At 40.0% G+C, this 110332-nt stretch overlaps 4 protein-coding genes, 1 non-coding gene and 2 pseudogenes across 13 annotated transcripts; 3 read left to right on the top strand and 4 right to left on the bottom strand.

Annotated features, from left to right (window-relative positions):
- Positions 1 to 9806: 9806 nt before the first annotated feature.
- Positions 9807 to 37365, bottom strand: TIA1 (TIA1 cytotoxic granule associated RNA binding protein). Of its 8 annotated transcripts, XM_065891702.1 has the most exons (14): positions 37162 to 37365; positions 29251 to 29347; positions 25928 to 26026; positions 25229 to 25283; positions 25026 to 25058; positions 23798 to 23885; positions 20531 to 20606; positions 14940 to 15048; positions 14457 to 14552; positions 14261 to 14345; positions 13672 to 13795; positions 11894 to 12039; positions 10844 to 10954; positions 9807 to 10352 (listed from the first exon to the last, which is right to left on the bottom strand). In XM_065891702.1, exons 1-14 carry the CDS (start codon positions 37185 to 37187, stop codon positions 10343 to 10345), a joined length of 1155 nt encoding a protein of 384 aa, XP_065747774.1. In that variant the 5' UTR covers positions 37188 to 37365; the 3' UTR covers positions 9807 to 10342. The 8 variants fall into 8 exon arrangements, with proteins under 8 accessions (XP_065747774.1, XP_065747772.1, XP_065747773.1 ...); XM_065891700.1 differs by lacking the exon at positions 9807 to 10352 and having other exon boundaries at positions 10828 to 10954; positions 37162 to 37187; XM_065891701.1 differs by lacking the exon at positions 9807 to 10352 and having other exon boundaries at positions 10828 to 10954; positions 11894 to 12036; positions 37162 to 37187.
- Positions 37366 to 37722: 357 nt separating this feature from the next.
- TRNAG-CCC (transfer RNA glycine (anticodon CCC)) lies at positions 37723 to 37793 on the bottom strand. Its single transcript has one exon. It is a non-coding gene; the product is annotated as a tRNA-Gly (tRNA).
- A 1979-nt stretch (positions 37794 to 39772) lies between these two features.
- On the top strand, positions 39773 to 40940 carry LOC136133558 (phagosome assembly factor 1 pseudogene; annotated as a pseudogene).
- A 14263-nt stretch (positions 40941 to 55203) lies between these two features.
- Positions 55204 to 75411, top strand: PCYOX1 (prenylcysteine oxidase 1). The gene is made up of 6 exons (XM_065891347.1): positions 55204 to 55368; positions 56468 to 56674; positions 57703 to 57877; positions 73231 to 73442; positions 73795 to 73947; positions 74466 to 75411. The coding sequence occupies exons 1-6, from the start codon at positions 55248 to 55250 to the stop codon at positions 75125 to 75127; spliced, it is 1530 nt and encodes a 509-aa protein (XP_065747419.1). The 5' UTR covers positions 55204 to 55247; the 3' UTR covers positions 75128 to 75411.
- Positions 75412 to 78650: 3239 nt separating this feature from the next.
- Positions 78651 to 87831, bottom strand: SNRPG (small nuclear ribonucleoprotein polypeptide G). 2 transcript variants are annotated; one of them, XM_065891441.1, is made up of 4 exons: positions 87720 to 87831; positions 84534 to 84556; positions 83517 to 83641; positions 78651 to 78836 (listed from the first exon to the last, which is right to left on the bottom strand). In XM_065891441.1, exons 1-4 carry the CDS (start codon positions 87749 to 87751, stop codon positions 78786 to 78788), a joined length of 231 nt encoding a protein of 76 aa, XP_065747513.1. In that variant the 5' UTR covers positions 87752 to 87831; the 3' UTR covers positions 78651 to 78785. The 2 variants fall into 2 exon arrangements, with proteins under 2 accessions (XP_065747513.1, XP_065747514.1); XM_065891442.1 differs by having other exon boundaries at positions 78786 to 78836; positions 83520 to 83641; positions 87720 to 87751.
- Positions 87832 to 90628: 2797 nt separating this feature from the next.
- On the bottom strand, positions 90629 to 95001 carry FAM136A (family with sequence similarity 136 member A). Its single transcript, XM_065891648.1, has 3 exons — positions 94915 to 95001; positions 93851 to 93991; positions 90629 to 90817 (listed from the first exon to the last, which is right to left on the bottom strand). Exons 1-3 carry the CDS (start codon positions 94999 to 95001, stop codon positions 90629 to 90631), a joined length of 417 nt encoding a protein of 138 aa, XP_065747720.1.
- Positions 91843 to 92147, top strand: LOC136134133 (non-histone chromosomal protein HMG-14 pseudogene; annotated as a pseudogene).
- Positions 95002 to 110332: the final 15331 nt, after the last annotated feature.

Genomic DNA, 110332 nt, shown 5'->3' with positions numbered 1-110332 from the left:
TCTCATTGTTTTTTTTTTAAATATATATAGACTATTTTTTTAAAGTTTATTTTTGTCTGCGTCGGGTCTCAGTTGCAGCACGCAGGCTCTCTAGTGGCGCACAGGCTCCAGAGTGTGCGGGTTCTGTAGTTTGTGGTGTGTGGGCTCAGTTGCCCCGTGGCATGTGGGATCTTAGTTCCCCAACCAGGGATCAAACCCACATCCCCTGCATTGGAAGGAGGATTCTTAACCACTGGACCACCAGGGAAGTCCCTGTCCATTAATTTCTAACCTTTCTTTTCTAATATAAGCATTTAAGGGTATACATTACTTTCAAAGGGCCATTTTATTTGCATTCCACAAATTTTGATATACAATATTTTAATTTTCTTTAAATTTTAAATAATTTAAAATTTTCACTATGGCATCTTCTTTGACTCATAAGTTATTTATACATGCGTTTTCGTAATTGATTTCTAACCTAACTTCTTTATGGTCAGAAAACATGATAAGCTACTTTTTTTGATCTCATAGAAACTCTGCTTTATTTTTTAATAGATGCATAATAGCTTCTGATATTTAAAGGCATTTCCAATAAAAAGAATTTGTGTGGTATTGGCACATTAGAACAATTATTCACAGTTCTTTGACTTTTGCCAATTGGCAATAATTATTCTTCAACTTCAACTTCCCTCCTGTGACCTTTTAAAACCAATATTTTCTTAAGTATTCCATGTGTGCTTGAAAACAGATGTGTATATATTTTCTTTGCTATTAATTTGGCTACATCAGCTTCATTTAGGGTTTCCTGGTATATATCTTTCTGCATACTTTTGTTTTAGATGTTGCTTCTAAGCAGTGCATCTAGATTTTAAAAATCCAATTAGACAATCTCTTTTATTAGCTTAGTACATTTATTATGCTTGTTAATCCATTTGGAATTATTTCTACCATCTAATTTTATTTCTACCATCTAAGATTGGTTTGTCTGGCTTTCTCTGTTTCTTTTCTTTTTCTGCCTTCTTTTGGATTTCTTTTGTTACCTCCTCTTTTTGGAAGTTATATGCTCTATTTTTATTATTTTAGTGACGATCCTTTACATTTTAACTCAAGGCCAAAGCTAATACATTTTTCTGCTATTCTCCTGAAAAAAATACAGTGATCTTAGAACACTTTAACCACCTCCTGTCATATATATTATTATTATCCAGTATTTTATTTTAGTTCTCCCTTAGAAGAAGGCATTATTATTGTTGCTTTAGATTAAACTACATATGTATAAATTTCTTTGCTTACCATTTCTTTTTGCAGCTCAGACGTACGTTTGGGGATTTTTTTCTCCCTGAAATATATGCTTTAGAAGTTCATTTAGTATTGGATTTATTGTTGGCAAATTCTCTTGGCTTTTCTTTTTCTATTTCATCCTCATTCTTGTATGATTGCTTTAGGTTGGTTGTTTCTTTCAGCACATTGAAGATATCCCTCTGAATTCTGGCCTATCGTCTTGCTGTTGAAACATTTGATGTCAATCTAATTGTCATATCATTGTAGTAGTCTTTTTTCTCCCCCTCTCTGCTGCTTTTAAAATCTCTCTGTCTTTGATAATCTGCAATTTGACTATATATGTAAGCATGGACTTCATTTTATTTATCTTCCTTGGGATTCATTGTGGATCTTGTCTGAGAATTCCTACCCTTCAATAATTCGGGAAAATTCTCAGCCCTATCTCTTCGAATATTTCCCATCCCAAATTGTTTTCTCTCTTTATGGAACTCCAGTTTAAATATATTTTAGATTTCCCATTCTATTCTCCATGCTCTCTTCATATTTTCTACCTCTTTGTCTCTGCACTGTTGTGCAGACACTCACAACAGTGTGTGTTGTACTGTTCCAATTCACAGATGTCTTCAGCTGTATCTAATTTGGTTTTGCCAGTCCATTGAATTTTTAATTTTAGCTTTTGTGTTTTTAATTTCTAGAGGTTCTATTAGTTTCTTTAAAAATTCTGCCTAATCATTCAATAGTCACTTCTTGCTCATATTTTTACTGCATCTTTTACTTCTAAAGACATATGATATACAGTTATCACATATTCAACATGTGATTATTATAATGTCTTAAAGTCCTTGGAGGTCAAATGGACAAAGGATACAGACAGGTCACAGAAAAGAAACACAAACAGCCAACTATCATGGGAACAAATCACTAACTTTACTTGCAATCAGGGAAATAAAAGAGATCATTTTACATGCATCAGATGGGCAAAAATAACGGCTTAATAACAACCAGCACTGGTAAAAGTAGGGGGGCAAACGAGTGCTTTCGGACATTATTGGTTGGAGTGTAAAAAGGTACAGCTTTTAAGAGCTGTACCATTATAACTGTACCATTATAAAGAGCTGTACGTTATAAAGTGCCAATATAATTTGACAATATATATCATACAGTTTTTGCAATTTACATTCTTTAATCCATCATTCAATTCTGAGTATCCTAGAGAAACAGTACACACATGCACACAAACGCATTTAACTGTTGTTCCGATTTTCTACATAAAACGGAGGTGAATGTTTTTTGTTGTGTATTTCCGAATGAAGAGTGGGGTTGTTTTTTTGGTGGTCATTTACTTATCTTTGTGATTTATTCAGTTTATTGTATTGAGATTTTTAAAAATTATTGCTTTCTTAAACCCATCTCCTCTTTCCTCTCTCCTTCCGTCTATAGCCCACTTAAGCGGGAAGGCAGAGGCTGCACTAGTTAACTATCCCCACCTCCCACTCCTTAACAGTCCACATTTTGCTCCTACTACTTCACTGAAAATGCTCTATTTTTTTTTTTTTTTTTTGCGGTACGCGGGCCTTTCACCGTTATTGCCTCTCCCGTTGCGGAGCACAGGCTCCAGACGCGCAGGCTCAGCGGCCATGGCTCACGGGCCCAGCCGCTCCGGGGCATGTGGGATCTTCCCAGACCGGGGCATGAACCCGTGTCCCCTGCATCGGCAGGCGGACTCCCAACCACTGTGCCACCAGGGAAGCCCAAAATGCTCATTTTTAAAGTCACCAATTACTTCCTCATTGCTAAATCCAGTGGACTTTTTTTCACAGCTTGTATTTTTCCCCTCTGCCAAATTTGACTCTTCACTACTCCTTGAATGTTTTCCTCCTTGATTTCTGCATCATGGACCTTCAGTATTTCTCCCACCTGTCTGGCAGCTCTTCGTCATTCTCCTTTGCAAGCTTCTGTCTCTGTCCCCTTCAATACTGATAGACCTAAGAGTTCTGTCCTCAGTCCTCTTCTCACTCTAGTGTCTCTCTGGGTGATTGCCACTCCATGGGTTGAACTACCACCTAAATGCTGATGACTCCCATCTCTATTTCAGCCTGGATCTCCCTTCCAAATTCCATATCATTACCTACTGGCTATTTCTACCTGAATGTCACACATGTCCAAGCACCACATTTTGAAAGGCAGACCTCATTAGCGTTCATCTTCTGCCCTGTAACTAGCATCTATCCTTACTCACCCTCGCAAACTGCGCTTCTTCCTTTTCCTACCCCAGTAACTAGTCCCAACCATCCATCTAATTGCTCATGCCAGGAACCTGGAAGACATCTTGACTAGAAACAAATTAGATCAATGGCTCCCTAGGACCTTTAAGATAAAAAAAGTTCAAATTACTTGGCATTGCATAAAGAATTGGCCCTGGTTTGGTCCTTTAGTTTTAGCTCTTATCACCTCATACCCAGTACTCTAGCTGGTAGTACTATCAGCACATGGTAGAAATCCATTTGGTTAAAACAAGATTGAGATAAATTGATTGATTTACTATCTACTGGGTATATACCGCACTGAAGAAAAGTCACCAGCTTTTAGTGGGCAACACAGGTTTTAACGATATAATCGCACGAATACATAATTTAAAATGATGACAAATGCTATAAAGGAAAAGTAAACATAAGATGGCTTGAGAGGCTACTGATTTAGATTGTGGGTAAAGAAAGGAAGGCATTTTAGAGGAAGGGACATTTAAGTGGAGAGTTGAAGACAAGAGCAGACAAAAGGCATTCACATGGCAGGGCTCTGCAATGGGAGTCTCGGTCCCCAGTCCACTCTTCTTGGCCTTGCTTTGTGAAACATTTCTTCTTTGCCAGTTGGCTCAACGTTAGGCTTTGTCAATAGAGGGCACTGGGGGAACATGGCAAGGTGATGGTGACAGGAAGGCACATTCCTTATGGGTTCTGGTTCTTTTTATTCAGTGTGCAAGCCAATGGATCAGTGTACAGAAGACCCAGTGGCGCTCGCGTCAGTGGTTCTCTGGACCTGCCCCGGCTGCACCCTCAGGCCACACTTTACTTACCTGCAGCTGCTTCCACGGCAGCTTTGGCTGCACCACTGTCGAGGACTGACGGATAAAATACAGGACACCCAGTTAAACTTGGATTTCAGTTAAACAACAAATGACTTTTAGTATGTTTCTTGCAATATTTGCGATTGTGCTTTCACTTGCTAATTCTGGCAACCCTATAGCTCCCCCACATGGTGGACCATTTCTAAAGATTATCTCCAGCCCACCCACCTCTGGCCGCTGGCAGGCAGCTTCTAAGGACCAGCTCTGGCCCACGCCCTCTGGCATGTTTGTTCAGCAGGTGGCACGTTCCTATGATAATCAAGCCCACTTTGAAGAGGTGAGAAACTCAGTGCTCTCCTAAACCCTTAGTTTCTGCATTGTCCCCCCTGTCCATAAATAGTAGCTGCTTTTTTTTGCACCTGCAATTTCTGGATCCCTTTTAGTAGTTAACCACTTTTTATTACTTAACAACTATTCACATTAAAATTTCCCTTTTCAAATTTTAGTGTTGGCTTCTGTCTCCTTGACTGGACCTTAACTGATATAAAGTGTTTACTTATTCAGGAAAGTGAAAGATGAGTGTGGAGTGGAAGGGCTTATGGGAGACTGGAGCATGGCTTGCTGTGAAGTTGGGTAAGCACAGATTGCATTTGTAGAAGGCTCTGCGGGCCACCTTAAAGATGTTACATTACTGCTAAATACAATTTGAAACAAAGACTTTCAAGCAGGGGAGTGTCATGATCAGATTTACATCTGTTAAAAGATTCCTTTGGTCTTCTGATTCTGGTAGAAATGTTAGCAGCCTGGTTCTGGATCTTTCCATTTCTGGAAACCACAGGGAGCGACAAGGAAAACATGACCAACTGACTCCCATGAACAGTTATCTTAAGTGAAACCAGGGATGCAAAGAAAACTTATACATTCCACATTGAGTGGAAGTGTGGTACTGGATGGGAGGCCAACTGAGTGCCATGGGGGAAGGACAGGGAGTGAGGAGGGGGCTGGTAGTGGCAGACCTCAGAAATCACTCGCAAATATTCACTCTGAGAAGAGAGCCAAACCCTGGCAGGAGCCTGCTGTGGGGAGGACTGAACAAGCATATGAGTGTGGGAGAGGCAGGGAGGGAAGGTGTGTGAAGTGCCTAAGGGGTCCAAAGGTGATGTCTTTCAGAAAGCAAGTTAGGGGATCTCATTGAAGACATGAGTTAGGTCCCTTAATGTAGCAGATGAAGGAACCAAGGGAGCTCAGAGCTGGCACAGAACTTCTGAACAAGATCACATCCCAGAGAAGACCCATGGCTACACTTTTAAGGAGACAATTCATTGTAGCCACAGGGGGAGGTGAGAAACCTCGACAAGGTCTTTCCCCTTCATCCTCCTGCTGGTACTTGGTCTAGGAAAAACCAACTGTTTCAAATATGAACAAATAGGAATAAGCACAGCATTTGTATCAAGATACTGTAATTAAAAATAAGACGGCAAAACTTACCTAGAGTTTCCCTGGAGAAGACTCACAGGAAAAATGTTCCCACAAAGCAGTTGAAAATAATATAGACATTCCAATATGAATTTTAAAAATCTAATGAAGTAAATGCAGCTAAGAAAAACAAGAATTCAGGGAAGAGACATCCCTGAAGGCAAACAAAAAATTGGTGGAATTTAGAAAACAGAAAAAAAAATTTTTTTCAGAAATGAAGATTACTTTAAAAGGAACACAAGTGAGTCTGGATACCAGAGGAAGCATATTAAGGAACGGAGATTAGAAATTAAAAACGCCAACAAAAAGGTAAAAATAATTAAGAACAAATGATAGAAACCACGTCAGGCAGAGGAAATCCAACATACAATTAGAATTGCCAAAGAAAACCAAAGCAGTGGAATAGTATTGATACAAATATTTGTGAATATAATTCAGGAAAACATGAAATATTATCTTGATGCATGTACTTGGCTCAGGGAATGTTTCCTTTCTTATAGAATGCTTTCCCTGACAACTGTCTCTTTCCATTTGCTTTTCTTCCAGTATTTAGTCTTTTCACAGGCTCCATAGTTCCATAAAACATCTCACAATACACAGGCTGGCGTCTCAGATAACCTTAAGTCTAGCCCTCTGACCATCAGTCTGGATTGGCTGCCAGGTCGCTTCACAGCTGCAATCCTGGGACTTCCCATTATCTCACTCGTGTTTGATCCTGTTTCTAGACGCTACATCATATTTTTTCTTTGATTTACTCTTATTTTGATGGAGTTTATCCAGTAACAGAATCAGTGAACAGGAAGAAAATCTTTTGAGAACTTGCATGTCTAAAAATGTCTTTATTCTATTGTCACCCAAGACATAATTCATTCAAACTTTTGAAGACAGCACCCCATTGATCACTAGGTTCCAATGTTGCCGTTGAGTATTTTCCTTGATCCTTTTTCTACCTGGTAACTGAATATTCTCTTTATAGGTCTGGCATCCTAAAATTTCATAGTGGTATGGCTTCATATGGGTCTTTTATATTTATTGTGCAAATTCAACATTAGCTTTTTTTAAATCTTGAAACTCAAAATTTCATCAGGGAAATTTTCCTTTATTTAATAAATTCTACTCAATCCTCTATTTTCTGTTTTCTTCCTGGAACTCCTATTGATTTAATATTAAACCTCCTGAATTGATCCATATTTATTTTTTCCCCTACACTTTTGATTTGTTATAGAACATCTCTTTTAATATTCTCACTGAATTTATTCATATTCTAATTTCTTGTTGTGACATTTTATTAGTATCCTGTTCTAATTTCTTGAGTACAGTATCTAATTTGAGGATATGATAGTTGTTGAAGTTTTCTGATTCTTGAGAGTTGCTTTTATTTAGCTCTACCTTTTACAATCAAGCTTTTTCTCAATTTCTGGTGATCTTTGGCTGTCTTTATTTAGAAGTGAAGCACTAAAAACCTGTTTGGAAGGTCTGTGTACGTGGGCAGGGCTTACTGATTGGTACGCTCCACTGTAAGGGGACTCTTGGCCAGTTACTTTTTGGCAGGGACCCTCAAATGTCAGCATCTGTCTTTTCACTCAAGAGTTGCTTAGTTTTTCCACAGTAGAAGCCTCCAAATCTTGCCTGGTGTGTTTAAGTGTGGCTGTTGGTTTTCTAGATCTGAACACAAATAAGGAGCTAGGGATCTCATTTATCTAGTATATAAAACTGCTTAATAACTATTTTCTGCACAGCCTCTCGCCCGAGCTTATTAACCCTGAGTCAGAAATCTACTTTTCCCTTTTTTAGGTGAATTACTATCAGAATAACTTCAGCCTTCAACTTTAGAGACCACAGTGTAAAGTCCTATTCAACTCAGAAACATTCACATACATTTTATCAAGGCTCTTAAATTAAAATTTGTTGTTCTTCAAGTTCTAAATAGTCAAATGCAGTGACTGGAAAAAACGTAACAACCCCCTACAAAAAGATTTTGTTTTTAGAAATCATCACTCTTTAGTTGAAAGGGTTTGTTCTTTATTTCCTACAAGCACATTTTATTTTTCCAATTCAACTGTAACCTCAAGAGCACCCTGTAGCTCTTGGTAAACTTAACTCTCTTTGTGTATGCAAACTAGTCCTTATCAACCGCCTTCTCAAAAGTAACAGAACTCTAACACATACAAAAGGAAGCTGAGTAAGCACAGGAACAAAACAGGAGAAGAATAAAACTAGAATGTGAATCTCATTTTTAACAGGGAGAGAATATTAACAAGGAAAATGAGATCCTGATTTCATAGTGAGTTAAATCTACAGCAATTCTTTGTGGTATCAAACTAACCCAATGCAAACCATGGTTTCTGAAATAAGATTAAAAAGAAATCTAACAAATACCAGAGTGAATATAACAATATGACTAGACCAAAAAGAAAAAAAAATCTCTCACACACAATAATCACTGCAAGAAGATCCCAAAGGTTATAGAAAACATAAAGGAACTTTAATATCCAAACAGTCAGGGCAAAGAATACTGGATTAATGACCCATTAAGTGTGAACCACTTTAGGTTCTTTACAGTACCAGATGTATTTTAAAGTAAAATCTGAATGCATATTGCAGAGAATGAATCCATTTAAAAAACTTTAATTTCCTTACCTGATACTAATACCAGTATGATTTTTAGACTGTAAATTTTTAAAATGATTTAACACTGAGAGTAAGATTTAAAGCAAAGTTAGCAATGTTCCTGAATTGCAAATTTGTTCAGTAGTAATAAGCCTTTGAGTAATGCTACTTTCTTCTCAAAAAGTAGTCAATGTACATTTTAGAATTGTGCAATAAGAAAATATTGGCTAATAAAAAGTGTTATTTCTTGAGATAGTCAAGATGAAAGAAAAACTATACTTTTGCTTGGATTATTTATGCCCAAATAATTTACCCTGCAATCCACAGATGTATAGGACATAAAATACTTTTGAATAAGAGAAAAGTGAGGGTCCTAAAATAGGAACATAAACCAGAAGAATCTAAAAACAGCATCCTGTTATTTTTTTTGAGTATTTAAGCTGCTTTTGGTTGCATGCCCTGATCTGTAGAAGGTTAATTAACAAGGAAATAAAATTTCCAAGTGTTTAAAAAATTTACTCATCTTCCATAAAGCAACTTTTAATGTATCAACACTTAGAAAATACACAGTGACTTGATGAAACATCAGTACAACTGCATAGAATTGAGCTCCAGAGAATTATACATTTATGAGCTGTCTTTCCTGGGCTCTGGTTTACAGGAGTATTGGCTTAGAGACCAGCTTAGAGTCATCTGCTCCTACCTGGAGGATACAGGCCAGGAAACTCTTAGGATTCCATGGGCCTTTTCTGTTCCTAAATAAAACACCAGGAGCTCTCTGGTCTTAAAAACAACCAAGCATCCAAATATGTATACTGGGGACCCTTCCCCTTTGTGAGTCAAAGAAGAGGAGAGTTTGTGACTTTCGCTGAAAACAAAACAAAACAAAATCTCCCACAATTCTTCTAAGAGACTGAAATATACTAGAAATTTCAAAACTAGAACAATGCCATCAAAGATTAAACCTCTTAATGCTCGGAGCCACCCCAAAATAATAAAATTGGGAACTCCAGGAAAACAGGTACCAAAAGAATCAAAGTAATGATTGCACTGAGGATTCTCCTCTTTGAAGGCTGTTTAAGGAGGTAGGATTTCATGGTTTTTTGTTTGTTTATCTTTTGGCCTCTGAACATTTAAAAAATGCTTTGCCCGGCTGGTCATTCAGGCTAATTTTGGAGTTCACAAGAAACCCCAAGCCTGACATAAGGATATTCTACAGTTTCACAGCTATCATTTGTACATATTAAAATCAAGTTGATTTACTCTTTTTGAGTAAATATAACTAGGATATGGCAAATTAATATATTTCTTTACATACAACTTTGTGTCTCAAAGTTCTTGAAAAACAAGAGCAGATGACTTTGTATTCAAAGACTACCAAAGTGTGTATTTGATATTCACATGCAAACAAAACCTTATAAATCTCCTGTCAACTCTGCATGATGCCTTTAAGGAGGAAATGACATACAAAGTTTGCTAACTGTGCAAAATATTAAATTGCTAAAACATTTTACATAATGAAATGATACATGTAAATGTAGAAGTTGACACATGAAATTAACATGGGTTCATAAGAACTTATCACATTTCAGAGATTTTCTTTAGTAACAAGTTTTTGTTTTTATATTTCCTGGTACACAGCAAAGTTTATCACAGAAGATAAAAACCCTTTTAAACAAATTCAACAGGGAATTCTTGAGGCACCTTCTCATATAAAACACAAGATGAATGCAATTATCAATCCATCTGAGAAAAGTTTTCAATCTAAAGATCATTTTTTTCCATTTAAGTATATTTCATAGAACTTTAATAAGGCAAGACAAATTTGTGAAAAAAATGTAGATACAAAAATGATGTAAACTAATAACTTATATTAAAAAACCCCAAAGGGAAAACAGTGGAGATGGGACAGCTCAAACAATGCCTATTTCAAAAAAACCTAAAATAGAATTTGTGCATAAGCTGAAGATTACAAAGAACTTCTAGACTCTGCACAGTTTTGGTTTTCCTTTTTTCTTTTTTTTTACATCTTTATATTACATGTTTTAAATCATATCAGGAATGCAAACTAGAACTGCACACTACTTCAGTGGAAAAAAGTTCAACATTGTGCAATTTTCTGCCTCAATTTTAAAAAAGTGGCAGCAATCCCTGCATTTGTATTTGAAACAAGGATTTGAGAAACTTTATCAAAAAAGGTAATGAAGGCAAAAATTGGCAGACATCCAGCATATTGTTTCTTTTTAAAACAATGCGGATGGTAAGTAATTTCATGATTAAAAAATGAATCTTTTAAATAAATACATTGTATCTGACATTTGCACTGACTGATTTGATAAATCTTTAAGTAAACAACGGCTTTACTACACTCCCTGTAGCCTTAAGCCACTGGCTTTAGATTCTGGAGTCCTTTTTCACTGGGTTTCATACCCTGCGACTCGATACCCTGCAGGCTGATTAGGCATCATGCTGCCATTCTGTCCTGGAGGCGGCTGCACTCCATAATTTGGTCCCATCCACGGTGCAGAAGACTGTGTCTGACTGGTGCAGAACGTGAAAGAAGCAGAGGGGAGGGGAAATCCACTGGTTAAAATAAAATGTAATGCCAAGAATAAATAATGCCAAGAATAAATAACACATATGTGGGAAATATCCTTTTTCTTAAGCCCAAATATAAGAATAACTGTTATGCCAGAGAAAGCAAAGGCAAAAGCTTTTTTCTTTTAAAAACAAGCATCCTTGTAGCTTTAATTTGTACAGTTTAATTCTGTTAGTTTAATTATAGCTAAGAAAATATCCTTTATCTATAAACATTTATTCCCTTGAACTCAGAAAAAAACTCATCTCTAATCTCAGAAAACTGTCCATCTGGAGTTTGACATATGTTGAACAAGCCACTACCTGAAGGAAACGTGATCATCTGGTATGATACGGACTTGCATTTATATTACTCAAAGAAGAAATTAAGGTAATTATTAGTATATGTAAACTCATAAATTTTCTCAACATTACAAGATTCTTTTTAATAAAAATGGTAAAGCGTTTTAATTTCCAGTTTGTTTTTCAGAAATTTAAGTAAAATTGTAATTCAGGATGTATAAAGAAGCTTTCATATAACAATGTATGAATAAACCCTCTTGCACAAAAAAAAAGCATAATGAATAAAGCAATTAGGATCAAAATAACTGTATCCAATAAGCCTAGCCAACTATTAAGTTCTTATTTCCTTACTTAAATATTTGTTGATTCACTGCCAAGCATTACCAAAATTCTCATAACGTTGGTTATAAATCAAGACAACACATTTCTAGGCAAAATTTTAGATATACACTTAAAACTATAAAGTAAAAACCTCTCTAAGTCTTTCAAAGGCTATGCTTTAGAAAGAAGGCACATTACCTACTAATTACTTAAAATCTCTTCCCAAGTTCTTGACATTTTCAAAGGCTAACAATAAAGGAAAAGAACAAGTATGCTTACTTAAATCCCTGCTGGTTCCATGGCTGGCCATACATTCCATATGCAGGTACTTGCCAACCATTAGGCATATATTGGCCAATTTGTTGTGCATTCCCATACCACTGGCCCCACTGGCCATAAGCTTGTGGATATCCAATTTGATTCTGCTATTAAGTAAAAATTGTAACAGATAATTTAATATTATTTAAAGTTATAGGGGCATATACAGTCCTAATACACCACAAATACATAGCCATAACACATAGGGCCATAATTACAATTAAAACTAAAGGACAGGGCTTCCCTGGTGGTGCAGTGGTTGAGAATCCGCCTGCCAATGCAGGGGACACAGGCTCGATCCCTGGTCTGGGAGGATCCCACATGATGCAGAGCAACTAAGCCCTGGGCGCTACAACTACTGAGCCTGTGCTCTAGAGCCTGCGGGCCACAACTACTGAGCCCGTGTGCTGCAACTACTGAAGCCTGCGTGCCTAGAGCCCGTGCTCTGCAACAAGAGATGCCACCGCAATGAGAAGCCCGCGCACCTCAAAAGAGTAGCCCCCACTTGCGGCAACTAGAGAAACCCCGTGCACAGCAACAAAGACCCAACACAACCAAAAATAAATAAATAAAATAAATAAATTTATATATATATTAAAAAGAAAACACTAAAGGACAAAGAAAAGTTTATAAAGTCACGGCTAATAAAAAAAAGTGAGGTTATACTGCTTTAACTCTACAATGATGCTCTAAATGGCATACTCTTTGTAAGGCAGTAGGTTAGGGTTAGGGTTATTAAACTCAGGATAATGTTTAGGTGTTTTGTAAATTATCCATATGACCATTTCCTTTAGCTAGGGAAGATAGGGAAGATAAGGACTATTTATTCCTATATTCAGTTTACTTAAGAAAGTTATATAGTTTAGGATTTTCTTACTCCTATCTTGATGCTCCATTTCCTCATAGAAATGTTTGTGGGATCAAGTTTGAACCACTAGAACTGCCTGGAAAAACAAAGGCAGCAAAATCTGGAAGAAAATGCCAAGGTCCTAAATATATTCATAGCTTTTGTTTCAACTGAATCAAACATGCTTGTGAGGACTTCCCTGGTGGCGCAGTGGTTAAGAATCTGCCTGCCAATGCTGGGGACACAGGTTCAAGCTCTGGTCTGGAAAGATCCCACATGCCGCGGATCAACTAAGCCCATGTGCCACAACTAGTGAGCCTGCACTCTAGAGCCTGTGAGCCACAACTACTGAGCCCGTGAGCCACAACTACTGAGCCCATGTGCCACAACTACTGAAGCCCCTGTGCCTAGAGCCCATGCTCTGCAACAAGAGAAGCCACTGCAGTGAGAAGCCCGTGCATGCAACGAAGAGTAGCCCCCGCTCGCCGCAACTAGAGAAAGCCCACGCTCAGCAACAAGGACCCAATGCAAACAAAAATGGATGGATGGATGGACAGATAGATAAATAAATAAATAATAATTTTTAAAAAACATGCTTGTGAGTCCTCCAAATAGTATGTGAATAAATCTACTAAGTATTAGAAAAAATTTAATACCCTGTTAAGTTTGTTGCAGCATTTTAAAATCCACTGTGTGAGCATGAGTCAATCGAGGTGGTCACATTCATCATGTCACCCCTGCATCCATGAACCACTACTCTGGAACTATAATACATGAAAAGCCCTTATATGCTATCATTTTAGCTAGAAGCATTAATGACGATTATCAACAATTTCATTTAAAAATACCTATTAGCCCAGCAATTACTCTGCAAAGTCAAGAACCTTCTCACCTGTTGCACGGGATTTATCACATCAAGAGTTTCTTTGCCCCAGTAGCATTTCACAACATGGCCTTCAATGGTAGTTCCATTAACAGAAACAATTGCATGTGCTGCACTTTCATGGGAATTGAACCTATTGAAAATAATATTAAGAATTACCAATATAAATTGTTTAGTATACATATAGCTGATTCACTTTGTTATACAGCAGAAACTAACACAACATTGTAAAGCAATTATACTCCAATAAAGATGTTAAAAATAAATAGTTTAAAGTGCTTATGAATAAAACCTATTTTTAAAAATCAAACTAAGCCTGAAATATAACAGGAAGTTAATATAAAAGAATCAATAAAATGGCATATTTTCATTTTTTTTTTCCCCCTCAAAGATCTTATAGTTCTGGGGAAACTTCTTTTAACAGAATGTTTTATTTGCCTTGTGTTGTAAGGAGGGAGCTATTAAATAAGTGGCAAATATGATAAACACTAGAGAAATTTTTATTTCTTTATAACCAAAGTAAATTTTAAAGAAAACCACTAAGTTAAATGTTCAAAAATGATCTGGGGGGAAACATTTTTTTAAAAACCACCCCTACCGAACAAAAGAATATCCTTTATCTGGAAAGACTCGAATTTCCATTATTTGTCCAAATGGCGAAAAAGTCTGACGCATTAGTTGTTCTGTTAGACAAAAAAAAAAAAAAAAACAAACCCGCATTAAAATCCTACAAATACCAAGCCTTTTAGTTTAAAAATTAATCTCAAGATGCCACATAGGTAAAGCCCCCATACCTGTTAGCCCAGAAGTGACACCTCCACAATACACAGTACAGTTGCTTGGACTAGACTGATTTACGACCTCATCATATGATAGCTGTTTGGTGTTTGCTGGGGAGGAAAAATTTAATATTTTTAATTCATTAAATAAAATGTTCAGAAAGAGTAAAGCAACATTAACTACACTACTGTAATGGTAATATTTACCTTGATCAAAATGCTTATTTAATACATATTACATTTGACTGAGGATTAAACCTCCCCCAAGAATGTCTAAAAATTACTCAATATTCTCTATTTAATAGGAGACTTGACATTAGAGATATAATTTATTATTTATAATTACAAAAATGAAAACTAAGTACATTTTTGAACAGTAGTCTTGATTTGCTTCTCATCTATTTCTGCAATAAGTCTCCGGGAACAGCTCTAACATTTAAAATCTAGTGTATTTTCCTCCAAAATTCCACATTTCCTTTTCTTCTCCAATTCACCTACACTCATATGTACTCTTTGGAGCTGGAGGCTTTCGGGTTGCCCAGTTAGTTCTGATTTGTCTTCCACCAAGCCACTGGCCACCCATCTGTTGAATGGCGTTTTCAGCATCCTGTTCCACACAACATTAGAAATGACAAAGAAGCCACTATTAGTTGACGTTAAACAATTGTTAGCAATAGAGAAAACTCATGGTTGCTTTTCACAAATGTTTTTTGAATGAAATGCTTTGTGAAATACACAATATATGACAGCTTTCCTAAAACACAATGGTGCTTTTAAACTGTCTTTCTTTTACTTGGATATCAGACTTTGGGAATGTTAATCACCTGAAAGACTCAAGCCCAAAAGCCCTTATTGAGGTAGCCATTGTAAAGTTCATGGAACAACCCATACTATTATGGATGAAAATTGCACTTTATACAATCCAACATGCTTTTAATGACAGTGTTTGGTTTCTCATTCATCTTACAAGTAAATAATGAACAGCTATCATGTCCTAGACAGCAGGTTAAGTGCTAGGGAAACGTTGGTCAATGAGGTAGACATGGTCTCTGCTGCCACAGAACTTACATTCTTTTGCGGGGGACAAATAAAGTAATTACAGATTGTGGTAAATGCCATGACAGAAACAAAAGGTTGAGAGAGAGAATATCCCATGCTGAGATACAGGCATGGGAATCTACTTTAGATTAGGGAAGGTCTCTGAAATGACATTTAAGCTGAAATAGGAAGAGGAGCTAGAAAAGTCCAAACACCAGGGTGTTCCTGATAGAGGGAAAAGCACTGCAAGGTGTGTTAAGGCAGGAAGGTGTTTGGTACGCATCTTAAAGAAGCATGTGAAAGATGACTAGTTTTACTGGAAGGAGAACAGTTTGGGGAGATAGTAAAAGGAAAAAGATACTTTATGAGACTAACGCAATATCCAAATTAAAAAAACAGTCAGTGACCAGGACTAATGCAGTAGCAGTGGATGTAATCTAAAGGAAGAGTCAAGAGAATTGGTGGGGAGGGATGTGCACAGTAAGCCAAAGGGCAGGAATCAAAGATAATTCCTAGGTTTTGCTTGGGCAGTAGGGAGGATGGTCCTAGCATTAATGGAAATGAGAAGCCTGGGAGGGAGGAGGGCAACAAGTTTGAGGAAGAAACAAAGATGATTTAAGACACATTAAGTTTGAGATATCTGTAAGACATCTAAATGAAGACCATTTGTTAGTAAGTGTGAAGTAAACGGAGCTGGAGATATAAGATTCAGAGTCATGAAGAAAGACTAGAGAGAAGAACGCATCCTGGGATAGAGTCCTGAAAAACAGCAAAATCTGAAATCTGGGTAAAGGAGAGATCACTAGCTAAGGTGACTAAGAAGGAATAGCCAGTGATGAAGGAAGAAACCCTCAAAAATCTATTGTCAAGGGCTTCCCTGGTGGCACAGTGGCTGAGAGTCCGCCTGCCGATGCAGGGGACACGGGTTCGTGCCCCGGTCCAGGAAGATCCCACATGCCATGGAGCGGCTAGGCCCCGTGAGCCATGGCTGCTGAGCCTGCGCGTCCCGAGCCTGTGCTCCGCAATGGGAGAGGCCACAACAGTGAGAGGCCGGCGTACCGCAAAAAAAAAAAAAAAAAAAAAAAAACTACTGTCAGGGTCAAGCAAGCAGAAGTCAAGAGGTGAACTTGAAAAGGGTAGTGCTGGTATAGAGTAAGAACAAAAGCCAGCTTAAGAGCAGACTGGGGCTTCCCTGGTGGTGCGGTGGTTGCGGGTCCGCCTGCCGATGCAGGGGACACTGTTCGTGCCCTGGTCTGGGAGGATCCCGCGTGCCGCGGAGCGGCTGGGCCCGTGAGCTGTGGCCGCTGGGCCTGAGCGTCCGGAGCCTGTGCTCCGCAGCGGGGGAGGCCACAGCAGTGAGAGGCCCACGTACCACAAAAAAAAAAAAAAAAAAGAGCAGACTGAAAGGGACTCCCCTGGTGGCGTAGTGGTTAAGAATCTGCCTGCCAATGCAGGGGACATGGGTTCGAGCCCTGGTCCGGGAAGATCCCACATGCCACAGAGCAACTAAGCCTGTATGCCACAACTACTGAGGCTGCGCTCTAGAGCCTGCACACATAGAGCCTGCAAGCCACAACTACTGAGCCCGCGCACCTACAGCCCATGCTCTGCAACAAGAGAAGCCGCCGCAACGAAAAGCCCGCGCACTGCAACGAAGACCCAACGCAGCCAAAAATAAATAAACAAAAAAATAAACTTATTAAAAAAAAGAGTACAGTGAAAAGTAGATGGGGTTCAGCTTTGGTTTGCATATGTCAAATGTCAGCTTAAACTAGCACAAAAGAACAGGCAAACTAAAAGCTGTTCTTGAGACACATAAAAAGGAAATGCATATTCTTAAAAAAGAAACAAATATTGCTTACCACACTAACAAGTCTGAGCTCCATACGATGTTTAATTACTGTTGTGGGTTGAACTGTGTCTCTTAAATTTATATGAAGTCCTATCTACCCTGCCCATAACTGTGAATGTGACCTTATTTGGAAATAGGGTCTTTGCAGATGTATTAGTTAAGATGAGGTCAATACAAATTAGGGTGGGCCCTTTAAGAAGGGCCGTTGTAAGAAGAGGAGAAGCTAATGTGGACACACACAGAGGGAAGAAGGCCATGTGGAGACCAAGGCAGAGACTGGAGTGATGCAGCTACAAGCCAAGGATACCAAGACTGCCAGTCACCACCAGAAACTAAGAAGAGGGAAAGAAGGATTCTTCCACAGTCTTCTGATGGAACATGGCCATGATGACAACTTGATTTTGGACTTCTATCCTTCAGAACTTTGAAAGAATACATTTTTGTTGTTTTAAGTCATTCAGCTACTTTGATACAGCAGCCCTAGAAAACAAATACAATTACTTGCTCACAGAAGAGGGAAAATTTTTTCTGTGGGGGGTATGCGTATTGTGAGTGGGAGACAAAGAAGTGGAAGAATGTGCAAACAACTCTTTTGAGAAGTTGGAGTCTGAATTATTAAGAGAAATAGGGATACAGATAAGGAAGGGATATGGGGTTAAGTTTATTAAGAGACATCAGAACATGTTTTTTTGGTTGATGGGAATGATTCAGTGAAGAGGGAAAGACTGATGACATAGGACAAAAGAACAAGCAGAGCACATATGATACAATTCCATTTATAAAAAATGTTTGGATCAGGGAAATCTATATAGACAAAAGGTAGATTTAATAGTTGCTCAAGGCTGAGGGGGGAGGGTGTAGAAGAAAAAAGCTAGTGACTGCTAATGAGTATGTAGTTTCTTTTCAGGGTCATGAAAATATTCTAAAATTGTGGTGGTAGCTGCATAATCGTGAATATTCTAAAAACCAATGAGTTATATACCTTAAGTGAGTGGATTTTATAGTATGTGAATTATATCTCAATAAAGCTTTAGTCAGGAAAAAAAACCCAGAATAACCATGTGATCAAAGTCCTTAAAAAGGATGGAGTGGTGGGACCCCAATCATAAGTGATTTGGTCTTTTACAGGACCTTTCCTCCACTGTAATAGGAGGAAGAGGGAGAAGGTGAGTGCATTTAATGTAGGTTTGGTGGTTGAAAGCTCAGGGAATTCCTGTATGATAGCTTCTATTTTCTCAGCTGAAGCTCAGGGTGGTGATGGAGAAAAGTGAGGAATATCCGAGGAGAAATGAGGGGGCATGAAATAGTTATCGAAGAACAGGAAATCATATTTACTAGAGAAACATAGGTTTGCAAAGACAGTAACATGTACTCATCTAATGTGTGACCATTAAATTAGAAGCAAAACCATTGATTCAGTTTTTCTCTATCAATACTCAATTACTTCAGAGTAAGCAGAGAGGCTATGTTCAACCAGTACTGGAGTTTGCCTAGCACACACAACACAGGAAGAGGCAAGGAAGCCAGGGGTAATTTCAGTCAGCGCTGTGGCACTGAGAATGCCTGCCAATCACATATCTCAAATGTACAGAAAGTGAAATATAAATTTGGGAAGATCACATTAAATCACTTACTCTAAGTTACACCTATCATATGATGATTGTCAGGATTACAATCCATCTCTGGCTAATTCCAGAGGCCACACACAGACATCGTTTGCTATCCGACTTTCATACTAAATATGCATTAAATAGTGACTTTCATATAGCAGGGGTATATATTCCATAACCTCAAATGGAAAAAATGAGCTCTTAGTCAACCCAAAGCCCTCAACCTATTTCCCCAAGTAGCACAAGACACTAATATCCTATTTATCAATCCTTTCAGGAACTCATACTAATTGTGGCTATCAATCCATTGTATGAGGTATTTTTCTACCTTTCCTAAATATTCTGTGATTAACAGTAAAGCTTTGAGAACCAGCTACATTCTCATAGTTTTTATTTCCTTATCTCATCTTATACTTGATAGATGGGACACATACATGACGGAGCTTTTACCCCTTCACCTCTCAATATGCTTTACCATGTGCAACTTTTCTTCTAATATACGGATTTTTCCTGACCTCTTAGGCTAACCTACTTCTTAGAAGGCATTTTCACTTCATGAGAGGAAGATGATAGCTATACATTTAAACAAAGTGATTGCAAGATATGATGTTACTGTGCAATCAGCGGACTTACCATTACAGTGCATTCTACCCTCTTTTGCCTTAACTTACAAGCCATGTAAACATTTTTAGGGCAGATTTTTTTATTTGAAAAGTAGATTTGGGGCAAAATGGTTGCAAGCTGGCTGCTATAGCAAGTATCTGGATAGTAAGAGTTCATAGGGAGGAATAACCAAACAGTTTCAATGTAAGCAGACAGGAACTAGAAAAAAGACAATTTGACACTATTTGGCATAACTGCGAACGGGTGTATTTTTTTTTTTTATGGGTGCATTTTTAAAAGACTCAGAATGATGCTCATAAATTTGACCTGAAGTCATCAAGAAATGATATCTATTTCAAATACTCTATTTACTAAAGTAAGAAAATCCTTTCTAAAATAATTTTATATTATCAAAAATTTTAATGGCTCATTCTAAGGCATTCTTACACAGAAAGTACAATATTTTTGTAGTAATCGTTGGCAAACAACAGTCGTAACATAGAGGCAATACGATAAAATCTAAGGTTAATGAAACCTTAGTGTATACTCCAAGATTAGTGCATTAAATTCTCCTACCATCCATCCCTATATTTTTAGAAATGTGATTATCTCTGCATTTAATTGTTTGGAACCTTGAGTTATCACACTAGCTACGTTTGAATTACCATGGGAATATAAAACAGGGACATAATGAATTAAATATATAAATGAGATAGTCAATATCTAACTTTGGCTGATGATTTAAACAACTCTACTTTCTATATTCTGAAAACATTTTATCAGTAGTTTGCATGCATCAGGTGCTAAATAAATGCTGACTAAATGACCAAACAGGAGAAAAAAGATATCCTCTAGTAAGGGTATTAATTATCAGTGAAATGAACAAATGGCAGATGAGGAAAATGATTAACAATCGAAACAAAATGAATATTTTTATCCTTTACTCTTAAAGCACCACACATGCACTTTTTATTTATTTAGCTCACCCATTTGTTGAAAAAGGAGACAAAGCCATATCCCTTAGACTTTCCTGTTGCCATGTCTTTTACCACTCGGGCATCTCTGAAATCAGAAACAATCGGAAGTTTAGGTTTGCAAACTCTCCTCTGGATATCAAGTGAGAATTTCATACACAACTCATTTTCATGTTTCATCTTCATTAAAATGAACCTTTAATGCAAATTCACCTTTTATTCTATAAAATTTATCATGTATTAGCAAATGAGGCTTAATTTTATAAACATGCAAATCAATAACTTCTTAAATATATATGTATACATTGTACAGAAACTGCCTCCCACTTCAAAAAGTTTTTAAATTTTTAAATATTAAGCATGGTAAAAGCAGCTATTCACATGAATTTTACTTAACTTATAGGGTTCACAGGCACACTAAATGAATGGCTTTCTTTAACCATGCAATTTATAATTTGCTATTTGACACTATATACTTACTACCTAATCATTAAAAAATTAAAATAGAAAACTGGAAACTAAAAGAATGGAAAAGTTGTATATTCCCTAAATTAATTAAATTTTTTCATTTTCTCAGATCAGTTCATACCCCCCTTCCGGACTATGGGTAAATTTTGAGAACTTGACTTTTCAGAAATGTTAAATCATTGAAGAAAAATACTAGACACACACTTTAGTTTTATACTATATAAGAGAAGATTTTACACTAAATTCTAAAATAGCAATCATATAAGATTGATTGGAAACTATAAGATATAAAAGCAAAATTTTAAAAAGTCAGAAAGTAAAAAAGCACGCCAACATTTATCCACTGTGAACCGTAGCTTGTAGTTAGCCAGGGCAATTCTGTCCATTCTTCAGAGATACTCTGCAAAATAACCAGAGCCCTATTATTTGAGATTGAGTAAAAAACCCAGCCATGATAGCTAAAACTCCATACCTCAAAAAATTGGACTCAAATTGTGCTTCACAGGCAATCTGCTTTTAAGTTAGCCAGGTATGTCACAATGCTTGTTCTCTCAGGACACATGAACAAAACAGGCACTTTTACAACAAAAACCCAAGTCAGAAAGCCATGCAATATAATTTTATATTAAAGTATACATAAGCATATTTTGATCAATTTAGGAGTGATTTATTAAGTGTTTAGGGTCAAAATGACAAAGAGGTGATGGTGAAAGGGGAATGCAAGCCACTTCTCAATATGTAAAAATACTTATTAAAATTATCTGTATGGTACACATGCATTTAATTTGTAGCTGATTCATTTCTATAGCAAAATTTGTTAGACTACCCTAAATTCAAGGAACAGGAAAAGTTTAAGCTATATAAATTAGGGAAAGAAAGTACTATATTTTATATACTAAATATTTTAATAGGCCAACATTTACTACACACCTTTTATAAATCAAGCACTGTTGTAGGATCTCTACGGGGAATACCTGACTATCATGAGAACCTTTCAATATATATATTTATCAACTTATCTCCTTTAATTGAAAAAAATCAGGAAATGATGCTACCAACTGAAAATGGTTCCTTCAAATTTAGAAACACTAACTCTTTGGGTAGCCTAAAGCTTAGACATTATCTCGACTGAAAATTATAAAACTTAAAGGCCTTACCAAGAAAAAATGATATATACATCAGTAATCATAGTTGACTCTAAGAAAATCTAGACTATAATTATGATACCAACATATTTAACAAAAAGAAATTATTGATCCTTGATTAAAAAGTAATGAAATTACTAAAATTTGAATGTCATTTAACTTAAACTCACCAATTGTTAAACAATCTTTATCTAATGCCAAACTAAAATTCCCATGCTTTCAGAAAAGCTACTGCAATCAAAATCGAAACATTTAATAAAATAGCATTTAATCTGTTAAAATGTTAGAAAAGCCTTTTCTTTTTAAAGGTAAGTTTCAGGAAGTGTTAGCCTTGAAATATATTTAATGCTTACTTATATCTGAAAGGATTCTCTAAGGAAGAAGCAGCAAAGATCTATATCAGAGTTCTTTAATCTTTTATGGCCCTGTGACTAATCTGAAAATAGGATAAAACTTACAAAGATACTCCACACCAAAATGAAAGCAAGGATAAAATTTTGCATACAGAGATTTACAGAAACTTTGAGAGGCCAAAGGTTAAGACCTTTCCAATCTAGATATTTGAAAGCCAGCTAACCATAATCAAAGCCCTAAAACAGATTAAAAGGAACAGTCAAGAAATTAGAACTTTATTTTCCTAAAGTCAGTTCTAAGAGACAAAGAAAAATGTCACCTGACAGAAGGGTCTACTTGTAAACCCTAATCGTGTGACTGCCTTTAAAGTTGGCCCCTTACTTATGGTCATTCCTTGGTCACTATGCATTTTCATCCTCCTACCAATGAACTAAAACTCTTCAAATGAAAACTTCCAAAATTCAACACCAATACCACCAGCTTTTACTGTCCAGTCTCCTTCTCATCTCTGCTGTTGGTCTGTTCATCAAACCAAACCAAAGCTAACATTTCCTTTTTCCTACTCTTCTAGCTGGAATAACAATAATAAAGCAACAAGAAACTCTAAAAATTTTGTTTTCTAAATTCAACGATTACTTCTAAGAAAGTGCAATCATCAACTTATTATTCTTACTCTATTACAGGCATGCTTTTCAAAATATAAAGTTCTTTTATGATGAATACTCCTTGAGTGACCTTTTTATAAAAGGCCTAAACTATACAATTAATAACAAATGCAAGCAAGACAGTGCTTCACAAAACACTAAAAGGCATTATTATTATTGTTAATAGCAACAACAACAACAAAAGGATAGATACCTGGGAATTAACATTTAATAACTGCGTTTTGGGTTGAATTGTTAAGGTTTCTTTTTGTTAAAATATATTAACAGAAAATGCATGGTATCATAGAAGTGCCAAAGGGTCTAAATTCCTTAGTCATAGCACAAGTTCACTAAAGATTATGACCAAGCTAGCAAGACACTCATATAAGAAACAATATGCACAACAGCACATTTGTTTCTTAAAAGCTAATGCTAATTGAAAAAGAGTTCTAAGATAATTGAAGACCAAAGATTTATCAATGGGAAAATAATCTTTGGCTGTTAACTGCTTGAATAGTCTCTAAACAATACACTTATTCAAGTGAATATTAATACATCACATTCAAGTGTTAAAATTAATGTCCAAAATTCACAATAGATTTTCAAATTACTTCTATGTAAGATTGTTTCTAATATAAAGCATTTTAAATTTATCTTCTGTTACTTACGATATTCTTCCAAATGGTGCAAAAGCAGCTTTTATATCTTCAGTTGTAATTTCTGGACTGAGATCACCAACAAAGACATGGAAATGATCTTATAAGGGGAAGGAAGGGGAAGTGAAAAGAAAAATATAATTTTAGAATTTAAAAAAATGCTAAAATCTATTCAGTAAAGTATTCTTAAAATAATTTATGGATTATAGTAAAGTATAACACTATCCTATACCTAGACAAATCCTATCAGTTTTAAACATAATGAATCAAGGTGACAATACAGGACAGATTCTCCTAAGGACTATGATATATCTAATGGGAAACTGACAGTTATAGTTCTACTTATAGCCAATTATTATACTGGTCTAAGAAAATAAACTAATAATAATAAGTTTTGCAAAAATATATATATATATTTATGACTTCATTACCATTCTAATAGTACTTATTTACATTTATTCAGTTTACCTATGTGATATACTTGGTTTAACCATATTTTGTGAAGAACAATCAAAGAAATACCTTGCATTGCAACAGTTTGATGTTAAAGTATTTGACAGTTTTCTCAAAAGCCAACAGTTTTGGTTGCCCAGACATTACACCATTCAGTTTATGTGAATCCATGTGCAAGTGAACTAAGACTGAAGGCAACAGAATGAAAACAGTAATCCCTTCACTTTATATCAGAGCCATTAAAAAAGCACTGGAGAGAAAAAACGTTCCCATACGTGAAGTTTTCTTAAAAAGACAATGCTCAAAAAAAAGAAACACTTTAAAAATACAAAATAGTTGGATCAACACTTTAAAAGTACATATATATCAATTCTGACAAAGTATATTTGGAAAGAAAAGTTACCCCTATTTGGCAGGCCTTAAGCAACATATTGGGTTGCCATTTGGGAAACACAGTTTCAGGAGCAACTCAAGCAATCAGAAGATCTGGTATGAAGCACAGATCATGACCTCAAGGAAAAAGGGTATCTTGCCCTTCAGTGGTGAAAGTACTTCTAAGGCATCAGCTGCTACCAATGGGGATCAGAGAACTTAAAATACCACCAAAGTAGTGGACAAACCACAACTGGTCAACAGTGGGAAAAAGGGGGAAAAATATTGCCAGAGAGACAAATAGAAATACGACCCCTCCCTCCCCGCTCCCCCCAATATCAAACAAAAAAACTTCAGGTGGTTAGTGAATACCCTTTCAAGAGATTTCATTTTATGTTTAAGAAGATACAATTACCTTGTGAACGCTGTGTGCTGACAACGGTACTACCTGATGACAAAGATTAGATTTGTTCTTAAATTTATTAACACAAACACATTCAATCATATCTTAGGATAACGATCAAAACATTACTGCAAATGTATGATGTTTATATGCTTTACAATAAAACTACTATGTACAATAAACACAAAAGTTCAAAGAGTATAAAATATACTTACTGCTTGTATCTTTCTTTTGACTGCTGGGGGTTGTTGCCCAATTCACTTTGACTTCCTAAAAAAATTTTTCTACATTTATACTCCATAAAAATAAAGGTAATAATCAGATATTACAAGATTTGCATCTATGAACACATACGTATACGTTTGAGATGAAGCATTCAAAAACACAGGCTGTGGACGTGCAGGCTCAGCAGCCATGGCTCACGGGCCCAGCCGCTCCGCAGCATGTGGGATCTTCCCGGACTGGGGCACGAACCCGTGTCCCCTGCATCGGCAGGCGGACTCTCTACCACTATGCCACCAGGGAAGCCCTCAATACTTATTTTTTTAACGTACACTTACGCAAATAATGTTAACAAATCCTAACCATACATATTTCTTTGTTAACATTCAACTAACCTTTCTAAAGTACCAATAAATTTTTTTTCTTTTATTCTTCCCCATTAGTATCCAATGTTCTTAGCTCTTTCATCAAAGCTTGAATAATTCAACAAATATCTTAGTATTTACCATGTGCAAGGCACCATGAAAAACACTAACATAAACATACCCTCTAATTTGCTTTATCCCAGCTTCTTAATATTAAATGTGATCATTTTCTGTAAAGCGAATACAATGCTTCTAAAAAGGAAACAAAACCGTATACAACTTAGAATTCTTCAGTGCAAGTCACCTTCTTTAATTATGACAGCTTACCTTACCCATTATCTTCCGCCCATTCATAGCAGCTAGTGCTGCAGCTGCATGACGATGCTCATAAAACTCCACAAAACAATATGGATCATTTCCAGCTGTCTGTTGAAGAAGAAACACAAAAGCCAATTTTAAGTTTTATACATCTCAGTAACAGGCCATGGAGAACGAAGGGTCTTTTCTGCAAGTAAATGTTTCGATAAGGCAGTAAACACTAAAAAATGAACTATTTTTATAGAAAGCTATCTTCTTCAACAGCTTATACTATACTACTATATATAATTTAATCTTTTATTAATGCCTAAGTGTTCTAATTAACCTTCTTAAACCTGTTACTAAAATGTAAGTAAACAGGCTCTGAAAACTGAAGAGGTTCTCTGGTAAGCAAAGTTTTAGAATATGTTTTAGAATGTGGACTTTCTGACATCAAAATTTTTGCCTGCTTAGAAATCTTTTAAAAATAAAAATTCTCGGGAATTCCCTGGCAGTCCAATGGTTAGGACTCCACGCTTCCACTGCAGGGGACACAGGTTCAATCCCTGGTCAGGGAACTAAGATCCCACAAGCCGTGATGCGGCCAAAAAAGAAAAAAAAAACCTCTCTCCTCTTTTCTACTGGTGTTCCAAGTAGTTGAGGTCTGATGACAGGTGAAGCCTGGATGTTTTCTTATAAATTAAAGAAGCAGAAAAAACACCCAATATTTTACACCTATCAGTACAAAATACCAAATGACTTTTTAATTCTTTCCATAATCTAAGCAGAACTGTTAAAATAAGAAACTAATTCAAAAGACTAGAATGATAACAGAAGAAAGAAATATGCCATTTTGTTTCAAGCACAATTAACAGTTAAAAAAAGTCACTGGCAATGATTTTAAAGAATTTTAGAGCAAGGAGGCAACCACAAAATTGATGACATTGAAACTATCCATTATTTTACTTTAAAAACATTAGAGAATATAAAAATGTTTTTAAAAATGTATAGTCAAACTAATGTTATATTTAATGGGAATTCTATTACCAAGATCAATGTTGACAGGCATCAGAATATGGTTAGAAAAGTGGCTTACACCTAAGAGTAAGACAAACAAATAAATAAGAATGTTCATTTTACTTAATTTGTACCCAGAAAACAAACAAACAAACTACTTTTTAGATTAAAAAAAAATTCTAAGCATATACATTATCAGCCTTTATACTCTAGGGAGTATAAAATTCCTAAATATGAACATCAGTGCATCAGTGTGAAGAGACTGGAATTTAGACTTTAATATTAATAAAATAATGATAAGGAGGAGGAGAATGAATAGTTAATCTAAGCCTTTGAGTGATGAAAATCCTAAATTTATACAAAGTGGCAGAGGTAACCTAGCTAGCCTTTTCTGTAGGTCCAGCAGTCATTAACATTTTGCCTAGTGATCTTTAACAGGCAAATATCTAGAAAGACCCAGACACAGAGAGAATAGCAGCCTACAGACCGATGGAGAGAATAGATCAATCTGGGTTTACATCCTTGCTTTGCCCCATTTCTGTGTATATTAAATAGGAAGGGCTTCTCTGGTGGCACAGTGGTTAAGAATCTGCCTGCCAATGCAGGGGACACGGGTTCCAGCCCTGGTCCGGGAAGATCCCACATGCCACGGAGTAACTAAGTCCCTGCGCCACAACTACTGAGCCTGCGCTCTAGAGCCCGTGAGCCACAACTACTGAAGCCCGTGTGCCTAGAGCCCATGCTCCACAAGAAGAGAAGCCACCGCAATGAGAAGCCCGCGCACCGCAATGAAGAGTAGCCCCCACTTGCCTTGACTAGAGAAAGCCACGCACAGCAACAAAGAACCAAAGCAGCCAAAAGTAAATAAATAAAATAATAAAAAAAAGGAATAACAGCTGCTTTGTAATGTTTCTATTGAGCATTTGTGATAAGGCATCAGCATTAAAATAACAGGCAGTAGGCATTCCATAAATACTATCACTAAGATAAGGAAGGAGCCCCAGATGAAAGACTGGTTTTAAATTCTCCATCATAGTCCCCTATCTCTCCCTCTTATCTTTCTCTAAGGGTACAGAAATCTTTTCTTCTTTATCCAAAGGCATACAGATATTAAATGTGATAAGAAAACACTTTAGGGGCTTCCCTGGTGGCGCAGTGGTTGAGGGTCCGCCTGCCGATGCAGGGGACACAGGTTCGTGCCCCGGTCCGGGAGGATCCCACATGCCCCAGAGCAGCTGGGCCCGTGAGCCATGGCGGCTGAGCCTGCGCGTCCAGAGCCTGTGCTCCGCAACGGGAGGGGCTACAACAGTGAGAGGCCCGCGTACCGCCAAAAAAACCCCAAAAAACAAAAAACCCAACACTTTAGAAGAGTGTAAAGGACAAAAAACATCTGTTGAATCCATCTATATTATATGTAGGTGACCCTACCACATTAGGAGAAAGTTTTTCTTTTTAGTTTTTGGCTGCACCCCGTGCCAGATGAGATCTTAATTCCCTGACCAGGGATCGAACCGGCATTGGAAGGCGGAGTCTTAACCACTGGACCACTGGGGAAATCCCAGGAGAAAAGTTTGACATTTTAAAATCTGAGACAGCAAACCAAAGCCAACTGGCTAAATAATTATTTTTAAAAATACCAAGTAAAAAAAAGTTAAATTGAAATACAGTAGAAGAGAAAGTAGTAGATATAGACACATATATGATTTTCTTTCCTGGAGAAAAGAAAACCAGAAGTTTAAAGGTAGGTGAGACCAGGGATAAAAGGATTTCTCTTTAGCACTGTTTTTCTCATCAAAAGAATTTTAAGGTGCCTTTTAACACACATTATGACTCAGGATTAATACCAATTAGATGAGTGAATTCTATGTTTTTTCTATACATTAAGGTCTGATGGATGGGCACTGCCACAATACAAGAAAAACTTGAATCATGACCTTTAAAATTAAGTTAAAAACACTTTCACAATATCAAAGTCTATTATTTTTTTTACCCAATTTCCCATTTTAATTGTAATAACTGAATTTCTAGTTTAGCCAATCAACTGATACCACATATAAAACAAACAATTCTGATGCCTCAATACACTTTAAAACAAGAGCCCACATATAGTTGTCACCTGCTTCAGACATGATTAGTACCATTCTCTTCTTTCTTTACTTACTAAAACAAACTTCGTGGCCAAAATGGATTCATTACAAATTTACTAAAACCCCTATGAATTTAGACTGTATAAAGCAATTTAAGAGTTCCTGGAAGTAATGGATTTAAATAATGTATCATGGACAACCTCAGGGAAAAGAAAAAAAAAGAAAGTTAACTAAGTGAAATACCCTTACATCCATAATCATTTTGCAGTTTTTACAAGGTCCAATCTGGCTAAAGAGCTGGAGAATTAAAGCTTCTGTCACATCTCGGGAAAGGTTACCGACATATCTGAAACACAAAGAAAAACAATTCATCATTTTAAATTTGCTTCTTTTGCATCAGTTCCTAAAGTTGATTACTGGAGAGTGAATATGGGGAATAGGTAGATCTTTGGGATCTACTATTTGGGAACTTTTTAAAAGTTTGTGAAAACTTCAAAATCTCTTTCAAAACATATGGAAGATACGTTACTTGCAAATATATTAATGAGACACTGTTAGTAGAGGGGAAGCTAGTGTGTGTGTGTTTTTATTCAAGGTTGTACAAATAAAACCTGTTGCTTGTTTCTAAGTTTCTAGGCTTACCTTAGGAAGATATGCTTAAAATCTCTCAAATGAATCATTAAATATGTAGAACATTTTATACAATCAATCCTGGAAAGCTTTGCAATTATTTCTACTTCTACAGTATTACTGAGAACATTAAATTTTCTTCAATTTTTAATTCACATGATTTCCCTAAAACTGTCCAATTTAGGTATACTTTGGCTTACACAGTGAACATATTTTTGAAAAATCATGGATAAATCACTTATCAGGTGATGTACATGCTCACAAAAGAATCGGAAACCTTTCAATGGGAAACCTTCCACTGATCAGTGATAGTAGAAAGGGAGTAGAAAGAGTCTAGAAGAGACTTTTAACAGATAATATGAAGTGGTGGCTAACAAACTTGATTAGTGTAAATAATGTATTATAAGACCACATGACTGGGATGATCCTTACTTTTTCTGGGGGAAGGGGGATGATCCTTATTTAAAGGGTTTATAAATTAATTTTCAAAAGGGGATTTTAAAATGAGATTACCTCCAGACATGTTAGAGTTAGAGGTTTATTACTTCTGGAATCAGAGAATGTTGTCTCCCAACAACTGTAGTTTCTCATTCTTCTGCTAAGAATCCTTCAGGGAATGTGATGAAAGGTATGGACTCTCTCCCCCCCAAAATAAACATCTATACATGCCAGAAAGTGTGGATTCAATTCCTTCCTTCCATTTACCCATTCAACAGAATATTGAATGCTTACCGTGACGGCACAGGTATAGGTTAAAATGGCAAAGGGAGAAGTGCTGAGTCTTAAGGAACAATGAACAATTCCTTTATAGAAAAATGCTAGTCAATAAATGTAGACAGAGAGCATTAAATTAGCAATGTGTAAGCCTGACTGAAAAATTGACTCAGGCATGAACCATTAATGGATATAAAACTATTAGGTGAAAGGTTGGTAAGAAAATGGATATTTGCAGGGTGCCTAAATTATCACAAAGATCACTTAACAACTGCAAAGGGAAAACCCACCTTAAAAATAAGAGCTTTTGGCCACTTTGACCCACTGTTCAAACTTTAAATCATTTTATGGATAAACAATGAGACATTGTATGTACAATATGAATTATATAATATCAATCTATGAAGCATTCAAATCAGAAAGATCTAATTGAATCTAGCTAAGCTTAAATTTAGATCTAAGTTTACAGGATATTGGGCATATAAAACAATTACACAAATTACACATATATATATGTGTATTATGGCGACTTTTTGATTATTATATGGCGACTTATTTGATTATCTGCAAAAGATTATTGTCCTAAAAAAGACTGTGTTTGATTAAGAGGGACTTAAAAGACACTGACAACCTAATACAATGAATAATCCTTGACTGAATTCTAGATTAAGGTGGGGGGGGCAAGAGCTTTTCCTTACAGAATTCTAATTAATAAATGTAGAACAAATGAGAGAAATCACCATTAAAACACCTTAGTAATAATCGCTACTGACAAGAATTCTTTGATACACCTCCCTCTGAAGTGAAGCTTAATTTCCCTCTACTTGAGGGTCGGCTACTCTTAGTGAATCAATTCTAACTGACAGAGTATGTCGAGAAAAACAGTAGTCATTGTACAGTGGAGAAACAGTACCCTTCAAAAGTGCCACAGTAATGAAAGATAATCTCCTTACATATTACAGGATAGAGACATGACAACTGAACACAATGTGGTATCTTGGATTAGATCCTGGAATAGAAAAAGGACATTAGTGGCATGGGGAAATGGTAATAAAATTTGTAGTTAACAGTACTGTACCATTGTTAATTTCTTAGTTGTGATAATTATATCATGGTTATATAAGTAAGATATTAACATTAAGGGAAGCTGGGTGAAGGTCAAACGAGAACTCTGTACTATCTCTGCAACTCTTCTGTATCTATTCTTACCCGACTCTTTTGCCTATAAGAAATCCTAAGAAATCCTAAGGGTTGCATATGTCTAAATGAAAAAAATGGCTCTTCTGAAAATTTAATTCTAACATCTGCTTTGCTAAAGGTAGATAATCCAGTGACAAGCTGAACAGTATTTAGGGAACCCGGAGTCTATCATTTACTCTTTGCAAAACTTTAAGATTTTCTCAGAAATATTTTCTAAGTGATTTACGTAGTTTGAAGATAGTTAATAATAATAAAACATACTTTAAAAAGCACTAAGGTCTGTATTGCCTTTATATTTGTTTATTTAATGTGGCCTGCTGTATACTATATGTTCCAGGAGGCTTTATCAATTAACTCCACACACAGCTGTTTAGAGAAAGTCTCTTCAGAGGAAGTTACACAACAACTTGCTCTCAACCTTTGACACCAATACAATAAACTACAAGTAACATATATACATGTAGTTCATTCCCATTTTTATATAAAAATGTTTCTTTAGTTGTCCCATACTTTGTCACATACTATTCTGTTTCTGAAGTGAAAGGATTTCCTCTTAACAGCATGGATTTAAGTTACCTGTGTAACAGATTTTTTTCTTTTAGGCTGCCAAATATCTTCCTGTTTTTAGAGAAATCCTCACCCTGTGGCAAAGCCTGACTCCTCTTCAGAAGATGAAAAGGCTAAATATGGTTATATAGTCTTCCTTGCATGTGATCTGGGCTAGCTCAATTACAGATACCAGTCCTGAACACAGAAGACAAAGATAGGGGTGAAAGCAGCAGAGACTGAAGAGAATCCACTTTGGTGGCAAACAGCTGCAGAGTCCCATGCCCAGTGAAAGTGGAAGCTGTAGTATCAGGTCCTCAGTCGGTGTGGCAGTAGTATCCTTTCTGGGATGATCTGTGGCTTGATTAGGATTGTAGGCCTGACAGTTGTCTCTCTTTCCTGAACATTTTCTAAGCCAGGTTCCATAACCTTCCTGCAAATTCTGGGAGCGTCCAATATCTTTTTAAACAAATTCCTTTTATGCCTGAATTTTTTTGCAGCTTGCGTTTAAGAAAATTCTGAGTGATACAAAAATTGATACTGGAGCAGTTATAAGCCAAATTCCCTGTCACAATGTCAACTGGACTACTAAACAAAAATGTAAATTTCTTACATGTATGTAGTTTTAATTTTTCAAGATGCTTTTTATTCAAGAACGTTAAAATATCCCTTTCTATGTGTTCCATGAACTTTTTGTTAACAGCATAGACTGAAGTATCCCATGTTGATATTTATTATATCACCTCTGAGATCATGTACCAATCTTGTGCAGAACTGGAAAGTAAACACCCTCCTTGGGCAACTGGATAAAATATGAGTATAAACTGTGTATTAGTTAACAATGCTGACTCAATGTAGCCTCCTTAATATGAAAACTATATTGCCGTTACATAAGAGAATGCCCCTATTCTTAGACATATTTAGCCCCTAAGTGTCATGATGTCTTCTCAAATGGTTCAGCAAATTTGGCTAACTATTAGCAATTGGTAAAGCCACATGAAAGTTATCAAAGTCTACAACGTACTATTTTTGCTACTTTTCCATAGGTTTAAAATTTTTCAAAATAAAAAGCTTCCTGAGGGACTTCCTTGGTGGTCCAGTGGGAGACTCCATGCTCCCAGTGCAGGCACCCCAGGTTCAATCCCTGGTCGAGGAACTATATGCCACGTGCATCTGCAACTAAGAAATCTACATGCTACAACAAAGATCCTGTGTACAGTAAAAATAAATAAATCTAAAAAAAAAAAAGCCTCCTGAGAAAATTCAATGGAAAAAGTCATCAATGCTAGTGAAAACTTGACAGTTCTGGGATAGGATTTCATGTCAATTTAATATATACTTTTAAAGCTGATATTAAGTTCAAACAGTTATAACATTGGAATCCAAAACATTTTAAATATTCATTTTGATTAGTACAGGTCTAGAAAATTTAAGCTACAAAGAAAAATTTACAAGGCAGAATGCTGTATTGGGTTTGTTATGAGCCACAATCGTATAAAAATGCAGACCTTGATATGAGGCCTCTGAAAATCTGAGTGAAAAACATGAATACGTTTTAATCTAATGATAAATTTTATAAGAATAGAGATTTTTTTTTTCATTCATACTATATATCTACTATCTAGAACCCTGCCTGGAATATTTAAGTGCTCTATAAATATTTGTCAAAGAGATAACTGTACTCTCTCAGAATTACTTTTGAACATTTGCAATTTGCTAGGGAATTAACCCATTTTGCCTAAGTCACTCTAGTTCAGGGGGGAAAGGTATATGTCTCCTACTAATTACAAAATTATGACAAGAGTATATTATACGTCACAGGGAATACAGTCAATAATTTATAAAATAACTATAAATGGAGTATAACCTTCAAGAATTGTGAATCACTATACTGTACACCTGTAACTTATAAAATATTGTACATCAACTATATTCAATTTAAAAAAAGAAATTATGTATGACAGTAAATGCTTGTTGTACATAATACAAATACTATATACCAGCATCATAACCTTACTATTATTTAACAACTGTCTAGTCTTCACAAAGGACACTCTGTTGCGTGATAGCTGAAACCCTCATATTTTATCAGCTAGCACCTCCTTCACTTGGAGAACAGACCATATGCAGCCAGCCATCTCTTGGTACTCCCAGGGGATTGTTTCCTGGACCTGCCCCTCCCATGGTTACCAAAACCCATGGATGCTCAGGTTTCTTACAACTGGCCCACCATATCTGAGGGTTCCACTTCAGTGGATACAGAGGGCCAACTGTACATAAACCAGTCTGAACAAAAGTACCTAACACTATGCCCAGAAGACTTATTAATAAGATATCCATGCTCTCAGGACAGTTCTCGTTTTAAATTATATTTTACAACAAACTAACATTCTAGATGGCTGATAATTACACGTTTGCAAATTAAAGTTATTGCTGACTTCACTCTCACATTCAACATCCAAACCACTGGCAATTCCCACAGCTCTGTTTTCAAAACATTTCCAGAATCAAACCACTTCTCACAATACGGTTGACCCTTGAACAACATGTGTTTGAACTGTGTGGATCCACTTATACACATGGAATTTTTTCACTAAATATGTACTACATGATCCACAGTTGGTTGAATCCACAGAAGCTGAGGTCTGACTGTAAAAGTTATACCTGGATTTTTGACTGCTTGAGGGCTGGAGCTCCTAACCCTTGCATTGCCCAAGGGTCAACTGTACATTTCCAGAGTACTGCTGACAAGAAATTGAACAGTCTCTAACAAGGCACTGCTGAACACTCATTTGTGGCAAAGGAAGGCACTTCCTCTGAGCCATTCAGGTACACAGGCAATACTGAAATTCAGACTGTATCTTACCCTCAAGAATGAGTAAAATCTTGATTCACTGCTTGAAACTGTACCAGTTTTTAAAACAAATTTATTGATCACTTACCATGGACCAGACATTGCTAAGAACATATTAAAAGCCTCTGACTCCCAAGGTTATTCAAACAAACATTTTATATTAAAAATAAAAAACATTGCTGGGCAAAATCAGGGATGAGCACCTACTCATATTTAATCAAGACTGGTCTGACTGGAAGAATGGGAGTTTTGGTTGAGAAAGGCAGAAGCGAGGGAGGGGATAATAGGAAATGTTAAAGCATGGACTACTTTGGGGAAAAGATTCTTGGATGGGGTGTTCTAGTAAAGCATACAAGGCAAAATTAGTCATAAATGTAAGTGTCAAGAGTTGAGGACAGTAGAGTTGCAGGATGATGAACAAAAGGGTATATGACTTGGGATGAGTTACTTTAATTCTAAGCTTAGCTTTTCCTCAGCTGTAAAATGGACCCATTTACTGCAGAATTCTGATGAGGATTACACAAGCTCATAAAGCACTTAACAGAGAACACATGGCAAACGATAAGTATTCAATAAATAAATAATAAATTAAATAAAAAATAAAACTTCATTAATTCTCCTGCAATGGTTGGTCCCCTGTCCCCAAGCTAGTACTGCTTGCTTTTGTAGACTGGCCTAGGAAAGCTTAAGTTGTCTTCATTATTTGATATTCCCAAATCAACGTACTAAATAGGTTAAATTCTCAGATTATTTTTGGCAGTTTCTGAAATTAAAAACTTCAAAATAAGAATCTTAAAGACATTATAAAAGATGAGCCGTTCTTAATCCAATATGCTGCTGGCTATCATACTTCTAGCGAAGAGGCAAGAGGGAAAAAAGGTTTCCATAAACTCTATGGGGCTAATGATGTTTTAGGGAGTATTCATCTACAGATATAATCTTTCAAAAGACAAAAGTCATGGGCTAATTGCTGCATCCTATTAAAAAGACACATAATGTAACTAACAGATTATGAGACAAACTATCAAAAAAGTTTACCTATTCATTAAGAAAACAAGTGTAACTATATTTCTCATATAGATTACAAAACGTAAACTATTTTGTTGGCGAAAAAAATAATTGATTACGTTGTACTTCATAACAACTGTGATATCCAGAGAGTTGCAAAAAGAAACCTGAGCGTGTTTTTATTGCCTTGAGTTCTCAAACTGCCAGTATTCTAAGAATAAAAACAAAAAAGCTACGTCAAAAACTCATCGGGCTTTTTCTTCTTTTCGAGAAAAGCAACAAAGGCAGGATCACCTCAGCGGATAATATTTCGAAAAAAACAAAGGAGAGGGGGCGGGGAGAGCAACACGACAAAGAAAAGATCCCAAACTAAGATCACTTAACGCTAAGTCTAAAAATTCTCAGAGGTGACTAAATATGTTAAGGTACTTATCAATTGTTGCTTCATTTAAAACTCCCCGCTGCTTCAACGACATGTCAATCAGAAAAGTAGCAAGCGACGATAAAAATGCATTATATTCACTTCCCCTCAGTTGATATATACCTCCGGGGGAGAGTTCCATTTTTAAAAAGCAGTTTCAAGATCCTTAAGGGGTCCGATTTGGGGCTTTTTGATCAGGGGAGGGGGTGCCACGGAAGGAAAGCCACAGAGAAGTTCAAGAAAAAACATTTGGCTTTTTTCCAGTTGGCAACTGCGAGAATAAAGTTTAAGTCCCTGAAAACCAGTATAAGCATTTTCAAGACAAAAATTCTTATCAACGAAAGACAATGAAAGGAAGAGTTTCTAGAGAAAATCAAAGTAAAATGAAAGGGAGACGGCTGTAAAAATCAAAAGAGGTTAATCGAGACGCGGGGGAGGGGGATGGGGGGAGAGAAGAAAAGCGTAGAACAAAAAGGCTAGCCGAGTTCTAAAAACAGGTTTGAATGAAAATCTTTTCTCCACGCCTAAGACCACAGAGCGCCCGGGACGAAGCCAAACGCGACGCTGTGGGGTAGTTACGCGGCAGGGACTAATTTAGAGGGCTGAGCCCCGTCTCCGTCCATCTCGTCCCCTCACAGCCCGGGTCTCGGTCCCTAGGCATCCCAGTGAGCGCTAGGGAGATATCGCGGCGTCCGCGGGGAACAATAGGCTGGGGAGCGGCGCAGAGCCGAAGCTTCGCTCCGGGACCAACACCATCCCGCCCCCCTCATCGCTGCCCCAGACTCACAGAGTCTTAGGCATTTCGTCCTCCATGGCTGCTGCTGTCGCGGCGGCGCCTCCGGGTCCAGCTCTCTACCCTTCACTACCTCACAAATCTTTTGAGCTGCTCTGTCTGTGAAATAGCTGGGTTTCTCGGCCGACAGGAGGTTACTCCGCCCCCTGCTTCGGCGGCAATTACACTAAACCACCCGGCCCAGCGCGAACAATGAAGCCCCAACACAAGATGGCGGCGAGCCGGGAGCCTTGAAGCGGCCAGCGAAGTGACCCGGGCCGCGCAGGCGCAGAAGAATCTTGCACTTTCAACCTCCTGGCCGCCAGGCTGCACCTCAGTCCTTATATTCACTCGTTGCGCAGCCGCTCTTCCAGCGACGCGCGGGGATGTCTCAGACTGCGCAGGCGTAAAGGTTAACTAGTTCATGACTTGAGGAAACTTTTTTGAATTCCACTCCAGATTCGAATGTGTCAATAGTAATTTATAGTGAAATATAAATCTTCATGGAAATGAAAAATTGTGTTTCCAGAAGAAAAAAGATTATAAAAATTATTTAAGGCAAGGACAAAAGTTAGATGCGCCGCCCGGGAATCGAACCCGGGTCGCAAGAATGGGAATCTTGCATGATACCACTACACCAGCGGCGCTCGTAGTGCTTAGCGTTGCTGAAATGCTTTAGATTGACGTACAAGCAAACGTGTATTCCCGGAAGATTTGTTTATTTATTTAAAATAAAAGTTTATTGAGAGTCCATATAATCTGTTACTTTTCATATAAGAAATGATTTCTTTTCTCTCATTCCGATACAGTTGAATGGATGTTCCTGCTTTTTCTGTACGGAAAAAATCTCATTAAAAAAGTTTTTATTTTTAGCTTAAAAGAGTTTCAAGGGACTTCCCTGGAGGTGCAGTGGCGGGACTCGGCGCTTCCACTGCAGGGGGCTTGGGTTTCATCCCTGATCAGGGAAATAAAACCCGCAAGCCACACAGCGCGGCCAAAAAACAAAAAGTTTCATTAAGAATTTGTCTTCTTCATATATACACTACCAAATGTAAAACCGATAGCTAGTGGGAAGCAGCCGAATAGCACAGGGAGATCAGCTCGGTGCTTTTTTGTGACCACCTAGAGGGGTGGGATGGGGAGGGCGGGAGGGAGGGAGAAGCAAGAGGGAAGAGATATGGGGATATATGTATATGTATAGCTGATTCACTTTATTATAAAGCAGAAAGTACACACCATTGTAAAGCAATTATACTCCAATAAAGATGTTAAAAAAAAAAAAGAATGTCTTCTTGGTATTAACCAAATTTTTGAGAGCCTGGAATGTATTTCTAGATCTTAGCGGAATTTTTCTTTATATTTGAATTTCCTTGGTATATTCAATGTATACTGAAAAATATTTAAGAAATAGTTATTTAATGCAAATAGGTCCCAAGAATTCTAAAACCAACTGACTCAGAATATATACAAATTTCAGCCCTCTTCCAGGGAAGCAGAAAAATTAGGGCTCTGAGATGTACTTCAGTATACTCATTATGTGTTTTGCATTGCATTTTATAAGTTTTGTAAAAGTTTTTAAACATTGGGAAATGTACATGCCCCAAAATGTGGTGTTTTGTTTGGACTAGTTCCTTTAGACTTCGATACTTTTGGATAACCATTTTTAGAATTGTCTTTAGAATCTGGTGCACATTCTTGGGATTTTATTCAAAGATATCAAATATTAGTCTTTTGGGGATGAATAAGACAAATGTTAATAGTGGATAGTATTTTTAAACAACGTTTTGAGATGTAATTCACATAACATACATTTCTTCCATTTAAAATGTACAGTTTGGGAGTTCCCTGGTTGCCTAATGGTTAGGATTTCGGGCTTTCATTACCACAGCCTGGGGTCAACCCCTGGTCGCGGAATTGAAATCCCCCAAGCTGGCAGCCAAAAAGAAAAAAAAAAAAGGAAAAAAATGTATAAAGGAAAAAAATGTATAAAGATAGAATGCACAGTTCAGTGTTTTTGTTTTGTTTTTTCAGTTCACTGTTGTGGCCTCTCTCGTTCCAGAGCACAGGCTCCGGACGCTGCAGGCTCAGCGGCCATGGCTCACGGGCCCAGCCGCTCCGGGGCATGTGGGATCTTCCCGAACCGGGGCACGAACCCGTGACCCCTACATCGGCAGGCAGACTCTCTACCACTGCGCCACCAGGGAAGCCCCAGTGCTTTTTTTTTTTTTTTGAGTGTAATCATAGAGATGTGCAACCATCTCTATAATCAATGTTAGAACATTCACTGCCGAAAAATGAAACCCTTACCAATTAGAAGACACTTCCTATTCCCCATTCCACCCCCTGCCACAACCCACTAATCTTCTGTCTCTATAGATTTGTCTATTCTGGACATTATATTGTCCACGAAAAATTTGATTAATAGTCAATCTAAGAAAGCAATAGAGAATTTTATTTGAGCCAACCTGAGGATTATAGCCCGGGAGACAATCTTTCAGAAAGCTCTGAGGACTTTTCTACCCATTAGAAGTTAATGCACAGGGCCTCCCGAGGCTGCTGCCAGTCAGGTGAGCTCCGGTCTGTCTGCGCTGCGGCAGGGAGGCCGCGGGATCAGCGAACCAAACCAATGCTGGGTGTGGAGGTGGTGCCTCAGTGTTCTCTGGGAAACGAGCAATGGGAATGTGCACTGGTCTCCTCTAAGCCATCACCTCATCTTTAACCTGGCTCAGGATGGGATCAAACTATCAGAGACTTAAGGTGATCGAAATATATGACTTGACTAAAGTAAAGTTAAAATATTGTGGTATGCATTTCAATTCTCAAGCCATAGCTCCCACCATTGAGCAGATTGACCAGTCTTTCGACGCGACCCATCCTGGAGTGTACAACTCCATTGAGCAGCTCTTCCACCTCAGCTTCAGAGGACTGTATTTCTCTTTTCAGCTAGATTCATGGACCGAGGCTCCCAAGTGCGAACCCAGTTTTGCCCATGGTCTGGCTTCTCTCCAGACAACCCACGAAGCAATTGTGAAACGAATGCACATCTACAGTGGAAACAGCCTACAGGATGCCAAGGTTCCCATGATGCCCTGAGCTGTTTCCTGGGCAATGTGTGTGCTGAGAGTATAGATGTTCTTTGAGATGGAACTGGACCCTCAGGTTTATGACTTCGACTACTTGCCGCAGGTTGCGGACCCAGCGTATTAACAGATGCCAAGATGTGGGTATTTGAATTCTTAGTGTATTTTGGCAGTTCCTGCCAAGATGTTCTTAGCATGCTTACCTCTCCACACAAGGTCTTCTACAAGTCAGAAGACAAAATGAAGATTTATTCTCCTTCTCCTGATAAGCAAGTTCCATCCAAGTGCAATGACTACTTTTTTAACTACTTCACTCTTAGAGTGGACATCCTCTTTGACGCGAATACACTCAAAGTGAAGAACTTTGTCCTATACGCCAATTACCCTGGACATTATAAGTTTAACATTTATCACCACTGTGAGTTCAAGAATCCATTAACTGTAAGGAGAGAAAACACAGATGGTCAGACAGAAACGTGCATGGCCTACAGCAAGGGGGACAACATCCAAGAGCTTCTGGGCCATCCTGTGGAGAGGCCTGTTGCTCTGCACAGGTCCTGCTCCCCAGACAACACCAACCCATTTGGCTCCACATTCTGCTTTGGTCTTCAGTGGATGATCTTTGAGGTCATACAGAACAACCACATTGCCTCGGTGATCATTTACGGCCCTCCCAGGCCTGATGCAGATCTGAGGGCCACGGAGCTCCACTAGGATCATCACCACCCATGCCCCTCTGCCCCGTGGAACTGTGCATCGCATCCTATTCGGCAGGCCACCCTGTGGGTTTTCTTGGACACCTTGTCAGGGTGGAAGGGCTGTTGTGATATTTTGAGCTGGAGCTCAGGCTGGGTGCTCTGCCATGGGGTGAGAGGTCCAGATATTCCTCTGTCCATTCTCAGCCTGCTGGTGCCAACAGGGGGCACAGACTACAAAGAGAAGCACAAACTCTGAGCCTTGATACCTGGACCCAGGAGCTCTCGGCTAACATGTAAGGGGAGAGTGTTCTGTCTCCTCTGACCCACACACATTGGGAAAACCTGAGGCTCTTTCTGTGGATGAGGACCCAGGCACCCAGGACAAGGACAAGGTCCTGCCTTTGGCCCAACATTGCCACATGACCCTTAAGGCAAGCAGGTAGCATGTCCATAGTACTTGGTTGCAACTTTTGTACTACATCCACTTTAGTTACTGGATGAGCTGGCGGTGGGCAAGGTGGCCCACCTGCCCTTCCCTGTTTCTTTCATGCGTGCGCTCCCTGCCAGGCCCAGTAGGCACACCCAACTGGTTGAAACACAACTTTCTCCCATCAAGGTATGTGCCCAGGCCTGGTTCCCACCTTTCTTGGAGCCAGGCTTCAAGGCCGCCTGTTCCCCTACTCTGCCCCAACCTGGCTGACAGGGCTGCATGTTTCCATCCTGTTTGCCTCTTTAATTTAATGCCAGAGTTGTAGCCAGAGACAACTTCCTCCTTTTTTGTGTTTCAGCATTCTGCTCTGCACTGTGGGCTTGACTCCCCTTCCCCGACTCTGGGCAGTGTCCCCTGGCCAGGCCCATTCATAGCTCAAGTCCTCTGGGGCTCAAGGAGGGCTGGGCTGCTCAGTCTCTTTGTGGAATTTGCTAAGGAAAGTAGTATATGTGCTTTAAAAATATTAATCCTTTTGAAAAGAATTGAGAAAAGAAATGTATAATTTTATTCCATTTTAAATTATTTTCATTTAGCAACTTGTGATACATAGATGACAATTTTGTGAGTTTTTCAAATGTGTGTACAGATTTTTGTAAGTATAGCTCTTTTGTAATTAACTCATGTACAGCCTCATCCTGTATAGTTTAACATCCTGTATAGTTTAGCCCAGGGGACCTGCCTTGGGCTCCTGTGTAGTGCCTGGGCCCACAGCCAGGCTTAGGCTTGTGTGGCATTCCCATGACTTTGTGACTGATTGGTGTCTTCCCATGTGGACTGTGGCCTGGCCAGAGACCCCCCCCACCACCACACAACCCACTGTGGGGCAGCCAGGACTGTTCTCATCCTCTTAGAATGGGGGAACCTTCCTCATGCCCTGCCTGTACCCCTCCTCCAATAAAGACCTATGCCCTTAGCAACAGCTCACTATGTGCTGTTGCTGGGATGTTTGTACTTAAAAAATAAATAAATAAAAGAGAATACACAGTTATATACATTTTGAAGACAAAGAGTTATACATCAAATGATGTATTAACAGTTTACATAGTCCAGATCTGCATGTACAAGGCAAGTAGTGAGTCATCTTGATTAAGGATTAAGAAAGGAATATGGGGATTCCCTGGCGGTCCAGTGGTTAGGACTCGGCACTTTCACTGCCCAGGCTGTGTTCAATCCCTGGTCGGGGAACTAAGATCCTGCAAGCTGTGTGCTGCAACCAAAAAATAATAGCAATAAATAAAATAAAATAAAATACACTTGAGCTGGAAATGAAAACCCTCTTTAGTTGAGAAGGAAAAGAAATAAAACAGCCCCATGTTCAATGCTGCCTCATCCCTCATGTTATGTCTCATCCCTCATGTTATAGCCTAAGGAATTACCTTTCTGGTGCCAGGAAGAATTGCTCTTTACCATCAAGCAGGCATTCCTGTGTCTTTTAAGGAGATCTGGTTTATGTATAATTGTAGAAGCACAGTGCACACTAAAAAGGAGTATTGGCCCAAATGAGCAGAGAGAAAGTTTTATGTTTAAATTTTTTTTGTCCTCCCTTAAAAATAGTTTTATTTCATCAATTCCCTCTTTTGATCATTAATGTTTTGACAGAAAGCATTAGGTGATCAAATATTTGGTCCCTTGATGCCACCTGTGGTTGCTTACCTGCCCTGGGTCTGTCATGTCCCTCCATTGCCAGTTCTAAAAGCCTGGTTCTTTCTTTCCTTTTAGGGGGACTGTAGTGGTATAATGTCTGTCAAGCACTGACAGTGAATTCCAAGTTGCCCAGTAGGACTTATGTCAATTTTACATTGCATGTGCATTGCACATGTTCATTATTTTATAGAGAACTATAGATGTAATCAATAGTTTCAATCAGTTTAGATATTATTATTTTAGTAGAAGTTGGTGACACATAGCACAAAATGCAAGAAACCATCACTTTGTAAGTTATACAAACTGTCATCAAAATTACCAACAGGAGTAAGAATGCCATTAGTAAAGATTTAAAGCAGGACCCCCCCCACCCCGAACCAAACCTTTTTCCTAGTATTTCTCCTAAACTGGGAAGAAGATCATTTAGAGTGGAAATTTGCGTTTTCATATGTGTCACAATATGGGTTATATTAGAAGACTCTTGGGAAGCAGTTAAAATATCTAGTGCCATGTGATGTTTTATTTTATTTTTTTTTGGCGGTACGCGGGCCCCTCACTGTTGTGGCCTCTCCCACCACAGAGCACAGGCTCCGGATGCACAGGCCCAGCAGCCATGGCCAACGGGCCCAGCCACTCCACGGCATGTGGGATCTTCCCGGACCAGGGGCACGAACCCGTGTTCCCTGCATCGGCAGGCGGACTCCCAACCACTGCGCCACCAGGGAGGCCCAAGCCATGTGATTTTATAGGACCTCTTTTCTCATCATGGAAACTTCTGAATTGAGCAAGCTAATGGCTTGGTTACTATCATTTAAGGCTTGCTGGGTGAATTTTGTTAAAGTCTCTGTGAATAATGACAACTTCTATTCCAAGTGAAGGAATAAATATTGTGACCAAACGATCATACCAATGCAAGACTGACTGATCTCAGTGTGTTCACATTAAAGGCAGATTGGCAGGAACAGTTTCAAAGGCTGCCTCTAGGTGACCTTGCGCGTGAGTAAAACCAATCGTGCATCTTCCTAACCAACCTGGGGAGAGGCAAGGCCATAAAATTGTTCAGTAAGTCCATTGGATCCTGGTAGGAGCTAAGTAATATATATACATATATTTATTTATATCCATTATCTCTTTTTAAAATTAATTATTTTTATTATATTTTTGGCTGCATTGGGTCTTCGTTGCTGCGCACGGGCTTTCTCTAGTTGCGGCGAGCAGGGGCTACTCTTCTTTGCGGTATGCGGGCTTCTCATTGTGGTGGCCTCTCCCGCTGCGGAGCATAGGCTCCAGGCGCCCAGGCCTCAGTAGTTGTGGCACGCGGGCTCAGTAGTTGTGGTGCACGGGCTTAGCTGCTCCGCGGCACGTGGGATCTTCCCGGACCAGGGATCGACCTCGTGTCCTCTGCATTGGCAGGTGGACCCCCAGCCACTGTGTCATCAGGGAAGCCCTAAGTAATATATTTAATATCTAGTGAAAAGGAGTATTTATAGTCAGGTTCTGAACAAATGTCATTCATTGGCTGAATAAGAGGGTCTCACTTAGTGATATCAGTGGTAGCTGGCACAGTCCTAGCGTATCTTCCTTCTAAAATAAAATTTCTAAGGACCATCCAGTTAGAGCCTTGGAGAGAAGAAATCCACCAAGGTACACCCGGAAGAATCTGTCGTAGATTACTCACTGTAAAGCCAACAATTGAATTAATTTTAAACCCTACTTAGGTTTTGTGCCCATGATAGAAAAAATTGATATATGCAAAAGTCCACGAAATCAATAAAACACTATAAATAATCATATAAGTCAGGTCCAGCATCTCAAGATAGCTGTCTACTTCTGATGTCATTGTCTTCTTGTCCTAGTGTGGGTGTAGTTTCTCTTCTATTTGAGCACTGTTTTAAAGTGAGTTGAGGTCAGCAGTCTTCTCTATAGACCAGCCCAGTGCAGGACCCTTCTAAAGTGGGAAATAAGGATCCAAAAGTCAATTTCCTTTAGTTTTACTGTGTATGAGCTAGTCAAGTGTACCTGGTAAGGGTCTTTCTATCTAGGTTGGAGATGGCCCTTTAAATAATGTCTTTCCCAATATGCATAACCTGCCTGGTTGCAGGTCATGGGACAACTGATCTTTGCCCAAAGACAGACTACTGGGATCAGCTTCAGAAAGAAACTTAGAATGTCCTTTAAAAAGTTAATTAAACTTTACAATAATATAACATAGTAATGAGGAGCCCTTCAGGAAGTGAGTCCTAGGTAGTAAATATAAAACCCCAAAGACACGAACAATGCTAGAATTGAATATCCACAAGTAATTTTTCTCTCTAAAATTATCCTCATTTCCACCAAATATAGCCAAATTAAGACTAATTTGTAAAAAAAAAAAGAAAAAGAAAGAAAAAAAAGACTAATTTGTTTGCAAAATAAGCCTGGCTTCAATAAACTTATCTTAATTATTTACATAAGTGTAATTGATTATGTAGGCTCTTTAAATTGGCTTTGCTGGAAGTTTTCATAAGGAATCTCAGGTTAAACTTTTAAAAGGCCTGTCAAGGGTGGGCAAGCCACATCAAGGGCTTGCTATCAGATTCTGCCTGTGGTATCTATAGATTTGGGTGAATTCCTTTCTTCTCAAGGTCCCCAAAATATCTTGAGATTCCTGCACCAGCCAGCAGGTGGACTTCTTTATTTACCTGGTAAGGCTGCTGAGAACACTGAAAGCAGGGTACCAGGTTGTTTTCCAAGGGGCTTTATAGCTCCGTAAAGTTCACCTTAGTTCTTTAAAGTTATTTGGTCATATCTGATTCTATCATATTCTGTAATACAACATTCCAGTCAAAGCCATGTTAATATAACCAATGTTTCCAATTATGTCCTGTTATAAGGAGAACAGATTCTTATTGAACTTATACAAATAACTATATTGCCTAAAAATAAGAATATTTACTAAGAGTTTCCAAATTCTGAAGTAATTGAGAGAAAGGATAAATATTTCAATTCTGCTTAAAAATGTACAACTTACCCAGTTGCTGTAAGTCATTATTAGCTTAAGAGGAAAGATTTCCTTAAAACTGGAAAACAAAGATTAAAAGCCAAAAATATTTCAGACAAAAAGCCATAAAAATTATAACCATATTCATCAGTTCACTCAGTCCTATGTAGCTAATCCTTGTTGATCTTGATCATCTGTTAACAGTTTATGAAGCCATTTGGTTTTCCATTAGAACTCTTTAATTTCTTACCCAGATTTGTGGTATGATTTGAAAGATATCAGAAACCTGTACTTGTCAAAAGTTTCTTTCTATGAATATTCTTGAAGATGAAGCATTTTTTTTCAAAAGCATCGGAGTACAACAATAGCTGTCCGTAAATGGTAAAAAGACTTTAGGGCTTCCCTGGTGGCACAGTGGTTGAGAGTCCGCCTGCTGATGGAGGGGACATGGGTTCGTGCCCCAGTCCGGGAAGATCCCACATGCCGCGGAGCGGCTGGGCCCGTGGGCCATGGCTGCTGGGCCTGCGCGTCCGGGGCCTGCGCGTCCGGGGCCTGCGCGTCCGGGGCCTGCGCGTCCGGAGCCTGTGCTCCGCAACGGGAGAGGCCACAACAGTGAGAGGCCCGCGCACCGCAAAAAAACAAAAAGACTTTAAAATGTATGGTTAAAGATCTAATTTGCAATTGACAATGAAACTTGGCCTCATCAAATCAAGTTCTTTTCTTGCTGACAAATTTTTTAACAGAGATTGTAAGATCTTATTTGACTTCTAGTAAACCTAGTACTTAATGTTGATGGTTCCACAGACACATCTGTGTCAGTTAAACCAAAAAATTTAAACTAATTTTGATACCAAATATTAATTTAACATTGAATATTTTCCAGTGAAACTGAAATTCATTTGGGTTAGTTTCTTTTATATTTCTGAGTATTTACATAAGAGCTTAGTTTTATTTAAGCCAATTAAATAGAGCTAATTTACATTAATTGGCATTTAATTTTGGTAAAGCCATCCGAACGTAAAGATATATCATATCTATAACATACACACGTATAGACAGACACAACCAAAGATCTCATAGCTTCATTTTCAAGTCTAGTCATGAATCAGGTATTACAATATAAACTCACTAGTTTGTAAATAACAATTGGAGTAAGTTAAGTTTATCTGCATGAGTTTAAAAAAGCCTCTTTTCCACCTTTTTTCCTCTCGGTCTCAGGAATTGGAGATGGTTTAGATAAGAGTAAGGTAAGAGTTCCTGAGAGTCCTGGTAGAACACTTACATCTCAAGGCATAGGGAGAGAAAAGCAAGTCCCTCCTAGAAGATCTTGTTCCCTTAGGGTCTGAATTCTGAAAAGATGTTTATCAAGCTGGCATTATATAACTGCATATGCAAAGCCAGTTTGGGAATGTCAGAAAGAGACCCATCTTGGTCATTTTCAGGGCGTGACTTTCCACAGTTCCCAACTAAGTAAGCTCTTGCAGGTATCAGTTCCGTAAGTGTAATACATAAGCCCAGCTGGGGTTCCCATAGATGCCTGTCTGTCAGGGAGCTGCTTGGCCTTTGAGGAACAATTTCCCATTATTAATTTGGTAGCCTAATTCAACAACTTTCTGAGAACAGTGTGGTGTATCGAATGTGTGCTGCTTCTGAGTCTAGCTCCTCAGAGAGTTAACCTTGGACTGGTTTGACTCTTTTACATGTCTCTGTTCTTCCCTCTGATAGTCTAAAACTGCTTTGGGTGCTCAGAGCACTAGATGATCAGTCTTTACATCATGTGTCTCAGGAAGAGCAGAAATGACTTAATAGTACTGGGATTTCCTGTGAGACTGCTCCATGTCGCAAGGATTAATCCTCAGACATTTCCACTAAGTTCTCAGTTGCCTGAGGACACCTTGTGGCCAGAGGGAGCAAATGTCCCTTTTCTTCGGAGTGGAATAATTCAGCCTCTCATTTCACTAGCTGTTTGTTCAGACCATATATCTACTTGTTTTTCAATTAAGCCAAATTTAACAAAAACCTGGCCACCTATCTGGGTTTCCCTGAGCCTCCCACCCAGATCCCCCTAAGTCCCTAAGAAATGTACCAGTGCTCTTTAAGACTCCAAGTCTTAAGTAAAATCAGCTTGAATAAAATTTGTAGGACCATCACCTAAAACAATAAGAGCTGGAGAACTTACAGGAACACCTGAAAAGTACTGAGAAGCCAGTGGAACTCAAAGGACCTGAGCTGGTACTGAACAACAACCAGTTCAGGTAGTCTCCAGGTGTCCTCTGATGGGTATCTCTGATATCCTGCTGGCTATGCTATGCAAATGTCTATGAAAAATTATTAGTAGTCAATCTAAGAAGGAAATAATTTTATTCGAGCCAATAGAAGACAGTCTTTCAGAAAGCTCTGAGGACTGTTTTGCCCATTAGAAGTTAAAGCACAGTTATATACATTTTGGAGACAAAAGGTTATATATCAAATGATGTATTGACAGTCTACATAGTTCAGATCTCCTTGTATAAGGCAAGAAGTGGGTAATTGGTGACCCCTTACAAGATTAAAAAGTAAATGTTATATCCTAAGAAGCTACCTTGCTGGCACCAGGAAAAAATTGTTTTTATGGTTGAGCAGGCATTCCTACATCTGCTAAAGAGAGCTGGTTAATATATCATACAGATGTACAGTGCAACAAGGGTAGTAGCCCAAACAGGCAGAGAGAGAATTTTATGTTTAAAATTTTTCTTGTCCTGCCTTAAAAATAATATTATTTCATCAGTATAAACAGAAACATAAAATATGCAGTTCTTTGTGACAGGCTTATTTCACTTAGCATTATGCTTTTATGGTTCATCTATGTTATAGCATGTATCAATACTTCATTCCTCGGCTTCCCTGGTGGCGCAGTGGTTAAGAATCCGCCTGCCAATGCAGGGTACACGGATTCGAGCCCTGGTCCAGGAAGATCCCACATACCGCGGAGCAACTAAGCCCGTGTGCCACAACTACTGAGCCCATGCGCCACAACTTCTGAGCCTGTGCTCTAGAGCCCGCGAGCCACAACTACTGAAGCCCGCACGCCTAGAGCCCGTGCTCCGGAACAAGGGAAGCCACTGCAATGAGAAGCCTGCTCACCCAACGAAGAGTAGCCCTCTCTCGATGCAACTAAAAAAGCCCGCGTGCAACATCGAAGACCCAACGCAACCAAAATTAAAAGAAAATACTTCATTCCTTTATTTTGTTCCAAATAAAATTCCTTCCAATGGATACAGCAGAAGTATTTTTTAAGCTTTGAAAATTTTGTTAAAACTTTATTATTTTATTATATATTATATATATATTTTAAAGCTTTATTAAAAACTTTAATAAAGTATTAAAGTTACAACTGTGTTGTCCTAAATTAGAAATAACACCCAGAAAAGAATCAGGGTTATCTTGAAGCAAAAAGACAGCTTTATTGTTCACAAGGTTTGCAAACTGGGGATACACAGCCCTCAGCTGAAACTGAAATTGTGTTCTCAGTGGGGGAAAGGGGTGAGGGATTTTTAAAAGTGAAACCCTCAGAAGCCATAGCTGGGAGACTTGTAAGGGGATTGGATGGCCCTTGCAGACTGACTACAAGTCCTCCCATCATGATCAATGATTGGCTGTCATTGGAGCTTCTTGATTGGGGCTTTTCTACGTAGGACCCTTAGCAGAATAAAAGTCTTTAAAGTTTTTGTTCGTGGTTTTTCTACGAACACAGAGTATGTGACTGAATCCCAGGTCTGTCATGACTGCCTGTCCCATTTTATTTTTGGCCCCCGTTAGCCACACTGGTCCATTTTCTATGTTCTTCCTTGGGAGATTCCTCTTATTTTTTTACTTTTTCTTAAAGGACCTTATTTTATTTTTAGAAAAGTAACACATGCTCACTGCCACAAGTGAAACAATGTAGATAAATAAGGAAATGATTAATAATCACCTTATCCTCCCCCCATTAGTTTGTAAGCTTCCACATCTCACTTTGCATGCATACAGATGCACATGTCTGTAAGTACTTTGGGGTTTTGTTATTTTTAAAAATGTGGTTACACCATGGGTATTACTTGCAACTTTCTTTTCTCGCTTAAACTTGCATCATAGATATCCTCCAGTTCAACTAATATGGATCTAATTAATTGTTATTTTAAAAGCAGCAAAGAGTCCACAGAATATGCCACAATTTTTTCAGTGGCAAATTGAATAAGTGATAAATGGCATTCATTGACATACATTCAGGTTTCACCTATTTTTTGTTTGTTTTTGTACCTTTTAATCTCCCTCACCTATTTCACTCCTTCCCATGACCTTCTCTCCTCTGACAATTACCTGTTCATTCTCTGTAACTATGATTCTGTTTTGTTATGTGTGTTCATTTGTTTTGTTTTTTAGATTCCACATATATGTGAAATCGCACAGTGTTTATCTTTCACTGTCTGATTTATTTCAGTTAGCATAATACCCTCTGGGTCCATCCATGATGTCACAAATGTCATGATTACATTCTTTTTTCTGGCTCAGTAATATTCCTTTATATATATTATGTATAATATATTCCTTGCTACATAATATATAGGAAGGAATATCTAATATATAATTTTATATATATCTAATATATTTCTTTCTATATATTTTTTCTATATATATTTATTTTATATATTCATTATATATAGTAAATATATATATCTATATGTATGTATATTTATATACCTCTCTATCCATTCATCTATTGATGGGCACTTAAGATGCTTCCAAGCTAAACATCCATCAACAGAGGAATGAATGAAGAAGATATGGTACATATATACAATGGAATATTACTCAGCCATAAAAAAGAATGGAATAATGCCATTTGCAGCAACATGGATGGACCTAGAGATTGTCATACTGAGTGAAGTAAGTCAGAGAAAGACAAATATCATATGATATCACTTATATGTGGAATCTAAGAAAAGGGTACAAATGAACTTATCTACGAAACAGAAATAGAGTCACAGATGCAGAAAACAAACTTACAGTTACCAGGGGGTAATGTGGCTTACCCTCTTACAACGGCTTTTGCTGGGTCCCATATCTTTTGGGTCATTGCCTTTTTGTTTTCTAATTTGTCTTCAGGTATTTCTTGATTTCCTCTTTGATTTCTTCAGTGACCCATTGGTTGTTCAGTAGCATATTGTTTAGCCTCCACATGTTTGTACTGTGTTTTTTGCACTTTTTTGTTTCTTGTAGTTGATTTCTAGTCTCATAGTGTTGTGGTTGGAAAAGATGTTTGACATGATTTCAATCTTTTAAACTTTACTGAGACTTATTTTGTGGACTATTATGTGATCTATCCTGGAGAATGTTCCTGGTGTACTTGAAAAGAATGCGTATTCTGCTGTTTTGAATGCAATTTTCTTTATATATCTATTAAGTCAAACCAGTTTACTGTGTTGTTTAAGAACAGTGTTTCTATATTGATTTTCTGTCTGGAGATCTGTCCATTGATGTGATATTGGTGTTTAATTCCCCAATATTTTTGTGTTCCAGTGAATGTCTCCCTTATGTCTTCTAGTATTTTACACCTGTTCCCCCTCCCCACCACTACAAACAATGTTGCAGTAAGCATCCTGGTACATATACCTTTATGACTAATTATTTTATCTCTGTAGATTTCCAAACATGGGATTTATAAATTAAATATTGGGTTGGCCAAAAAGTTCATTCAGTTTTTTTCCATACCATCTTATGGAAAAACCCAAATGAACTTTTTGGCCAACCCAATATTATCTTTTTATGTATCTTAATAAATAATTGTTTTTAAAAGGTTTTAGTCATTCACACCCCCCACCAACAAAGTCAGTACCTGAGATCTATGTCTACTCCACCTCTTTTTCTGCATTAAGATGTTATTATTCTTATTAGTTTCCCCCAATATGATTGATGAAAACTGGTATCTCCTTGTTTGCAGTTACATTCATTTAAACTACTACTGGAGTTGAGAATTTCTTCATCTTGTCTTTTTGACCAATGGCACTTGCTTTCTCTTTTGTGATTTACCTAATTATGTATTTTGTATGTATTTATATTGAGTTGTTTACCTCGTCTTATCCATTTGTAGAGTTCTTTGTATGTTTGTGATATAAACCACCATCCTGTCTGTCATTTTAGTGGCAAATATTCATTGTTTTTTTAAACTTTTATCTCTTGCCATCTGAAAATGTTTATGTTTTATGTAATCAAATATGTTTATCTTTTCTCATATTACCTCTAAATTTCCTATCTTGCCTAGGACAGAATAAATATCATTTACACTATTTAGAATAAGAAAGAAATGAGATGTTTGGAAGTAACAGCATATGCAAATGAATTTCTTAAGGTAGTTCCAATGAAGAAAAAAAACCTGGAGACATAGCAGAATTATTGATTTCAGTGTTGTCATAGACAAAAAAAGCCATACACTTGTTAAATTTTAACTTTTATCAGTAATTAAGTATTTCACTGGGGAAAAGTCCAGTGTGAATACAAAGCTGGACGCCTGTCAACATTTAAGTTTTAATCAATGATATACTGTTGCAATAGGGAAATGTTCAAATCAACTTCGATTTGTACATAGGTGATCTTATGTTTTAAAAGGAGAATGAGAGAATGGGGGTGGGGAGATGAGTAGGGGACCAGTAAAGTCAGGGAAATGAAAGATTACAAAAATTGAGAAGCAGCTGTTAGGCAAGTGAAATCCCTCTGCTTTCGTTAACTGCTGCTTATCAAATTTAGTCTCCAGTCCTTCCACAAAGACTAGAAGATAGGGACTCTATCTTCATTTGTTAGCTGGAACTAACACTAAATTTTTTTGGCAGCCTTGAGTGTTTTCAGATAGGCACTTTAAGGGAAGTTGGGCTCATTCCAAGGATGTGGCTTTGAGCTGTTGTAAACTATGTTAGTCTTTATATGCTAAAGCTGAGGCCCTGTTGAGAAAAGGTCTCAGAAGAACCTGGCTAGAGTTTGGTCAAGGAGAGGATCTTAGTGTCTAGGTTCTTAAGGAGACTGCTTCCTTGAACACTTCTTTGAAGAAATATTTCTTATATTACTTTATTATTACACTTTATATACATGGTAACATTTTCCACCAATGACTTAAAAAAAATCTTTTTGAGTTTTAGTGACACTATTCTTTTGAAAAGTTAAGAGTGCAGAATGAGAAAGCCTTCAATCCACCTCCACTTTGCAAGTCTTTTTTACTGTCTGTTCATCAAGGGTCCTTTCAGCAGAATCTTTCCTAATGTTTCAGAAGCAGAAATGAAAGTTTCCACTTAGGACAGGTGTGTGAAGTTCACTGACATGGTAAATTCTAATCAACCAACATATATTTATTGAAGGGCTTTTAGGCTTAATGTACTTAGGTGTTGTGGGCATAATGTAGTCTGGAAAAAGAAAAGTAAAAAACACATAATTTAGTACTTTCTTTGTAACTTGTAGAAAAAGGAGACTTAATCTTCATATTTTTATGTTCTTTCTGTTTTTTTTTAAAAGACTTTATTTCTTTTTTTTCATTGCAGTGCGTGGGCTTCTCATTGCGGTGGCTTCTCTTGTTGTGGAGCTTGGGCTCTAGGTACGTGGGATTCAGTAGTTGTGGCACACAGGCTCAGTAGTTGTGGCTCGCGGGCTTAGCTGCTCTGTGGCATGTGGGATCTTCCTAGACCAGGGCTTGAATCTGTGTTCCCTGCATTGGCAGGCGGATTCTTAACTGCTGTACCACCAGCAAAGTCCCTATTTTTATGTTCTTACATGGAAGTGTTTATTTCTTGTGTGACTTGCATCTTGTTCCATTAACACCTCCATTTCCCCCTTTCTTACTGTGCTCTACTGGCTGTTCCACAAACATGCCAGGCATTTTCCTTGCCTAGAAAGCTCTTTCCCTAGATATTCACCTGGTCCACTCTCTCACTTACTGCAAACTTTTGCTCAAATGCCATCCTGCTCAATGAGGCTTGATCTGACCATCCTATTTAAAATTGCAAGCCATTCCCCTTTCCTCTTTCCCCACCCTACATGATTTACTTGTTTACTCTAATTGTCATCTGTCTCCCTCCACTAGAATGTCTGTGTCATTAGAATCAATATTTTAAAAAATCAATATTTTCTACTGATTTTTCTCAAGTTCCTGGAACACTGCATGCCACTTGGAAGGAACTCAATAAATATTTGTCCAATAAATGAGTCCTTTTTTGTAGTGGATTTTCTGCTTCCTTTCTCCAAGCTTATCCTTTTTTTAAACCATAATTTTATTTATTTATTTATTTGGTTGCCCTGGGTCTTAGTTGTGGCATGCATGTGGGATCTAGTTCCCTGACCAGGGATCAAACCCAGGACCCCTGCATTGGGAGCTTGGAGTCTTATCCACAGGGAAGTCCCTAACCTTTCTTTTTATCCAACTTGTTTTCCTTCCATCCATACTGTTCTTAATGTTCATGTACTAGTTTTTTCTTTTCCTTTTTTTTTTGACTGGGTGGGGCGGTATTTTAATTACAGAAACAGGATCATATAATACCCATCACTCAGTCAGCAGATTTTCTCACCTAACAATACTAGGACAATAGATACTGATGTTACAAATCTTTTTAATGCTTGCATAATGTTCCAGCATATGAGGTAAGTACACTACTTTCATTCATGTTTGTCACTATTTTTCCACTCCCTTCACTTTGGACCACCCCATCCCTGGTCTCCCCCATTTTTCCTTCTACCTAGTACCATTTACCCATTCATCCTGTACCCAACAGTCCCGAACATAGTGATCACTCAGTAAAGTGTGTGTTGCACCCCTGGTCTGTTTCTGGCAGCGATTAGCTGTGTGCATTGTTTGAGCGAGAGCGACTGAAGGGACAGAAGGCGGCATGACTGAAAAAATTAAAAGCTGGAGTGAGCCGCCTCTGGGGCCTTTGGTCTCTCCCTGAAGCAGCGTGGGCTTCGGAGGGGCAGGGCGGGCTTAGGGGACCGAGAGGACCGGGTTGGCAGCTCTTCGAGGGAAGGGTGGCCCTGGGGTGTCAAGGGCGGCCGTGGGGTGTCAAGGGCCTGTGCGGCAGAGCGGGATAGGTTGGGGGTGGACCTGGGCGGGGCTTGGAGGGGCGAGGCCAGCCAGGGGGCGGGGCGGGCAGAGAGCGCAGACTCAAATGCGGGCGGACAGCTGGGCTTTCCAGTCCGACAACAGCGCTTCGAGAGTCATGGAGCGCACCGGTGGGCGGCTCGCTTGCTCGACCGTGGGGCTGTGGCTGGGGTTGTTGCTGCTGTGCAGCTGGGGGTTCCCTGGGAGCGCCGAGCCACGGGCCCCGCCGGAGAATATCGGTAGGCGAGAAGGAGGCGGCGCGCGGCGGGGGCGGTGGGAGCGCGCCCCACGCCGGGCGGCCGCTGTCTGATGCTCCAGGCCGGGCACCCGCGACTCCCGCCGGGCTGCGCAGAACGAGCTCCTTGCGCAAGTGGAGCTCTTCCCGGTTCGCACCTTAGGACTGCTTTACGTGCCCCAGGGACCGCTCTTTCCCGGGCGTGGAGACTTGCCCACTTGAGCAATGGGCCGTGGAGGGGGGCGACCCGGGTTGGCGGGCGGGCGCCAGGCCTCCCTGCAGCCCGAGTCGGAGGCCTTGGGCTCCGGGGAGGCTGAGGCCCCTCCCGCGGCCTTCCCTTGCTGCACTTGTTGGGAGATCGGTCTTCTGGCTGGTCCGGGAGCGACGGGCCAATTCCGCTCTGCAGATGAGAGGCGCACGCGGGCACAGCACACCAAGCAGCGCAGATAAGCTGACCGCGCTGGCCGCGTCTGCTTCCAGTGATGGGCTGGGGCGCCCTTCCCCCGTCCGCTTTGCTGAAGTCGGCCGGCTGGCACAGTCCCCTGGCTTGCACAAGTTCTCTGCCTAGGACGACTACACAGCCGAAACAGTCACTCTTTTAGTTTGAGTCGTTTTGGTTGTTTTCCCCCTGTTTATTATTATTATTTTTTTTATTCCCCTTTAAGCCGTGTCCTTTGGAATCATTAACCTGTTTACATTAACGAGACGGAACAAATCAAGGCAAAAATGGCGGCCACTTTATTTGAAATGCGTCCTGGAAAGGCCCCGCCTCCTCTGTTCCTTTGCATTGGGCACAAAGAAGGGTGTGCGGCGGTCCACTTGGTTCTTCCGCAACGAACTGTGAGAATCTTGGGCCATCTGGCAAAAAAAAAAAAAAAAAAAAAAAGTGTAACTACTACTTTTGTCTGGGGGCAGTGTCTGACCAGATTCATAATTCTATATTCACTGCAGCTGTCACTTGCCACCCCCTCCCCAGGCTTCCCTAAATTGTTGATAACAGGCTTCAGCAACGTCTGTTGTTGATTTACGGCCTTTCAAAAACAAAGCAAACCTACAAAGCTGGTAAGAGGGAAAAAAACCTGTTCCTTTTTTTCCCCCCATAGCGATTATTGGAGCTGGCATTGGTGGCACTTCAGCAGCCTATTATCTGCGGCAGAAATTTGGGAACGATGTGAAGATTGACGTGTTTGAAAAAGGAGAGGTGGGGGGCCGTCTGGCCACAGTGACTATGCAGGGACAAGAATATGAGTCAGGAGGTTCCGTCATCCATCCTTTAAATCTGCACATGAAGCGTTTTGTCAAGGACCTGGGTATGTAATTTGGTCTTAGAGCCAAGCAGACTTCAACATGCATGGATGTTGTTGTCAGATAGGGAAGTGAAACTTTCCTGCCTTGTTAATCATCTTTTACAGTGAAGCTGGTAAAACTGCTTTCCTCACTTTCCTGCTAGCAATTGGTACTGCCTCAGGAGCTGCTCTGCTGTAATGGGACACTAGTTATCTGTATCTTCAGTTATCTGGAATTACAGCCATGGGGCACAGGGTGGGGATGGTTGCTGCTGTGGGTTCTCAAACCTCTGGGTTCGTGTTAAAGAATCAAAGAATGGTTTGAATTAGCAGAAACCCTAGCGTGCTCATTTTACAGCTGGGGAAATGAGGCCCAGAGACTTGAGGTGTCTGGCTTAAGGTCACTCACACAGCTGTAGGTGCAAACATGTGCCTAGAACTTGGGACATCGGACTGCTTGCCTACCAGCAGAGGCACTGGACAGTTGTGGGGGAAGCGTGGCCAGCCTCTGCAGGCTATTTCCTCAGGGAATATTGTGTAATTTTGGCCTTCTTCCAGTTATCAGAAATAATCCAGTTATGCAAAATAGGATTTGCACAGGAATGGGGCTGACTTCTTTTCCTTAGCTGCTTGCCACATCTCCGGTGGACGCCTCCTGGGCCTCTTTCCTCCGTGAGGGCGAGTGTATGCCAGGAGCCATTTATGCTGCCAAGAGTCATGTCTGACATTTCTGTTTTTAAGTTGAATTCAGCTCATCCTTTGGTTTTTTTTCTTTTGACTTTTTAGTCTTTTTAGACTAACTATAGCCAGTCTCATTTTGATATATCTGCATGATCATCCAACCCATCTTTCAGGGAATCCGCTTTTGCAAAGTGTGGTGTCTAGTGTATCACCCACTGTTCTAAAGATAGAGCTCCTTTAACATGTCTCCTGTGAACTGGGGGAAGCCCGGATTCACTCACTTCAGAACGTCCCCGATAGCTTCAGATTATCTTCTCTCATTTGAGCAGTACAGAAACCACTGACTTAGCTACCTTTCTTTGTTTTTACAGGTCTCTCTGCTGTTCAGAGCCCTAGTGGCCTAGTGGGGGTGTATAACGGAGAGACTCTGGTATATGAGGAGAGCAGCTGGTTTATAATAAACATGATTAAACTAATTTGGCACTATGGATTTCAGTCCCTCCGAATGCACATGTGGGTAGAGGATATATTAGACAAGTTTATGAGGTAATTTCTTCTCTTCCATTTAACCTAAGCCTTATTAGATGATCTGTAGGAATTATAGTTTCTTGGAACAGTTCTCTACCTAACTGCAGCCTGTTTTTAAGATCGTTAGGCAAAATGTTTTGCATACAATACGCAGACCATTTATCCACTTCGAAGCTGAAAGGGTAGTTTATTTTTGCTTCTGAAAACATATTTTGCAAATGCTTATTTAATGTTACCAGACACTTTAAAATGCTCTACAAATATTAACTCCTTGAAGTCTCGTGACAGCTCTCTGAGGTAAGTACTGTTATTAGCTTCTTTTCACAGGTGTGAAAGGTGGAAGCTTAGAGAGGTTTCAGGTGTGCAAGTCCACCTGCCTAGTAACTGGTGGAGCTGGAGTTCTTACCCAGGCAGTCTGGCTCCAGAGTCCTCTCTCTTAATCTCGGAACTGTTTTAGTGTTGTGTGTAGATGAATGAGCTGATGTGTACAAGAGCTTGTAGAAAGGATCAGAAAACTTAAATGAGCTTTATTTAACTGTGACGTGATGTTTCAGTCAGCCAGCAGCCTGAAATATCAGTTCTGAGACCCAAGAATTTAAATTAGGATATTAAATTCCCACACTGTCTTGTGTAGTGAGAATACAGGTGCCTCTTTTCCTTCTCTATGTTTTTCTGTATTTTCAAAAATTTCTTTGTGTATGAATATGCATTGCTTTGGTAAGTAGGAAAAATAACATAAGATAACCAGTCTACCTTTGAAAGATACAACCTATTTTTTTTTTTAAGGTCATTGGCATGTGCTAATTTTTATGCCGGTTTACAGTTTTAGGTCCTGGAGAAACTCAGCTTGTAAATGCTAATAATGTTTCATTACTGTGCCTGTGCCAACGGAATAAAATAATTGTTAAAAAGGTAAAATTAGGGACTTCTCCTGGTGGTGCAGTGGATGAGAATCCTCCTGCCGACGCAGGGGACCCAGGATCGATCCCTGGTCGGGGAAGATCCCACATGCTGCAGAGCAACTAAGCCTGCGCGCCACAACTGCTGAGTCTGTGCTCTAGAGCCTGCGAGCCACTACTACTGAGCCCATGTGCCCTAGAGCCTGTGCGCTGCAACTACCAAAACCCATGTTCTCTAGGGCCTGCGTGCCACAACTACTGAGCCTGCATGCTGCAACTGCTGAAGCCCACGTGCCTAGAGCCCATGCTCCGCAACAAGAGAAGCCATTGCAAGGAGAAGCCTGCGCACCGCAATAAAGAGTAGCCCCCACTCGCCACAACTAGAGAGAGCCTGCATGCAGCAATGAAGACGCTATGCAGCCAAAAAAAATAAATAAAATTAAATCTGTCAAAAAAAAAAAAAAGGTAAAATTACATGTCATATGACCAAGTATTGCCCAGCACAAATGTAAGAGGTGAATAGGATAAATGTACTCTAGTTTCTGTAACTTACAGTAGTTAGGGATTTCTTTCTTTCTAAACATCATTCTGAGGTCAATTTCTTGAACTCCTTTCCAGCGAGTACGTTAAGTTCAGCTATAATGCAGGTTGTTTTAAAGTAGTCATTCATTCCTTTGTTCATTCACCAAATATTGAGTACTTATTATGTGCCAGGCAGTATTCTAGGTTCTAAAGATGCAGAACCCAGAGCATGTCCCTGCCCTCAAAGAATACATATTCTAGTAGAGACAAGCAGTTTACTAGGAAAATATATAGAATTTGTATAGAGACAGCCAGTCACTTTTTTTTTTAATTTTTAATTTTTTGGCTATGTTGGGTCTTCGTTGCTGCGTGTGGACTTTCTCTAGTGGCGGTGAGCGGGGGCTACTCTTCCTTGCAGTGCGCGGGTTTCTCATTGTCGTGGCTTCTCTTGTTGCAGAGCACAGGTTCTAGGCACGCGGGCTTCAGTAGTTGCAGCATGCAGGTTCAGTAGTTGTGGCATGCGGGCCCTAGAGCGCAGGCTCAGTAGTTGTGGTGCATGGGTTTAGTTGTTCTGCAGCATGTGGGATCTTCCCGGACCAGGGATTGACCCCTTGTCCCCTGCATTACAGCCAGTCACTTTTTTTTTTTTTTTTTTGTGGTACGCGGGCCTCTCACTGTTGTGGCCTCTCCTGTTGTGGAGCACAGGCTCCGGACGCGCAGGCTCAGCGGCCATGGCTCACGGGCCCAGCCGCTCCGCGGCATGTGGGATCTTCCTGGACCGGGGCATGAACCCATGTCCCCTGCATCGGCAGGTAGACTCTCAACCACTGCGCCACCAGGGAAGCCCTACAGCCAGTCACTTTTTAAAGAAAGGGGGCATATTGCTGCATCCTCAGCAGGAAAATCAAGTTCACATGGCATCAGATACAGCCTTGCCTGTGTGTATCAGTTTTCTTGACATGTAGAGAATTGCCCTTTGAGAAATTAAGAAATCACTTTTCAAGTGAATTCAGGGTATTACAGAACTGTGAAAAAGACCCAGTGAGGGGATACATAAATTATACTATTTTTAAAAAGTTTATTTTATTGAAGTATAGTTGATTTACAATGTGTTAATTTCTGCTGTACAGTGAAGTGATTCAGTTATACATATATATACATTCTTTTTCATATTCTTTTCCATTATGGTTTATCACAGGATATTGAATATAGTTCCCTGTAGATTATACTATTTTTGATTTTAGAAAACAATTCCCAAACTTTATGGAATTACTGCCCCCCTCCAGTGTATCTTTGATACTTGATTATAGAGCACTGACCTTTATGTTGTTTAAAAGGCCATCCATCATACATTACTGTTTCTTTCAATAAATCAAGAACATGCAGATCTTATTTTGATAATTTTGTCATACCCTATGAGACAGTTGGAGAAAGGGCAGGTATTGAGCCAGCATGTGCCAGTTGCTAAAGTAGTGAAATCCTGCCGGACTTGTGAAATAGCTACTAGCTGCATGTTTTCTCTTCCCTGGGAGTTTCCTCCACTGCTCCAGCAGGGAGTCTTGACTCAGTTCCAGTGCTGTAGTCAGTCTACTTTCTGTTTAATGTTGTACCAGTTATTAAATATTTGTAATAATCACTCATGTTACAGAAACCAGGATTGGGAGCCACAGAGGTTGCCAAAGAGGAATCTGGAACAGTGAAATCCCCAACATTTCAGTAAAGTAGTAGTTATTAATCCTGGCTGTGCATTATATTCACATGGAATCTCTTTTTTCTTTGGCCATGCTGCGTAGCTTGCAGGATCTTAGTTCCCAACTAGGGATGCAACTGGCCCCCGTCAGTGGAAGTGCGGAGTCCTAACCACTGGACCACCAGGGAATTCCCAACATGGAGATGTTTTAAAAATAAGAATGATGTGGGACTTCCCTGGTGGCAGAGTGGTTAAGAATCTGCCAATGCAGGGGACACAGGTTCAGTCCCTGGTCCGGGAAGATCCCACATGCTGCGGAGCAACTAAGCCCGTGTGCCACAACCACTGAGCCTGCGCTCTAGAGCCCGCGGGCCACAACTGCTGCGCCCGTGCACCGCAATGCTGAAGCCCGCACGCTCTAGGGCCTGTGTGCCGCAACTGCTGAGCCCGTGTGCTGTAACTACTGAAGCCTGCGCGCCTAGAGCCTGTGCTCCACAACAAGAGAAGCCACCACAATGAGAAGCTCGTGCACTGCCATAAAGAGTAGCACCCGCTCGCCACAACTAGAGAAAGCCCTCGCATAGCAATGAAGACTGAACACAGCAAAAAATAAATTAAAAAAAAAAAGAATGCTGTGTTCTACTCCTAGACAATTTTTATTTCATTGGTTTGTAGTAGGCATCTGGGCATTGGTGTGTTCACCTCAAGTGAATCTTGCCTATAAGTCTCACTTTTTTGGATATATACGACAGATCCAGTTGGCTCCTTTTTAAAGTGGCTTGTGTGATCATCTGTAGACATTTTGGGGAGATTTGTTGACCAGCTTTGGGGAGGTGCATTGTCATCTTTGTGCTTCTATTTCAGAGTGGGCACAGTGTGAGCAAAAGCCCATGTAACAGTAGTAAGCCATGATACTTGAGAGAGGGTTCAAGCTTGTGGTAGGCAACGCCCCACACCCCTGGGAGTATGCATCTTTCTTTGCTGTTGAAGGTATTTGGGTGGAGATCCTGGTGCCCTTGATATCCACACTTGCCAAGTCAACTTCCAGTTCTGAGCATTTATTTATGCAGTTTTTCTGGTTGGATGCCGTTCTCTATTCCAGAATTCATGTCTTATCTCACCCCTTTCCTAATACTCTAGTCACCATTCATCTCTCTTTTCGAACGTCTCAAGTATTGTATGGTGCACACCACACACACGCTTGTGTTGTTCTGTAGTATGCATAGTAGCCAGAGTGTCACGGATATTCAGTCACGTATTTGTTGAATTGAATCCTGTGGTCCACAGAATGGCTTCCCGTTGAGATGTCTTGGCTTATAGGCTGGGTTCAAGCTCGTTCTTGTCTCTAGCACTTAGTGCATTTCTGGGGATATGTTAGATCCTTAACACTTCTTGATCTGAGACTGATAGGACTCATCGTGAAAGGCTTTATAAACACGCTTTTTTATTCCTCAAAGGAAAAAAGTTACACCTAACAAGTCATTTTTTATTCTTTTCGTTTTCTCATTTCCCAAATCCAGTCTATCTTGAATCCTATCAGTCTTTAAAATATATTCAGAATTTCACCACTTCTCACCACCATCAGTGCTACCGCTTTGATCCAAACCACCATTATCTCTTGTCTGGTGGCATGTGGGATCTTAGTTCCCCAATGAAGGATCAAACCCGTATCCCCAGCATTGTAAGCACAGAGTGTTAACCGCTAGACCACCAGGGAAGTCCTGTCTGGATTGTTGGGATAGCCTCATGTGGTGGGCTGAATAATGCCTGCCTCCCTCTGCAAGATGTCTACATTCTAATCCCTGGAACCTGTGAATGTGTTACCTTACGTGGTGAAAGGGACTTTGTAGATAAGATTAAGGATCTTGAAAAGGGGAGATAATTCTTAATTATTTAGGTGGGCCCAATGTAATCACAAGAGTTTTTATAAGAGGGAGGCAGGAGAATCAGAATGAGTATTAGATGTGATGATAGAAGAAAGAAGTTGGAGTGATGCATGGAGGGGCCATGAGCCAAGGTGGCTTATAGAAACTGAAAAAGGCAAGAAAATGGTTTCTTCCCTCAGAGCTTCTAGAAGGAACCAGCCTTGCTGACACCTTGACTTTAGCCCAGTGAGATTGACTTTGGATTTCTAACCTGCAGAACCATAAGATAATAAGTTTGTATTGTTTTAAGCCACTGAGTTTGTGATAATTTGTTACTGCAGAAATAGGAAACTAATTCACCTCTTAACTCATCTCCCAGCTTTTGCCCTTGTGCCATCACAATCCGTTTTCAGCATAGCAGCCAAAGTAGTTTTCTAAAAATCTAAGAGTCATCACATTACTCCTCTGCTGAGAAACTTTCAGTGGCTCTTTCATGCAGAGTTACAGCCAAAATCTGTGCCATGGCTTGGAAGACCTGATAGGATGTAGATAATCCCATTCATCATTTTTAAATTTCCTGTTTGTTATGGGCAGAGTTGTGTGTCCTCCCCACCCCCAAACTTATATGGTAAAGTCGTAACCTCCTGTACTTCAGAATGTGACTGTATTTGCAGATAGGGTTGTAATGAAGTAATTAAGTTAAAATGAAACCGTTAGGCTGGGCCCTATCCAATTTGACTGTTGTCCTTATAAGAAGAGTAGATTAGAACACACAGAAGAGGCACCAGGGATGTGCACAGACAGAGGAAAGACCATGTGAGGACACAGCAAGAAGGTGGCCATCTGCAAGCCAAGGAGACAGGCCTCAGAAGAAACCAAACCTGCCAACACCGTGATCTTGGACTTGGAGCCTCCAAACCTGTTGGAAATAAATTTCTGTTGTTTAAGCCAGCCAGCCTGGGATACTTTGTAACGGCAGCCCTAGTGAACTAATACACAGTTGGTATTCTGCGTACTCGTTCACCCATTGTTGAGAGTGGGATATTGGAGTATCCGGCTATTATTGTTGAACTGTCTGTCTCTCCCTTCAGTTCTGTCAGTGTTGCTTCATGTGTTTTGGAGCTCTGTTAAGTGCATATATGTCTATAATTGTTACGTCTTCCTGATGGAGTAACCCTTTTATCATTATAAAATGTCCTCCTTTGTGTCTAGTAACAATTTTTGTCTTAAGTCTATTTTCTCTGATATTAGTGTAGCCACTCCTGCTCTCTTTTCATTACTGTTTGCATGGTATATCTTTTCCCACCTTTTTACTTACAACCTATTTGTGTCTTTGAATCTAAAGTATTTCTTGTAGACAAGATAAGTTGGATTATTATTATTTTTTTTTAAGTCCAGTCTGCCAATCTCTGGGTTGTGATTGGAGAGTATAGTCCATTTATTTTTAATTACTGTTGATATTTGCTTTTTATATGTCTTTTTTCTTTTTGGCTGCACCACATGGCATGTGGGATCTTAGTTCCCCACCAGGGATTGAACCTGTGCCCCCTGCATTGGAAGGCGGAGTCTTAACCACTGGACTGCTGGGGAAGTCCCTCTATTTGTCTTATATCATTTTTGTTCCTCTGTTTCTCCATTACTCCTGTCGTTCTTTTTAACCCATTTATCTTTTGATGGATATTTGGGTTGCTTCCACCCCTTGGCTACTGTGAATAATGCTGCAGTAAACGTGGGTGTTCAATTATCTCTTTGATCCTGCTTTCAGTTTTTTTGGATATATACCTAGAAGTGAGATTGCTGTATCTTTTGGTAATTCTACTTTTAATTTTTTGAGGAAACACCATACTGTTTTCCATAGTAGCTGCACCATTTCACGTTCCCTTCAACAGTGCACAAGGGTTCTAATTTCTCTACACCCTTGTCAGCACTTGTTATTTTCTGTTTTTTAGATAGTGGCCATCCTAATGGGTGTGAGATGATAATCTCTTTGTGGTTTTGATTTGCATTTCTCTAATGATTAGTGGTGTTGAGCATCTTTGTTTTTTTTTTTTTTGTAAATTTATTTATTTTTGGCTGTGTTGGGTCTTCATTGCTGCGTGCAGGGGCTACTCTTTGTTGCAGTGTGCAGACTTCTCATTGCGGTTGCGGAGCATGGGCTCTAGGCACGTGGGCTTCAGTAGTTGTGGCAGGCGGGCTCAGTAGTTGTGGCTTGTGGGCTCTAGAGCGCAGGCTCAGTAGTTGTGGTGCATGGGTGCAGTTCCTCCGCGGCATGTGGAATCCTCCCGGACCAGGGCTCAAACCCGTGTCCTTTGCATTGGCAGGCGGATTCCTAACCACTCTGCCACCAGGGAAGTCCCTCTTGAGCATCTTCTATGCTTGTTGGCCATTTGTATGTCTTCTTTGGAGAAATATCTATTTAAATTGTTTGCCCATTTTTTAATTGGATTTTTGTTGTTGTTGCTGAGTTGTAAGAGTTCTTTATATATTCTAGATGTTAAACCCTTATCAGATACATGGTTTGCAAATATTTTCTCCCATTTTGTAGGTTGCCTGTTCACTCTGTTGATTGTTTCTTTCACTGCACAGATGGTTTTAAGTTTGATGTAGTCCCATTTATCTTTTTGCTTTCGTTGCCTGTGCTTTTGTTGCCATATCCAGGTAGTCATTGCCAAATCCAATGTCATGAAGCTTTCTCCCTATGTTTTCTTCCAGGAGTTCTATAGTTTCAGGTCTCATGTTTTTGTCTTTAATCCATTTGGAATTAATTTTTGTATATCATCTAAGGTAAGGGTCCAGTTTCTTTTTTTTGCACGTGGATATCCAGTTTCCCAGCCCCATTTGTTGGAGATACTATTCTTTACCCCATTGTGTAGCCTGGGCACCTTTGATGAACATTTGATGATGTACATAAGAATTTATTTCTGGATTCTCTGTTTTGTTCCAGTGATCTGTATGTCTGTTTTTATGCTGGCACTAAACTGTTTTGATTACAGTAGCTTTGTATTATGCTTTGAAATTAGGAAGTGTGAGACCTCCAGCTTTGTTTTTCTTTCTTCATACTGTTTTGGCTATTTGGGATCTTCTGAAATTCCATGTGAATTTTAGGAATTTTTTCCAGTTCTGCAAAAAAAAAAAAAAATGTCACTGGGATTTTGATAGGGATTGCACTGAATGTGTAGATCACTTTAGGTAATATGGACATTTTAACAATTTCAAGTCTTCCAATCCATGAACACAGGATGTCTTTAATGTCTTTCAGCAGTGTTTTGTAGTTTTCAGTGTACAAGTCTTCTTGTCTCATTGGTTAAGTTTACTCCTAAATATTTTATTCTTTTTGATGCTATTGTAACGGATTGTTTTCTTCATTTCCTTTTCGTATTGTTCATTGTTAGCATAGTGCCTTTAAAAAATATTGAGATATAATTGACATATGACATTGTGTAAGTTTAAGGTGTACAACATGTTGATTTGATACATTTATAATATGTATTACATTATGATTACCACCATAGCTAAACACCTCTGTCATATCACATAATTATTATTTCTTTTATGCGGCAAGAACATTTAAGACCTAGTCTCTTAGAAACTTGGAAGTATATAAAATAGTATTGTTGGCTATCATCATTATGCTGTGCATTAGATCTCCAGAATTTATTCATCCTCTAGGTGCTGCCTTCTTTTGTTTTAGAGAGTGTACCATTTTAATTCTCTTGCTGTTTCTTTCAGAATACATATTTTTGTTATTGTGTTAGTAGTTTCCCTGGGGATTACAGTTACTATCTTAACTTAAAATAATGTTAATTGCTTAAAACAATGTTAATTGAATTAATACCAACTTAACTTCAAAAGTACACAAAAACTTTACTCCAATATAGCTTTGTTACCTCACCATACTATGTGCTATTGTCATACAAATTATGTCTTTATGTTCTATAAGCTTATTAGTTTTATGATTATTGCTTTATGCAGTTTTAAAAAAGTCAGATAAGGGGAAAGAATTTCAAGCATATACAGTGGTCCCTTGGTATGCATGGGGGATTGGGTGCAGGACCACCCCACAGATACCAAAACCTGCAGATGCTCAGATCTCTTACAGTTGGCCCTCTGTATCTGTGAGTTCTGCATTTGTGGAAACGGAGTGCCAACTGTATATTTATTAGAAAAAATTTGTGTATAAGTGGACCCATACAGTTCAAATCTGTGTTGTTTAAGGGTAAACTGTATATCTTTATACTGTCTTTTTTTTTTTTTTTGCGGTACGCGGGCCTCCCACTGTTGTGGTCTCTCCCGCTGCGGAGCACAGGCTCCGGATGCGCAGGCTCAGCGGCCGTGGCTCACCGGCCCAGCCGCTCCGCGGCATGTGGGATCCTCCCGGACCGGGGCACGAACCCATGTCCGCCGCATCGGCAGGCGGACTCTCAACCACTGCGCCACCAGGGAAGCCCCTATACTGTCTTTTATATTTACCTATTTAATTACCTTTACCCATTCTTCATGTGGATTTGAGTTTCTGTCTGGTGCTATCTCAGCCGGAAGGGCAACTTTTAGTATTTCTTGTAGGGAAGGTTTGCTAGTGTTAAATTATCTGTTTTTGTTTACCTGGGATTATATTAATTTCTCTTTATTTTTGAAGGATAGATTTGCTGGATATAGAACTCTTGGTTGATAGTCTTCTTTTCCCCCAGCATTTTCAATATGTCATCCCACTGTCTTCTGGACATCATGGCTTCTGAAGAGATGTCAGCTCCTAATCTTACCGAGGATCATTTTTGCTGGATGAGTTGCTTTTCTCTTGCTGCTTTCAAGATTTTCTCTTTATTTATCCACAGTTTAACCATTATGTGTTTAGGTGTAGATTTTTTTGAGTTTATCCTTTTTGGATTTGTTGAGCTCCCTGGATGTATAGATTAATGTCCTCCATCAAATTTGGGAAATTTTTGACCATTATTTCTTCATAAATTTTTTGTCCATTTCTTTTTTCTCCTCTCCTTCTAGGATTCCATTATGTGTATCTTGGTATGCTTTTTGTTATCTCACAGGCTCCGAGGCTCTGATCATTTTCTTAACTCTTGATTCTTTCTGTCCCTGATTGTATAATCTCAACTGACCTTATCTTTTTTTTGTGTGTGTGTGATACGCGGGCCTCTCACTGTTGTGGCCTCTCCCGTCGCAGAGCACAGGCTCCGGACGTGCAGGCTCAGCGGCCATGACTCACGGGCCCAGCCGCTCCACGGCATGTGGGGTCTTCCCAGACCGTGCGTGGCACGAACCCATGTCCCCTGCATCAGCAGGCGGACCCTCAACCACTGTGCCACCAGGGAAGCCCTCAACTGACCTTACCTTTAAATTCACTGATTCTTCTGCTGTTTCAAATCTGCTGTTGAGCCCCTCTAGGGAATTTTAATTTCAGACTATACTTTCCAACTCCAGAATTTAAAATTTTTTTCTATAATTGCTTTATTAACAGTCTATTTGTTCTAATCAACATTGTTTTCATACTTGTTCTAGTTCTTTAGATATGGATTCCTTTAGTTCTTTGAACATATTTATAATATCTGATTTAAAGTCTTTGTCTATGGGACTTTCCTGGTGGTCCAGTGGTTAAGACTCTGTGCTTCCAATGCAGGGGGCGTGGGTTCGGTCCCTGGTTGGTGCACTAAGATCCCATGTGCCGTGTAGCGAGGCCTACTAGTCTTTGTCTGGTAGGTCCAATGTCTGGGTTTTCTCCGGGAAAGTTTCTGTTGACTCCTTCCTCCCCGCAACCCCACCCCATGTATGGGCCATACTTTCATGTTTCTCTGAGTATCTCGTGATTTTTGTTGAAAACTGGACATTTAAAATAATATTAAATGGCAGCTCTGGAAATCACAATTTCCCTCACCCCAGGTTTGTTGTTGTTGTTGTTTGTTTGTTTAGTGACTTTCTGGGACTGATTCTGTGAAGTCTGTATTCTTTGCCATGTATGGCTACTCAAGTGTGTGTGTTGGGATATGTTTGCAGTGCTCTGGAGGGTGGTTTACAACTCTACTTTAGCCTTTACTTCTGGCTTGCTCAAAGCCTCAAGGTCAGCCAGAGGTGACAGGTTAGGGCCTTCTCAGGTCTTTCCTGGGCATGTGACAGCCTTGTACATGGACATGAGCTTCTAGGTCCCCAGGAATGAATTGGGGTTTTTCATTCCCCAATATTTAAAAAAAAAATCTTTTGTTAAGCCTCTTATTAGCTCCAATTGGTATCACAGCCTCAGGCAGCTGATGTTAAATTGCCACTGATGTTTTTGACAGATGCACTCAGGATGGGCTGTTTATACAGAGCGAGCTCTGAATCAGGTCAAAAAAGACAAGCCCTAATCTAAAAAATACAACAAACTAGTGAAAATAACAAAAAGAAACAGACTCACAGATATAGAGAACAAACTAATGGTTACCAGTGGCAGGGGGGAATACAGGGGTGGGGGCTGGGAGGTACAAACTACTGGGTGTAAGATAGGCTACAGGATGTATTGTGCAACTTGGGGAATATAGCCAATATTGTGTAATAACTGTAAATGGAGTATATCCTTTAAAAATTGTATTTAAAAAACAAAAGGACAATCCCTGAGGATGGAGCTTTTGAGTGAGTTGCCAGATAGGGCAAAAGTGGCACTTCTCTGGGAATGGGAATTTTGGGATGCTCCAAGCCTGTCTTATTCCCTCCTGTGGCTGCCAGCTTGCTGGTTTCACAGGGATTGTAGTTGCAGGGCTGCTGATTTTGAAGGCTACCTTGTTGCTAGCAAGAGGGGAATGGGAATAGGGGAAGTTAAAATACCACAAGGCTCACTTGTTCTTACAGACATTCAACCATTTTTCTTGAATAAATTCTCCTGGGATTTTGTTTATTTCCAGAGTTTTGAAAAAGTTGATGTTGACAATATTTGTCAGTGTTCTTATTGCTTTTATGTAGGGGCAGATTTTTTAAGGTCCTTACTCAATTATTGTAGAAGTGCTTCATCCCACCTTCCCTACTTTTTTCTGTCTGTGCCTCTACCTGTTCTCCTGGATCTCTCTGCTTCAGCTGCAATACCAGGCATGCTGCTGTCCTAAGGCCTTTGCACTGCTCATACCTCTGTCTGAAATATTTCCCCCCACTCCCGTCCCTGCAAGGATTGTATCCTCACCTCCTTCGGGTGTTTGCTGACGGATCACCTTCTCAGTGAGGCTTTCCTTGACTACTTATTTTTTTGTATCATCTTATTTAGAGTTGCAACCCTGTCAGCTCCAAGCATTTCCAATCTATATTTTTTTTTAGTTTTAATTTTTAATTTAATTTATTTTTGGCTGCATCGGGTGTTTGTTTCTGCATGCGGACTTTCTCTAGTTGAGGTGGTGGGGGCGGCTACTCTTCGTTGTGGTGCGTGGGCTTCTCATCGTGGTGGCGTCTCTTGTTGAGGCGCACGGGCTCTAGGCACGTGGGCTTCAGTAGTTGTGGCGCATGGGCTTAGTCGCTCCGTGGCATGTGGGATCTTCCCAGACCAGGGCTCGAACCTGTGTCCCATGCATTGGTAGGTGGATTCTTAACCACTGTGCCACCAGGGAAGCCCTCCAATCTTATTTTTGATTTACTTTTCTCCTTGATAATTATCATCCTCTAAACTGTCATATAATTTGCTTGCATTTCTTTATTTTATTGCCTGTTTCCCCATTTGGAACAAAAGCTCCATTAGAGCAGGGACTTTTTTCTGTGTTGTACTGACTTCTGCATCCTTAGCACCTAGAACAGTGTCTGACTCAAAGTTGATGCTCCATAAATATTTGTTGAATGATTAAATGAATGAATGAGTGAATAAATGGGTAGGGGGTATACAAATGTAGTTTAAAAAGAAAAGAAGTTTGTGTAAGCAATCTGATTAGCAGAAACTACTAGTTACGTCTCACTTTTTAGTAAATAGGCATTCTTTTTTTCTTTAATTTATTTATTTCATTTATTTTTGGCCGTGTTGGGTCTTCGTTGCTGTGTGCGGGCTTTTCTCTAGTTGTGGCGAGTGGGGGCTACTCTTCGTTGTGGTGCGCAGGCTTCTCATTGCGGTGGCTTCTCTTGTTGCGGAGCACAGGCTGTAGGTGCGCAGGCTTCAGTAGTTGTGGCGCAGGGACTTAGTTGCTCCGCGGCATGTGGGATCTTCCCAGATGAGGGCTGGAACCCGTGTCGCCTGCATTGGCAGGCGGATTCTCAACCACTGCACCACCAGGGAAGCCCGTAAATAGGCATTCTAATGCAGGGGTCTCTAACCCCTGGGCCTCGGACCTGTTAGGAACCGGACCAAACAGCAGGAGGTGAGCGGGGACGGGGTTGGGGGGGTGGGGGTGGGCTGGGCAAGCGAGCGAAGCTTCATCCGCCGCTCCCCATCGCTCGCATTACCGCCTGAACCATCACCCCCGCCCCGTCCGTGGAAAAATTGTCTTCCATGGCACTGGTCCCTGGTGCCGAAAAAGTTGGGGACCGCTGTAATGCAACTAGTATTGTAAAGCAGTTACAGTGCTCAGTGTTTATACGGTATATATTGTCTCATGTCACCCTCTATGAGGCCTTTACTTAGGAGGCTTGTTTGAGTGGGGTTGGGGCTCCGGTGGGAGGAGGCAGGGAATAATTTTTTTATAACATCATACTTAAGTTATTTAATTGGCTACTATTTTGTCATGCTGACCATTACAAAAGATTGCTCTTCATTTTATGAGGTATTCAGTGTATTATTTTTCTGAAGAGCTCAGTGTTCTCATCTTACTTTTTCCAACTTCCTAGGGACTACAAGCCAAACAGTATGGGCTGGAAGGAATTATCTTAATTTCTCAGTTTTGGCACAGAGAATTTTTCCACAAAAATATATTCAACATTTTGTATACTACACCGTTAGACAGTAGGTAATGTTGAAATGGATATGACATTATCTCTGCTCTTTAAAAAAATTACAGATTATTTTGAGAGAAGAAATTTGATGTAAAAACTCTTCTATGATCACTGGTAGAGATCTTTCCTTGGCACTTATTTCTTCCTTTGCTTCATACACTTATCTGTGCATATACCTGAGTACCTGTTCCTAACTGTAAGTTCCTTGAGAGAAAGAAACCATGTCTTCCTCATTTTGGTATCACTTGCACCCTGAAAAAATATGTATTGAATTATTGCATGAACTAATTTATGTGAACATTTTTTCAAGTCTCTAAAGTGCAGAGAATGTCAGGTGATAGTTCCTAAAAATTAAATAAGTCGAAGTAGTGTCTAAGTGCTGAGCATGAGTGCTAAGTTTTATGGGACTTTTGGAGGTGATGACATCACTGTGGGCTGGGAAGTTGGGTAAGACTTTGCAAAGGGTTTGGGATTCAGGCTCTGAAGGAAAGTGTAGCTAGTTGTATGATTAGGGATGGGAAGTGTATTCCAGATGGAGGGAAGAGGCAGTGCAGTGTTTGGGAGCAATACTCAGAGCATATTTGAGAGCAGTGAATGAATGGGTCAGCTGTATTCAAGTGGAAGATTGTGTGTGTGTGTGTGTGTGTGTGTGTATGTATGTGGTTGAAGGCAGAGGGGGATAGTGGTTCTTGAGCCTTCTACTTGCCATGTGACTTTTAGACAAGTTTTTAAACTTCTACTTTGCTTCTTTATCTGCAATTGAGCAAAGGAGTTAGTTAGACTTGATGATTTTTTTTTTAATGTCAGAACTTTAGTAAGTAACAGTAATACGCAAGATGTTTTTTGAGTAAGTGGATGGATGACAAAATCAGGGTATTTTAGGACATCTGGGAGATTCATAAATGTTTCAAAGAAGAGAAACTAGAGGCAGGTAGATCAGTTATTCATTTTAGTAGTTTGAATATAAATCCTCACTTAAGATCAGGGAGATGAGAATGAAGTAACAGAAGAGATGTTAGAAAGATTGATAAGGTTTCCTTCTTAGGTGGGAGAAGCACAGAGGAGAAGTGAAATGTTTAAATTTGAAACTAAATGAACTGAGAATGACATGTAGGATGTTGGGAGTAACTTGTTATTTTTGGTTGTGGGAGGAGAGAGGATCAAGTCTAGTGGAAAGGTAAAGTTTAACTTTAGACATGTCTAAGTGTGCTCAAGATAAGATGAATAAGACATACCTACTTCTTGAAAGGTGCTCCCAGTGACCATATTAATGCAGAAGAGTATATATAAAGGACAGTGGACTTCCCCCAGAGGAGGCGGAGGGAGAGGGAGGCCAAGAACCTCTGGGATACCTGGGGCAGATGGTGACTGAGGTGCATCTCACAGGATAGGTAGGGACTCATCAGAAGGACACATGAAAGTCACTTTGAGTCTTAGAATGCTATTTTCCTTTTTTATGTGTACCCTTCCCCGTCTTGTTTGGTGTTTAATGGCCATTTCTTTTCTGTTCAAAAGGATCTACCGCTACCAATCTCATGACTATGCCTTCAGTAGCGTAGAAAAGTTACTACATTCCCTAGGAGGGGACGACTACCTTGGATTATTTAACCGATCACTTATTGAAACCTTGCAGAAAGCAGGCTTTTCTGAGAAGTTCCTCGATGAAATTATTACTCCTGTCATGAGGGTCAATTATGGCCAAACCATGAACATCAATGGCTTTGTAGGTAAGTTAGGGCTTGCAATAGTTATGGACATTAGTTTACAGAGTGGTTTACCTGATGCTATGGTGGCTCCTTTAGGCCATGTTTTGGAGAAGACTGCCTTTCTTTGTGAAACCTCAGACACAATAAAAATGTTGGCAAAACTGTGTATATGTAAATGTGCATTTCTATGGGAACAGAGTCTTTAGCTTTTATTAGTTGAATGCTTCTCATCTGGGGGAGATTTTGCTCCCAGAGCCACTTGGCAATGTCTAAAGACATTTGGAGCAGGGCTTAGCTAATTGGGAAGGGAGAGTGTGTAGAGGGCCTCTTACAGAGTCAGATTTAAAAGACATTTTCTTCCTACCGCTGACAGGGGCAGTGTCAATGTCCTGTACTGATCCTGGCCTTTGGGCAGTAAAAGGTGGCAATAAACTTGTTTGCTCACGGCTCCTTCAGGCTTCCAAAAGCAATCTTATATCTGGCTCAGTAATGTCCATAGAGGAGAAAACAAGGACCAAGCAGACAGGTAAACTTGAACTTCTATTTTACTGTTCCTAATTTTCCCTGCAGAAAATAACTGCTCGGGGAGAAAAACCTCTTTCTCCATCTCTCACTCAGTTCCAAATGATGGAACGGAATTTTAGTTTCCCGACCAGGGATCGAACCTGCGCCCCCTGCACTGGACAGCCAGGGAAGTCCCAAATGATGGAATTTTAAATTGGAGGTGTTGTATATCATGTAGAAATATTCACAGATGTGCTCAAGTACAGCAGTATGACTCTTTGGATTTAAAAAACAATTTCATCCTCAAAAGTAAAAATTTCATATTTTGTACTTATTGACAAGATTTTATTTCCATTCCAAGTAGAAAATTGGCCTCATTGTAATACAAATGCAAGGGATAATTATCTTAAGGGATAAAACTTGTTTAATTCCTTAGAATTATAGAGAAACTATTAAGAAGGTATAGAATTATTTTTAGAAGGTATAAAATATAGTATGTTAGAAACATTAAAAAAATGTATGCTTCCCTATTTCCTCTAGGAAATCCCACAAAGGTGTATGAAGCGGTCTACCAAACCGGATCTGAGACCCATTCAGCCTTCTATGACATCGTCCTGGTGGCCACTCCGTTGAATCGAAAAATGTCCAATATAACTTTTCTCAACTTTGATCCTCCAATTGAGGAATTCCATCAATACTACGAACCTTTAGTGACAACTTTAATTAAGGGGCAGTTGAATTCAACTGTCTTTACCTCTAGAGCTTTAGATGAGTTTGATCTCAGTACAGTCTTAACCACTGATAATCCAGATTTGTTCATTAACAGCATTGGGTTTGTGTCTTCTGTAGAAGAAAGTAATAATAATCCTCAACCAAAAGCGGACAGGTCACACGTTTGGAAGATCTTTTCAGCAGAACCTCTTACTAAAGAACAAATTTTAAAGCTCTTTGTGTCCTATGATTACGCTGTGAAGCGGTCATGGCTTGCATACCCTCATTATATGCCTCCAGAGAAATGCCCTTCCATCATACTCCACGATCGACTTTATTACCTCAACGGCATGGAGGTTGCAGCAAGTGCCATGGAAATGAGTGCTGTTGCAGGCTACAATGCTGCTCTCCTCGCCTATCACCGCTGGAACGGGCACACACACATGATTGACCAAGAGGACTTATATGAGAAACTTAAAACTGAACTATGAAATACCACTATTTCTTTTTTTTCCGTCCTGGTTCCAAATGGAATCATCACTGCAAAAAAGAACACAGTCTGAGCAGAGACGATTTTGAAACAGATATTTTGCTGTTATCATTGTTTAACAAAAGTAATCCCAGTGAATCATGAGATATATACAAGGTTCTAATTAAGCATGAAGGCATAACTATTGCATCTCCAAAATTTATTTTCTTTAATATCCATCAGCAGTGTTTCCCAAACTTCTCTGATCATAAGAATCATCTGGAGTTTGTTAAACGTACGGATTCTCTAGCTCCTCTGGAGATTCTGATTTAAGAGGTCTGGGGTGGGGCCCTGAATTTTGAACCAAACCGTAAAGCATTTTAAGCAGAGCACTTGAGGAAGACCTGTCTTTTAGTTCGGGACTAGTTCATTTGTGCTTCGCAGCTGGATGTGATCTTCAGTCAGATACAACTACTATGGGAGCTGGTATCTTATGCCTGGCTTTAGTAATTTATATTTTTCAAAGTACATATGCCCATGCTTGAAGCCTTGACTTTCAGAATGTTCTTTTCATTGCTTCTGTCTCTATTTCATTAGGGGTGAAAATCAGAAGTCTTAGTTTAGTATAAATTTAAGATGTCATACAAAAATCTTAAGTAAAATGAGAAGTGCAGGCTACTGATTTAAGAAACCGGCCTTCTATTATCAAACCCTCACCTGAGGAGCTTTTAAAAATAGTGATGGAGCTCCACAACAGATTCTGATTTAGTTGATTGAGGACAGGACCTCAGCTTTTTGTAGCTTTTGAAAGTTCCTAACGTGCATCCTGGGTTGAGATTCACTGATGGTGGTGGTTTATGTTTCCCAAGGGTTTTTAGTGCCTTACGAGTCCCAAGAAACCCAATCCATTATCAAAGCGGGTCCATGTTGCAAAGAATGATTTCTCTCATTGAGAACTCTAGTAATCTTGATAGTAAGATGCAGTGACAGTCTCACAGCAGAGGCAACTTAGATTACTCCAGAGCAGTTGGCACTAGAGGAGGCTATTCGGTAAGACACCTTGCTTGATCAGATCCAGTGTATGTTCAAACTGTTAAACGCTTCTAAAGGTACTGTAGCATTTTGGTTGAGAAATTGGTTGCTGAAATCTTCTGAGGCTCTGGTTCTGAGCCTCAGCTGTACACTGGAATCACCTGTAGGAGTGCTTCCTGAATGATTCTAATATGTAGCCAAACTTGAGAACCAGTTCTCCATCTGTACAAAGATCATGAGTGACTGTCCTTATAGTCACTGGGAGGACAGGACAAGTAAAAGCTTGTGAATTCTAAAAGTAACTGCAACCAAGTTAACATGTATTGTTTTAAAAAAAAAAAAAAGCCCTCCAGATTATAGCAAAAAAGAGAACACTGATTCTTAAAACAATTTCTTCTCTATTACAATTGTGAATAATATGCTGATAAAACTGCCAAGATATATTTGATGTAGAGGCAGGACTTAAATTTATAGTTTGTCAAAGGGTCAGCTTTTTACTATTTTTATTCTTAATAAGTATGTTGAGACAGTTTTTCCTTTTGTGGTTTTAATGAAGAGAGTTATGTAGAGAGTGTAATACTATTATGTATATGCTAAAAGTGGGTGAATACTAGTGAGGTAATTTAATTTCTATCACTTATAGACTTGTTTTGCGATAGGACATATTTGTGCTTCGAACAACAATTTAAAAGGTTGCTGTTATATCAAACCCAACTCTGTTTTCCAACAAGGCATCTGAAGTTGTTTCCTCAAAGAGCAAAACAGGTTATCCGTATGTCAAGCATATTAGTATTAATGCAATTACAGCATTAAAAAAACTTTTTTTTTTAAATTGGAAGAAAACCCTATCAGGGCCTATTATTCCAGGAGGCCGCTCAAATCATCTTTTTACAGAAGAGACTGGTAAAAATTATGCAGGGGCTGAATGAAGGCCAAGTTCTGCTCCAGTGGTTCTCCAACTTGAGCGTGCATCGGGATCACCTGGAAGCCTTGTTAAAACATTGCTGGGCCTCACCCCAGAATTTGTTTCAGTAGGTTTGGAGTGGTATACAAAAGACTGCATTTCTGTTATGTTCCTAGGTGATGCTAGTGGTCTAGGAACCACACTTAGAAAACCAGTTCAACAATTCAGCTCTACGTGGCTGCAAAAAACACAAGCTTGTTGACATTAGTGAAGCATTAAAAAGAGAATGGAAAAATAAAAATGTACTGGCCTTCGTTAGTTTGATCCCTCTCGCTATTCTTTTGCTGTAAACATTTCCCATAAATAGGAAATACCACTTTACATACACATAAGCCACCCGTTTTATTATACTTTACAAGTACCTCACATACTCAGTGTACACCCCACTCTCCAGTCTTAAAGCAATTCATGATTTGTAGGCTTTTTACCAGATCACAAAAATAAGCATTTGCTTGACAGGTTTCTTAAAGTTAGGTTTATGATACAACCATCTGTAAAATATCTCTCATTTGAGTTTGTGAACCATAAAATTTATGAACTAGGTGAATATATCGTGGGCAGTGTTACCACTATCTTCTCCACAAAGAACCACAGTGCACTGGAATGTTTTTCTCTGGAATTGTATTTCTACTCTTGTATTCAAAAAAATTTCCCACGTATGTTCAAAATAAAACCATGATATCATGACTTCCTGTGTTTTACTTCTGCTGTACTATATGGTTGACCCTTCAACGATGTGGGGGGTAGGGACGCCGACCCCCAAGCAGCCAAAAATCTGCGTGTAACTTAACAGTCAGCCCTCTGCACATGTGGTTCCTCCATCCAGTTCAGAATCCGTGGATTCAAACCACCATGGATGGCGTAGCACTGTAGTATTAGTAAATTATTTACTAATAATCCAAAATTATTTTGGAAATAATCTGTATAGAAGTGGGCCTGCACAATTCAAACCTGTGTTGTTGGAGCAAAACCGTACTTGGTATGTAAACGTATGTGAAAAAGTCAGAGTTTGTCAAAGTTATGGCAAGAACTTTGAAAATTCCAGTTAATGTTTCAGAAGAAACCCACTCAGGCTTGCAGCTTCTTTATCTCTGTTCAGTGGTAAAAGATACAGAAAATGGGCATCATTGCCAATGTTTCATATTTAATAAGATTCTTGTATTTTAATGCATTAAAAACCTCAGGGACTTCTAGTGGATGAGCATCCGCCTGCTAATGCAGGGGATGGGGGTTTGATCCCTGGTCCAGGAAGATCTCACATGCTGCAGAGCTAAGCCCGTGCGCCACAACTGCTGAAGCCCGAGCGTCTAAGAGCCTGTGCTCTGCAACGAGAGAAGCCACCATAATGAGAAGCCCGTGCACCGCAACAAAGAATGGCCCCCGCTCACTGCAACTAGAGAAAGCCTGCACGCAACTACGAAGACCCAGCATGGCCAAAAAACAGAAAAAACAAAAAACAACACCTGTGAACAAATCAGTCACAACCAGGAACAGGTCATGATAGAAAAAAATCAGAATAAGAGCAATGTTCAGAACAGCTGAGAAAGCATTTTTGACTATTACAGAAGTTTATTTAACAAAACAGTTCAGTGAGAAAATGTACACGACCCAGTTTTCACCGTAGTGAAATGTGGAGAGGGGACATGTGGAAGCAGTTGATTTCTCTGGTGAAGACAGCCATCGTTCATACTCGTTCCAAAGCTTCTAACATGATGATACTATTGCCTCGTATTACCTAAGAAAGATAAAATGAATTTGAAAAGAACACAGTTCATTTAACAGACATATCAATGATGATTAAAGTGATTTGATTTCATCAAATCATTAATGGTTTTTCGGTTATTAAATGTCAGTTTGTGAGGCTTTTTTCCTGGTCACAGGAACACAAAATAATTTCAGTCTTTTAATAATGACATGAAGCCACTAAGCCCTTCATAATGAGATGCACATCTAGATTGAAGGCTAACAAGTACCTTTTTGAGACCAGTCTCCAATGACCCATTTCACTTAAACTGCAGGACTCAAATGAACATGCCCATCCCTGCCCCTAAGGGATCCATAAGTTAGTGGGAAAAATAGGTACAGTAGAATACATCAATCAGTTTAGGGGTATAAGATCATTGAGGGAACAAACCAGGATGAAAGTTGGAAAAAGTAGGATTTCTGAAGATGACGTTTTAGCTGGGTCTTGAAAATTGGGTACAATTTTGACAGGAAGATAGGAAATTCTAGACAGAACTGAGATGAAAAAGTGTAAGGGGATAAGGAAAAATCTAATCTGAATAAAGTAAACGGTTATGGAAGGAAGTGGTAAACAAAGACAGTTCGCACCTAATCTTAAAAGGCCTCAAACACCAATCTTAAAAGTGTTTGGAAAGCATCATCATGAAACCAACAATGAACCAGTGACAGTTTCAGAGCTGGGGGAATGTTTTGGCAAAAGCTTATATAAGAGAATGGGGGTGGGGGAGACTTAGAGGCAGGAAGAAAAGTTATAAAGAAAAGGCCCCAGGGGCACAGTGCCTGATATAGTAGCCATTCTATAAAAGATAAGCCAGGATACTCATGACAGCATAGGTGAAATGGCTGGTAATGGCTGGTAAAGAGGGATAGAAAAATAAGTCAAACTGGAAGGGGACTATGAAAATAAGGAGCGCCTGGTGGACTGTAGGCAATGCAATCACAGATCCGTTCAAGTAGAGCTGGATAGGTGAAAAGGACAGGAGTGGGATGAGGGATGTGGAACGATTTATCAGAAATAGAGGCATTCTGAGTAAGATCAAAGTGGAGCTCTGCTTGTAGGCAGGTGGTGTAAAAATAGCTGTAACTTGTTCTTTTCTCCTCTCATTCTACTTGCTTTATTTACTACATACACTATTATTTACTATCTTCCTCACTCCAGTGTCATTTCTATGAGGCAGGGACTTTGCTTGGTGCACCATCCCCAGTGCCTAAGCTGTGGCAGACACACAAAAGGTTCAGTAAGTACTGTTAAGTAAACAAATGAACCTCCACGTGATTACAGCAGCTGACAGACTGGAAAGGAACGTGACAGGTGGGCAAGTGTCTTAGAGCCTGGCAGAGACAAACAGCAATGAGTATGGTGAGAAGGTGGCAAAGAATTAAAGAGCTGCATTAAAGAGAACAAGGCCCTGAACATGACAATGGGGATTGAAGGAAAGTACAGACTCTTACTCTTCTTACAAGTTAGGAAAAGAAGAAAGCTAAACAACATGATTACCTAGTTCTCAAGAGTTTTAAACTGCTGGCTTATGTGCAACAGATGATGAACACCACATCTCACTGACAAAAGCATGAAAAACAAGTAGGCTTCTTTCCTAGCTCCCTCCTAAATTTGTCCCTTTCTGACACTTTCCCTAGACATGGAGGGTGGGTGGAGAGAAGTTATTTCAGGTAACTAAGATTTTCAGATCTGTGGGCTTTTCCTTTTTGCCATCATTAAAAAACAAAACCACTACTTTCATCAACATTTTCTAAAACGGTATCACACACTTCTTTGCCTTCTCACATAGTACACAGTTAAGGTTTGTCGTGAACACCTCTGTTGTGCAGTGCTCTACCTCTTTCCCCACTGTGCTCGAGGCCCCATTCTCCAAATCAAACTGGAACCCGGATTCCATATTGCTCCTTTGTTGGGCTTCAATACTAAGTTTTGGCAAAGTGTTGCTCAGGCTTTTAAAGTCTCCTGCAAGGGCACAACTGCCTAATAAAGAATACAAACATAATATGGAGCTACAGAAGCACAAAGCCTGATCACCTGAAATATGTAGCATCAAAAAAAGACACAATTTTTACTACATTCTTAGGGGGACCTTGGAGTGGAGCAGAATCTTTAGGAAATAAGACAGAGTTGATGCTACTGACTACTCTGGGGATGTCTCAAAAGATAAGAGGCTAGTCGAGACATTGTTATGTAATTATCCACCTGACAGATTCCCCCAAACACATTACCCCACCCCCTTCAGAATACACACATTCTTAATACTATTCTTAATTTAATACTATTAAGTAATTTCAACGGCCTCAATGGGTCACTGATTGGACAAGGGAATAATGACGCCAACGTAACTGTCTCCTTAGCCAAACAACTGGTGAAAAAACAAAACTGTAACTGGTTTCCCCTCTTTTCCTTAGAAAAGCCATCCTTCCATTTTCTTTAGACTGTTTTTTTAAAGACAATTGATATATTATCATTATTTCATTTTCAAAGTGAACTCAGCCACAAGAATTAGCACCTACTAACACAAGACTTTAATTTTTAGTCACACAACCCCCATCATAGGTGGAGGAGCAGACTGCCTAACACGGTAAGTAGGTGCTCATTATTTGAATGACTTGGGAGGACACTGCTTTTAACCAATTTCCGTGTAAAGAAAATTAAGCCCATCAAAATTTAGGGAGAAAGTTACGAGAAAGATCCATGATCTAGGCTCAATTCCTTCTCTGATAAAAATTTCGAGAAGTGCCACACATTCTCTAAAAAGTTATCTTCCCAAGTTAAGAACTTTAGATGTCAATTCCTTCTTGAATCCTTTTCTAGCAAATTTGTTCAGCTATGAACCAAAATCCTAATCTACCCTCTATTAGAATGAAGATTTCCTAATCTGTAAAAGGAATGGCTAGGGGGAAATCTTGGGGTATTTTAAAGCTGTTTTATAAGAAACTGCTGCTAATGATTTGCCCATACTTTTATTCATTTTTAACAGAAGCTCAAGGAGACTGTACCTGGAAAGAAGGCAGGTTTACATGAAACGTGTGGGGGTGGGCGGGGAGTCTCATAGCTAGAGATTCCAAGTTGTTTCTCTAACCCTGACTACTGATTTGCTTTTCAAAATGCAGTAATGGAAATACACTTGAAATAAGCAATAACACAAGCCTTGAAAAGGGTGATTAAAAAATTATACCCTTTTACTGCTCAAACTTTAAAAAGTGAGGCAAAATCATGGCTAATGATTAGGAACTCTTACCACCTCTTAGAGGTCTACATGCTCAATGATTTGCTAAAGCTAAGTTGTCTGTTTTGATTCACCTTGCCCAGGTTAACGCAGACTTAACACTGGGTATACTGTCCTGTGTTGGGCAGAGTGGAATTCAAAGTCTGGGTCTTGTTGACAAACATCAACAACTCTTCTTCAGTTGTCATATCTCTATGGCCTACTGACTGCAGAAACATTTGCTCCTATGATTAAGAAGTCATCATCTGTTTTCCTCCTGTTTTCTCCCATGTGAATGGCTGTCATTGTATCCCTTGCAACTTTTACCTTGACTACTTTTTGAGTGTGATAAACCAGAAAATCTAGGTTAATTATATATACAATTAAATCCCAAAAGTGTGATCTGTGACCTGGCAGATCTGCATCAAATGGGCACTTGTTAGAAATGCAAAATCTCAGGTTCCATCCCATACCTATTGAATTAGGATCTGCGTTTTAACAAGATTTTCTGGGAATTCATGGCATGTTGAAGTTTGATAAGCAATAATCCTCACTACATGTTAAAATTACACAATATCTTTTAACAAAAAAAGAGAGCAGCACCCTTAGAGATACAGTTTCAATTGCTCTGAGGTGGACTCTAGGCATAATTTTTGTGTGCTTGCTTTTAAAAAAACTCCTCAATGACTGATTGTAAATGCTCTCAATCACTGGTTAATCTTTGCCTTACATTAGAATCACCTGGGGAACTTTAAAAAAAATTTTTTTTATTGGAGTATAGTTGGTTTACAATGTTGTGTTAGTTTCTGCTGTACAGCAAAGTGAATCTGTTATACATATACATATATCCACTCTTTTTAGATTCTTTTCCCATAGAGGCCATTACAGAGTATTGAGTTCCCTGTGCTATACAGTAGGTTCTCATTAGTTATCTATTTTACACACAGTGCTTTTTTTTATGTCAATCCCAATCTCCCAAATCACCCCTGCCTGCCGGCCCCCGTAATCATAAATTTGTTCTCTACATCTTTGTCTCTATTTCTGCTTTGCAAATAAGTTCATCTGTACCATTTCATCTGGGGAACTTTAAAAAACTCTAGGCTGCATCCCAGACTAATTTGATTCTAAAATACAACTAAGATTGAGAACTACTGCTCTAGTGAAAGAACAAGTATGTGTCTCTATTATAGAATAAAGCTCAAAAATGATTTCTAACAGCCATTTCAAGTCTAAGGACCTCAGTGGGTTCTGTGTAAGATTTGGATCTAACCTACAGGTAACTGGGATATTATCACAATTGAATAACTGTCATTAAATTAAACTAAAAGGGAGATGGAATGTCTAATCTTGCCTGAAATTTGCCTAACTTCAGTCTAACCCAAGAGTTTGATAGAAGGGACGTTAATGCTTATTCCAAAAGAAAAATGAAATCTTAAGAGAAATCTTGTGTCTTTACTTACCACCATTCCAATATTGTTCTGTTGCCCACTAGTTGCCATCTCCACACATTCATCTATCACAAGATTCATAAAGGGATCAAATCCCCTCAATATTCCTTGGACATGTCTGCCACCATTTAATTTCACTGTGTAAAGGGAAAAAGACATTTTAATAAAACTGACCATTAATTATCAACTAAACTATTCATTAAAAATTAGGTGAGATCGGGATTTCCCTGGTGGCATAGTGGTTAAGACTCTGCGCTCCCAATGTAGGGGGCCCAGGTTTGATCCGTGGTCAGGAAACCAGATCCCACATGCATGCCACAACTAAGAGTTCGCCTGCAGCAACTAAGGAGCCCGTCTGCCACAACTAAAGACCCAGAGCAACCAAATAAATGAAAAAAACTAGGTGAGATAAAACCCAGGTATTTGAGATGTATAATCTACTATCTTTACTATATGCCAAGCACTGGGCTAAACATTTTACATTTACTTCCACATTTAAACTTATAAGAATCCTATGAAGTAGAATTATCCTGACTTTTTATGAAGGAACTGAAGTATAGCATTTTTAAATAACTGGTTCAAGATTATACAGTTACTGTGGGGTACAGCTGGAATTCAAACTGAAGGCTGCTCGCCCCTAAAGCCATGGTCTTAACCCCTATATACTTCGAGTACTGTACAGGTTAGATTTTAGTCCTTGTCTGTCCTTTGTTTAAAGGAAAAAAGTTAAGTTTTCAAATATAAAATAGAAAATACTGTTAATTTTATCAAAGTGAGAGAGGGCTTATATGAAATAATGAAGAGTCTGAAGTACTGTGAAACTTCCTAAGTATCAGAAATTAAGTAAATAAAACTGTCTAGTTAGAATTTTGATAAACCTGCTTAATTAATGGATATGAATTAGAGGTTCTGTGTGCTTTGAATTTTTATAATGTTGCTCCTTCAAACATTATATACCACCAAGGCACATGTAAAAAGGAATTTAATATTAAAAAAAAGGCCCAAAAATAAAAAACCAAAAAGACTTACATGATAACTTCTTGTCCATAAATCTGAAAAAGCAAAAGGGGTAAAGATTATGTAACTAATTAAAAAAATTTAAGCACAAGTAAGCACAAAAGTAGGTATAGTCAGGATAATCTGTTAAAATATACACAACAGGAATAATGAAATTTAAAAGAGTAAAAACTGTACTGTGGTAAAGGATGAGAGAGTGATGGGCTACCTCAGTTAGTACTCATACTAACCGAGCAATGTGATTTGGGAAGGGAAGATAAACAAAAATGGAATGGATTTACAATATATTAATGTACATTAAATTGCATCTTTATACTGATGTGAATTACAAACCATTCTTGTTGTTCAATACTGACCTAACTTTCAATGACAGGATTTTACAACCATAACAGAAAAACAAAGATTTGGTTATATTTTTAGTTATTTCCAAAACCAAACAAAGTTGTGAGGAAACCAGAAGGTAATCAAACTATACCCAATCCAATAGGTATTTTATCTTATTTTATATTTGAGACAATACGTAGTGTTGTTTTATTTAATATTAAACATCAATCTTAAGTGTTCAGGATAGTCTTCAACACATAATTACGCTTTAGCAAAATAAATGCATATTTTGAAGTTTTAAATAATCTGAATTAAACAAGAAAAGTCCATCTCAGCAGGGCAGTATGAGAATATGAAGACATGTAGTCAAACCAGTTTTTACCTCTTCCAGTTATAGGCTAAAAAAATATGAAATTTCATTCAATTTTAATATAAATCATGGGAGAATTCAAAGATAAATAAGAGAAAGGGGCTGACAGAATGTGTAAGAAGATAGGTTTTTACAAATAAAAAGATATAGTATGATATAGAAAATAATCTATTTTAATAGGATATGTTACATAAAACAAATATAACACACATGAGCTTATTTAATCCTATGATGGCTTTTATAAATTACATACACACAAATTAATAATAAAGTATCAGCGTTTAACAGATGGGGAACTGAGGCTCAGAAAGGTTAAGTAAAATTTCCAAAGTCACAGCAGTGAAAAAGTTTGAGCAAAATCAAATGGTTCGGTTTGGCTAGAGAACACAGCACTCAAATGTTAGTGTGTGTAATATCTGGTGCCTGGATTTCTGATGGAGGAGCTTGAATGCTGGGTCAAGAAACCTGGGCTTTGTTATGTATACAGCAATAAGTTATTGCAGCAGAACCAGCCAATGGCAAGACTACTGTGGCACGTGTAAGCCAAATCATTATGCTATACACCTTAAACTTACACAGTGCTGTATGTCAATTATATCTCAAAAAAACTGGAAGAGAAAAAAAAAAAGACTACTCTGGCATTGACTTTATTTTTTTTTTTTAATTAATTATTTTTGGCTGTATTGGGTCTTTGTTGCTGTGAGCGGGCTCTCTCTCTAGTTGGGGTGAGTGGGGCCTACTCTTCGTTGCGGTGCAGGGGCTTCTCATTGCAGTGGCTTCTCTTGTAGTGGAGCACAAGCTCTAGGCACGTGGGCTTCAGCAGTTGTGGCACATAGGCTTAGTTGCCCCGGACATGTGGGATCTTCCCGGGCGAGGGCTCGAACCTGTGTCCTCTGCATTGGCAGGTGGATTCTTAACCACTGCGCCACCACGGAAGTTCCTGGCATTGACTTTTAAGAGCAGGACTAAGAATTTGGTTAGGCCAGGGTATCTCAACCTCAGCACACTGAAATCTGGGGCCCGATAATTCTGTTGTTGCATGATATCCAGTGCATTGTAGAAAGTTTTAGCAGCAACCCTGGCCTCTTCCTACTAGATGCTGATAGAACCAGACTCCCATCCCCTCAGTTAAGAACCACTGAGTTATGCTAAACCAGGAGGATGGTATAAAAGTGTAAAAGATGGTTATTTGTGAGAAATTAAAGGAAGAAAAAAATTAGGTCATTTTGGAGGCAGACCTGCCAGGATTTCACAATTCATGAAATCTAGAGATAAGAAGAGAAAGGTATTAAAACTAGTTTCATCCTCTGAAATTCTCAAATAATGTCTTAAGAATCAAAAAGGAAACCTTACAAATAGAGAATGGTCCTTCTGTTAAAAAATAATTAGCATTTCACCAGTTCCTGATGAAGCCAGAGGACACATAAGATTTTACCAGCTCACCAATAAAAGGATAATTGGATAAGTATTTTCACAGCAATAATTTTTTTTCTTAACGTTAGGCTTATTTAATAATTGTCTTAAATTTATAACAGATCCAACTAAAATACACACGAGTTTTTGCACAAAAGATGGCTTCAATACAAATGTGCATTTAAGTGTAAAATCATTAAATATGAACTTTTCCTTAAGCCTGACTTCTTTATGGGGCTGATAATAAATGAACTGTACACATGGCAGACCAGATGGCTAGCTGCCTCACAAACTGATCCTTGGACCCATTTTCCATCCTTTGTGCTATCCAACTAAACAAAACAGAGAAGTTACTTAGGAAACATGGCCCATGCTAAGTTCAACCAAGAGTGTTTGAGGACGCTAAAACTTTAAAATGGGCCTTATCTAAAGTAGGAATATCCTACTTTGAGTTGACTTTACTGGGTTCAAACCCCACCCCTGCCCCCCAAACAACCTAGCCTTCTCTAATTAGAAAAAAATGAATATTCTCACACAGCTCTGTTAACAGAGCAAGATATTACACGACACTCAAGTTTAACCTAAGAACAAGAGAACAAGAAAAAGGAATGTGATTTCTAAGTTAAAGCTCAAAGAAACAACTACAAACACACTCTAAGATTAAGGCGGCTTTTGATTCCTCATATACTATCAAACACTTCCATTCCACCCATCTCCTTAGTTCCTTACAGAATTACTCTCCAGCCACCTTATCTACAACATGATGCTACTCAAGATGTTCAACAAAGGGTAGCACTCGAGATGTTCAAGTAACGAGCGAGAGCGTGCGGGAGACGGAGCCTGGAGCTCGGGCCTGGGATGCAACTCGGCGGGCGGAGGCGCCTTGCTGCCTCCGGTAACCTTGCCAACCGGGCCGAAATGCTACGTCTGACCGGGTCTTAGGCCCCGAAGCGCGGGACACCGGCCCGCATCTCGTCGGCCACGGACCAGAAGACGCACGCCAGGCGCACTCTCGGGAATGGCGGAGGACCTAAGGAACCCTAGGCACACAAATAAGCTGCCATTTGGGCACGGCCTTCACACATACTTACTTCTTCAACTCGGGAGGGTGAGCTTTGCTCATGATGTCTACTCGAGGAGCTCAAAGACGCCTCCAAACAGAACTCGAGTCGTCCCTCTCACTCCAGCAGTAGGCCCGGCGCTTTGCGTCTGACGTCACTCATCCCGTTAGCCAATTGATTGTCGGCCGCTTTCCCGTTTCACCTCGCGATACTTAGGGAAGGCCTGAGAGTGTCGATCAGTCCCAAGCTTCCGGTTGCGCCGCCAGCGACGGAGGGATGGGACCTTCGGGAGCCCCGTTCTTTCCCGTCTGTAAAATCGGGGTGCGCCTCTAGCTTCGGAAGGAACCTGGTTAATGCCGTGTCTTTGTGGGTTGCAACATGTATCTTATTCATATGTACCAAATGAAAATAAGCTCTAGAGGAGTGGGCCCCTAATATTTCTTTGCATGTGTGGGGATATGTCCATGTATTGCGCTGCCCTTTGTTGTGCTTTGCAGATCGAGCGTTTTTGTTTTAAACAGAAGGAAGGTTTGTGGCAACCCTGAGTCTAACAAATCTCTTGGTGCCATTTTTTCTTTTTCCAACAGCATTTGTTCACTTGGTGTCTCTGTGTCATTTTGGTAATTCTTACAGTATTTCAAACTTTTTCATCGCATTTATTATGGTGATCTGTGATCATACCAAATAATTCATGTGTGACTTGCTTTATTGAGACATTTGCTTCACTGTGGTGGTCTCCAACAGAACCTGCAGTATCTCAGAGGTTTGCCTATACTCCCACAGGAGAATGTCATGCTAAGTCTAGGGTTCTGGTAACAGCTCAGTTAGTGAGTGACCTCTGCACCATAAGAGGGTGATTGGGCCTCAATTTCCAAGACTTTGAATCTAGAGCCCAGAAGTGTATTCCCTATGGTCGGGCCTGCAATGCTTGTTAACAATGCCTCCAAAACCCCACTTAACGTACATTGTCTCTCTGTATAAAACGTGAGTGCAGCACACAAATGATCTCTAATACGAACACAAATGATCTCTAATACGAGGTATTGATTTTCAAGTCAAGAGTGTAGGTGTAAACAGTGGTCTCTGCCTATTTAAGTTATCCAAAATAAGTGCATCTACATTTACGAATCAGATACAATTGGGATTATAGAAGACTTAGGCCAAAATAGAAAAGCATTAGTGATTTTAAGTAGGGGATGGTTCTACAAGATTCAGTTCATTCCTCATGTTCAGGAATGACTCTATTTAAATACCAGTGATAGTAAAGACTTAAACTCATCATCTATTTTGTACTCTCTTGGTACTCAAAATCCCAGGCATTGCATTTTCTCTACAGGGGTCATAACTGCCTGTCTTTTCCATTTTTTGTTGTGTTTAGTTGAAGCTAGAGACCTGATGTGGATATTGAATTTCTTTTTCAGCCTTATAGTTTCTGTCTTTTTACATTAACAGACTTCAGTTTGTAGTGCCCTAGCATGCCCTCAAAGTTCAAGCATCCGAACCATAACATATAGCTAATTTTCACTCCCCTGGACCTCTTAAATTTATTTCACACATTACAAAGAGAAGCATCCTGACAAAGTTATATATTCACTGGCCAGATATAAGGAAAGAAACACAATAGTGGAAGAAAAATTAAGTCTTATGTATTTTTAAAACCAAACCACTAGGAAAATATATCACAGTCTTGAAACAGCAAACAGACAGGCTATATTATCATTTCAAGTAATAAGTTGGTAAAAACACAAGGTCCTTAATAAAACAATAAGGTGCCAGAACTGGGGCAAGAACAACGCATGTCGCAAAAGTAGTATTTGGTAACGGAGGGCTGTCTCGGTTTTTGCTCTAAAGGAGTCACAGCTTGCCCGAGTTGCTTACTTTTTCTCCTTTGACCTTCGTGTTGCCAAGGGATTGTTTCAACAGAGCTCTGTTATCACAGGGGGCAAAGTAAGCAATACTGGGTGTAGGCTTTCATTCTATTTTGTTTTATGAAAACCAGATTTTTCCAAAGCCAGTACTTCATAACTCTAATTAAGCAGCTAACAATTCCTCTTTCACTGTTCATTCTTGAATACTAGCATATAGCACAATCAAAATCCCCTTTCCCTTCAAGGGTGAGTGTCACTGCAAGATTGTCTTGTCACTCGGCTGACTCTGCTGCTGACAGCCTCAGGGCTCATCATGGCTGCCAGTCAGAGGGAAGGTCTGCTTCCCCTACCAGTGTGATAGCGCTGCTTATATTTTTGCAGGGTCTCCAGGCTGAAAGATGTCATGTGTGAGAATTTTAAGAAATGCTCATCCACATCCTGACGGCCAGAAATGAATATCCGCAAGGACCCTTTCAAAGTTTTTATCGAAACTACCTCTCCCAACTCTACATCTTAAAGTAGCTTCATGCCCTTGTATATAAAACAAAACCACGCAAAACAAATCCCTAGAAGCCCCCTTTCCCCTTCTAAATTAGTGACCTCATGGATTTTGTTTTATTTCCAGTTTGTGGGAAACGTTGTAGTGATCCTTCTGGTAAACAGGAGGTTGGCAACAAACAGCAACACCTCTCCTCACACTCCACCAGCTCATAAGCAGGTCAGATGAACCTGCCAGCCTGTTGGTATCTGTGTACTAAGAGAATCTGGTACCTTGGAGGGCTGTGGTTTGGTACAAGGGAGACTCCCTGTTGCCAGGATAAGCACTTGCCACGTGAAATTCAGGCTCATAAAAACTCTCCTGTGCTATCTCTGACCCCAATTTTAGCACCAGGTTTTTCACTTTCTAGGTTTCAAACACAAAGGAACCAGTGTCCAGAGGCAAGTGACATAGGCCTTAAACTTGCTGCCATCCTTAATTTCCTCATTCATAAACTTTCCTTAGAAAACCCAAATCCCCATTTCTTTTTAAATGGACTCCTGCCTTCAGCCCCGATGGCCAATAGCAGACATCTATTTCCCAATGGATGAGAGAGACTCCTTCATCTTCTTGGTCATGGTTGGGATGAGGTTCATGTGGTCATCCACACACGTGGTCACGCAACTCTCCAGCTGCCGCTTCACCTGAAGCTCTTTACTCCCCGCATCAATTGAATCTTTGGCTTTGTCGTTGCAATGCATAGTGCACCGGGCCAGGCGGTCCTGCGGCAAGAGGGAAAAGGGTAGAGGAACTGAAAGGCTGGCCTTTATTTGCCAAATGCTTGTCACGTGCCAGGCTCTGTGCTACGTATTTTTCTACATATTACGTGGGTTATCTTGATCAATTAAAGTGACACTATCGTGCAATTAACCAGGATTGTCCTGATTGAAACAGAGGGTGGCACCACGAGGGCCCAGGGAAAGCATCACTAGAAAGCAGGTGAATAATAGAATAAATTGTACAGAAGCCCCTTCCAGGAGGTGAGAAGGAACTAGAGGCTAATGTTATCAACTATAGACTTTCAAACACCTTGATTTTATAAGGTCTGTACTTGCTACAGAAAAATACTCAATTCAACGAATATTTATTGAGCATCTACTATGTGCTAGGGACTCTTCTAATGTTGGGGAATACAGCAATGAGTAAAACAGATAAAATTCTTGCCTTCATTGAACTGATACTCCAGTGAGGGGAGAGAGACAAACAAAATAAATAAGTGGAGATGTTGGGGGAAACAGTTGGATACATGAATCTGGAGATCAGGAGTAAAGCTGGTCTAAATATATGAATGTAGGTGTTGTCAGCATATAGATGATATTTGCTATGAGACTAGAGAACTAGATTGAAAAGAAAAAAGATCCAAGGACAGCCCTGGCACTCCAGTGCTCTTCAGAGGTTGGAGAGGGAAAAAAACAGTAAATGAGAACAAGAAAGGAGAGAGGGAGAGAGGTGGAAAACCAGGAGAGTGAGTCATCCTATCCTGGTGGCCAACTGAGTACAAATTTTTAAGGAGGGGGAGAGTAATCCACTGTGTCAATGATGCAGGTAGGTTGAGTAAGATGAAGAATGAGAAATGACCACTCCCATGGAAGGGAGTGGCAAGAGTGGTTCTGGCACAGTGGAAAAGTCAGTCTGATTGGAGGAGTGAAAAGTGAATGGAAGGGGTCCCAGCAGCTCGGGCGGAGGGAGAAGCGGCAGCGGCCAGGCAGCCCAGCTTCGAGAAGGCTCTCGGAGCCCCGCCGCGACGATGCCTAAGAGGAAGGTCAGCTCCGCCGAGGGGGCGGCGAAGGAGGAGCCCAAGAGGAGATCGGCGAGGTAGTCAGCTAAACCGGCTCCTGCAAAAGTGGAAACGAAGCCAAAAAAGGCGGCAGGAAAGGATAAATCTTCCGACAAAAAAGTGCAAACAAAAGGGAAAAGGGGAGAAAGGGAAAACAGATTGAAGTGGCTCACCAAGAGGCTAAAGAAGACTTACCTGCAGAAAATGGAGAAACTAAAAATGAGGAGAGCCCAGCTTCTGATGAAGCAGGAGAGAAAGAAACCAAGTCTGATTAATATCACACACCTGGTCCTATCAGGGGTCCCTGTTTCCCTTCTTGTACAATCCAGAGGAATATTTTTATCAACTCTTTTGTAAATGCAGGTTTTTTAGTAGCTCTAGAAACATTTTTAAAAAGGAAGGAATCCCACCTCATCCCATTTTTTAAGTGTAAATGCTTTTTTTTCAGAGGTGAAATCATTTGCTGGTTGTTTATTTTTTGGTACAACCAGGAAATAGTGGGATATTGAATATGGGAGGCTTTGATTGCCTTGGGTGTCAGTTTAACATTCCACAGATGGAGGGTAGTTTTTCTATCCTATAATACAAAGCATACCAAATGGCAGTTTGGAGTCACTTGTGCATTTAATGTCTTAAACACTTTAAATTACTTCTCTTCCCACGTTGTTTTTGGTAGAATTGTTTCCTAAAGCAAACCACTCACCCCTTGATCTTGGCTCTCCTGGGCAGAATTTTGTGCACTCTGTAACATCTTTGGTCGTGGTAGCCCAGTTCTTCTAGTAACTGTTAATGTGTTGTCAACGATTGACAATTTGAGTATGTAGTGTATGTGATATTAAATTGTGAATTAGTGGGACTTACGATGTAACAGCATATCAATATTTGAAGATATTGGTACTTGATATCCTGTGAAGGAAAATTTGCCCCCAAATTTTAAGCTGGAAAGTCACTGGAATAACTGTTCAGAAAAGAATCACAACTACATGATTTTTTAGGTTTTTGGTACGTATGTTGAGAATTGTGTACAAATTGAAATGTCTGTGTATTGATCCTCAAAACAACCAATAAAATCTCAATTACGATAGAAAAAAAAAGTGAATGGAAGAAGAAAGTTGTACAGTAATTCAAGAAGCAAATTTTGAAAGACCCTATCTATAAAATAAGGTGTCAAACACAAAGAAACCCCCTGAAGTTCCATGATCTTGGAGAAGTTATTCTTTTATAGTGTCAGTAATTTTGAAGAATTTTATGTAGAATGTAAAAATGTACCACATTAGATAGAATTTTTCCATTTGAACAGAATCCCAGGCTATGAAAACTGGTTCAGAGGTGGGCCCTGCTTCCCCAAGTTCCAGGAAAGTATATCCAGAGGAAGGGAGTAAAAGGAAGTTGTGGATACCCTTTGCTCCAGAGAGGGACACTGTAGGGAGGCTCTTAGTGACCTCAAAGAGGCTTGTGAGTCAGGCATTGGTGAGTCAACAATAATAATTCTTCACATAAATGGCTGCTTTTTAGTGACACAGGAGCTGCCCCCTGGGTGTAGCAAGTAGGACCATCCTGGGTGGGAATATCCACAAAATGACGGCAGGATCTTGTTCTAATCTGTACGCTTTAAAGACTGGCCCATTCCACTTTCCTGGGGATTCTGCTGTTGTAAGAATGAATTAATATGTTTTAGAAAGCTTTATACTATACAGTATACATATGTATTTGATATTTATGGGGGAAAAAAACATAAGGCTCTTGGTCATGAACTCCCTTGGTTAACTCCCTTTTACATTGTTTCTATGGGAAATTTTTACAGCACTCAAGCTCCTGGACTTTTTCCAAAATTTGAAACTGTGTAAAGAGTAGTTGGCCATAGGACTGTCACAAATGTTAACACAGAACCAAGACACTAAAGCTAAGAGTTTTGAACAAATGTCATCTGCAAAAGAGCAACATCAAGGGCTAGGGTCATCTGTTTGGAATCCCTCACCTGGAACTTCTCCAACTCGCTGGTCACCAGGGCCTGGGCTTGAGCCAGAGGTGCATGGCAGCGCTCAATGCACTGGTGCACTTGCTGCATGGACGCCTGGCTGTCCTCACAACAGCCGGCGCTGCACCGGAACATGAGGCCCTGTGGGGGGAGGGCAGAGGGAGGTTAGGTAGTAAAGCCTCCGGGACAGAGATGACCACGGAGTGCAACAGAGGCTAGGAGAAGCATCATACCCGCACCTCTCCTTAGAATAGACATCAGGACCTTAAAACCACGAAGAGGAACATTATCCTCGGTGCCTAGCGTAGTGTTTCACAGCCTCCTTGCCGCTAGCTCATTGGCACTTGTTGAATCGAAGGCTGGGTGGAGAGGGAAGGTGGTGGAGGGTCAGATGAAGCCAAGCTCTGAAAACCTGGTGCCTAAACCACACGGTCCAGAGGTCAGCAATCTAGTAACCTACATTCCACCAGGGAGCAACTGGTCCACTGACTCCAGGGGCACCTTTACAAGGGAAACCCACAATCCGGTTAGGGAAGCAGAACCAGCAGCCACAAAACATTTAGGAGATGAAAGCGGAACAGCACATAAGCCAGCGCTGTGTGGTGCCAGGTTCGGTGCAACAGAACCGGGCATGACCTGGCCATTGAGGAGGCCGAGCGCAGTCCCCTTTCCGGTCTTTCACCCTGGCTGTGCTCTTTCCGGGCCTCTGGCTGATCACCTGCAGAAGGGGCCGCGCAAGTGGGGAAGGTCGGGGAGGCTGAACGTCTTACACCAGGGCTTCTTAACCCTGCCCCGGGGACACCCCCTCCCCCGGCCTGGCCTTGGGGGCAGACGGCATTGCGCATGGCGAGGGAGCACAGATTTCATCCGCTCAGCCGAAGCTCCAGAAGTTCTGTCTGAGGGTGAGCCGAGCTTTAGAGGACGCCGCGACGACCCCAGGGACACCCCGACCCGGGTCTGCGGGGAGGGAGGCAGTGGCACTGGGGATCGTGCGACGGCTGCGGGAAGGGGCCAGGAATCCCGGACCGCCTTGGCTCCTCCCGGCTCGGCCCCCGACCCGCTACCTGCATCTTCCGGATGTTCTCTCTCTCCAGACTCTTCACCATAGAGTCCACCGCCTCCTGCACCCGGAGCTGCTGCAGCTCCGCCATGGCGACACGGCGCAGCTCCTTGCCGCGCCGGCGCCCACATGGACTCCCGGGCACGAGCCCGCCCCCTCGCCGTCTCTTCCCGGGTCACCGCGGTGAGCCCTTTCCGGGTCCACGCCGCCGCCTAGCGTCCGAGATGAGCAACTGCACGTACGGCGGCTAGCTTCTGCCCGCGCTCCCTGGCCTCCCCACCCGGAGTCCCCGCCCACCTCTAGCCTCCTTCACCTGGTTCGCCCACCTCCGCCGGCAGTGTAAGCGCCGAGACTGCATTTTCCCCTCTACCTCCCTCCGTCCCTCTTATGTATTTATTTTTTAAAATTGAAGTATTTACAATGTTGTGCCAATCTCTGCTGAAAAAAAGTGAAAAAATATTTAATATAATTAACATAAAAGATAAGTGCGCAGATCTTGGATGTAAACACCTTGATGTGTTTTAACAAACCTTGCCCTTTCCCAGTCAATCCCCGCCCATTCCCTCCCTATCTCCCCACTCCAGACCCCAGGCAACCACTGATCCGCTTTCTATCACGACAGATTACACGTTCCCTTTCTAGAATTTATAAATCATTCCTATGTACTTTTTTGGGGGGTTTGGCTTCTTCACCTAACATAACGCTTTTGAGATTGAGCCTTATCTTCAGTTCCTTTTTGCTGCTGAATAGTATTCCATTGAATGGACATAAAGCAATTTGTTTTTCCATTCCTCTGTTGATGGACATTTGGGTCTTTCCCAGTTATTAGCTATTCTGAATAAAGTGGTGACTATGAACATCCTTGAGCAAGTCTTTTGTAGACATAGATGTCCATTTCTCTTGGGTAAATATCTAGAAGTGGAACTGTTGGATTGTTGGTAGATGTATGTTTATGAATTTATTTCTAATGAGAAATTATTAACCTCAAAGGAGCAACGCAGGGGCTACAGATATTCAATCGACAATGAAGCATGTATACGCCAGTAACAGTGGGCTGTTTCTGAGCTCCTGGCAGTTCTATCAGGAATGCCCAACCCCACCTTCAACTTTACTGTCCTATGTATTCATTGATTAAACACATGCAGTCGTCCCTCGGTATCCCTGGGTTCCGCATTCGCAGATATGGAGGGCCGACTATGATACTTGAGTGTCGGTGTCAGGACTTTTAGTGGGTCCTGTAACCAACCCCCCGCGGATACCAAGGGACAACTGTAGCTGGTGCGTGCTAGGCACAAGGCACTGTGGTAGGGACGAGGGTCCACAGGGGAGCCTTGGTGAGGGTGAAGGGGGCAGACAGGTAGTGTTGGAAGAGATGTGCTAATACGGGGTGACCGCGGCTGGCAAGAAGGAAGAGAGCAGTCCAAGTGTCTCAGGAACGCTTCCTTAGAGGATACGACAAGTGGGTGTTTTTGCCTGGCACACGAGACGGTGAAGAGAATGCCATACCAGGCACGGGGAGCTGCCTGAACAAAACAGAGTGTGAAACAGCGTGAAGCTTTGGGGAAGCCAAGTGGTTTTGCTGACTTGGAACCCGGAGTAGAAAAGGAGAATAATGAGTGAGGGACACAAGGAAAGGGACCTTGACTTTGGAATTTAGGCATTTGCTGCCACCGGACACTAGATGGCAGCAGAACTCTGGTTTGAGGGCAGTGGGCCGCTTGACTCACCCCAAAGACTTCAAGCCTCAAGGTCCTTCTCTAGCCCAGGGGCTGGTAACTTCCAGGAAACCACTGTTCAGCATCTGAAACATCGTTTACACTTCAAGCCAGTCTAGAGGCGGCTACCAGCAGCCTCTGGAATTAGAATGACCCCGGCTATTACTGAATGTGCCAGGGTTTGTTTTAAGTTCTTTATATGGGTTATCTCATTTAATACCCACAGCAATCCTATGAGGTGAGAACTTTATTACCCACTTTTCTCCTGCTTACGGCAGAAAACTGAGGTCTAGGGAGGTGAAGCCATTTGCCAAAGGTTGCATATTTAGAAGCTAGAATCGGTGGAGCTAGACTTCCAACCTGCATAAGCTAACTCCAAACTGTGAAGTAGGAAATCTCTGTTATGACCGACAATGTTTATACTTATGTTTCCATATTCCATGGAGAGTTCTTACTTTCTTTGTTATAGAACAATCTGAAATGTCTCACGTTTCCCCCTTATTTCTAAAATGTCAGATTGAATCTCTCCAACAAGTCCTACTTTTAGGAGCCCAGTTAATCACACTGAAATGAATTTAAAAGTCCTTGAGTAATGCAGCCTTACTAGTTTGTTTATATGAAATGAATGGTTCTTTAGTATATTTATGAAAAATGATTCCTGACTTCATTTGGCTTTGGAAACCTACATGGTGGAAGCAGTTTAATCTCATTTTAGGAAGCTCAGATACCTTGTTTGTGTTATTTTCCTGGTGCTTTGGGAGTAGGAAACGAGGTTTCAGGATTCGAGATCTTGTGTGGCCCAGCCTTGGTTGACTCACTGGAAACAAGTCTGAGCCCCTTCAGGGTCCTGGATGGTCAGTTGTATAATCTTGATTCCCTTTCTACCTCCCCTGCACGTGAGGCTCTGCTCTCAGACCCTGGTTGTGGCCCAACAGCGTCCGAAATACTCCTAGCCACTCTGCCAGAGAAAAACAGTGGCAATACATAGGCCAAGACTCTTTCTTATATTCAGGTATGGGTGGGATAAAGGGGGCCCTGGGACCTTGGGATGATAGGAGGAAGTGAAATTTGCTCATTGCTGTCACCTTGACTGAACTTCACGTTAGCAATGGGTGACAGCCAGAAAGCCCTTTGGCCAACCTAGGTTAAAGAGCTCCGGAGGCTTCCCTGGTGACGCAGTGGTTGAGAGTCCGCCTGCCGATGCAGGGGACATGGGTTTGTGCCCCGGTCCGGGAAGATCCCACATGCCGCGGAGCGGCTGGGCCCGTGAGCCATGGCCGCCGAGCCTGCGTGTCTGGAGCCTGTGCTCCGCAACGGGAGAGGCCACAACAGTGAGAGGCCCGCGTACCGCAAAAAAAAAAAAAGAGCTCTAGATGAACCTCTATGCATCAAACGGATAATTCAAAAAACAATTCTTATGTTATCACTTTCTAGTCATGATATTCTATTCCTTGGTAGGTTAGGAAGTCTGCTGAGGAAAAGAAAACTCTCACACAAAGAATACCACCTTCTGTAGAATGAGGAATTTAACGTTTGGGAAGTCACAGAAATTTTTATTAAAATACATTTGAAGCTTTGATTGAACAGTTTTATATATATATATATATATATATAAAATTAAACATAAAATAAAGCAAATGTCTTATGATTATAAATATTCTACCATGTAAATATCTCTTGAATCTATTCACATCTCTCTAGCCTACTGTTATCACCCTAGATAAAGCCACCATCATTATTAATATTATTATTATTTGCCTGGGCTACTACAGTTGACCCTGTTTAAATCTTTTGCACATCTTCCGATTGAGTGGCCTTTTACTTCTTGGTTTGTAGAATATATTTATATATTTTTGTAATGGGATCTTTGTCAGTTATAGGTGTTATAAATATTTTCTCCTATTTGGTGACTTGCCTTTTCACTTTAAAATTGGAAGAAGTCCTTAACTTGAATTTAGTCTTATTTATAATTTTTCCCTTTATAGTTAATTTCTTTTGTGTCGTCTTTAAAAGTTTTTTCTCAACTCCAAGATCATGAAGGTGTTCTTTAAAAAAAAAAACAAAAAACTTCACTCTTTTTTTTTTTGGGTGTGTTAGTTTCTGCTTTATAATAAAGTGAATCAGTTACACATATACATATGTTCCCATATCTCTTCCCTCTTGCATCTCCCTCCCTCCCACCTTCCCTATCCCACCCCTCCAGGCGGTCACAAAGCACTGAGCTGATCTCCCTGTGCTATGTGGTTGCTTCCCACTAGCTATCTACCTTACGTTTGGTAGTGTATATATGTCCATGCCTCTCTCTCGCTTTGTCACAGCTTACCCTTCCCCCTCCCCATATCCTCAAGTCCATTCTCTAGTAGGTCTGTGTTTTTATTCCTGTCTTCAGGAATACTCTTCTTTGTGGTGTGCAGGCTTTTTATTGCGGTGGCTTCTCTTGTTGAGGAGCACGGACTCTAGGCACACAGGCTTCAGTAGTTGTGGCACGTGGGCTCAGCAGCTGTGGCTCGCAGGCTCTAGAGTGCAGGCTCAGTAGTTGTGGCACACGGGCTTAGTTGCTCTGCAGCATGTGGGATCTTCCAGGACCAGGGATCGAACCCATGTCCCCTGCATTAGTAGGCGGATTCTTAGCCACTGTGCCACCAGGGAAGTCCCTCAAAGATTTGTTTATTGTAAATAGGCTATCTAGATAACCACTGGCCACGTGTGGTTATTTGAATTTAAATTAAAATAAATGTTTAAAATTCAGCTTCTTGGTCACATTAGCCACAGTTCAAGTGTTCACGAGGCAAATGTGACTAGAGTATATAGGCATAGAGTGTTTCTATCATCGCAGAAAGTTCTATTGGACAGCACAGCTTTAGAACAATGAGGTGGTTTTGCTCAAGGTTATGAATGATATTCCATCCTTATAGCAGTCTCAGCATGCAGTGTGACTTTTGGTTTTGCTTTACTTGTACAGAATCAAGGCAACTTTGATTTTACTAGATAGTAGTTACACACGGTGGTCCTTTCCAACAGCTCTTTTTTCAAACTCAGGATGGTCTTGCATTAAGGGGAGGTGTCAGGAAAAGCTTTAACTTGAGCCTGGACTAAAGCTAGTTAACCTGGTAGCACGAGATAATGCCCTTGTCATGTCTTGTGGGTTAAAATAGGACATAGAATATACTTGAGCAGGTGTTTTTTTGAAGAATAGCTGAGAAAGTATTTAAACACATTTTAAAAATTAGAATTCTCACACAACATGTGGAATACCAGGGCCTCTCTGTGGAGCCCTAGGGTGCTGTGGGGTACAGTTTGAAAACTCTTGATCCAAACCAAAGCTCTCATGAAACTGGGTCCTCAAAAGACAAAGGGGTTTCACATGGTCACACAGTAGGTGACTGTCAGAAAAGAGTAGAAATAGATTTTTCTGACTCAGTCCAGTGTTTTCCATATACTTTTGAAATGACAGGGTCCAAACATGGCTTCCCCCATTGTCTGGGCCATGCTCTCCTGAGCCTTAGTGGTGGGAAGTGTGGGCTCTGGAGCTGGACCCAAGCTGGGAGCTGAGTGGGGCCTCATCTTTCTCATTTGGGATGTTATCTTCAGTAATAATAATAGCAGCTTCCATTTATTGAGCACGTACTGTGCGCCAGACATACTGTTATCCTCATTCAACAAAGGAGTGTCAAGTAAAAAACAAATCCAGACTTAGTAAGGAGAAACCTTATTTCAAAATGATTATTGTAATGGGGGAGGGGGACTACTTTAAAGATGTGCAAACCTCTCCAGAGTTAGGTAAAAAGGGTTTTTCTTCTACAGAGCAGAAAACAAAGCTAGAAAGAACCAGGTGTGAGAAAGTGGGATGAAGGGATGGTGAGATTAGATAGTAGATCAGAGATTGTTTTACCCTGAGGCTAGCTTAATTTCTGGGAGGGATCCTTTAAGGGAGCTGTATGCTGGTTCAGGCTGAGGGTGGATGAAAGTTCAGGGAGCTGGAGACATCAGAAAAGCTTAACAAAAAGTTTGGTTAACAAGCGTCTTATTCTGACTGATCAGTAGGGACAAACAGTTCAGCTAACGGTTTATAAAGCAAAGAATGGGAATTTGGAGGCCGTGTGTGTCCTGTCATAAGTAAACAAGGAAGACATCTGCAAATCTTACAAAAGTCTCATAGGGAAGGGTGGTTCCTTGCAGTGTGCTGTTTTGGAACAAAAAGGGTGTGAGGATATCTTAATCTTCACTGTTTTCTGGGATCACTGGGCTCAGGTTAAAATCCACATTGTCCAGGAAGCAGGTTTAAAAGTCAAGTAAATTGCCTAAGGTCACACAGCTAAAACAGTGGAAAGGAGACTCAAATAAGATCTGATAGACTCCGAAACCTACACATTTTATTCTACTCCTATTGGCCTCTCTAGTCTAAAATTGTAAAAGTGGGCTTATTAGCTGTCCCATCTGCCAGGGGTGGTGGGGGTGTGGCGTGACAGCTGCAGTAAGTGTGGATTCACTGCTATTACATCTTTTACAAAATGCGGGGGCTCCCCTGGTGGCGCAGGGGTTAAGAATCCACCTGCCAGTGCAGGGGACACGGGTTTGAGCCCTGGTCCGGGAAGATTCCACATGCCGTGGAGCAGCTAAGCCCATGCGCCGCAACTACTGAGCCCGCACGCCTAGATCCCGTGCTCTGCAACAAGAGAAGCCACTGCAATGAGAAGCCCACGCACTGCAACAAAGAGTAGCCCCTGCTTGCTGCAACTAGAGAAAGCCCGCGCACAGCAACAAAGACCCAACGCAGCCAAAAATAAATAAAGAAAGAAATAAATTTATTTTTAAAAAATGTGTACTCAGAAAACTGTAAGACGCTAATGAAAGAAATTGAAGACCGCACAAACAGATGGAAAGATATATGGTTTTCTTGGGTTGGAAGAATCAATATTGTTAAAATGACCATAGTACCCAAGGCAATCTACAGATTCGATGCAATTCCTATCAAATTACCAATGGCATTTTTCATAGAACTGGAACAAAAATTTTAAATTTGTATGGAAACACAAAAGACCTGGAGTAGCAAAAAAAAATTTTGAGAAAGAAGAATGAAGCTGGAGGAATCACGCTCCCTGACTTCAGACTACACAGTAAGTCCCCTACATACGAAACTTCCAGTTGCGAACTTTCAAAGATGCGAACATGCATCTGGTCCAGCAAGGAACCAGAACCTGTGCCATCAACGTCAGGCATGAGTGAAATTGCACCTTGCCCTCCATCTCCTATTGCTGACGATCCCTCAGCTCTACCATCTCCCACCCCCTCTCCCTCCACCAGTCAGTAACTCTTCTTTCCTGTTCTCTCGATGCCAGCCCCTGTGTGCCAGCTGTTGTACTGCACTACTGTATTTTTCAAGGTGCTGTACTGTGAGATTAAAAATGTTTTCTTTATTTTTGTGTTTGTTTCTTATGTATTATTTGTGTGAAAAGTATTATAAACCTATCATAGTACAGTACTAAATAGACAATTGTGTTAGTTGGGTACCTAGGCTAACTTTGTTGGACTTACGAACAAATTGGAACAGAACTTGTTCATATGTAGGGGACACTGTATTACAAAGCCACAGTAATGAAAACAGTATGATACTGGCACAAAAACAGAAATATAGATCAATAGAACTGGATAGAAAGCCCAGAGATAAACCCACACACCTATGGTCAATTAATCTATGACAAAGGAAGCAAGAATATACAATGGAGAAAAGAGAGGCTCTTTAACAAGTGGCACCGGGAAAACTGGACATAGGCAGAACACTCTTTGACATAAATTGCAGCAATAGTTTTTTGGATCCAGATGGAAACAAAAGCAAAAATAAATAAAAGGGACCTAATTAAACTTAAAAGCTTTTGCACAGCAAAGGAAACCATAAACGAAACAAAAAGACAACCTACAGAATGGGAGAAAATATTTGCAAATGATGTGACTGACAAGGGCTTAATTTCCAAAATATATAAACAGTTTATACAGCTCAATATCAAGAAAACAAACAACCCAATCAGAAAATGGGCAGAAGATCTAAATAGACTTTTCTCCAAAAAAGACATACAGATGGGCAACAGGCACAGGGAAAGATGCTCAACATCACTAATTATTAGAGAAATGCAAATCAAAGCTACGATGAGGTACCACCACACACTGGTCAGAATGGCCATCATCCAAATATCTCTAAATAATAAATTCTGGAGAGGGTGTGGAGAAAAGGGAACCCTCCTACCCTGTTAGGAATGTAAATTGGTGCAGCCACTATGGAGAACAGTATGAAGGGTCCTTAAAAAACTAAAAATAGTGTTACCATATGATCCAGCAATCCCACTCTTGTGCATATACCCAGGAAAGACGAAAACTCTAATTCAAAAAGATACATGCACCCCAATGTTCATTGCAGCACTGTTTACAATAGCCAAGACATGGAAGCAACCTAAATGTCCATTGACAGATGAATGGATAAAGATGTGGTACATATATGCAATGGAATATTACTCAGCCATAAAAAAGAATGAAATAATGCTATTCGCAGCAACATGGATGGACCTAGAGATTATCATACTAAGTGAAGTAAGTCAGACAAAGACAAATATCATGATATCACTTACATGTGGAATCTAAAAAAATGATACAAATGAACTTATTTAGAAAATATTTCTAAATGTTTTCACAGACATAGAAAAACAAACTTACAGTTATCAAAAGGGAAATGGGGAGGGATAAATTGGGAATATGGGATTATCATATACACACTACTATATATAAAATAGATAAACAATGAGGACCTACTGTATAGCACAGGGAACTAAATTCAATATCTTATAATAAATTATAATGGAAAAGAATCTGAAAAAGAATATACATATGTATACATATATATGTGTGTGTATATATATACATATATACATGTACATATGTACATATATAAAACTGAATCATTTTGCTGTACACCTGAAACTTTGTAAACCTACTATACCTCAATTTAAAAAAATAATCACAGAAAAGGTTTATGAAACACCATTTTAATATTCATTGCAATGTTAGAATTTAACTTCTTTTATTAAAGTCTTTATTTCTTTCCCTTTCCCCCTAAAATTTTATTTCCAAAACATTTTCAAACAGAATCCAGAGCATCTACAGTACAGCATCTATACTATTCCATCATAATCCACAGTATTCAAGAATTACCAGACATGCAAAACAAAAAAAACCCAAAACCCACCCCAGAAAAATACGGTCCATATACTAAAAAACGTTAGATTTAGCAAAGACTGTAAAGTAGTTATTATAAATATATTCAAAGGTCAAAGCAAAAACTTATAAATTTACAGATAAAGTTGAAAGAATAGGTTGATGAGCACCTACCTATATATCCTTCTCCTAGATTCACTAATTGTTAATATTCCTCTACAATTGCTTTCTCTTTCTCTACACATATTCTGTCTTTTGAAGCATTTGAAGTACATTTCAGAGGATACAATTCTTTCCCCCTTAAATCCTTCAGGATGTACCTCCAAGAACAAGGGCCTTGTCTTACATAACACGATGCCATTATCACACCTAAGACACTTGACGTGACCCAATGGTATCATCTAACATGAGATCACATTCAAATTTCCCTCATTGCCCTCATACTGTACTTTGTGGCTGGGTTGTTGTTGTTTTCCCTTTCTCCAACCAGAATCCAATTAAGGATCACATATTGCATGTGTCATGTCTCTTCGGTATCCTGTGATCTAAAACAGTCTCTTACCTTTTCTTGCTTTTTATGACAATGAGATTTTTGAAGACTTCCAGGTTTGTTGTCTTGTAGAATGTGCAGGATTTGTCTGATTGTGCCTGCATGATTAGATTCAGGTTAAACATTTTGGGCAAAAATTCTATATAGGTGATGCTGTGTACTTCCGCTACTATACCTTAATCTTACAAACGTGACTCTATACTCATTTTCTTCTATTTTTATCCCTAACGGCTTTTCTTTCTTCTTTCTTGGAGAAGAGGCTCATCCAGCCCTTCTCCTTTAGGACTGCTCTTTCATCTTCCCTCTGAAGATATATTTTTCAACCTGTGGGTCATAACTCACCAGTGTGTAGTGAAATACATTTAGGGGGTTGTAACTAGCTCTTTAAAGAACAAAACAGAATAGACTTAGAATGAAAGAGAAAATATCCAAATGCATGGCACGTGGTAAGGGTTAACAGGACTGTTTTATTTATTTATTTAATTTATTTTATTATTTTTTTAACACCTTTATTGGAATATAATTGCTTTACAATGGTATGTTAGTTTCTGCTTTATAACAAAGTGAATCAGCTATACATATACATATATCCCCATATCTCCTCCCTCTTGCATCTCCCTCCCTCCCACCCTCCCTATCCCACCCCTCTAGGTGGTCACAAAGCACTGAGCTGATCTCCCTGTGCCATGCGGCTGCTTCCCACTAGCTATCTATCTTACATTTGCTAGTGTATATATGTCCATGCCACTCTCTCACTTCGTTCCAGCTTACCCTTCCCCCTCGCCGTGAACAGGACTGTTTTATGAACACTTTTATTTCTGTTATGTACATATATGCATGGGTGTAAAGATAAAAATCATATTATTTACCAGGGTAATGGTCAAAAGAGCTTGGAAACCGCCGCGTTGAGGTGTTGTGTAGGGCACAGATCTAGGTTCTGTTGAAGACACGGGTCTACAGATCCAATCTTGGGCCAAGCATCAATGTCTTCTGTATTCTCCACTTATCTCTGACAATCTATCTTTTGATTAATCCACTGACAGAGCACTCCCCTCTTCTCTTCCTTCTTTCTCCTTTCTAAAAGTTGTGGACAGTACTGCTACCTCTCAGGGGTAGCAGGTCATGGTTTAGTGTCTTTGAGGTCTGAGGTAAATAATTATTACTGTTGTTGGGTATGTTGTATTTCCCTCTCTCCCACTCATTACTGCGGTTGTCATAGCAAAAACAACAATAATGATCATTTGTGGAGCCTGCTGTGGGCCAGGCTTTGGGGGCAGAAGTGCTAGGAGCCCCCCTAAGAAGACCTGTTGTGGGGCAGTGTTCGGCATAGCCTGAAGGAGGAGACCTGAGGCCGGTCACACATGTCCTTAACCCAACGAGCTCTGGTTCTCATGACAATGAAGGGAACTTTGGTTGAAAACTTTGGGTCTGTGCCGGTCTTACGCCTTCCGTTCTCTAGGACTCAGTTGCTTGATCTATAAAATGATCAGGATTGGATTAGACCATCTCTATGGTTCTCATCAACTTTACCCGCTGGGATACCCTTTACCAAGCGGCAAAGAGTCTCTTGCTAACTGGGAAACATACCTGGCAGCCAAATTTTGAAGAGTAAGAGTGGAGGAGAGATCCGTTCTGAGGCCTTGTCAGTACTGGGCGGAGACAGGTGGTGCCAACAGTGGGCAGTTAGAGGGCAGAATGATGGCACTAAGCTCCCAAGAAGACCAGGGATAGAAGTTGTGAGAGAGAATTCAGGGAGTTACCAAAGACTGACTTCATCTATTCTAAACACTGAATGCTTTAGCTACTGTAAACACCATGTAGTGCAAATATTAAAAATATACCTGAGTTCAACAAGAAGAGTGATGCAAGTAGGCTAGATACAGTTTCTCTTGGGGATATTAGAATGTCAGTGAACCTCACAAAAAAGTCTAGGCATCTCAGGTCGGAGGGCAGGGCAAGCACAAGAAGCTCATTCTTCATCTGACCCCGGACCACCGTGAGTCACTGAATCCTGGAGAAATGGAAAGGTTGTGTGGACACATATACACTACCAAACGTAAGGTAGATAGCTAGTGGGAAGCAGCCGCAGAGCACAAGGAGATCAGCTCGGTGCTTTATGACCACCTAGAGGGGTGGGATAGGGAGGGTGGGAGGGAGATGCAAGAGGGAGGAGATATGGGGATATATGTGTATGTATAGCTGATTCACTTTGTCATAAAGCAGAAACTAACACACCATTGTAAAGCAATTATACTCCAATAAAGACGTTAAAAAAAAAAAAAGAAAGAAAGGTTGTCTTCAGCTTTTAAAAACAAAATCCTCATGCTTACTTGTGTCATTACATCAACATAACTCAGGGGATGCAGTAGAGTGACGGGCTGGGAAGGGGGGTTGCCATTCAGGAGGTCAGTGCTGAGGTGTGTGGGAGAGGCTGAAGGAAGGAAGGGAGGAGCTGTCATCCTACCAGCAGCTCCGCTGGGCTTTGGGGCTTCCAGCTGCAGCCTGTGGCTTCTGGCCAGGGACCCAAGGCTGGCAGACAGTACCCTCGGATTCCAGCTAAACTCTCAGCAGACTTGCCCCATCTGAATACCAGAGAGGTGGGATACATTTATTCTCCCGACCTGAAGTCATGTTGGTAATAATGAGAAAGATAATCAGCGGGACTTTCTCTCCTCCCTGTTGCTTAGTAAGGGGTCAGATGAGCACATTCTTAACTGGAAGGGCAAGAGATGGGAAGAATGCCCTTGGCTCACCTGTGCTAGCCTGAGAGGACCTCAAGCTACCCAGAGCCGAACTGTGCATCCCTCTCTGGAATGAAGTGTGGGGCATGATCAAGACTCTACACAGGGATAAAAAAGCTAAAATGTGTTTGACAGGCAGACTTGAGGGAGATAAGATATTACACCTGGACGACCACACAAGGGTGGGCTGTGTATGTGGGGTGTGCAGTGGGAAAGGGAAAAAGAAGGAACTGGCCAGTAGGTATTCAAAGAGTAACCTGGAATACAGGCAGGTTGTCTGTACATGTGCTTTGAGTGTATTTTAGCAACAGATTTCTCATACCTTTTTTGTCTCGCATCACTACTCTACTGGAGTAGCCATATCCTGATGGCATCTTGGGCCCCCTGTAACCTGGGGTTGTGGACATCAAGTGGAGTGGTCATCCCTTCTGTGGAAATAAATGAATAACAACTGAATGAGAAAAGCAAAGGCTTAGAAATTGATCAAGTCCTGCTCATTTCGGGCTGATTGTGAGAGAAGTTATTGCTTAGCTTCCACGATTGTCACTAGAGATAGCAATATGGTTTTCCACAAGTCTGACTTCTAGCAGGCTGGCTTCCTGGGCTGTTTATTGATGATAAGGGGGCTGGTTTCCTGGACAGGTTGTGGCAGGTTGTGGGTCAGAGTCCTATTCTTAGGTCTGACAATTGTCCATTCATTTTAGATTCTAAATTTTACTTTATTAAAATCTTGGCAATAGTCCATTGATAGGTTCAGTCTCTCAGAACTATTCTGACAGGGCAGAGAAGGAGCTGCAGGGTAGGCCTCTTTCCCCAAGTCAGTTTTTCCCTCTGGAGAAGAGAGTGGTTGAGTTTTCTGGGCCCGTGGCAGCATTCTCTGCTCAGCTTGTGTGATGTGAAGAAGGAGGCTGGGAAGACTGCCTGGAAGAAAGGAGCATGGCAAAATAAAGCCTAATTGGCTTTGTTCAAGCTTTTTAAAGGAGATGGTGCTTTATCCATGCTTTGATGTTCAACAGTGGTAGTAATTTCCTTGTTTTGCTAAACATTAGGTGAAATCAAATGAGACTCCTGAACTTTTGCTTCTGGAAGTGGGGTTCTCGGGCTAAAGAAGGGACTATGCCCAGGAGACAGTGGCACAAGTCAACACGGAGCATCTTTCCTCCTATTCAATCCCACCTGCCCTCCGAAGCCCAGACTAAGTCCCACCTCTCCAGAGAGAGGCCTTCCTCGAATACTCCCATGCACAACAAACTTTCCCACTTCTCTGAATTTCTGTAGCCCTTGTCGGAATGATTTCTTCCGGCTCTTCATCCCACTCAGCTTTACATGGTTACCTCACTGTGAACCTGGGGGGCAGAAATCACATCTTATTTTCAATCTAGATTGCAACCTAGGAAAACCCTGCACATAGTGGGCTTGCTAACTGAGTGGGGGAGTGGTAGTCTTGTGGTAAGAAAATGCTGGCTCGGTGAGAGTATGAAGACTTCAGAGCATCAAAAATGCACTGCAACCAGAAGTTGCCAGACTCTCGCCTGAACTGAGATGGTCAAATTCACTAGGCAGAGATTTAGGAGGAAACACTAAGGTTTCTTGCATTTTCTGAAGAAAGACCCTGCATTGGAGGCTGATGCTGTGGTTTCTTACCACTTTGGCAAAGACACATAAATGTGTGCAATGTCACTAATGGCCATTGAACGTCTGCAAAGTCCTCCTCCCTGCTGGGATCACCTGTCCTTTAGGATTTAAATAAAATTGTCTTGACCCCTCATCCACATCTGTTGGGAAACTTAAAATCCTTTCCCCAATTTCTCGGAGGATTGTAAGGGGCTTACGTTTCTTTCATTTAATCCTAGTTGAATTTCCCTGCTCGGTGGCATTTTCTCCCCCACGACATCTCAACTCTCATGTGTGCTACCCTTTTCCAAACCCTGTCGTGCTACACTAGAATCCTTCCTAAATTCCTACACTCCTTCTCAGTAATATGGACAGAGTGGAATGTGTGTGGATGGCAGTTTTTGACCAAAAATTTGAGGCCACACCTCCTACACACATCCCATACTTGTGTGGTCATCCATGTGCAATACCTTATCTCCATATGAAAGACACTGTAAAACAGAGTAAGTGGAGGAAAAATACCTTTGAAAAAGATTTAAGGCAGGAAACAAGAGAAGATTATCATCTACACTGTTCTTTAGGGGAAAGTCAAGAAAATGTGTTTTCCAGGAAATGGATAAAAACAATGAGATAAGAGGATAGTAGACAAATGAAAATGAAGCTGCCTCATGAGCACATAAATAAAAGGAAAGCAGAAGAAATGAGGAAAAAAAGTGCTTTGAAACAAAATGAGGGGGATTGTAGAGGTTAAAAGTATTTTAGAAGTAGGGACACTGGAGGAAAATCTAGGTTTCAGTTAAGGCAAGAAGATGAAAGAAACATCAGTAGAGAGGTTGACAGTATGGGGGGATTTACTTTACACAAAACGAGTTCTGGTGGGCACAGTGGAAAATTTGGGAAAGAGGAATTGAAAGAAACAGAGTCAGGGTGTGGAAACCCTCCGTGATGTGGTGATGAAAATAGATGGCTAGAGAGCTTATATATTCTGCAGTTGTGTGAATGAGGCAGAGTGAGTTTAGCTGGGCACTGAGGGCAGGACACAAGTCAACAAAAGTCCTGGAGATCCACATTCACCTTTCACCGGGAGCACTTCCTGGTGTGAGGCCCTTCTGGTGGTGTGCATGCAGCAAAGAGCAGCCATGGTCAAGAGATGCCCCGAAAACAAAGCAACTCAGAAAGGCTACAAATAAAAAGGCCTCCTGGTGAAGGCAAACAAAAACAAATTCAGGGATTGCAATATTAATACCAGTGAAACTGGATCCAAGATAAAAACATACCAAAGTTCTTTTAGACCTTTGAGGAAATGTTTAATCCCATGTTTAATAAGCCCAACTCAGCTGAAGTTAACAAAGGAATTTCTCAGTTTATGTCATCAAATCAAAGAAAGAACAGAGACACAGCTGGCTTCACCTGAATCTAAGGACTCCCGAGAAGTCCAAGCGCTTTCTGTTTCTTGCTTCTGCATCTCTCTGTATGCTGGCTCCATTTTATTTGCTGCATGGAGGAGAACGTGGGAGGGTTATATCCTTCCAGATGTGACCAGAAAAGAAAGGGAGGCAGACCTCCTAGCTCTTATAAGAAAAATCCTGGGAAGGAGCT

This window comes from Phocoena phocoena, chromosome 14, assembly GCF_963924675.1.
Source record: "Phocoena phocoena chromosome 14, mPhoPho1.1, whole genome shotgun sequence".
Lineage (NCBI taxonomy): Eukaryota > Metazoa > Chordata > Mammalia > Artiodactyla > Phocoenidae > Phocoena > Phocoena phocoena.
The sequence above is the reverse complement of the archived record's forward strand: the minus strand, read 5'-3'. Positions and strand labels throughout refer to the sequence as shown.

What these genes read in the sequence shown, in the direction of transcription:
- TIA1 (XM_065891700.1), bottom strand. Translation starts at nt 37,187, where the DNA reads ATGGAGGACGAAATGCCTAAGACTCT. An exon ending in GGCGGAAGATAATGGGTAAG is followed by an intron (nt 25,284 to 25,927) that starts GTAAGCTGTCAT and finishes AAATTTTTTTAG; the next exon opens with GAAGTCAAAGTGAATTGGGC. An exon ending in TGATAAATCCCGTGCAACAG is followed by an intron (nt 12,040 to 13,671) that starts GTGAGAAGGTTC and finishes TTTACTTAATAG; the next exon opens with CAGAATCAAATTGGATATCC.
- PCYOX1 (XM_065891347.1), top strand. Translation starts at nt 55,248, where the DNA reads ATGGAGCGCACCGGTGGGCGGCTCGCTTGCTCGACCGTGGGGCTGTGG. An exon ending in GGCCCCGCCGGAGAATATCG is followed by an intron (nt 55,369 to 56,467) that starts GTAGGCGAGAAG and finishes TTCCCCCCATAG; the next exon opens with CGATTATTGGAGCTGGCATT. An exon ending in GCGTTTTGTCAAGGACCTGG is followed by an intron (nt 56,675 to 57,702) that starts GTATGTAATTTG and finishes TTGTTTTTACAG; the next exon opens with GTCTCTCTGCTGTTCAGAGC.
- SNRPG (XM_065891441.1), bottom strand. Translation starts at nt 87,751, where the DNA reads ATGAGCAAAGCTCACCCTCCCGAGTTGAAGAA. An exon ending in CACCCTCCCGAGTTGAAGAA is followed by an intron (nt 84,557 to 87,719) that starts GTAAGTATGTGT and finishes TTGCTTTTTCAG; the next exon opens with ATTTATGGACAAGAAGTTAT. An exon ending in AGAACAATATTGGAATGGTG is followed by an intron (nt 78,837 to 83,516) that starts GTAAGTAAAGAC and finishes TATCTTTCTTAG; the next exon opens with GTAATACGAGGCAATAGTAT.
- FAM136A (XM_065891648.1), bottom strand. Translation starts at nt 95,001, where the DNA reads ATGGCGGAGCTGCAGCAGCTCCGGGTGCAGGAGGCGGTGGACTCTATG. An exon ending in AGAACATCCGGAAGATGCAG is followed by an intron (nt 93,992 to 94,914) that starts GTAGCGGGTCGG and finishes CTCCCCCCACAG; the next exon opens with GGCCTCATGTTCCGGTGCAG. An exon ending in GCGAGTTGGAGAAGTTCCAG is followed by an intron (nt 90,818 to 93,850) that starts GTGAGGGATTCC and finishes CTCTTGCCGCAG; the next exon opens with GACCGCCTGGCCCGGTGCAC.